This window comes from Scyliorhinus canicula, chromosome 14 (genome assembly GCF_902713615.1).
Source record: "Scyliorhinus canicula chromosome 14, sScyCan1.1, whole genome shotgun sequence".
Classification (NCBI taxonomy): Eukaryota; Metazoa; Chordata; class Chondrichthyes; order Carcharhiniformes; family Scyliorhinidae; genus Scyliorhinus; species Scyliorhinus canicula.
In genome coordinates this window covers 72,752,430-72,891,120 of record NC_052159.1, presented here as the reverse complement: position 1 = coordinate 72,891,120, position 138,691 = coordinate 72,752,430, and the positions used below count along the sequence as shown (strand labels likewise).

The 138,691-nt window shown below is 47.6% G+C and overlaps 1 protein-coding gene across 1 annotated transcript; it reads left to right on the top strand.

The window, feature by feature from the left end:
• The first annotated feature begins 45,673 nt into the window (after positions 1–45,673).
• Positions 45,674–130,670, top strand: LOC119977839 (interleukin-18 receptor 1-like). Its single transcript, XM_038819077.1, has 12 exons — positions 45,674–45,850; positions 74,243–74,316; positions 75,565–75,844; positions 80,116–80,296; positions 83,941–84,088; positions 90,755–90,814; positions 92,646–92,775; positions 98,097–98,242; positions 101,512–101,655; positions 103,838–103,999; positions 125,628–125,994; positions 129,112–130,670. The coding sequence occupies exons 2-12, from the start codon at positions 74,244–74,246 to the stop codon at positions 129,158–129,160; spliced, it is 1,740 nt and encodes a 579-aa protein (XP_038675005.1). The 5' UTR covers positions 45,674–45,850; position 74,243; the 3' UTR covers positions 129,161–130,670.
• The last annotated feature ends 8,021 nt before the right edge of the window (positions 130,671–138,691 follow it).

Sequence of the window (138,691 nt, the reverse complement as noted above, 5' to 3'; positions counted from 1 at the left end):
TGCCCACAATACAATTAGGTGTATTTCTCTCATCAGTTTGAAGGAATGGTTAAAAGTAGTTTGCTCTTAGAATGAAATGAAATGAAAATCGCTTATTGTCACACAAATGAAATTACTGTGAAAAGCCCCGAGTTGCCACATTCCAGCACCTGTTCGGGGAGGCTGGTACAGGAATTGCACCGTGCTGCTGGATTGCCTTGGTCTGTTTTAAAAGCCAGCGATTTAGCCCTGTGCTAAACCAGCCCCTATGACACCTTGGGCAAAACCTGCACCGGATGCGAGTTACGATCACACCTGAAAATGACGTGAAGCTCATTAAGCCTAATTTGCATTCATTTCAATCACATTAACGAGATTGAAGTCGAATGAAACGGTCTCCTGACAGTCTGGCAGTTATGGACCCCTCAGCGAGAAATCACATGCATGTCGTTTAGTATTCCTCTACAAAAATCCAGAATTGGTGCAATGGCTACCAAGGGGAAGTGAGGAGGTGAGTAGCCCTTTCCATTTACTGGCATACAGCTCAAGGGCACAGAAGCTGCTGCCCTAGTCCTCACAGACGGATGGGGTTGTTCAGGGAGCTGGAGTGTTCCAGGTCAGTATCCACCCCTGGGCTGGGGGGAGTGTTGGTCGTTCTGGGTGAGTGTGCTTAGCACTCGCTTTGGCTCTGTTTCATGTTCTAAGCTCTGGAGTCGCCAGGTGCCGTAAAGACACCGCCACAGGTTTCAAGGTGAAGTTCAAAGCAATAAGGCTGTACACCAATTAGTAAGTCCAAAACAATTAGAGTTTATTATAACACAATTATAATAACACTCATGCACATGCTAAAGATTAAACTTACTTCTACCACTAAACAACTAATACTTAGCTAAGAAGGAACTGCGAGGTCAGGGAACAAGGCCTTTGTTCTGTTCTGGTCTGCAGGCTTCGAATCGCTATCAGTTGGCAAGGGTGTCAGTAATGCCGGTTTCAGGTAGCGGTCATCGTTTAGGCACTTACGTTTTGGTGGCTGCTGCTCAACAGCTGGTGTAGAAGACAGGGGTCTGGAGGCTGGAGCCGGAGGCCGGAGACAGGAGACTGAACCATGTGTGGGACCTTTCTTTTATAGGTCCCAGGGGGTCCGCGCCCCTTTGGGCGGACTCCCTTACCTGCTTGGGATTGATTAGGCCTCTTCCCAATCGATATGTTTTGAACCCCCCAATCATAGGGCCGTTCCTTGGTTGCTGGGGCGGTTCTTAGGACTTATTGTCCTGGGCTTCTCTGGCGCCACTGGGTCTGGTCTCCTATTGAATGTATCGATTGATACTTAATTTGTGTCCATTGTATCTGGGACTTGCCCGGTATCACCTCATTAGTATGCTAACGACTTCTCTTTCACAGCGCTGCCTGGTTTCTGCAGCCGTCAGAAACCGGTTTCTGCAGTTGTCCCAATACTTAATTGCTCTGCAGGCTGTTTGCTCTTTAACATGTCCGTTTTCCCTGCACTCTTTGCAGTCTTCCATTTTGTGTTCATTAGTGGCCATCTCAGGTGGCTACAAGAGGGTGGGGGGGGGGGGGTGGGGGGGAGGGGCGGAGAGGCGTTGCAACTGTGAGGCCTTCAAGCTATCTTTATATATTGTGGAGACCCATAACAGCGGCAACCACAACTGCAGTCTGTCTGTCCTAGCAAACTCTCCAAGGACGGACCCTGCTGCAGCATCTCTCGTGATAGTCAATTTCATTCCCTTTGACTATGAGGTACAATGTCCACACTGTTTGTACCTGTCAAGGCTTGTTTACCTGTAAAGCCTCACATTCCAATCATTCATCACATTCCAATCTGTAATTATCCTGCAATTGTGTCTCTGCCTATATATGTTATGTTTGTGAACCTGCCTCCACTTTACCTGATGAAGGAGCTGCGCTCCGAAAGCTTGTGATTTCAAATAAACCTGTTGGACTTTAACCTGATGTTGTGAGACTTCTAAATGTGCCAACCCCAGTCCAGGGGGAGGGGTGGGGGGGCTGGTGTGGGGGTAACAGTGGGTGGGCATGCGTGCAGGCCAGCTGTGGATATTAACATGACAGAAGCTTCACTTGTATCAGGTGTGAAATTTCTAATGTTGCACATTTTAATGTGACAGATTTCCATTCACCCCAGTACTGATAAGTGACCTCATCAATGTCAAATCAAGGCTCCTGACTCTTCTTGGTCTACAGTGGTTTACTGCTACATCTAGGCGTGTCCCCAGGATGTACATCAGTGGTAGAGGCAGCCTGCTGCTTTCCATGCCCGGTCTTTGATATCCTTGGCGGATGCCCTCTGGTGGGTCTAGAGCTGGAGGGCCCTGGCTGACCTACTGGTGTCACAGGCAGTGCTGTGCCACTCTCCTCTGCCCGCTTCTCTTGAGTTGCACTGGTGACAGCAGCGGGTAATCAGAAGAACTGGAGACCGACATCATCTCCTTGGTGGCAAGCGGGTCGGGCTCATGTGCTTCCTCCCACCAAGGGTGCCCGTAGGGCCCTGGGTGACCTCATGGGGTGGAGCGAAAGTTGGAGTAAGCTCCAGCAGCTTCTGAGTCATCTATCTCTGCCAGTCCTGGAAGTTCCCCATTGTCTGCACCATGGTGTTGACACCCTCAGCGATGTTCCTCAGTGACTGGGCCGTGCTCTGGAGTGCCTCGGCAATGTCCACCTATACCTGGTCCCTTCATCAACTGGGACCTGATGTCAGAGCCCTCAGCCATGGTCGCTCTTGGCTTTCCATTGTTGTTACCACCCTAGCAGTGATGGCCTCGGTACCACACATTGCCAGTACCATCTCTTGCACCTGAAGACTTTGGGACTCCTCCAATTGGCCTTGCAATCGCCAGAATGTCGCTGAAACCCCCTCCTGAATCTCGCAGCTCTGGCCTATATCAATCTGCATTAGTTCTGAGAGAACCTTGTCCAGAGGCGCAGCATCTGATTGGGACCCAGCTGAGTCCTGAGATCCAGCAGATCTCCTACTGCTATCTCCGACTGATGTTCCTGCCTCCACCTGATGTACATCAGCAGCTGTGTTGTGCTCACCAGATAGTGCTCCTGAAGCCCATCCACTAAAGTCGCCCATCAAGGTGTGTGCCTCTGCGTTTGTGGAAGTTGCGGGTGATAGCTTTAACGCTTTGCAGGTTTTCTCCTCAAAGCTCTCCTCCAAGGTGGTCTCTTGGGTGGTGGGGTGGTGGGGAGAATGAGTCCGGATGGCCTGGCCTCATCAGATAGTGATCCTGTAAAACAATAGACATGTAGTCAGTGAGAGGGAAGGATCATTTTGTGGAACATCAAGAACTAACTTAAAGCAGGTCGCCTGGATGAAGGGCAGTGGATCCTCACCTCTGTGGTGCAGGCCAACCTCACTGTCAGTCACTGCTCTCTCCTCGGACAACCCAGCAATCTCCAGAGCCCGTTCCTCAAAGGGAGTGAGGTCTGATCTCTGGGATTCCTCTCGTCCATCTTTACCCTTTCCCTCTGATAATGGGCTATCTTCTCCTGCAGGCACAAAGAGTACAAAGAGGGCAATTATGGGCCGCATGCTTGAAGGGTCCGGGGGGGGGGGGGGGGGGGGGGGGGGGGGGGGGGGGGGGGGGGGGGGGGGGGGGGGTTCTGTAGCCCATGTGATCTGGTTGTTACAGGGAAAGAGGTCAAAACATATAGAAAATCAAGTGCCAGTTTTCAAACCACTAAAAAAGGGGTAACTGGCTTTCTGGGCACAGAGACACAAAGAGGCTGACATCCTGAGAGGGAGACAGAAACAGTTGCTGCTTTGAAAAACAGAGGAAATTGCTGTTTAGTTTATAAAAAATTATTCATGGGATGTGGACATCGTAGGTTGGGCCTGCATTTATTGCCCATCCCTTATTGCCCTTAATGGGGCAGTTAAAAGTCAACCATGTTGCTGTGGATCTGGAGTCACATGCAGACCACAAGGTAAGGACACCAATTTCCCTTCCCTAAAGGATATCAGTGAACCAGATAGGTTTTTACAATAATCGACAATGGTTTCATGGTTATCATTAGACTTAGTGTTAACAAACAAGCAGGGTACCAATGAGAAAACTTTGCAAAGAGACAGAACTTTGGAGGCTTTGCGACTAAGGAGTCACCAGAGGATACCTTCCTGCTGGTAGCTGGTTGAGTGATACTCAGAAGACAGAGTATATCCTTCAAAGGATATTCTGCAAAGGCAGCTTGCTGAAAGCCAGGAAGAGTGTGGAAGTTAATCAGAAAGACTATGTATATACTTGGAATGTGGCATAATGTACAAATGGTTCGTAAAGCATTTTGGTTGTATTAGTTAGCTAATGAGAAAGTAACTTTTCTTCAGTTTTATGCATAGTTATTAGTTCAGTAATGTTAATCTTTATGAATTTTCGTTTGTTAAAATGAATGATTGGGTTCCATATTCACGAGCATCAGATAATGCAATCTACTCAGTATGAGTATGCTGTCAATGTAACTAATCTAGTATTGAGATAAATCAGAAAGAATTATAAATGTAACATTATTTTAAATCCTTAATGTTTCACACTGAAGTGAAGCATAAAATGAAAATAGATAAAACGCTTGCAAAATATGAGTAAAATTTTCAAGTTGAAAAACCATGGGCCTAATACAATTTTTTGGAATATATAAATAAAGAGGGATGATCAATGATGAGACTGATTCACTCCTTTGAAGAATATCCACTTTGTTAGCAGGTATAACTTGAGATTTATATACTTTATCCTTGGAAGCCTTAGTTTAAAGAAAGTAATTTCATATAATGTTAGTCTAAGAATATCCCCATTATAAATAGGATTATGCAATAGGAATTGCAAAAAGTGCAACCACGACTCATTATTATTAAAGAGTGAATCAAACAATATCTTCTGGAATCCACAGTTAAATGTGGAAATCAGGAAGTTGCTGTCTGATTTGTTCTGCTCCTTCAGATGTTTTGCTATATCAGTACCTCACTGAGACACTTGGCATTTAATTAAAAGTTGGTTTGCGTTAATTTGATTGTAAGACTTAGGTCAATTATAATTAAAGATCAGGGGCTAGATTCTCCGCTGTTGGATTCTCCGTTGTGTCGGCAGCGCACCCACGCCCGGATATTTCCAGACGGCGGGGTTTGCTCACAATGGGAAATCCCATTGGCTGGCTGGCAGGATGGAGAATCCCGCTGCCGGAGGGGGCACATAGCACCACCAGAAAACTGGTATAGTGGGATGGAGAATCCCATCCCAGGTTGGGAAAGCCAATCAAAAATGGATTTCCAGCTTACTAGCCACAAAACCAAATGGAAATTAGGCTGTGTGGTGAATGTGATTCAAACCGGATTATAATCTGTATATACATGTGTCTATATTGTAAGTGCAGTTGCACTACCTGTCCTCCAGGGGGAGTAGCTCTGGGAATGCTCGAGTTGTATGGGGCTTCTCCCTTGGCTCTGCCCAGGACTCCTCCCCCGGAAGCTGCTGTATAAAGGTCAGTGCCACATGGTCAGCCGCCAGTTCACTGAAAGTTCAATGGCTAATAGGCTGGCTCTGTTGTGAGTATATTAAAACCGCTATTCTAATCCTACAAGCACGTGTCCGTAGAATTGTTGGTTCCAACAGGCTGTTTTCACAAGCTTCACAGACTTTATTAAGTATTTATACTGAAGTATTTATCAGGGGCTGATTTAGCACAGTGGGCTAAACAGCTGGCTTGTAACGAAGAACAATGCCAGCAGCGCGGGTTCAATTCCCGTACCGGCCTCCCCGAACAGGCACCAGAATGTGGCGACTGGGGGCTTTTCACAGTAACTTCATTGAAGCCTACTTGTGACAATAAGCTATTATTATTTTTTTTTCAGAATAAGTGTAAAGTCATGATACTTAGCAAAAGGCAATGAATAGCAGTTATGTTCATGATGGAGCACAGGTCCTCAACTCTAGTTGACTTGACACATTGGCTCTTGAATGAAGTTTATCTTCTGTCTTCTCTTCTTCATGATGGTGATGTGCACTTAGTTTCTTGCAAGTTCTTATTTTGTACAGTTCCCAGCTTGGCCCTGTGCCTTATTAGGTGAAACCCGTTTCTCTCTAACTAATTGGTCAGTTATTACCAAACTGCCCTATTATAATGGTACCAGATTTGTGCTTCCATGCTTTTTATTCATCAACAATGATCACTTAGCAAGATTGATGCACTTGCTATTTCAGAGCTATTTAGCTAGACATATTTACAGTGGTCACTGGTTAAAAGGCTAACTGCCTCCCTGAGATATCCCCACTCTAACAAATTTTAAACAAAGGTCTGAACTTGTCCTTTTTGTCAATTGTCAATTGTCAACATGTCATTTATCCTGCTTTTGTGGTTATGTTACATAATATACTTATATACTTAAGGATATGACAACAAAGACCTACTTAAGGATATGACAACAAAGACCTATCAGTAATGTTCTCAGTCCCAATAATAAAATAAACTCAATCCTACAATGGGGTACTTACCCATTAGATAACTACTAAGCACGTCAGAAACATTTAGGGTTTTTTCCATTCAAATGTCAATTAATTTTTAAATGGCATGATAAATGGCATCACAAAAATCAAGGGCGCCTACCGATCCATCCCCTGACCGCACTGCGATGTTCCTTCTCCCGGCAACAGAAGAAATTTCAGCAGGAGAATCCGGTTAAGAAGGTTGTGCAAGTGCTGGTCTGAGGTAACAGAAGAGCTCCTACGTGACTGCTTGGAGTCACTGGATTGGTCCATATTTAAGAACTCAGTGAGCAACCTAAACGAGTATGCCAGCACCATCACAGACTTCATCAGCAAATGTGTAGAAGACTGCGTGTCAAAGAAAGTAGTACGTACATTCCGGAAACCATGGCTTAATCGGGAGATTGACACCCTACTGAAGGCCAGGTCTGAGGTGTTCAAGACAGGTGACCCTGACCTATACAAGAAATCCAGGTACGACCTCCGCAAAGTCATCAGGGATGCCAAGAGACAATATAGAGTCACAGACTAACATCACCGACTCTTGTCGGTTGTGGCAAGGCTTAAACAACACAATGGGCTCAAAGCGAAGCTGAGTAGAATCTCCGGAAGCAGTGTACCCCTCCCCGGTGAACACAATGCATTCTATGCTCGGTTCGAGCAGGAAATTATCAAACGGCTGTCAACTGCCCCAGCAGTCTTGGACACACCCATACCCACCGTCACAGCTTCCGAAAGTCAGATCGGCCTTTTTGAAAGTGAATCCTCAGAATGCGACAGGTTCTGATACGGTCCCTGGTCGTGCATTCAGATCCTGCGTGGACCAGATGACAGATGTGTTTGTGGACATCTTCAACCTGTCCCTACTCCACTATGAGGTCCCTACCTGCTTCAAGAAGACCACCATCATACTGGTGCCAAAGAAGAACCAGGCAACATGCCTCAACAACTATCACCTGGGGCCTTGACATTGATCATTATGAAGTGCTTCGAGAGGTTGGTCATGAGGCACATCAACTCCATACTCCCAGCATACCTAGATCCACTGCAATTTGCGTATCACCACAACTGATCTACAGAAGATGCCATCTCCCTGGACCTACACTCATCCCTGGAGTATCTCGACAAAGGACTCCTATGTCAGACTCTTATCATTGACTACAGCTCCGCCTTCTACACCGTAGTCCCAGCTAAGCTCATATCAAAGCACCAAAACCTAGGACTTGGCTCCTCACTCTGCAACTGGATCCTCAGCTTTCTGACCCATAGACCACAATCACTAAGGATAAACAACAACACCTCCCCCACGGCAGTCCTCAATACTGAGGCCCCACAAGGTTGTGTAGTTTGCCCCCTACTATACTCCCTATACGCACACGACTGTGGCATAATTTGGCTCTAACGCCATCTGCAAGTTTGCTGATGATGTGACTGTAATGGGTCGGATCTCGACAATGATGAGTCATATTACAGGAGGGAGACAGAGAATCTAGTGGAGTGATGTAACAACAATAATCTCTCCCTCAATATCAGCAAAACTAAAGAGCTGGTGATTGACTGCAGGAAGCAAAGTATTGTACACACCCCTGTCTGCATCAATGGGGCCGAGGTGGAGATGGTTGACTGCTTCAAATTCCCAGGTGTGCACATCACCAACAATCTGTCCTGGTCCACCCACATCAATGCTACAAGCAAGAAAGCACAACAGTGCCTATACTTTATCAGGAAACTAAGGAAATTAGGCATGTTCACATTGACTCTGACCAACTTTTACGGATGCACCATAGAAGACGTTCTAACTGGCTGCATCACAGCCTGGTATGGCAACTGCTCAGCTCAAGACCGTAAGAAACTACGGAGAGTCATAAACACAGCCCAGTCCATCACACAAACCCACCTCCCATCCATTGACCCCTCCCGCTGCCTTGGGAAAGCGGGCAGCATAATCAAAGACCCCTCCAACCTGGCTTACTCACTCTTCCAACTTCTTTCATCGGGGAGGAGATACAAAAGTCTGAAAACACGCACTAAGAGATTGAAAACACCTTCTTCCCCGCTATCACAAGGCTCCTAAACGACCATCTTATGGACTGATCTGATCTCTTCACACATCTTCTCTACTGAGTAGTACTACACTCCTGTATGCTTCACCCAATGCCGGTGAAATATGAATTTACATTGTGTAATTATGTTTGCCCTATGTTTTTTTTCATGTATGGAATGATCTGTCTGAACTGTAGGGAGAACAATACTTTTCACTGTACCTCAGTACACATGACAATAAACAAATTTAATCCAATCCAATCCAAAATTTAAATTAACAGCAAACAACATTTCCGGCATTTTCTGAATCTACTTTGACAACTGTGGAATCTTATTCCTTCACATTTTAATTATAATTGGAGATCTAAAATAATTTAAAATGCTTTTCTTTTATAGCTCTCTTTTAATCCCATATTTCTTTCTGTTCATTTATTTCACTTTTTGTACATGATTTTATAGTTAATTAGAAACACTAACTTACACTTACTGATTTGAACTCTGTGGGCGGGATTCTCCGACCTCTCACCGGGTCGGAGAATCGACGGGGGTCGGCGTGAATCACGCCCCCGCAGTCCTCCAAATTCTCCCGCCCCCCCCGCACCCTCGGAGAATGGCGGGGTCCGGCGTGACTCAATGGACCCCGAGGGTGCCTGAATTCTCTGACCCGCGATGGGCCAAAGTCCCGCCCGTCATTTGCCAGTCCCGCCGGGTAGATTGGAGTAGGTCTTTACCGGCGGGACCTGGCGGCGTGGGCAGCCTCCGGGGTTCTTCGGGGGGCGAGGGGGGATCTGGCCCCGGGAGGTGTCCCACTATGGCCTGGCCCGCGATCGGGGCCTACCGATCCGCGGGTGGGCCTATGCCGTGGGGACACTCTATTGTTCCGCACCAGCAGCTGTAGCAGTCCGCCATTGCCGGTGCGGAAACAAAGCCCTCTGCGCATGCGCAGGGAGGACGCCAGCACACGCTGGCGCTCCCGCACATGTGTCATTTCACGTCAGCCGGCGTAGGCCCTTCGCCGCCGGTTGGCATGCCGCCAAGCCCCTTTCCCGCCAACAAACCACTCAGGGGCGGGCCTAGCCCCGGAAGTTTCGGAGGTTCCGCACCTTTGGGGCGGCCCGACGCCGGAGTGGTTCACGCCACTCCATCCCACTGGAGTTGCCCGCCCTGCCGATTACGGACGAATCCCGCCCTGTATGCCTCAGTCAGTATTCTTTAATCTGATTGGTTGAGGTAACATAGCTGCTTGAACTTTTCATATGGGTCCCAAGATCCCTACTTTGATTGTCTGATACCACCAATCACTGTGCAAAAGCCCATTGACATTCTATGGGAAAGCGTAAACATATTGAATACATATTCATTTACAGCTGACCTACTCTTTGATTTCTGTCCTCTGACCATTGGTCTCATCATATGGCCTAATTTCACCTAATTCCCTGCAGCATTATCATTGTTAGGATCCTGTTAGTGATAAGTTATTAAATATTTTTTGCATATTCATGTAAACCCATCGGCCATATTTCCTTGCATGTTTCTCTGTTATTTCTTAATCGAAGTTTATCCAGTTGATTAAATACCACATCTCTTTTCAAATTCATGCTGACTAGCTGGATTATTTCACATTTCTCCAAGTGCTTTGTGTTTCTTTGTGTCACAATGGTTAGCACTGCTGCCTCAAAGCACCAGGGATCCGAGTTCAATTCCAGCCTTGGGTGACTGTCTAAGTGGAGTCTGCACATTCTCCCTGTGTCTGTGTGGGCTTCCTCCGGGTGCTCCGCCCCTTAATGTCTAGGGATGTGCAGGGTTATGGGGATAGGGTGGGGTGGTAGGAGGAGTGAACCTAGGCAGAGTGCTCTTTCAGAGGGTTGGTGCAGACTCCTTGGCTGAGTGGCCTCCTTCTGCACTGGAGGGATTCTATGATTCTATGAATAGATTTATTTCTTTATCTGGGTGGGCTTTTAATGCAATATAACTAACTCCTTTTTGTTTTCAACTCAAAAAGGCCTGCAAGGCTAGTTTCATTGCAATCAACATGTAAATGGTTAGGCACATATATTCAGTGGAGTTCTCGGAACCAGTTTGCGGAGAATTTGGTGGCGAATTGGAATCACAAAGTAAAGTTGCATTGCAATTTTCCCAGTGGTGAGTTAATAATGGGTCGGTCACCCTGCTGGCAGGTGGCGTGAGTGCCATTTCCATTCATTTGCTCATTGAAATACCTGCCCGCCGGTGTCCAGACAGGCTTTGCAACCTTGGGCCACACCAGTAAGAAATGCCGTTGATGTCAAAACCAATTGCTAAACAATGGTGCGCACAAGATGGTGCTCAGTTTGTCAGACCTTTGAGATGAGTGCAACAAAGCGTTTCTGCCATAATACTGTGCTGCTCCTGATGGGCCGGACACCACTCTGCTGGGGTAGGTTGGTCCCTGCCCTCCATCTTCATGGACAGCACCATGCTGCTGGACCCATGGTCTATCCTGTGTCACTGTCTGGATTCAGTACTGCACCCAGGATTGGGGAGTACAAGGATTTCCATCCCCCTGGTGCCACACGCCCATGTTTACCTAGAGAGCACTGTACTGTGGGACTCTTGCAGCCGCCACAACAAAGGTCCAAATTTCAACTGAGGGTGAAGTCTGAGATGAGGGAAAGAGGGGGGGGGGGGGGGTGATGGCCTGATTAAGACAAGGGGATAATGTAGAAGGAGGGCTGTGCAAGTAGGGAGGAAGGGTTAGGGCTCATGTTGGTAGGCAGATGGGCAAGGAGGTGGATGAAGAAGAGGAGCAATGGATGCCAGAGAGAAAACCAAGGGCAGGAAGCTGGACCCCTGGCAAACCCACATGAAAGACTCACAAATAAGGGGGGGTCAAAGGAATACCATGTTGTTTACTGGAACGGATGGATGAAGACTCCACGTGGTGCATGAGCATCTCGCAGGTGATGTGCTCAGGGTGGGATGGTAGTTGAATTGAGGAACAGACTTGTTCTTCAGGCTGATAGCCTTTCCCTCTGGATTGCTGACATCTTGCACGGTCTGATGAAGATAGGTGAGCTGGAGAGAGTGATATGAGTGTGCTGGACTGGTATTTAAATATGGCACCGGGACCTCCGAAGCCATCAGCTGAGAACAAGCAGATGATTCAGCTGCTGGTCCATCAGTAGAGAGAGAGGGAAGCTTGTGCATAATTAACGAGACTCCAGGGCAACATGGTAGCACATGGTTAGCCCTGCTGCCTCATCGCACCGAGGTCCCAGGTTCGATACAGATCCTGGATCACTGTCAGTGTGAAGTTTGCACATCGGAGCTGTAAGTATCAAAACCTTACTTCAGGAATTTCGCTAAAACTAAACAAACATGAGAAAAATGACATCACAGGAAAGGTATTGGCTGGTAGGGAATCTGCACTAAATTTGAAAAAGTTTTGATGCACTAATTAACTAAGTAGAGTAGAGATGCCGGGGCAGGTGATGTGTCATAGCTGCATGATATGGGAGCTGGTAGATACCATTGCGCGTTGCAGTGCCCACATCTGCAACAAGTGTTTTTCGCTCCAGGAATTGTGGCTCAGAGTTGATGAGCTGGAGCCTGAGTTTTGAACACTGAGGCACATCAGCAAGAGGAAGATTTACAAAGAACAAAGAAAAGTATATCACGGGAACAGGCCCGTCAGCCCTCCAAGCCTGCACTGATCATGCTGCACATCTAACCTCAAAACGTTTATACTTCTGGGGCCGGATCCCTCTATTCCCATGCTATTCATGTATTTGTCAAGACACCCCTTAAACATCACTATGGTACCTGCTTTCACCACCTCCTCCAGCAGCAAGTTCCACGCACCTACCATGCTCTGTGTAAAAAGAGCGTCTCGCACATCTCCTCTAAAATGTGCCCCTCGCACCTTAAACCTATGTCCCCTAGTATTGACTCTTCCATGCTTGGAAAAAGCTTCTGACTATCCATTCTGTCCATGCCCCTCATAATTTTGTAGAATTCTATTAGGTCGTTCTTCAGCCCCTGTCATTCCAGTGAGAACAAACTGAGTTTATCCAAACTCTACTCATAGCTAATGGCCTTCTACCAGGCAAAACCTGGTAAACCTGTTCTGTACCGTCTCCAAAGCCTCCACATCCTTCAGGTAGTTTGACAACCAGAATTGAACACTATATTCCAAGTGTGGCCTAACTAAGTTTCTATACAGCTGCAGCATGGCTTGCCAATTTTTGTACTCAATGCCCCATTCAATGACGGCTAGCAAACCATATGCCTTCTTGACTACCTTCTCCACCTGCGTTGGCACTTTTAGTGACCAGTGTTCCTGTACACTCGGATCCCTCTGCCAGTCAATACTCTGAAGGGTTCTGCCATTTACTGTATATTTCCCATCCTACATTAAATCTTCCAAAATGCATTACCTCACATTCGTCCGGAATAATCCAGTTGCCATCTCTCCGCCCAAGTCTCTAACTGATCGATATCCTGCTGTATCCTCTGACAGCCCTCATTGTGATTCACAATTCCACCAACCTTTGTGTCATCCACAAACTTACTAATTAGACCAGTTACATTTTCCTCCAAATCATTCGTATATAATACAAACAGCAAAGGCTGCTGTTTCAGGGGCAGTCACACTCCGTAGATTAAGGCCGCGATTCGCCGAACCTCTGCGCCGAAATCGCACTTGATGTGGGGATGGAGAATGGGGCGTCAGACCCGTGATTGGATCCGACGCCTTCCCGTGACTCTCCGCCGACTGGAGAATCGTCGCCAGTCACGCGAGCGCGATCGACATGGCACATGTCGCCGGCCATTGAAAGAGGCCCCCGCGGCGATTCTCTGCCGGCAGCTGGCCGAGTTTCCGTCAGTGTTGTTCAAACATGGTTCCATCTGGCGGGCACTCTGAGTGGCGGCTGCCGTGGTCGCCCTGGTGGGGGGCGGGGCTATCAATCACCGTAGGGGTCCTCTGGGACGGCCAGGGTTCTGATCAGGGCTCACCGATAGGCGAGCGTGCGCGATCTGGTGGGGGGCCTATTTTGTGGGGGCCAGCCCGCTGTGTGGGTTTGCCATGTTGCGCGGGGCATCCACTGCACGCATGCGCAGACCCGCGTCCGGAGGTGCAGGGTCCCCTATCAGCAGCCAGAGCTCCGTGGAGCACTCCAGCGCCCTGCTGGCCCCCTTCAGGCAAGTGAATCGTTGGGCCAAGGGGCCCATTGAAACTTGCGTTATACGCTCCGGTGTTTACGCCGGCGTCAACACTTCGCCGCCGTTTAGGAGAATCCCGGCCTAAGCATCTCAAATTTGGCCCGTTGTCAGGGACAGCAGGGTATGACTAGAAGTAAGGCCTGTGGAGGGATCCTGAATTCAGAAATGGAGGAGCATCAGTTCTTGACCTTGTCCAAGAGGTACAAGGGGCGCGATTCTGCCATCGGGCAGCTACGTACAGGTGCCGGCATAAAAACAGGAGTGTTTTACTCTGGCTTCGGCACCTGTTCTGAGATCCGATTGTCCGGGCCACAGTGGGATAGCACAGCTGCCGATCCCGGCATGAACCCGGCGCCGCGGGGTCCCTGCATGCGCAGTTGGGCCGGCACCAACTAGTGCATGCGCAGTGGCCTTCTTCCCCGCGCTGGCCCCGACCCAAATGGTGCATGGCTACAGGAGCCGGCGCGGAGGATAGGAGGCCAGGGGGCAGAGAGGCCGGCCCACCAATTGGCGGGCCACGATCCTGGGCCAGGCCACTACGGAGGCCCCACCCGGGTTCGGACCCTGCCTCCCCCCCCCCCCCCCCCCCCCCCCCCCCCCCCCCCCCAACACCACAGGCTGCCCCTGGACACTTCAACGCCGAAGTCCCGCCGGCCCAGAGGATGTTAGAACGGGGACGGCGGGGCTCGGCATTTTTTTCACGGCCGTTCAGCCCATCCTGGCCGGAGAATCGGCGCGCCAGCCCAATACCGGCCCGGGCTGGAGAGTTGCCGCATACCCCAACTGGCGCCACGCGACCACGCCGGACCCAGTGGCGCCGATTCTCCGCTCTGTGGAAAATCGCATCCCAGCATTGGGGTGGCGTGGCACGATTCGCGTGGTGCCTGGGCGATTCTTCGACCCGCCGGGGGCTTGGCGAATTCCGCCCAAGGTACTGGCACCCTGTATGGATGAGAAGACGGACTGTTGGGAGGATGAGCTAGCTGACCACTGCACCATGGTACAGGAGGCCATTCAAGCGGGGGCAGCAAAAAGACAAGTGGTCATAGGGGAACAGATAGCATCCTTTGTAAGCAGGATTGAGAGTCCCACATGGTATTTTGCCTGCTCGGTCCAGGGTGAGGGACATCTCTAACAGGCTTAAAAGGATATTGGAGAAGGAGGGGGTGGATCCAGTTGTTGTGGTACATATGGGACAAACAACATATTCAAGACTAGGGAAGAGGATAAGAGAGGACCTGTTGGGGAATCTCAAGACGTAGGAACAAAATTAATGAACAAATCCTCAAAGGTTATAATCTCTATTATTACCAGAGGCACATGCAAATTGGCACAAGGATGAGAAAATAAGGGAAGTAAACACGTAGCTAAATGAGTGGTGTGGGAAAGAGGGATTCCATTCCATGGGGTACTGACATCAGCATTGGGACAATGGGAATCTGTGCCATTGGGACGGTCAACAAAACCATTCACATCTTCCACCAAAACAGTGACACATTAATGCTGCATTTGCTATCTGTTCCTGAGAATATAGGAAGTCTCACTGAATTCAAAGAACTGATATGTGGACATATCTTGTTTCCAGGAACTTACTCAGAATATTTTGTCTATTTTATTTTTAGAAAATTAATAAAATGTCAATGTGCTGCCTTAGGAAACGGGTATTTGGCCACAAACCAATTAAGATACTAAAAGTGAGCAGTAAAGTTGGAGGTAGGAGCATTCAAAATACAGAGAACATAGCACAGTGTCTCACTTTATGCCGAAGACCTGCTCCTCTATGTCTCGAAGCCACATGAGGGATTGAAGGCAATACTGCAGATCCTGAAAGAGTTTGGAACCTTTTTGGGCTACCAACCTAACCTGGGCAAAAGTGAGGCATTCTCAGTGAACTCAAATAGGGAAGGGACAGAGCTGGAGGGGCTCCCATTTAAAATGGCCCAGAACAGATTCCGTCACCTGGGGATCCAGATTGCCAGAGACTGGACACAGATCCACAAGTGGAACCTGACCAGCCCGGTGGAGGAAGTCAAAAAGGACCGACAGAGGTGGGGCTTACTCCCAGTCTCCCTGGCGGGGAGAGTGTAGGTGATCAAGATGAATGTACTGCCAAGGTTCCTCTTCCTGTTTAGGTCCATACCGATCTTCATCCCCAAGGCCTGTTCCAAAATGTAGACAGTCTAATCATGCTGTTTGTGTGAGAGGGGTAAGAAACTGAGAATTCCCAAACCGACACTGCAAAGAAGGAAAATCACTTGGCCTTACCAAACCTACAATACTACCACTGGGCTGCAACGACAGAAAGAGTGAGTGGATGGGTACAAGAACCCGACACAGATTGGGTACAAATGGAGGAGGCATCCTGTAAAGGAACGACCCTCCGGGCCCTGGCTACAGCAGCACTCCCATCCCCCTCAACAAGATACACAACGAGCCAGGTGGTAGCGGCCACACTGAGAACATGAGTGTAATTGAGACAACATTTTGGGCTAACTAAGATGGCCCCCATCTGCGGCAATCACAGATTCCCCCCAGCCATGCTAGACACCACCTTCAAAAGATGGAGATGGGACGGGGCACACTGACTGTCAAGGACTTTTACGCAGGGCGAGACTGGTGACACTGGACGACCTGACAAGGAAGTGGAAACTAACAAAAGGACAGGAAATGAGGCACTCCAAATAAAACACTTCCTACGCAAGGGAAAATATACGAACAGTTAGTGGACAGAGCTTGGACACCACTGGACGAGACCAGACAAAAATGAGAGGATGAGCTGGGGATAGAGGTAGGGTGGGGACTCTGGAGCAAAGCACTAAGCAGGGTGAACTCCACCTCCTCCTGCGCAAGGCTAAGCGTAATGCAGCTCAATGTGCACAGTGCGCACCTGACTTGAATCCGAATAAGCAGGTTCTTCCCGGACAGCCTTTTCTGAGACAATGTCCAAGGTTGTGGGGGTGAGGGTGAAGCCATGCCTAATAGTGGCAATCTTCGGGGTATCGGAGCAGCCAGAGCTACACATGGGGAAGGGGGGCCAATGGCCTTGCTTTCGCTTCCCTAATCACACACCGGAGAATCCTGCTCGGCTGGCGATCGGCATCACCACCCACAGTTGCAGACTGGCTTGCAGACCTTTCAGAATTTCTCCACCTGGAGAAGATTAAGTACGCCACCCAAGGGTCGGAGGAAGGCTTCCTAGATACATGGGGGCAGTTCGTTGGCCTGTTCCAAAACCTGTTCGAGGCCTGCAACGAGGAGTAAGTTAAGAAAATGGGAAAGAGAGGAAGAAAAAGAGGGAAGACAGGGAAAATCCAAGATAGATGAAGAACCAAAGGACTGTGCAACCTAGGGAGAGGGAGGGAGGGGGAGGAGAAGATGGAAGGAAAGTGGGAAAGCCACAAAAGAGGAGAAGAGGAGGGAGGGAGTAATCCCCCATCCCTGAACACAAAAGCAAAGCAGAGCCAAAGCCAACAGGGGGTGGATGGCGATGGGGGGGGGGGGGGGGGGGAGACAGAAGGGACGAACCAGAAGGAAGCGAAATGTATATAGGGTTAATTAAAGGAAGGACAGGATAAACCTTTCTATACAATAAAGTAAATTAACGGGTTAAGAAAAATGTGGATGTACATATCCAATTGTTCATAAATATGGAAAATGCCAATAAAAAGATTTTTTTTAAATGCAGAGAACAAGAATGCTGTTTGCATTGCTAAGATATAAGGTTTGTTAACCTGTTTTCAATAGAACGGCACAATTAAGTATTTGGATTTATTATAGCCCTCAGCATTGTGCAAAAGTAAAAAGTAGGTTCGTATTTTTCCTCTCTTTATCAAGTCAACTTTTGGGGTGCATACTATAAAGTACTACCAGGGCATTGGTTGGTTTTCTGGAACATTTGTCAGGCCTCCGTTAATGCAACTCATCTGGTAGAAATGGGCGAGTGGCCATGTTTGTGCCTTGGGACTCCCGACCACTTTCATTCACCAGTTTCCCGTGGTGAATCAGACAACTACCTGCCCCAGGTAAGCCGCAACCCTATATTCGAGTCGATAATGTAATTTTGCCTCCCATTGTATTTTGATCAAAAATTGCAGATGTGCACCCCCTCCAACTCTCCCCCACCTCCTCCAAACTCCTCCACAATTTTGGAACCACAATCACAGCCACACGGGAATAGTGCCTGAGACCTCTTGAATCATTACAGAAGAGGCCTCTGAGCTTCAGCTCACTGGGTCAAAGATTCTTTTTTTATCTGGTTTTCCAGGAAAGCTTCCAGCTCTCAGCTCATCGCTTCTCCACATTTGTTGCCTTACATCTGTTTTGTCAGCTTTTTCTGCTTATTATCGGTGCCGTTGTTTTGTATGCAAGTCTTGGAGAAGCAAGAGGAGCATCAAGCCAGAAACTAAGCGGACAGTGTGCTTGGGGCTATAACTAGCACACAGAGGCATTTTCCTGTGTCTATTTGAGGAACAGTGCTGACTCAGTGGCTTTCTCACTATTTCCTCTTTCAAGGTACTGCATGTACTGATTCAACTTTGGCACAGTTCTATGCTTGCAGCTGACCTGACACACATTTGTCGAGACTGCAAACCTGGGTTGTTGTGTTAATCTGGGTGGGGCAGGGGAAATGTGGTTGATAAGAGAAAAAGGCCCCAACGTTCCACTGCAGATAATATTGAGCATATTGTTGTTGACTGCAAAGCTAACTGTGACCCGACCTTTACATATGTTTGCTTCTGCGCAGATATCCACACAGTGCAATGGGAAAGTGAAACAATGGAGAGGATGTAACCCCTTGAGGGAGTGGCACGGTGGCAGAGTAGTTAGCACAGCTGCCTCACGGCGCTGAGGACCCTGGTTCGATCCTGGCTCTGGGTCACTGCCCGTGTGGATTTGCACATTCTCCCCGTGTATTAATAAGAATCTTTATTATTGTCACGAGTAGGCTTACATTAACATTTCAATGAAGTTACTGTGAAAATCCCCCAGTCGCCACATTACGGCGCCTGTTCAGGTACACAGAGGGAGGATTCAGAATGTCCAATTCACCGAACAGACTTTCGGGACTTAAAGGAGGAAACTGGAGCACCTGGAGGAAACCCACGCAGACAGGGAGAGAACATGCAGACTCCGCACAGACCGTGACCCAAGCAGGAACCGAACCCGGGGCCCTGGAGCTGTAAAGCAACAGTGCTAACCACTGTGCTACCATGCCGCATTAGAATCACAGGCACAGGGTCTGGATGCAAAAATATCAACCCGGTTACACATGATGCACCTTAGATTCATGCACATCCCATAATTTATATACCCTGCAGTATATTTATTGTACAATCTTAAAATATTCTCCCGTAATTAGTATTCTCACTGCAGTAATAATTTTCCAATTAATGTCTCTACCTGTCTGCAGTGTTTCCAGCTGTGTCTCAATGAACACACACACCACAGAGTCAGCGTTCAAGTCCAGCTCCACCAAATGGAGGACAAAACCCAGGTCGACACCCCCACTGTATATTGAGGGAGTGCTGCACTGTCAGATGGTCAGTGCTGAGGGAGTGCTGCACTGTCAGAGGGTCAGTGCTGAGGGAGCGCTGCACTGTCAAAGGGTCAGTGCTGAGGGAGTGCTGCACTGTCAGAGGGTCAGTACTGAGGGTGTGCTGCACTGTCAGAGGGTCAGTGCTGATGGAGTGCTGCACTGTCAGATGACAACAATTCTTCGACAACAAATTCTTCATCCAGACGCACGGAACAGCCATGGGGACCAAATTTGCACTTCAATATGCCAACATCTTCATGCACAAGTTTGAACAGGACTTCCTCACCACACAGGACTTTCAACCGATGCTATACACCAGATACATCGATGACATTTTTTTCCTTTGGACCCACGGCGAGACATCACTGAAACGACTACACGATGACATCAATAAGTTCCATCCCACCATCAAACTCACCATGGACTATTCTCCAAATTCAGTTCCATTCTTGGACACACTCGTCTCCATCAAGGACGGTCACCTCAGCACCTCGCTTTACCGCAAGCCCACAGATAATCTCACGATGCTCCACTTCTCCAGCTTTCACCCGAAACACATTAAAGAAGCCATCCCCTATGGACAAGCCCTCCGTATACACAGGATCTGCTCAGACAAGGAGGAGCGCAACAGACACCTACAGATGCTGAAAGATGCCCTCGTACGAACGGGATATGGCGCTCGACTCATTGATCGACAGTTCCACCGCGCCACAGCAAAAAACCGCACCGACCTCCTCAGAAGACAAACACGGGACACCACTGACAGAGTACCCTTCGTCGTCCAGTACTTTCCTGGGGCGGAGAAACTACGACATCTTCTTCGCAGCCTCCAACACATCATCAGCGAGGATGGACATCTTGCCAAGGTCATCCCCACACCCCCACTACTGGCCTTCAAACAACCGCGCAACCTCAAACAAACCATTGTTTGCAGCAAATTACCCAGCCTTCAGAACAGCAACCACAACACCACAAAACCCTGCCAGGGTAATCTCTGCAAGACATGCCAGATCATCGACATGGACACCACCATTACACGTGGAAACACCACCCACCAGGTACGCGGCGCATACTCGTGCGACTCGACTAATGTAGTCTACCTCATACGCTGCAGGAAAGGATGTCCCGAAGCGTGGTACATTGGCGAGACCATGCAGACACTGCGACAACGAATAAACGGGCATCGTGCGACTATCAACAGACAGGACTGTTCCCTTCCAGTTGGGGAACACTTCAGCAGTCAAGGACATTCAGCCTCTGATCTCCGGGTCAGCATTCTACAAGGAGGCCTTCAGGAGACGCGACAACGCAAAATTGCTGAGCAAAAACTTATAGCTAAGTTCCGCACGCATGAATGCGGACTCAACCGGGATCTGGGATTCATGTCGCATTACATTCGGCCCCCACCAACAAGCCTGGACTTGCAGAGGCCTACCGACTGAACTGGCTTGGGACAATTCACACCTCTTTAACCTGGAGTTACCTCTCTCTCTGCATCTTTGATGATTTGATTGCCTGCAGGTGCTCGCATTCCGGGGCATCTCTGACTGTGTCTATATAAACATTTCTGGAACAAGCCTTTCCATTCACCTGAAGAAGGAGCCGTGCTCCGAAAGCTCGTGTTTGAAACAAACCTGTTGGACTTTAACCTGGTGTTGTAAGACTTCTTACTGTGCTCACCCCAGTCCAACGCCGGCATCTCCACATCATGGCACTGTCAGATGGTCAGTGCTGAGGGAGCGCTGCACTGTCAAAGGGTCAGTACTGAGGGAGCACTGCACTGTCAGACAGTCGGTGCTGAGGGAGCTCTGCACTGTCAGATGGTCAGTGCTGAGGGAGCTCTGCACTGTCAAAGGTCAGTGCTGAGGGTGGATGTGCAGGCTAGGTGGATTGGCCTCACTAAATTTACCCTTGATTGGAAAAAAAGAATTGGGTACTCTAAATTTCAGGAAAAAAATAATTAAGGGGGTTTGGATAGGTAGTCGGGTTGGAGGGATGGGTTATTGGCAGGTAAATGGGGTAGTTGGCGATTAGGACAACGGGATGGATAATAGGATAAGGGGTATTCAGGTCAAGGGAGTGGATAGTCACAAACCAGCCATCGAGCCAACTGGGCTAACCAACCCCCAGAGGTGTAAATAGTCAGAATTTGGGTGTGTGGGAGGTTTGGTCGGATGGATTACACTGGTTATCACTGAGTTGCACAAGAAATTAATAGCGGGACAATATTGGGAAAAGTTTTGTGTCAAGTATTGTGCATTTAGCCCAAGTTTCCAACCTTGAGGTCAGGGTTGGAGACATTCTCAGAGTTTCCTGAGCAATGCAAATCAACTCATTTAAACTTCCCAGGAAATTATTATGTCAGGACTTCAGCTGCGGGTGGAGTGTAACATTTAAGTAAACAATACCAAGGCAGACACCCCGGCGCCAGAGGAGACTAGAACAAAGCAGGCCAACGGCCACCTCGGACTCGCCCAGCAATCAGTGCATCCACCCCTTTAATGGAGGAAATCAATACCGATGATCAAGATACGGTCCAATTAATTGGGACCATGTTCAAGGCCCGCCCAAAAGCACACAAAACCCCCTTTGGGTATAAGAAGGAACCCCAAGAGAGTCTCGCTCTCTTGGCCTTGGCTCTCAACGAGGAGAGACCTGCCTAGCAGCTGCACCAGAACAAGGAAGTCCAAAGTCAACGCACGCTACGAGACAAATGCTCTTAGCTGCTATTCCGTACCAGCTCAACCCCAGCATCCTCAGAACCGGACAACTCTGACTGAGTGGCCGCCCGAAGCTAAGTATAGGCTTTAGTAGTAGTGATAGTTTAGTTAGTAGAGTTTGTGCATGAGTATATTTGACTGTGTGTGTAAATAAATGAGCATTGATTTTGAACTTACTAACTGGTGTATCGAGTCTTTGATCAGTATTCGGTTTTGAGCTTCGTGGGGGTATCGAAAGATACCTGGCAACTCTTGAGCAAACGTAATTAGAATTAAGGAAGACGACCATATTAACCACCATAAACAGAGCCAATTAAAGAGAGAACACAATTAGCAACAGGAGTCCGCATCAGATATGTGTGCTGTACTCATGATTTAAATGCAGGAAGTTCTTAACTGATCTAAGCGCTGGAAAGGTGACTCAACGGTACATTTCCCACATCCTGATATGCTTATCAACCAACCACCACCCAATCTGCCTTCTCAAGCTTACCACAACTTTTCATACTTCTTTTTGAAAAAGTAATTCCAATTAAAGGGCAATTTAGCTTGTCCAATCCACATACCTGCACATCTTTGGGTTTCCACTCGGAAACTCGCAAACTCCACATGGACAATGACCCCGGCCAGGATCGAACCTGGGCACTCTGCACCATGAGGCATCTGTGCTAACCACTGTACCACCGTGCTGCCTGGACATTTCATTCTTCACCCCAGCTCAGCTTACAGGTACATCCATGTTTTGGCCCATGCACATCCTCATAGCCCCATCTCTCCATTCACCACTGACACTCACCGGCATCCGGATGCAATGATATGCTTATCCTCATAGTCAGCTCAGATGAAAGACTTTTCTTTATACTGCACTTTTCACAACCATGGGATGTACTGAATTTTCAGCTAATGGAGTATTTCTGAAGGATAGCTGCTGTTATAATGTAGAAATCCCAGCAGTAAATTTGCAAACAGCAAAATCCACATCAGCAATATGATAATGACCAGATAATACATTTTTGTGAGGGATAGATATTGGCCAGGAAACCTGGCAGTGTACTATACAATCCTACTTAGAAAAACCCTTCACAGACACATGTTTTACTCACAACAAGTGCTCTTCGACCATCCAATGATCATTATTCTCACTCCTAAATCTCTTCTTTTCCTCCTTGCAGGAGAAGAGAGCACATAACAGCAAGGAGAGACAGGGAACCAGATGTGAGCCTCCAAAGATCTTGCACATCACATCAGCAGAGGATGAGGCAGAGTTTTAGCTTGCCTAACTGTTGGAGGTAGGAGATAAGAGCTAACCCAGCTACCTGTTGACAGAATTCAATCTGACAACCACATGGGAGACAGCACCCAATTGTGTTCACTGGATGCTAACAGTGAGTGAAATATGATTTTTTTCAAGTATTTTTATTAAGGTTTTGCAGAATTTTTCATAATAAAACAGTAGTAACCATAATAACAAAACAAACTGAGTGAACGTTAACACAGTGCAAAAAGAGAATATACAATAATAATTAAATAGACATTACCCCACGCAACCCAGTTTTCCCACACCATCCCAATGAAGCACTCACCCACTCACCCACCCCCCCATAACGGATTGCTGCTGCTGCTGACATTTTAATTTCCCCCGAGAAAGTCGACAAACGGCTGCCACCTCCGAGAGAACCCTAGCGTAGACCCTCTTAAGGCAAACTTTATTTTCTCGAGGCTGAGAAACCCAGCCATGTCGTTAACCCAAGTCTCTACACTCGGGGGGCTTCGAGTCCCTCCACATTAATCAAAACTGTCTCCGGGCTACTAGGGAAGCAAAGGCCAATACGTCGGCCTCTTTCACCCGCTGAACTCCCGGGTCTTCTGACACTCCAAAGAACGCTATCTCTGGACTCGGCACCACCCGTGTGTTAAGCACCTTGGACATTGCCCTCGCGAACCCTTGCCAGAATTCTCTAAGCTCTGGGCATGCCCAAAACATGTGGACATGGTTTGCAGCGCTACCCTTGCGCCTCATACAACTGTCTTCTACCCCAAAAAACTTGCTCATTCTCGCTGCCGTCATGTGTGGCCGGTGGACCACCTTAAATTGAATTAGACTGAGCCTGGTACATGATGAGGAGGAATTAACCCTGCCCAGGACCTCTGCCCATAGACACGCTTCCAACTCCTCACCTAGCTTCTCCTCTCACTTGCCCTTGAGCTCCTCCACCGGTGTTTCCTCCGCCTCCTGTAGTTCCTGGCAGATATCCAACACCCTCCCCTCCCCCACCCAGGTGCCGGAGACCACCCTGTCCTGTATCCTCAGTGGCAGCAGCGTCGGAAAGGCCACTACCTGTTTTTTCAGGAAGGCCCGTACTTGCAGATATTTAAAGGCGTTTCCTGGCGGCAGATTAAATTTGTCCTCTTGCGTCTTCAAACTGGGAAAGCTTCCGTCTATGAACAGATCTCCCATCCTTCTGATGCCTGCCGTCTGCCAGCTCTGGAACCCACCATCCATCCTACCCGGGGCAAACCTGTGGTTGTTGCATATCGGGGCCCAGACCGATGCATCCTCCACCCTCTTGTTCCTCCTCCACTGTCCCCAGATCTGCGGTGTTGCCACCACCACCAGACTTGTGGAGTAACAGGTCGGCGAGAACGGCAAAGGTGCCGTTATCAAAGCTCCCAGACTAGTATCTTTACATGACGCCGCCTCCAGCTGCTCCCATGCCGCCCCCGCCCCCCATCGCCCACTTCCTAATCATAGCTATATTGGCCGCCCAGTAGTAGTTGAGAAAGTTCGGCAGTGCCAACCCACCGCCATCTCCCGCCCCCCCCCCCCCCCCCCACCCCCCCCCCCCCACCCCGACTGCGATCCAACAGCGATCACCTTACTAGCGGGGTCTTATTCGCCCACACAAAGCCCGTAATGATCCTACTCACCCGCTTAAAAAAGGCCTCAGGGATGAAGGTAGGGAGGCACTGAAAGACAAACAAAAGTCTAGGGAGGACTGTCATTTTCACGGTCTGCAACCGCCCTGCCAGTGACAGCGGGAGCATGTCCCACCTTTTAAAGTCCCCTTCCATTTGCTCCACCAACCGGGTCAGGTTGAGCCTGTGCAGGGCATCCCATTTCCTAGCCACCTTTATACCCAGTTAATGAAAACTTTTCTCCACCATCCTGAGTGGCAGCTCTTTCAGTCTCTCCTCCTGCCTTCTTGGCCTGGATCACAAACAACTCACTCTTTCCCACATTCAGTTTGTACCCTGAAAAACTGCCAAAATCCCTCAGGATCTGCAGAACCTCCCCCATCCCCTCCACAGGGTCCGAAATGTACAAGTCATCCGCGTATAGCGAGTCCCAATGTTTCACCCCCCCAGCACCCCGAACCAGTCCCCGCCAGTTCCTTGAGGCTCTCAGCGCCATAGCTAGTGGTTCTGTAGCTAGGGCAAATAGTAACGGGGAGAGGGGACACCCCTGCCTCGTTCCCCGGTGAAGCTCGAAGTACCCCGACCTCAGCCGGTTTGTACATAGACATGCTACAGGCGCCTGATACAGCAATTTCACCCAGCCAATAAAGCCCTCTCCAAACCCAAACCTCCCCAGGGTTTCCCAGAGGTTCCCACTCCACCCGGTCAAAGGCTTTCTCTGCGTCCATCGCTGTTACCACCTCCACTTCCCCTCCCTCTGAGGGCATCATAATAATATTCAAAAGTCTCCGGACATTGGTATTGAGTGGTCTGCCTTTAACAAACCCAGTCTGGTCTTCCTCTATCACCCCTGGGACGCAATCCTCAATTCTTGTGGCCAGAATCTTAGCTAGCAATTTGGCATTCACGTTTAAAAGCGAAATCGGCCTGTATGACCCGCAATGTTCCGGATCCTTCCCTCTTTAAGAATGAGTGAGATCAAAGCCTGTGACATTGTTGGGGGGAGGGCTCCTTTCTCTCTAGCTTCATTGAAGGTCCTCATCAGGAGTGGGCTCAGTATTTCCAAATATTTCTGATAGAATTCTACCTGGTAACCGTCCAGCCCCGGGGCTTTACCCGATTGCATGCCCTCTATACCCTTGACAATCACCTCCAATTCAATCGGGGCCCCCAGCCCCTCCACCAGGTCCTCATCCACCTTTGGAAAACTCAACTGGTCCAAACATTACCTCATCCCTTCCGATCCCGTCGGGGGTTCCGACCCGTATAGTTTATTATAGAATTCCTTAAAGACTCCGATCACCCCACCCCCCCGGATCCAAGACCGTGTTACCCTCCTTATTCTTTACTCCCCCGATTTCCCTGGCCACCTCCCTCTTTCGCATTTGGTGTGCCAGCATTCTCCCCATACTCATAGACACTCATAGATACATTCCACGTGATCAGCCTGGACGGGGGGCTAACCACCCCCCCCTCCCCCTTGCCGACTAGCCATCGCCCTTTCTTGGGCAACCTCGAGGCCCGCGCCCTTCGCTTCCTCGAGCACCCCCACAGGGAGCCGCCGCCCCCGATCCTCGATTGGTACCCCAAAATTGATACCTCCTCTGTCAGCAAAGCAGCATCCCCCCCTCACATCCCCCCGCCCCCCAACAGCCCCACGACCCAAAACCCCCCCGCCCGCCAAGCACCAGCTGGGCATTTGCTCACCCCCCACTACATTCCCGAGAGTCAGCTGACCCATGCTGACCCTGGCAGCTCCCGCCCCTGGCGCCGGTCAGACTGTCGCCTCATTATCCGGACCCTTCTCCCCACATGAATAAACCACTTAAACTACCTCTCCAACCCCAGTGAGTAAATAGTAATACGAAACAAAAAATAAACAGAAGACACTAACATTGTCCGTGAGGAGACACTTGTTGAACCAAGGCTCCAACTTCCCGAAAATTCGCACTAAGTACTGGGCCTCCTCCCCCCTCCGTATCTCAACATTGCCGAAAACACTGCACCCTCCAGCCACCACCACAGCCCTTACACGCACCCAACATTGCATACAATCTTATATTAGAAACGGTACCGTGTTACCCAGCCCCACCGCCGCATTCCACCAAAGCTTAACTGTCCTTTAATTCGAGTCCAGCTTTTCTTGTTTGACGAATGACCACGCCTCGTCCGGCGTCTCAAAATAGTAATGCCGTTTCTTGTATGTGACCCATAGCCTCGCTGGGTGTAGCACCCCATATTTCATGCCCTTGCTGAAGAGGGTCGATTTCACTCGGTTGCATCCAGCACGCCTCTTGGCCAGCTCCGCACCCAGGTCCAGGTAGATGCGCATCACGCTGTTCTCCCACCTGCTGCTCCGCTCTTTTTTTGTCCACCGCAAGACAAGTTCCTTGTCCGAGAAGCGATGAAATCTCACCACCATGGCCCTCGGTGGCATCTTGGGCTTCCTTGCGAGAGCTCTGTGCGCCCCGTCCAGCTCCAGGGGTCGAGGGAATACCCCCATCCCTATCCAGCATCTTCGACACAAATGCTCCCGCATCCGACCCCTCCACACCTTTGGGGAGGCACACAATTCTCAAGTTCTGTCTCCTGGACCTGTTTTCTAGATCCTCCGGCCTCTCCTGCCACTTCTTGTGGAGGTCATCCTGCGCCTCCACCTTAAGGGCCAATACAACCAACTCGGCCTCATGGTCGGATAGCTTTTTCTCCATCTCCTTAATCGCTTTCCCTTGTGTTGCCTGAGTTGCAATCATTTGGTCTATTGATGCTTTCATCGGGGCCAGCATGTCCTTTTCAAGATCAGCAAAGTAGCCCCGAAGGAACTCCTGTTGCTCCTGTGCCCACTGCGCCCATGGACCTTGGTCTATACCGGCCACCATGCCCGCTCCGCACGCTTCTGTCTGCTGGGACGTAAACGCTTCACCCGGCCACTCCTGGTCCAGCTATCCATACAACAGAGAGGGAATCCTTTTGGCAGTGTTCGCTTCACCAATCTGCCCCCAAAAGTCCGTGGAAACTCCTGAAAAAGGTCCGAGAGTCGGTTCCAGACGGGAGCTGCCGAATGCGCAACCTACTCCTCCATGGCCGCCATCGGAGGTCTCGTCACCGCTTCTTCAATGGCCTTGGCGAGACCTTTTCACAGTTGTTCCCTCTGCTGCTAGAATTCAGCTTTAATTAAAGCCCTGAAGTCAGTTTGAAGCCTTTAAGCTCGCCCTTCCCCCATCTGCATGCTGGAAGAGGCTTTTGTCTTTACTGCAGCTCCAGCCAAATCTCTCACTGTTTCTGCCTGGTCTGATAACCAAGAGACATACCATTCCTGGGGGAAAGTACTCCTCCAACATTCACCTATGTCTTTTCATCAATATTCCACCCCGTATTGATTAAAAAAGCTATTTTCTGTAACCTTGGGCAGGAGCTGCCTTGTGTGTGACCACTTACTCCATGGTCCACACTGGAAGCGCGTGAGTGAAATATGATTATGTGCTCAATGTTAAATTCCAATATTTTTGATAACTCATTCAGTGCCCGCTCAAGTATGGCCTTTTGCTCCTTCAGGATGTTCACACATCTATTGCGAAGCAGTCGAGGTTGCCTTTGCTGACTTCTCAGAGGGGTTTACTCCTTGTTCAGGTGCTCTGTCACAGAACTTATGCAGACAACGAGTCACATACTGGCACTTCAGTGTCAACAGTTGGGTTTTAACATGGTGACTCGTACTTGCAGATGGTGGAGTCAGGGTTAGCAGCACAGAATTTGTATTGAAAAGGATAGGATACTTGAAGCTCTACTCAGCTGGATGCAAATTCTCCATCCTGGATGCTGTTGATAAAGTAGGTACTTATTAAATGGCGATTGAAAAAGTGCAAATTATTGGCAGGCATTCCAAGCGCACTGTGAATGATTGCAGAGAATTAGGAGGAGTCTGCATTGTGAACGAGTGGCATAATGTTTCAGGCCTTTGTGTGAGTGGCATATTCCATGTGTAGAATGGCCACATGCATGGAGCATCAAATGTGGCAATCAAACACATGCGTCATGCCTTCACCAATGGTTACACATCCTGGACTGAACTTAATGGTCACGGTGGTGGCCCCATCCACCAGACGGAAGGTCAGTGGCAACCCCATTGTTAGGGTTAGTGACCTGTGAAAAGTTGTGAAAGTGATGTTTGGTTATTTGTGGGACATCTTTGAATTTGTGGCATGGGAGATGGCTGGCAATGGAGCTGGGGATGGAGGTGAGGGGTTGGGGGGGGGGGGGGCAGGGGTTGGTTCGTAAACTGGCTTTTGCATGTGGTTTTTAGAGGGGTTCACAGGTAGAACCTTGCATATTATTCCCTTATGAACACTTTTAGGTGATCTGGGCGTCCCTCTGAGCAGCCAATGGCAGTTGCATATGTGGGAAGTCAATCAGAGCTGCGAACCCGCTCACTGTGATTGGCCTCCTCGTATTTGACACAACTATCCACCCTGCGAAACAAACCATCAGTCACCTGTCTTAAATATTTATGTCCCCGACTACAAGATCCTGAAAATGGCTCCGAAACAGCCCTGGAAAGATCCAGAAGAAAAAAAGTTGAGAGTGATGATAAATCTGGCAACCACTGGTAAAATGAGACCACCGGGTATAGTTGGCAGCAGGCTGCCACCACCTGACATAACGCTTGGAGACTCCTCAGATGTCTGAAACAAAAGTGAAAATACAGTGACAGCTGCAGGTTGGAAATCAAAATAGAAAGTTCTGGAAAAACTCAGCAGATCTGGCAGGAAACAGCTCCTGTGAGCTGCAGCACTCTGCTGCTCCCCTCTGTCTTGTGTAGAACTACAGGTCTGTGATCAATCAACAGGGTTGTTTTTGCTACTGCTGAAAACAATATTAATAATTATTATTATTATTGTCACAAGTAGGCTTACATTAACACTGCAATGAAGTTACTGTGAAAAGCCCCTCGTCACCACATTCCGGCCACTGTCTGTGTGGAGTCTGCATGTTCTCCCCATGTCTGCGTGGGTTTCCTCCGGGTGCTCCGGTTTCTTCCCACAAGTCCCAAAAGACGGGCTTGTTAGGTGAATTGGACATTCTGAATTCTCCCTCAGTGTACCCGAACAGGCGCCGGAGTGCGGCGAGGAGGGAATTTTCACAGTAATTTTATTGCAGTGTTAATGTAAGCCTACTTGTGACACTAATAAAGATTATTATTATTAATGGAATTGTGGATTAATCATAATCATTTTCTATGAGTTAGTCACAGCGAGACATGACATGTGGGAAACCCTTGTGGTTGGGAATTCGGGAAGCATTGGTAAAAAATTCAGGTCAGTAGCACGGCTGCAACCAACTTGTGCCTGTATGGTGATTCACCACGTGCTAGTCCCCATTTCAGGCTGCTGTGCCTGGAGTGGTAGCTGAGTGGCAGCAGATCAAAGGATGGACCCTCAGCACAGATCATTTTGCACTCTGATGTGCTTCAATACAATTGCAATACATATAATATTTACTATATACATTCAATGTGAGTCCTACAGCCCCAGGTGTTCTGTACAATTTCCAGTCCCTCAGTGTACTATGGTTGGAAGATCTTAGTCAGCTTTCCCCAATACCATTGCACTTTCTGTGATGACTATTTTGGAATGTTTGTAATGTCCTTTTTATTGCATTGAAATACCTCACAGTGCAACATAATCTTTGTAAAAGAATTGGATATCATTGCACTCTCTGTGATGGCCATTCTGAAATGTTTTGTGGTGTTCTTTTAGACATTTTATGAATAAATAATATTTTTGCAAAATAAAAAGTGGTGGACCCTCTGCATCAATGCTGTGCTGTTGTTTGTTCTCCTCTTGGAGTTGCTGTCCCTGCACAGGCCGCAGTTCATGGGTGTTTGAAAGCAGAAAATCAAAAAGGAAGGGGGTTGGGGTGGAAGCTTGATAGCAGGATGATAGTGAACTGAGAGTTGAGAAGGGGTATAAGGCTGAATATACCTGAATCCTGAATTTTCTCAGTGATGCTTCAATAGGTTGTATTGCAGCCAGTTTTGTGATGCAGAAAACCAACTCCTCAGCATGGCACATGTGTCCTTGTCCCCCTGTGGCAGCATGCCCCTTTAAGGGGACGGATTCTCAGAGGGTCATGTGACCAATTGGGCCAGAGTGCGCAAATCCTGTGGCTGAATATAGGTTTACTGTTAGTTAGGAGTTTGAAGTCACATTCCTTGGACATGGACAAATGGTCCCACAGGATATAAAAACAAAAGTTATTGGGGAGTTTCCAATACCCTCGACACAAAGGGAAATAATGAGATTTGTTGGCATGAGTGGTTTTTACCGTAAATTTGTGCTGCATTTTAGCAGTGTGGTTGCTCCACTGCTGGACTTGCTGAAGAAGTGTAGCAAATTTCAATGGGTGGTGGAGTGTGAGCAGGCATTTGACAGTTTGAAGGCTGTGCTAACCACTGATCCTGTGTTGGCCACCCCAAATTACACAAAACCTTTCAAGGTGGCAACGATGCGAGTGATGTGGGCGTAGGTGCTGTGCTCTTGCAAGAAGATGACAAAGGAATAGAGCGGCCTATTGGGTATTTTTCCAGAAAATTAAATGATCATCAGAGGAAGTATTCAACAATTGGAAAGGAAACGTTGAGCTTGGTGCTGGATTTGCAACATTTTAGAATTTATGTTACCAGCAATTCATCTGAAAGAATTGTAGATCCTGATCATAATCCACTGACCTTTTTGAAGAAATTCAAGAATAAAACTGTCAGACTGTTTTGATTAAGTTTATTATTACAGCCATTTAATTTAAAACATATACATGTGCCAGGACGAGAAAACATGATAGCCGATGCTTTGTCATGAATGTGATGAAGAAAAGCAGGTTCGATGGTGGAAAACAAAGAACTAAAATGGACTGTATTATTGTACATGTTTACCTGTTTTGATGTTTTAAAATGTATGTTTGTTTCTTGTCAAGGGTTAGAAATGGGCAAGTGAAAAGGTAAAAAATTAAACCATCTTTAAGTTGATGGTATTTTTTTTTGGGGGGGAGGTTTCATGGGACTGTCCCTTCCAGAAGGGTTTTTGTCTTATGACATGGCTTCAATGATGTCATTTTGTGGATGGAGCTGAGCTGTGGGTGTGAGGTTTTGCTTTCACTTCCAGTTTTGACTGCAGTTGACTATAGACAGAGAAAATAAGTGTTTCAGCCTGTCTCTCTCTATTTTAATTTTAAATATCTGTTCCAGTAAAAAAAAACATTGATTACAACTACCTGCTTTGGTAACTTAAAAAGAGTTTGCTTTCCAGAAGGGTTTAAACCTGCTGGTGAGACGGGATCAGAATCTCCAGGAAAGCCATTCTCATTCAAGTGAGAATGCAGAGTGCTGGGCCATGCGCTTTAAAAGTGGTTTTTGGTGTATGTGATTTTGTTTTTGAATTGGATCAGTTAAGGGGGAATTCATTGGAACAGTTAAAGGGGGAATTCATTATGTGTTATACCCAGATTATATAGCTGTGTGGTGTCTTTATGTTTGTAAATGATAAGAATTCTTGCTGTTTATTTATATAAATGTTAACTAAGTTCTTAGAATAAAGCTTATTATGATTAAAGTGTCGAGGAAGACCGTTGAATCGTACCTGAAGGGAAGGCTCTTGTGCTCATCCTAGTCAAATTCAACATAAAGGTTCTCGGTCAGGTGGACTTTATAATATACTTTGGAGTTTCTAAGCCCTGGCCCATAACAATAAGACCAATTATCTCCTGATGGGCCATTGATAGGACAGCCTCAGGCAGCCTCACAGTTTGTCTATGTTCAGACTGGACCAAGTTTGAATTCCCATCAGGCTGACTGATTTGATTTAAAATGTCCAATTTTAAATTTAGAGAGTCCAATTTTATATTGGGCACAGATTTCAGGCCACTGTCCATTTTACCACACCCTCAACCTCAACCACCAAGAAGGACAAGGGTGGCAGGTGCATGGGAACACCAATGCCTGCAAGTTCCCCTTCAAATCACCGAGTATGGAGATACATTGCTGCCTTACAATCTTGGAACTCATCCCAGCAGCACAATGGGTGTACCTGCACAATATCGACTGCAGTAGTCGAAGAAAGCAGCCCACCAAGGCCACAAGGCCAACTACGGATAGTCAATATCCGATGGGGCTGGTTTAGCTCATGGGGCTGGTTTAGCTCACTGAGCTAAATCGCTGGCTTTTAAAGTAGACCAAGAAGGCTAGCAGCACGGTTCGATTCCCGTACCAGTCTCCCCGGACAGGCGCCGGAATGTGGCGACTAGGGACTTTTCACAGTAACTTAATTGAAGCCTACTCGTGACAATAAGTGATTTTCATTTTTTCATTTCATTTTCAATAGATTGCTGGCACTCCAGCGATGCTCACATTCTAAGAACAAATTTAAAAAACAAAATAAACCTTTGCTGTAAATACAGGACAGTAAATACAAATAAGACTGCATTTTAAAAGTACTTTGAGCTAAACAGCAATGTGTGACATTTTTGGGTGTGGGCGTTGTAATTCATCATCTGTTTCCCTCAATTCCAGTGGAAATAGAAATAGTGTAAAGTTTGTGCTGCCATGTCATTTCCATGATTGTAGCCTCGGCCCACACTGTGGACAACCTCTGCACTTAACACAGAGATGAGCAGCGTGTCATGATTCTGTGACAGGAGCAGGAGACATTCAAGGTAACCAGGAAGTTCAAACTTGAGAACATCTCAGCGCTGCCATAAGATTTCAAGAGTCTATTGGGAGTGGGCAAGGTCAGTGAATATATCATCACCCAACATCTCCTACCCACTGCTCCAGCGGCCTCTCAAGCTGTTCATAGCACCATGTCACTGGCTAAAAATCAGTTTAAAGTTGGGTGCATGAATCCTAAATAAACATACATAGAATAATCGGAACAATCTAACATTTAGGTAGCAGATCACAAATGAACATAATTAAATAACCAAAAGGTTGCAGAGGTAATTCAGTGCATCACCGTAAAGGAGTATCAATGAATATTGGGCATTAACTACAGTAGCACCGAGACTCTGAGCCTATCAAATGAATTAGATTAATTTATGCAACTTTGACTGGCTCGCCTGTTAAATAGTTTACACTCACGTCTGATGAACACTGTTCCGAGCTTATACAGCCCAAACTTCATGAACATTGCAGTTGAGCCAATCTCCTTTCTTAATATAATCTTTATCTTTATTAGGCTTACATTAACTCTGCAATGAAGTTACTGTGAAAAGCCCCCAGTTGGCACACTCCGGCGCCTGTGGTGGGAAACAAACAATGTGGTGGGAAGGGGAAGTATTGTATTGACTGCTAATTAATGAGAAAGATATAAATAAGCATCCTGTGAATAAATTGAAGAAGCAATCATCTTCATTGTGAGCCAATTTGTGATTTATATTTGTAGGGGCTGGTGTAGCTCACTGGGTTAAATCGCTGGCTTTTAAAGCAGACCAAGCAGGCCAGCAGCACAGTTCGATCCCCGTACCAGCCTCCCCGGACAGGCGCGGAATGTGGCGACTAGGGGCTTTTCACAGTAACTTCATTGAAGCCTACTCGTGACAATAAGCGATTTTCTTTTCATTTCATTTCATTTATATTTGCAGCGATTTCCTCATGTCATTAACATTAGAATTTATAGAGTTGTTATAAACTAAAGGGAGGCAGTGACATAGTGGTATTGCTGGACTAGTAAACCAGAGACCTTGGATTTATATGCTCTGGGGTCCTGTGTTTGAATACTGCCAGGACAGATGGTGGAATTTAAATTCAATAAAAAAAATCTGGTATTAAAAGTCTAATCATGAGCATGAAACCATTGTTGATTGTCATAAAAACACATTTTGGACACTAGTGCTCTTTAGGGAAGGAAATCTGTCATCCTTACCTGGTGTCCTTCTGTACTTCCTACAAACTTCACAGGGATCACTAACCTGTTATATCAGTTTAGTATAGTCTTTATCCCTTACCCCTGCATCCTTTAATAAATGTTTCAGCCTCCGAGGAGACGATGGCAAATTGCCTCTGCAGTTTTAATACAATAAGCTTTTTATTCACTAAAGTCCCAGTTTAGACTGCCATTAACCCATCCTTAACAACTTGAAATATTATTTGTCAGTAATGGAATACAATAGTGTCCCAACTGTGTAAATTGTAAGTCCACCGTCTTTCCAAAAACTGTTGCCTTATCCTGTTCCATATCCAGTTTCATGTGTGCTTTCTTCATCGACGGTCTGCTCAGAAGCAAAGGTATCTCATTTGATACAACATCCGTGCTAATTAAATGATTCACTCCGGCAATATTGCAAGGGATCACCACTCTTTTCAGCGACTTCAGAGTATTATCATCCCCAAACCTGAAACTTGTGGAACTTTTAAATTCCTTAACCTTGTTATGATTTTCAGCATCCAATGATTCCAGATAACATTTTAACCAGTCAATCCCACACACAGTAGATGTGCAGCCACTGTCCAAGACAGCACAATTGAAGGATTCTGCAACCAACACCCTCATTACCGGCGTACAACTGCTTGTTAATAGGACAATGCCTTCTTTCTGGTCACTATATTTTTCCTCTTCTGACTCTTCCGTGTCATGTGTCATTTCAAACACTATTATAACGTGTTGGACAGTTGAAAGCATAATGGTATTGGGAGTCACATCGAAAACATGGATTTATCATACATAACCCAGGCATTTCAGGGGTTCATCTTCCTATTGTAGGTTCTAACTGGATTTCTGTCTTCATAATTTCTGGGTCCCAATCTCCTTCTATAGTCTTGGAACCTGTTTGTACTAAACTGATATAACAGGTTAGTGATCCCTGTGAAGTTTGTAGGAAGTACAGAAGGACACCAGCACGACCGATAGTAACTCTACCTTTGGCCAGAGATTTTAATGACATTGTGGCCATGGACCTTAAGATCTGGGATAAAGCCAATAATATATTTATTTTGCATTTTTAGCAACCAGATTTAGTCAATCAACGATTATACAAAGTAAAGAAAAGAGAGCAATTCTCGATCAAATCGTGGAAAAATGGATAGGGACAGGAATGGGCCCACCGGCAAAATTCCTTACGGACAATGGGGGAGAATTTGCTCATGGTGACTTTAGGGATATGTGTGAAAATGTGAATATCACAGTTATGAATACGGCTGCAGAAAGCCCATTTAGTAATGGTGTGTGTGAAAGAAACTATGCGGTAATAGATGAACTGCTCTGGAAAGTTTTGGCAGGTAAATTCAGCCTTAGCATGGGTGGAACATGCAAAGAATTCATTGCAGATGGTTGGGGGCTATAATCCCTATCAATTAGTGTTTGGTAGAAATCTTTAAATTCCGTCCATTTTAGATGACCAGCCTCCAGCTTGGGAAGGGACTACAATTAGCTCTGCCTTTGCTGAGCATTTAAATGCATTACATAGCAGTAGAAAAGCTTTTTTCGAAGCAGAAGTCTCTGAAAGAATTTACTGAGCTTTAAGACGTAATGTACGGCCATCAAAAACTGTTTTTCAGCAAGGAGACATAGTATACTATAAAAGGGACAATTCTAATGAATGGAAAGGCCTAGGGAAGATCATAGGCATAGATGGCAAAACAATTATTTTGCAACATGGCAATCAATCTGTGAGGGTACATTCATCAAGGATAATGGGTACAGATTGCAAATTTTCTAATTTAGACAGAGCAAACAGACATGACGAGGAACCAGGGTCATCTGGTTTCCGCACGTGTTACAGAACTATGAGGACCAGTTAACTGATATAGATGGGGTTTCTGTAGAGGAACACAACACTTCTGATGAATTAGAACGGGCCATTTGCCAAAAGGACAACTGCCAAAAGTTAGTATAAGAGTGACATACTTGCCTGAAGGATCTAGTGAATGGAAGGATGCAACTGTTATTAGTCGAGCAGGGAAGGTCACTGAAAAGTATACACATTGGTTGAATGTACAGTATTCAGGGGAAGGAGTCAAGACAATGGATTGGGACCACAAAGTTAAAAAATGGAGGGCACAGAAACACAGTGTCAGTTCAGATAGTACATCAGATAGTGAACACGTCCGCAGGAAAAGGCCGAGAACTATTGAAAGGACATCCCACAGCAGAAGGGAAAGATCAAGCAGTAGCAGTACAGAATGGGATACCAGGCGGGAGAGGGGTCGTAGTTTATCAAGATCTCGGAACATGAGTAAGACTACGAATACTATTAGGAATAGAAGCACAGATGCACGTGAGATTTTGGTGGCTTCCAATAAATTAGATGAAGAAGTTATCAAAGATGTCAAACAGCAAGAACTGCATAGTTGGAGTGAATTTGGGTATACACGGAAGTATCAGACAGAGGACAAAGAACACAACCCACAGATGGATTTGCATGGAAAAGGTTCTTCCAGGTGGAACTTATAAGGCAAAGGCCAGGCTTGTGGCAAGGGGATTTGAAGAAAATTTAGAAGATCAGGATTTAAGGGTAGAGTCACCTATAGCAGGAAAGGTTATTTTAAAGATTTTCTTGGCTCTATTAGCCACAAAGGCATGGGAATGCAAATCTATAGATATAAAAGCTGCCTTTTTGCCTGGGCATCAGCACCAGAGAGACATTTTTCTCCTTTATCCTAAAGAGGCAGATAACACAGAAGGGGTACCCTGGAAGTTGAACAAATGTGTATGTGGATTAAATGATGTGTCCAGAGTCTGGTATTTTTCGGTAAGGTCAGTTTTGTTCAAGTTAGGCTGTTGCCAGTTGAAAGCAGATCCGGCAATGATTTACTGGCACTATAAAGGAAATATTTCTGGCATCTTTATGATGCATGTCGATGATTTTTTGTGGGGTGGGACGAGTCATTTTGAAGCTACTGTAATTTCTGGTTTGAGGAAAGAATTCAGGGTTGGAAGTCAGGTTTCCGGTGCATTTAAATGTATTGGACTGGAAATCGGACAGACTAAGTTAAGGGCAACTTTACGTCAGCAATCTTATTTGGAAAGCATCAACCCAGTAGCAATTAGTCGTGTCCGGGTTTCACAGAAAGACACAATGGTTTCAAAGGTGGAAAAAGAGCAACTGCAAAGTTTTATTGGGCAACTGAATTGGTTAGGTAAACAGACTAGATCGGACGTGAGTTTTGGTGTCTTAGAGTTGAGTATAAAAATGAATGATACCAAAGTGGAAGACATAATAAGAGCAAATAAAGCGTTGGCCAAACTAAAAATGCAAGTGTGTGTTTTGAGGTTCCCGGTTTTAGGTGACCTTAGGCACTTAAAACTCAGTTTATTGTAATGCGTCCTATGCAAATTTATGTGATGGTGTTTCAAGCGCAGGAGGTTTTAGAATTTTCCTTTTGGGGAACAATGGTAAATGTTTCCCTCTTGTGTGGGAAACAAAGAAAATAAGGAGAGTGGCCAAAAGCACTTTGGCTGCTGAGACATTAAGCCTTGTAGTGGCTGTGGATATGGCCTTTTATATATCTCAGATATTGACAGAAATTTTGGGATTAGGGGATTTGGGTAATATGCCTGTTGAATGTCACATTGACAATAAATCCCAGTGGAAAATGTGCACCCTACAAAAAGTGACAATGAAAAAAGGTTATGGATAGACATCGCAGGTTTGAGGCAGATGTTGGACAGAGGGGAAATAGCAAAAATTAAATGGGTCGACAGTAGCTATCAATTATCTGACTGTTTTACAAAAAGAGGGGCTAGTTCACAGAAATTATTGGATATTGTGAATGAAGGGTGCCTGTTTCTGTGACTGTTTTTTTTTCTTCGAAAAAATAATGAACAAATAAAAGAAGGGGGGAAATTGCACGTGCGTTTTTGAGTTTCTTGTAATTTGTTTTCACCTAATAATTTTTTTTCTCCAAGGAAGGGGAGACTGTTAAATAATGGGTTAAGAGACATTCCAATTAGTTGTCTCATTTATGTTAAGTATCCAATAATTGACACTGATTATGTAAAGGGGCTTCAGGAAGCCTTTGTGTCAGGTGATGTGAAGATAGTTTTGTGCAGAGTCTGTTAAAGTGGAATAAAGGTGTTTGTAAAAGTAGGAGTACCTTTGACTCTTTATACAACAGCAGCTAAACCTCTAACAGCGGGGACAACTGGCATCCCTGCCTTGTGCCTCTGTGCAGCTGGAAGTACTTAGAACTGGTGCTGTTTGTCTGTACGCTTACTGTGTGAGCATTGTACAGGAGTTTCACCCAGGAGTTGAACCCTGATCCAAGCCCAAAGGCTTTTTCTGTGTCAAGGGAGATGATCACCTCAGGTATTTTCTCCCCGGATGGTGTCATGATCACGTTCAGCAGGTTCCTGATGTTCAATGTTAGCTGCCTACCTGTAACAAAACCTATTTGATCTTCTGCTACCACCTCCGGTACACAGTTCTCCAGTCGCCTGGCTGGGACTTTGGGTAGTGTTTTCACGTCTACATTGATCAGCGAAATGGGTCTACAGGACCCGCATTCTGTTGGGTCTTTGTCTTCCTTCCATATCAGTGAGATTGAGGCTTGTGTTAGCGTAAAGGGCAAAGTGCCCCTTGTCAATGGGTCTGTGAACATCTCCCGCAAGTGCAGGGCAATGCCGTTGCAAATTCTTTGTAAACGTCCGCCAGGAATCGGTCTGATCCCAGCACCTTCCCCACCTGCATGGAGTTAATACTCTCCATGACTTCTCCCAGTTCTAGTGGTGCATACTAGCCTTGGAAGCACCGATTTCTCCACTATGAAGAATTTGATCCGTGTATATACATTGTATACCTGGGTGGGTGAACTACCATGGGTCAACTGCCCCATCTGCTCAATGACTATGCAGGAAAGTCATCTTGGGCGGTCAACAAAGATAAGGGGCACAATTCCCCCCCCCCCCCCCCACGCCGGGTGGGAGAATCGCGGGGGCGCCGGGTGAGTCCCGCCATGCCGCCCTGGCGCCCGCACGCGATTCTCCCACCCCCCTTCAAAACGGTGCGCCGAGATTTACGGCAGACCGCTCGGAGAATCGGCGGTCGCCATTTGTAACGGGCGAGCGGCGATTTTCCGGCCTGAATGGGCCGAGTGGCCTGCCCAATACGACGTGTTCACGCTGGCGCCAACCACACCTGGTTGCTGCCGGCGTGAACAGCACGCAAACGCTGTGGGGGTGGCCTGTGTGGGGGGGGGGGGGAAGAGAGGATCGAGCACCGGGGGGGCACTCAAAAGGGGTCTAGCTTGCGGTTGGTGCCCACCTTTCCTCCGCTGCCCCGCAAGATCACTCCTCCATTTCTTGCGGAGGGCCCACGGGGAGGACGGCAACCAATTCTCCGAGCCAAAATCGCGTTCGGCGGAGGGGCGGAGAATGGGCGACGTCGCCGAAATCCGGTGCGACGCCGCTCCCACGATTCTCCGGCCCCCGCACATGTGCGGTCTACGTGGCGCGGGTAGGGCGCCATTCTCCAGGTGTAACTGGTCGGGTTCCTGACGGCGTGGTTCCCTCATGGTGCCACCCGTCGGGAACTCGGCCTGGCAGCTGCATACGCAGTCTGCAGCCATGCTGGTGGGGGGTGGGGGATCCTTCAGCGGCGGCGGGGGGGGGGGGGGGGGGCGGGCGCGGACCGGTGGCCAGGCTATTGATCGAGGGCCACCGATCCGCGGGCGTGCGTGATCTCGGAGGGGACCTATCTTTTTGGTGCCGGTCCGTGGTGTGGGTCCGCCATGTCGCGTGGGGAAGCCGCCGCAAGCCGCCGCGTGCACATGCGCGGACCCCCGACTGGAAGTGCAGTGCCCTGTATCAGCAGCCGGAGCTGCGAGGAGCACTGCCTGGCCCTGCTAGCCCCCTCCAGGTCGAAGAATCACTCTGAACATTCCTCAGGAAAGTCCAGATTGATTCGCATTTTCACGCTGGAATGGGTACATAGCCCCATTATTGGAGCATTTGCCCAGGGTGTCTGCAACCACATTTAATTTCCCAGAAATGTGGATTTGTTTTTAAAGTTAGAGTACCCATTTATTTTTTCCCAGTTAAGGGGCAACTTAGCATGGCCAATCCGCCCACCCTGCACATCTTTGGATTGTGGGGGTAAGACCGGCGCAGGCATTGGGAGAATGTGCAAACTCCACATGGACAGTGACCCGGGGCCGAACCTGAGACCTCAGCGCCGTAGACCCAGTGCTAGCCACTGCACCACGTGCCGCCCTTTCTCCATGCTCTTTAATGGACTCTCACTTCTCTCTCAGTGCTCTTTAATAAACTCTCACCTTTCTCTCCCTGCTCATTAATTAACGCTCACCTCTCTTTCCACGCTCTTTCATAAACTCTCACCTCTTTTTCCACGCTCTTTCATAAACTCTCACCTCTCTCTCCATGCTCTTTAATAAACTCTCACCTCTCTCTCCACGCTCTTTAATAGACTCTCACCTCTCTCTCCACACTCTTTAATTTTCTCTAACTGATATCTCCATTCTCTTAAATGAATTCTCCCCTCTCTCTCTCTGTTCTTTTCTTTTCTCTCCTGTTATACATTCCATGCCAGGCAATTGGAAGTGTGGATAGTTTCAACTTAAAATGAAAAATATTTATTACTCAATGCAAAGTGTAATTTTTGTGTTCACAAAACCTGCTTGTGTGGATAGAAATAGCACATTAATGTTGGTGAATTTATTGGTGCTTATTTACTGGAAGATTTTGCAATTTTTAAACTTGGAAGTGAAACCAGGAGTCATGCAGCGGTAGAATATGTGACTCTAGTTCAAGATATTCTCATTTATACATAGTTTCTTTTTGCAGTTCTTGAGGTTCATGTCTTTTGGATGTTGCTGACCAGACATTGCATTGGGCCTGGTTCACAGAAACAGAGCTGGTTGTACATTATGAATGATCACGTTGTGTGTAATTGTCTGACAAAGCGATTGTTGTTTTTTAAATTCATTTTTGGGATGTGCATGTCACTGCCTAGGCCAGCATTTATTGTCCATCCCTAATTGCCCTTGAGAAGGTAGCGGTGAGCTGCCTTCTTGAAGCATTGCAGTCCCTGTGGTGTAGGGACACCCACAGTGCTGGTAGGAATTTTGTTCCAGGTTTTTGTCCCAGCAGCAGTGAAGGAATGCCGATATATTTCCAAGTCAGGCCGGTGAGTGGCTTAGAGGGGAACGTCCAGGTGGTGATTTTACCATGTACCTGTTACCCTTGCCCTTCTAGGTGGTAGCAGTCATGGATTTGGAAGGTGCTATTAAGGAGCCTTGGTGAGTTTCTGCAGTGCATCTTATAGATGATTCACACGGCTGATACTATTCATCAGGGGTGGAGGACTTGAATGCTTGTGAAAGGTGCTTGATTGTATTGTATCCAATCACATCCAGTGTAACCATTGTCAATTTATTACAGATGTTACTGTTGTTGACATCTAAAAATGATGTGACATGATTGATACCTTTTTAAGTGAATTCTTTACTGTGATGGAATGAGTTTAATGAGTGGTAGTTGCAATCAGGAAACAAAGTCTTCTTTGTGATAACATGCCAGCAGCCAAGCTTTTTGAGCGTTGTTGGAGCTCCTCCAGGAAAGTAGGGAACAATCCATTACACTCCTACCTTGTGGGCCAACATTGGGAGTCAATAAGTGGGTTACTCGCTGCAGGATTCCTAGCCCCTGACCTTTCTCTGGTAGCCACAGCATTTATATGGCTAGTGCAGTTCAGCTTCTGGTCAATGGTAAAGATAATGAGGGATTCAGTGATGGAATGGCATTGAATGTCAAGGAGTTATGGTTAAATTTTCTTTTGTTAGAGATAGTCATTGCCTGGCACTTATGTGGTGTGAATGCTACTTGTAAAGTGTACTATACTGAAACCTGAACTTTCAATGGGCTTTATAATAGGCACAAGAGTACAAAAACCAAGATGTTTTGTTAAACCTATCATAAACTGTTTATACCTATTATGACTATAGTTCCTGATTTTCTGCACTTGAAGGATGTGAGAGGAAGGGTTAAAGGGTTGGGGGCGTAAAATTAGGTGAACTAATCCCAGAGTGGCATATTTAAAGGATAGGCTTGCAGACCACAAAGATACAAACGAGATTCATTGGAAAGGTGTTTACTTTGCAGGCTGTTAGGATAGACTGCTCATTTGCCATACAAACAGCCGATTACTTCATCATGTGATTGGACTCTTGGTGACCTTGTTCCAACCAGGAACAAACATGAATACAAAATACCCAAGATTTATCTCCCTGTCCCCAACAACCACAACCATCTTCCATTTTTCTGGGTATGATTTTAACCTGTGAAGAGTTTTCCCTCTCATTTCTATTGACTTGGATATAGATAGGTAAGGTGAGTGAGCCAAAATTTGGCAGATGAAGTTTAAAGTGTATAAGTATAAGGTTATCCATTTTGATTGGAGAAGTGGAAAGACAACATATTAGCTAAATGAGAGAAATGTCAGAGTGCTTCGGTGCAGGAGGATCTGAGTATCCTCGTGCATGAATCGCAGAAAACTAGCATTCAGGTACAGCAGGTAATAAGGAAGGAAAATGGAATTTGGGCCTTTATAGCTAAAGGAATAGAATACAAAAGTCGGTAAGTGTTGCTGCAACTGTACAAGGCATTGGTGAGGTCGCACCTGGAACTCTGTACAGTTTTGGTCCCTTTATTTGAGGAGGGATGTAATTGCATTAGAGGCAGTTCAGAGAAGTTTCACTGGAAACTAGTTTGTCTTATGAAGAGAGTTTGAGCAGTTTAGGCCTATATTCTCTCAAGTTTAAAAGACAGTAAGAAGTCTTACAACACCAGGTTAAAGTCCAACATGTTTGTTTCAAACACTAGCTTTCGGAGCACTGCTCCTTCCTCGGGTCAGTAAGAAGTCTTACAACACCAGGTTAAAGTCCAACAGGTTTGTTTCAAACACGAGCTTTCGGAGCGCAGCTCCTTCCTCAGGTGAATGGAGAGGTATGTTCCTCTCCATACCTCTCCATTCACCTGAGGAAGGAGCAGTGCTCCAAAAGCTAGTGTTTGAAACAAACCTGTTGGACTTTAACCTGGTGTTGTAAGACTTCTTACTGTGCTCACCCCAGTCCAACACCGGCATCTCCACATCATGGCTTCCTCAGGTAAATGAGGAAGGAGCAGTGCTCCAAAAGCTGGTGTTTGAAATGAACATGTTGGACTTTAAACGGTGTTGTAAGATTTCTTACTACGCTCACCCCAGTCCAACGCCAGCATCTCCACATCAAGTTTAAAAGAACGAGAGGAGATCTAATTGAGGTGTATAAGATGATAAAAGGTGTTGACAAAGTAGACATAGTGCTTCCTCTTGTGGGACAATGTAGAACAAGAGGTCACAGTTTTCGGATAAGGTGTAGCAGATTTAAAGCAGAGATTAGGAGAAATCACTTCTCTCAAACGGTTGTGAATCTTTGGAATTCATTACCCCGGAGTGCAGTTGATGGTGGGACATTGAGTAAGTTTATGGAGGAGATAGACAGATTTGAAATTAGTAATGGGTTGAAGCATTTGGAGAACGGGCAGGAAAGTGGAGTGAGGCCGAGAGATCAGCCATGATTGTATTGAATGGTAGAGTAGGCTTGAGGGGCTGAATTATGTTATGTTCTTATGACTTCAGTTTTGCGAGGGCTCCTTGATGCCACACATGGTCAATTGCTGCCTGATGTCAAGGCAGTCATTTTCACATCTGGAATTAATCTCTTTTGCCCAAATTTGGACCAAAGCTGTAACACCATCTGTAGGCTAGTGGTCTTGTCATAACCCATGACCCTTACATGATCTGTGAAAGGCCTCATTATAATATGTGGTTGTGAGGTGTTGCAGTTTGAACATTCTTATTTTTCTGGTTTCAAAGCAAGGACGCCACAGGAAAGTGGCCATTGCCACCAGACCTATAACCGTTTTTATGGTCACACACGCCTTACCCCCAGACCGACAAGTTTGTGGTCAGGGTTAGTGTCTGGGTCGGAGAAAGCTGCGCCAGGCACTCGCTCGGTGACTGCTACACTTATATTAATAATGATATGGAGATGCTGGCGTTGGACTGGGGTGAGCACAGTAAGAAGGCTTACAACACCAGGTTAAAGTCAAACAGGTTTGGTTCAAATCACTAGCTTTCAGAGCACTGTTCCAAAAGCTAGTGATTCAAAACAAACTTGTTGGACTTTAACCTGGTGTTGTATGACTTCTTACATATATTAATAGCCTGGGCTCACGAAATAGATGGGATCCCTTGTCGTTCAATGGACCCATGTTCTTGACAGATAATGTCTGACTGGCTGAGTGTTTTTAGCCATTTCTCTCATGCGTATAAAACTCTTTATCGCTCTCTAACCAATACTGAAACCATGATGTGGCGATTCCGGCGTTGGACTGGGGTGAGCACAGTAAGAAGTCTTACAACACCAGGTTAAAGTCCAACAGGTTTGTTTCAAACACTAGCTTTCGGAGCACTGCTCCTTCCTCAGGTGATTCACCTGAGAGTGATTCACCTGAGGAAGGAGCAGTGCTCGGAAAGCTAGTGTTTGAAACAAACCTGTTGAACTTTAACCTGGTGTTGTAAGACTTCTTACAATACTGAAACGTTACAGAAATCCCCAAAATGTTACTGTCTCACATCAACCTTGTCATACTATTGTTCTTACTTCTCGATACATCTTCCACTCTCGCCGGCGTTACGTCCTTTAGAAAGGGAGGAGCATGCTCTGTTTTTTTTCTATATGTAAGTGCTAACTTTGCACGATGATCCTCTGACTGAGCATTCACACAGCTTCCACATTTGGATTCGTCCTCGCAAAGGCGATTTACATAGACCGCAGGGCAGGAAACAAGTGCTGCTCTCGGCGGGGACATTCTTACCCCGTTTATCCTCCTGGGCTCTCTCAAGTCAACCTGAAAACTAGAAGTTGGCACTCGAGGTCAAGGCTGCCTTTGGGCTAAATTACAGTAAGTGAGGAATCTGAAGCAGATGCGTGCTGTTTGCTCCGGAGTGGAATTATTGTTTCAATCTCTGTGATGGTGTTGTTGCAATCCTTTGCTGAGAGAAGTTTAATGAATTCCTGATCGCCCAACTACTGTCGCTGCAGGACGCCACCTCTGGAAAACGCGCCAATCCAGTGGTGTCGGTAAATTGATTGTCCGTTCGAGGACCCTTCAAATATTAGAGTGGGACATCCCAAAGCTCCACGCAGAAAATTGCCACCGCGAATGTCGAGTTTATTGCTCTTGCTCCTTATAGAGTTTTACTACCCTGCCCTGTCAGCTGAAAATCTCTATCCTAAATTCTCAGAAAGTGAAAGGCAGGTATTTCCTGAAGATTTGTCATCTTTATGATAAAGGGCGGGTTCAGTTTTCCAACTTTACCTGTTAAAGATTAATGAGATACCAAAACTGAGAATGTTTAAATGATTAGATTTCTTGGACTAAACAATTGGAGGTATTGAGATGATAGTTGTGAGGGTGTTAAAATAAGAGGACTCGCCCCTCCTGATCACCTATGGCAGAAATTCCCTGAATATTTGACTCAGGTATTGAGAGTGATGCAGAATTCTAGAGATTACCTGCAGAACGATGAGAAGGAAAAACACAAATCTCCAATTACTGTGAAATATGCGAAAGGGGCAGAACAAACCTTTGATGTGAAAGATCAAAGATAAACTACAGAGAGCAACAAAACGACAGGGCAGAGATAAAAGTGAGAACTTGTGAAAAATCTAACAAACTGTGTTCTCTCTGTTTGAAGATGGTCCCTTGTTCTCTCCAAAGTCTAAGAAAGCTTACATTTGCTGTGGTGTTGTTTGATTTAATAGAAACATAGAAAATAGGAGCAGGAGTTGGCCAATCGAGCCTGCCTCGCTATTAAATCTGAACAATGTGAATCCTCTATCTTAACTCCATACTCCCGCTCTCTCCCCAAACTCCTTGAAGCCTTTAGTGCCTAGAAATCTATCTAGTTCCTTCTTAAATTGAGCTGCTTTATTCTAAAGCAGGTGAAGCATACAGAAGAATTATAAAAATGATTTAAAAAATCACGAGGCACAATCAATTTAACATATGCTTGTGCGTCATTAGCAATTGGTGAGAGTGTCCCTTGCTTGACATTTTTTAGAGAACCCAATTCATTTTTCCAATTAAGGGGCAATTTAACATGGCCAATCCACCTACCCTGCACATCTTTGGATTGTGGGGGTGAAACCACGCAAACACAGGGAGAATGTGCAAACTCCGCACAGACAGTGACCCAGAGCTTGGATCGAAACTGGGACCGCGGCACCGTAAGGCAGCAGTGCTATCCACTGTGCCACCGTGCTGCTGGGTCCTTTGCCTAACATTAACAGGCAGAAGTACCATGCTTGCTGCCTCACTGATTGACTTTGTTGGGGGGGGGGGGGGGGGGGGGGGATTGACTTCAAGGGGGAAATTTTAATCATGAAAATGAATGAATTTGGGTCTGGAAGGATTATTCATGATACAAACCTGCCTCCAACCTGCTCACTTCTGGCTTAACACACTTCCAGCTTTTACCTATATTGACTTCAGTTCAATACGACTTCACAAGCTTAGGAACACTTTTTGGGGCATCTTGAAGTCTTGAAAGGCAGTATATAAATGCATGTCTTTCAGTCTTTTATTCACTGAGATGGGAAAAAGCATAGGTAGCCAAAGAGTGTGACTTGACACTTTAAATGTTATAATGAGGCTGGCAGGCTTATTGTCTTTCAATTTTTCAAATGTAACTGCGATCGGCAGCTGCATCCAGGTGAGTGCCTTTATACCTACCTGTTGTACCTGGCCTACCTGACTGGGCAGTCCCATTATTGGCAAGCCCGTCCCACCAAAGCTTCTCCCCATGGTCTCTGACTTCCACCCGCATCCTGTCCAATGTCTTCAACAACCTCCAGGTCTGTGATCATCTTTCAATTCCTCTGACCACACTCCCCAGGCCTCTGCCTCCTTCCCAGGCCTCCAATCACATCCCTCAGGCAACACAATCCCTCCCCAGTCTTCTGACCACCACACTGTATTCGGTATCCAAAGCCCCAACCAGACTTCCAGCCTTCCCCTTTCCAAGCCTTAGTGAAGTGATTTTCTTTGCTGAATTTGGTTGTTCTGCTGTCTATGGAAAATACGTTTTGCAGAAATGCAGTTATTGAACAGAAGCACGTATTAAATGTTGAAATTCGTGGGATTCGTCATGAGATGTCACATGTCAAAGCTCCTGATCAGAATCAGCTTATTGTGTTCCATTTTGCATTGTGAAACCTTTCATGCTGTAAGAATATAGAAATGTGTTTTTATTTTTTAAAATAAATTTAGAGTACCCAATTCTTTTTCCAATTAAGGGGCAATTTAGTGTGGCCAATCCACCTAACTTGCACATCTTTGTGTTGTGGGGCTGAAACCCACTCAGACATGGGAGAATATGCACAGGCAGTGACGCGGAGCCGGAATCGAACCCAGGTCCTCAGTGCCACAGGCAACAGTGCTAACCACTGCATCACTGTGCCGTCCTAGAATGTAGAAATGTATGATTGCAAATGTTATCAAATGGATGACCCAGAACCAAAAAAAAACAATCATCTAGAACCATCAGAAATCGGATAACAAGGAAAGACATTTTCTGATGTTCAAGGTTCTCGTTGCCTGGGCTCCCCTTGCAGAATTTAGAGTCAATGGTCTTTACAGCCTCTTTCCCATGTGACCTGAGAGGATTCTAGAATTAAAAATCAATCAGATTGCATTCCATCATTTATCCTTTCAAATAGATTTAATTTCTCATGATGTACATTACCTTTCCTGTTAATCACCTTCATTCGTCAGTTTCTGTGGCACAGATAATTTCAACGATTCGAGATACAGTTGCCTTTGTGCATTTTAAAATTATTTTTATGTGATGTAAGTGGCATGAGTAAGGCAATGGCCATTCCTAATTGCTACAATTGAGTGGCTTGTTAGACCATTTCAGAGGGCAGCTAAGAATCAACCACATTGCTTTGGGTTTGAAGTCTCATGTAGCCCTGATCAAGTATGGTTGACTGATTTCTTTTCCTGAAGGGATATTGATGAGTGAAATGGTGTTTTACGAGCTCCCTGGTCACCATCGCTGAGTTCTGGATTGTTTTATTAATTAATTGAATTAAAATGTAACTAGGGATTTGAACACGTGTTCCCAGGGCATTAGCCTGAGTCTAATTGCTAGTCTAGTGGCATTAACAATGTGCCACTTGTTCCAGGTCACTTGCCTTCAGCTGTGATCTTTGCCATTATTGCTGCCCTCCTCCAGCTATGCTGCCTTCAGCCCAACTGTGTCATAGGAGATGAGCCCCGCATTGATTATCAATTACATGCGGAGTCCCATGAACAGTACAGTTTACTAATAAAAACAAGTCAAACTAGAGACAGCCCAGTCACAGAGAACAATGAAGGAAACATGGGAAATAGGACAGGATACAGAGAGCTTATGGTCAGGCAGCCAATTGTAGTGGACTAGCTAAACCATGTTCACTTTATTTTTGTAAATAGTACAAGAATGGATTATATCAAATGTTTCTCATTGAACTCCGTATCCTTTATGTTCTGCCTTCTGTGTGATAAAGCAGCTAGTAAATCAAATTAAATGATATGTCCAATGTGTTAACTTGCACTGTCTTTAATATGATTGATGGAACACCCACATATGACACAGAGATCCCGGCCAGAACAGAAAGGAAATATGTGACATACTCCCATGATGACAATATGCTGACTTTTTCCCCAGAGTCAGTTGCCATGTCATTTCAGGAACCCAGTATTTTTCATTCTAAAATGTAGAAGCAATCAGTTTTTATTTCAGTGTCGTTAGAAAGATTTTAAAATCAAAGTCTTACCTCTGATTGATGTGAGCCTATTGAGGTTATGTTGTCATTTCTTGGCAGAAGTTCAATGATTTATCAGAACTCATTTTTATACAGCCCCTTGATGAGGAAAACAAGCTACATCACGGAAGATTTAAAAAAAACAGATAAAGGAATAGATGCTGAGTCACAGAAGGAGAAATTAGGACGGATGACAGGACTAATTTTTTAATGGTGGACAAAGGTAAAAGATTTTCAGGAAGCAGTTCCAAGGCTGAAGGTTCTGTTTCCAATGAGGTGGGAAGAGAGGGAGAGATAAACCAAAGAGCTGAGTTGGAGGGCTGAAATATTTAGGAGATTGGGCTGACAACCTGCTTGGATTTCTCAAGAGCTCCTGGAACAGGACATGATTTTCTGGGTGCTCCTTCTGGGGCAGAGAAGGGAGTTTGGTATGGGATGATTGGGGGTTGCAAAGAGAGAAATACCATTTTTGGCAGAACTGGAAGCTGCAGCTGCAGTAACATAGTAACTGAAACCTTAATATTGGGGAGACAGTAGTGAAGTTATAACATCACTGGGCTAGTAATCCAGAGATCTAGGCTAATAATGGGTTCAAATCCCACCATGACAGCTGGTGGAATTTAAATTCAATTAATAAATATGAAACTAGTCTCAGTGACGGTGATCATTGCTGATTGTTGTAAAAGCCCATCTTGTTTACTGATACCCTTGAGGGAAGGAAATTTGCCATTGTTATCTTGTGTCATGAAATAATAATAGTCAGATGCTTTGAGCTTCGTTTCAGGTAATTTATTTTGACATGATATCGTGGAGGGGTTGTAATGGTCGAAGACTACTCCAAGCACCCTTCCTTACAAGTTTAAGAGCATACCTTTATACCATGGAATAAAAGCATGGAGGAGAAAAACCACTTCAGGCTAGCCATGTTTACATTAAACAAACCTTGAGAATGTTCTTCATTCAGTTATCTAGTACGTTTTCTGTCTCTTGCTAAAACAATTCTAAAGCAACTTGTGAGCAGAAAAAGGCTTCAGCTGCACAGCATCAGTGTTTGTTTCTATTATTCGACCTTCCAAGTTTTGTTCAGAAGCAGTTAGAAAATATAGCCAAGCATTCCCATCAGGTTTTTAGTAAGAAGTCTTACAACACCAGGTTAAAGTCCAACATGTTTGTTTCAAACACTAGCTTTCGGAGCACTACTCCTTCCTCACCTGAGGAAGGAGCAGTGCTCCGAAAGCTAGTGTTTGAAACAAACATGTTGGACTTTAACCTGGTGTTGTAAGACTTTTTACAGTGCTCACCCCAGTCCAACGCCGGCATTTCCACACCATGGCTAACATGTTTTTAGCAAGTGCCTTTTCTTTAATAGCAACTAGATATTAATGAATACTCTAAGCTGGCAATTAATCCGCACACACCTTCTACACCTTGTGATTCCAAACCCACAGCAATGTCGTGGCCTTTAAGTTGCATGGTTCAAAGGCAGTGAAATTAGTAACAAATGCTGACCTTGCCAGTGACACCCACATCCTGTGAAAGAGTAAAGAAGAAAAATAGTGAAGGATTATTTCCACTAGTGGAAGAATGACAAACAAAGGGATAAAGATTAAGGCCCAAAACTTTCTAGTTCCCCTAATTTAGGTACCCCAATGTTGACCTGGGGATTTCCTTAAGGAAGTTCTGAAGTAAAGGTTGACCCAGCAATTTCCCAAAAGTGCAAACTTCCTCTGGACAATTGCAACACCCGACAGAAGCAATTTAAATCGCTAACTCTGAATGGTTCTGCCCGTTTTACCCTGAGAGTTACGCTGAAAGAATTAGAGGGAATAACACACTTCGAACTCCAGAGTTAATAATTGTTTAAAAAACCCAGACGCAGTCTCGCACAAGACACTGTGCTCACACAGGACCCCTCGGGGGACCCATGACGCAACCCCCCACCCCCGAGATGTCCCAACCTCCCCTGCCCCCCTCCCCGCCCAACCCAACCAGACCCTCCACTCACGACATGACCTGGTCCAATCCCCACTCCAGTCTGCCCCCCTCCCCCGCTAACCTGTCTTGACCTGACCTGACCTCCCTCTCTCCTGACCAGCCACCCTAACCCAAACCGCTCCCCTTCTAGTGTGAGCCCTCCCTAACTTTCTGCCCCCCCTGCCCCCACCCCCCCCGCCATCTCTTGTCTGACCCCATCCCACTCCTGTTAGACCCCTTCCCACCATTGGTCTTGCCCCTGCCCTTCCCTTTGCCACCCCCTCCCCTCCAGTCCAAACCCACCCTCCCACTCCGGACCTCCTGTCCCTCCTGTTCTCTGAACGAACAACCTTTAAATTGTCCCTTTAAACACCGCCTTCACGGCAGCTAGTTCTGTAAAAAAGGGAATGATTCTTACCTCTCTGCTCCCCAATTACTCCACGCTGATGCAGCCGGGGTTGCGCTTTGCTGCTACTGCTTCACCCAGCCTGAGTGAGGAAGGTTGGCCGAAACAGGGCCTTTGGGATTATAGTGTGGTTAAGTTCTCCGGAGATTGCTACTCTGAAAAAGGTACAGGCTTCTTACTAGAAGAGGAAAATGGAAGGGAGGAATGAAGGTTAATTTGCTTTTAACTCCTATTCCGACAAGACTAAAACCAGTTAAGGCAATTTGATATAAGGATTGTAATTTTGGAAAGTTTATTAGAAAGTAAAATGATACTTGACAAACCTGAGGTAATGACTCAAGGCCCTTTTTGTTGTGCTTTCTTATGCAAGCGTCTTCTTTCTTCTGCGAGTTTTGGTCTTTCACACTACGTGGAGAGGATTTTAATTCCTCTGTGCCTGGTTTCGCCTGTAGGGTCTTCTTTGGTTTCTATGTAAAGAGGAATTGGACTTTTAAAATATTTTTTATGAGAGTTTTTCATTTTTACGAATAACGCAACAAACCCTTAAAACTGGTACAGTATAAATGCATACATGAATACAGAAAAAGGCAGAAGGACATCAGTGCCAACTTAATCAAGTTTTATGTCTCTGATTATACAATATCAAAAACAATGAAAGGGATGGGAAGAAGAGGATAAGGCCATGGAAGCATGATATAATGATACACCCATCACGAGTAGCAAGTTCAAGACGGTGCTACATAACTTATGGAGTGTCTCATAGGTGCAAGGCAGACATGGTGGAACCTATAAATTTGAGATAGTGTCCCATACATTTCAGAATGCATCCAATTTAGAATGGAGCATGCAATTAGGAACTCTATAGGGATACATTCCATTTTTTAAATTTTCTTTTCAATTTAGAGTACCCAATTCTTTTTTTTGCAAATTAAGGGGCAATTTAACGTAGCCAATTCACCTAACCTGCACATCTTTTTTGGTTGTGAGGGTGAGACCCACGCAGATATGGGGCGAAAGTGCAGACTCCACATGGACAGTGACCCGGGCCTGGAATCGAACCCGGCTCCTCGGTGCCATGAGGCAGCAGTGCTAACCACTGCCCCACCATGCTGCTCTACATTCCATGAAAATTGCATGCCAATTCTGAATTGAAGGATACTTATCACTAATTCAGGAGCAAAGAATGTTCTTAGGTATCGTAAAAGTTAGGATATTTAACAGCCTTTTTTTCATTAGCGTCATTAATTCTCCTCTCTGGGAACCCCTGAATTAGGAATAAAGGACCAAATTTGAAGGTTGCGCCGAATATCTACTCAAGCTTTTTAGGTACACCAGACATCAATAGTGCTATCAAGCGGCATTACTTCGCAATAACCTGCTCACTGATGCTCAGTTTGTGTTCCACCAGAGTCACTCAGCACCTGACCTCATTACAGCCATGGTTCAAACATGGACAAAAGAGCTGAACTTCAGAGGTGAGGTGAGAATAACTGCCCTTGACAACAAGGACGCTTTGATTGAGTATGACATCAAGGAGCTCTAGCAAAACTGGAGTCAATGGGAATCAGGGGGGGAAATGCTCCACAGGTTAGAGTCATACGTAGTACAAAGGAAGATGGTTGTGGTTGTTGGAGGTCAGTCATCTCAGTCCCAGGACATCACTGCAGCATTCCTCAGGGTAGTGCCTGAGGTCAACCATCTTCAGCTGCTTCATCAATAATCTTCGTTTCAACATAAGGTCAGATGGAGGATGTCGATCGTCTCCCTGGAAGCAGAAAAGGCCTTCAACAGAGTCGAATGGAAATACCTCCTCGAGGTACTGAAACGGTTTGGGCTAGGAGCGGTTTGGGTTCACCGCTTGGGTGAGGCTCCTGTACAACGCTCCCAAAGCGAGTGTCTGAACAAACACCACCAGCTCTGAATACTTCTAGCTGCAGAGAGGAACAAGACAGGGCTGCCCCCTGTCACCGCTCCTGTTCGCGATTGAACACCTGGCGATAGACCTGCGGGACACAAAAAGCTGGGAGGGAATCCGGAGAGGAGACAGAGAGCACAGAGTCTCACTCTATGCCGATGACCCGCTCCTCTATGTCTCAAAGCGACAGGAGGGACTGAAGGCAATGCTGCAAATACTGAAAGAGTTTGTAACCTTCTCGGGCTACAAACTTAACCTGGGCAAAAACGAGGCATTCCCAGTGAACCCAAAAGGGAGAGGGACAGAACTGGAGGGGCCCCGGTTCAAAACAGCCCAGAACAGATTCCCTTACCTGGGGATCCAAATAGCCAGAGACTGGACACAGATCCACAAGTGGAACCTAACCAGCCTGGTGGAGGAAGTAAGAAGAGACCTTCAAAAGTGGGGCTCACTCTCACTCTCCCTGGCGGGGAGAGTGCAGACGATCAAGATGAACGTACTGCCAAGGTTCCTTTTCCTGTTTAGATCCATTCCGATCTTCATCCCCAAGGCTTTTTTCCAAAACTAATCATGGCGTTTGTGTGGGGGCAGGGTAAGAACCCGAGAATTCCCAAACAGATGCTGCAAAGAAGGAAAATCAAAGGGGGTTTGGCCTTACCAAACCTACAATACTACCACTGGGCAGCAACGGCAGAAAGAGTGAAGGGATGGGTACAAGATTCTGACACAGATTGGGTACAAATTGAGGAGGCATCCTGTGAAGGAACGACCCTCCAGACCCTGGCCACAGCAGCACTCCCATCCTCCTCAACAAGGTACACAACAAGCCCAGTGGTAGCGGCCATACTGAGAACGTGGACCCAGCTGAGACAACACTTCAGGATAACCGAATGGCCCCCATGGCTCCCATATGTGGCAATCACAGATTCCCCCAGCCATGCTGGATACCACCTACAAAAGATGGAGGCAGGACGGGGGCACATTGACAGTCGGTGACTTCTACGTAGGGCACAGACTGGCAACACTAGACGAACTGACGAGGAAGTGGAGGCTAGCAAAAGGACATGAAATGAGACACCTCCAAATAAAACGCTTCCTCCGCAAAGAGACAGTAGGGTACCCCGGGGCCCCAGAAAGCACACTACTGGAGGACCTGGATAAAAGCAAATTACTGCGAATGCTGGAATCTGAAACGAAAGGGAAAACTAGAGGACCTGACAGGCGCAAGCAGCGAGAAGCGGGTGCTATGTGGGAAAAGATACGGACAGCCACTGGACAAGACGAGACACAAATGGGAGGACGAACTGGGGACAGAGATAGGATGGTGACTCTGGAGCGAAGCACTGAGCAAGGTGAACTCCACCTCCTCCTGCACAAGGCTAAGCCAAATGACGCTCAAAGTGGTGCACAGAGCGCACCTGACCAGAACCCGAATGAGCAGGTTCTTCCCGGAGGTGGAGAACAAATGTGAGCGGTGCCACAGGGACCCAGCGAACCACACCCACATGTTTCGGGCTTGACCCAATGTTGCTGGGTTCTGGGCAGCCTTCTCTGAGGCAATGTCCAGGGTTGTGGGGATGAGGGTGAAGCCATGCCAAGCAGCCAGAGTTACACATGGGAAAAGGGGCCAACGGCCTCGCTTCCGCTTCCCTAATCACACGCCGGAGAATCCTGCTCGGCTGGCGATCGGCAGCACCGCCCACAGCTGCAGACTGGCTCACTGACCTCTTGGAATTTCTCCACCTGGAGAAGCTTAAGCACGCCACCCGAGGGTCAGAGGAAGGCTTCCTGGATACTTGGGGGCAGTTTGTCGGTCTGTTCCAAAACCTGTTCCAGGCCAGCAAAGAGGAGTAACCTAATAAGAATTTGGAAACAAACACCAAGATAGATGAGATACCAAAGAACTGCGCAACCCAGGGGGTAGGAGGCGGAAGAAAGGTGGGGAAACCACGAGAGATGAGGGGGGGGAAATAAAATAAAAGCACAGCCCAAGCCAGGGTGGGGGGAGGGAGGGAGGTGGGGGGGTGGGGGGGGGGGGGGGGGGGGGGGGGGACAATGGGGAAGGGGGAGAAACCATAGACCAATCCAGAGGGCAACGACATGCACATAGGGTCAGTTAAACGAAGGACAAACTAAACCTCTATTACAAAGGAGATTAGCGCGGGCGAGAAAAATGTGATGTGTATATATACAACTGCTTATAAATAAGGGAAATGCCAATAAAAATATTTTTTAAAAGTGATGGGGGATGTCACTGATGATTACACAATGTTCAGCACCATTTGTGACTGCTCAGACACTGAGGCAGCTCACCTGAAAATGCAGCAAGACCTGGACAATATCCAAACCTGGGCAAGTAACATTCGCACCACACAAATGGCAGGCAGCGACCATCTCCAATAAGAGTGATTCAAACCACTGTCCCTTGATATTCAATGTCATTACTATCACTGAATACCCCACTATCAACATCCTGGGGGTTACCATTTACCAGAAACTGAACTGGATTAACCATCTAAGTACTGTGGCTACAAGAGCAGGTCAAATGCTCAGAATCTTGCAGCAAGTTACTCACAATCTGACTCCCCAAAGCCTGTCCATCACCAACAAGAGACAAGTCATGGAATACTCCCCACTTGCCTGGATGAGTGCAGCTCCAACCACACTCAAGAAGCTCAACACCATCTAGGACACTTAATTGACACCCCTTCCACAAACATTCACTTCCTCCACCACCGACGAACTGTGGCAGCAGTGTGCATCCTTTTCAAGATACAGCAACTCACCAAGGCTCCTCAGGCAGCACCTTTCAAACCTATGACCACTACCATCTGGAAGGCTAAGGGCAGCAGATACATGGGAACGCCACCACTGTTTAGCACACTGGGATAAATCACTGGCTTTGAAAGTAGACCAAGGCAGGCCAGCAGCACGGTTCGAATCCCGTAACAGCCTCCCTGAACAGGCACCGGAATGTGGCGACTAGGGGATTTTCATAGTAGCTTCATTGAAGCCTACTCGTGACAATAAGCGATTTTCATTTCATTCATTTCACTTGGAAGTTCCCCCCCAAGTCACTCACCATCCTGACTTGGAAATATATTGCCATACCTTCGCTGCTGCTGGGTCAAGATCTTGAAACTCCCTCCCTAACAGCATAATGGGGTACCTAAACTTCAGGAACTGCAGTGGTTCAAGAAGCAGCTGACCACCACCTTCCCAAAGGCAAATGGGGATGGGCAACAAGTGCTGCCCTAGGCAGTGAAGCCCACATCCCGAATTAATGCATTTTAAAAAATACCAGTAGGATTTAACTTTGGCAGAACACCACACACAGTGTATTTAGTCTCCCTCGACAACCATGCACTTTTGACACAATGAAGATATAGCCGGTTCAAACCTGTGTCTCAAGCTAGGTGTGGGGCAGCACCGTAGCATTGTGGACAGCACAATTACTTCACAGCTCCAGGGTCCCAGGTTCGATTCCGGCTTGGGTCACTGTCAGTGCGGAGTCTGCACATCCTTCCCGTGTGTGCGTGGGTTTCCTCCGGGTGCTCCGATTTTCTCCCACAGTCCAAAGATGTGCAGGTTAGGTGGATTGGCCATGATAAATTGACCTTAGTGTCCAAAATTGCCCTTAGTGTTGGGTGGGGTTACTGGGTTATGGGGATAGGGTGAAGGTGTTGACCTTGGGTAGGGTGCTCTTACAAAGAGCCGGTGCAGACTCGATGGGCCAAATGGCCTCCTTCAGGACTGTAAATTCTATGAAATATGCAGATGGTGTAATATTTTGAACTGAGTCCTTTTCATTCTACTTCAGACTAAAATTTTATTGACATTTTCCCATATATTACCCCAGGTTTCCTCATCAATACTGACTGTGTCTCTCAGTTGCACATATTTTAAAAATGAATATTTAAGGTTATCAAATTGTTGACATAGCTGCTCAAAAGATGACAAGGAAGCACCACTAAACATATCGCCAGCCTACAAATACCTCTATCTCTCTAGATATTGAATCCATGATCCATAAGTTCTGGAGGAAATTCCAGATTGCCCTGAATGTGAGAGAGAGAGCGGAAGTTAATTGTGACCTCCTTTCTAGCTGACAGACCATCCCCCATGCTCTTAGTGTTGATAATTATAGAATTTTTACACTTGGCAGACCCAGCCAAAAAACAACAGAGCCAGTAAAGAGCATACAGGCTGGCCTGCTTCAATGGAAAGCCAATGGAGAAGGGTTCCTTCCTGACCCGTTCCCTTATGAATCTAAGATGAAAGGCTTAGTGATACATTTTAATATTCAGTGTTGTGAATGTAATTCACACTGTATTGTATTGTATGGTATTGCGTCCTTGTGGGCTCTGTCTGTGAGCCATTGCGCGGCTCTGCCCATAGGGGAGATGAGGAGCTTGTACAGGGCTCCAGCCTTGGCTCCGCCCATGGCCCCTCCCACTACCGGAAGTATAAAGTGCTGCAGCCGTGTGAGCCTGCCCTCAGTTCTTCTGGTCACAGGCAGGCTCAGTTGTAAGACTATTAAAACCACAGTTTACTTCCAATCATGTTCCGAGTGAATTGATGGTCACATCATTCAGCATTCCTAATTCCACTTTTGAGACAGGGAGCTGCAGTTTAGCCAATTTCACGCAAGGTTTCCTTTTGTTCCGTATAAATGAACAGAGCATCCCATTGATTTCCTTTTGGACCCTAATAGACAAAAAGACTGGCAGCATCTGTAAAAGATACAATAACCTAGGCAGAACTTTCAGCTTAATCAATACAATCCTGTCCAACCACGGCAAGTAGGACCAACAGTGCAGGTCCCACTTAATAGATGCAATTAATGTGCTGGCCTTGGAAAGGGTCCAGAGGATTCCTGGAATGAAGAGCTTGTCGTATGAGGAACGGTTGAAGACTCTGGGTCCGCACTCGTTGGAGTTTAGAAGGATGAGGGGGGATCTTATTGAAACTTACAGGATACTGCGAGGCCTGAATAAAGTGATGAAGAGAGAATGTTTCCACTTGTAGGATAAACTAGAATCAGAGGACACAATCTCAGACTAAAGGAACGACCCTTTAAGACAGACATGAGGAGGAATTTCTTCAGCCAGAGGGTGATGAATCTGTGGAACTCTTTGCCGCAAAAGGCTGTGGAGGCCAAATCACTGAGTGTCTTTAAGGCAGAGATAGATTCTTGATTAATAAGGGGAGAAGGGAGGAGAATGGGGATGAGAAAAATATCAGCCATGATTGAATGGCGGAGCAGACTCGATGGGCTGAGGGGCCTAATTCTGCTACTATGTCTTATGGTCTTAATGGAAGGAAGCTTGCCCCATACAAATGTTCAAAGGAAGGGGTAACCACAATACCCAAATAATTATTCTTGAAGGGGAAAATTAAGGGGAGGTCTAACTTTCAGACTACCTAATGCAATAGCCTCAAACTTTGTAAATTTAATTTGTAACCTGAGAAAAGGCTAAATTTACCTACCAGATCAATAATAGTGAGGACAGAAATAATAATCTTTAGTCGTGTCACAAGTAGGCTTACATTAACATTGCAATGAAGTTACTGGGAAAATCCCCTGGTCGCCATACATTTGGCGCCTGTTCGGGTTCACTGAGGGAGAATTTAGAATGTTCTATTCGCCTAACAAGCAGTCTTTCGGGACTTGTGGGAGGAAACTGGAGCACCCGGAGGAAACCCACGCAGACAAGGGGAGAACGTGCAGACTCTGCACAGACAGTGACCCAAGCCGGGTCCCTGGCGCTGTGAGGCAGCAGTGCTAACCAATGTGCTGCAGTGCCATCCACATCTGGCTTAGATATAAATGGCAACACATCATCTGCGTTTGTGTAATCTTATGTTGCTTTCCTCCACTGTGCAACCCAAAAACCGAAGGTTCCTGTCTAATTGCCTCCTCCAGGGGTTGAATAGCTATTGCAAACAATAACTGGAATAATGGACAGCCCTGCCTAATCCTTCACTGGAGCCAAAAATTCTCAAATCTATAGCTGCTTGTAAGAACTGCCAGCAGTGGGCTTTTATACAGCATCTGTATACACTTAACATACTCTCCTCTGAACCCAAACCTCTCTAACATGTAAAATAAATAATTCCACTCTACCCAATCAAAAGCTTTCTCTGCATCACTAACCCATCTACCGCCCACTTTTGAAAGACATGAACAACAGTTAATAATATCCTGATATGACTTCTGGTGGCGGCCATTGAATAGTCACACATATGGTGGCTCTTGCCTGGGGACGGACAATCTGGCTCTTTCTGCTCATTTTATAAGGGTGTTTAAGATGAAGAAAGTACTCCCTGTACAGAATAAGATATTCTCCTTCAATGGGTGATGTTGGAGTTATCAGACATGGAGTGGCATCGAACAAGGGACACTCTTCGGACCAGGAGGACACGCGTGGCAAGGAAAAATGACCGACGAACCTCAGGCTTGATTGCCTGCACAGTAGTCAACAGAGCAGTTGGCCCAATTTCTCTCGGCTGAATTCAAGCAGCAGAGGCTTGCAGCCTCGGAGGATTTGGCAAGCGTGGCAGAGCTAAATTGAGCTTCTCTGGAGACAGTGGAACAGAGATTGGAGGCACGGAATGCGTTGCTCCAGAAGGTGGAGGAAATGGTGGTGGATCACGATGGTCTAATTGCCTCCTTGGAGGCAGAAATGCTGATGATGGTGGAGAGGCAAAAAAAGTTGAAGGAGAAGGTTGGCGACCTGGAAAATCCCTCAAGGAAGCAAAACTGCAGATTGTGGGGTTGCCAGAAGGTATTGAGGGCACGAATGCCACAGAATACGTGGCAAGGATGTTTGGAAAGTTGGTGGGGGGGGGGGGGGGGGGGGGGGGGGGTGGAGTCTTTTACTGCCCTCCAGAAGTCGATTGGGCCCATTGATCATTGAGCAGGAGGCCGAGAGCTGGGGAGTTGTCACGGGCAATCATCGCATTCCTCCAGCCGTATTTAGACAAGGAAAGGATCCTGAGGTGGGTAAGTGGGTAAAGGAGACTCTGAAATGTACCTGGGACAGACATGCAATCTGCACCGAGCCGGACTTGGGCGCAGAGTTGGCCAAGAGAAGGGCCGGATTTAATAAGGCCAAGGCTTCTCTCGTCAGGGGCAAGGTGCGATTCGGGATGTTCTACCTGGCTCACTTGTGAGTCACACAGGGGGGAAAGGAGTTCTACTTCAACATGTCAGAGGAGACTAATGGCTTTTTAAGGGACCATGGACTGGGGAACACTTGAGGACATGAGTTTATGGGGTGGGTTCACCTGCAAGACTGAACTGTGGACCTGTATTCAGTGGGGGTGAGGGTTTGTATTATTGTTACTGCATTGTATTGTTATTGTGCAACAATGGAGTTTGGTAATTCTTGCCGCCCTGAGTTTGGAGTATCGGTATGGGGTATTCACATGTGTGGGATGGGGTAGGAAGCACGGGGATGGGGTGATGGAGGAAGAGTGGGGGCGGGATTGTGGAGTTTAGGACTACGAAGTGTTAGGGTGGGGCAGGAGTATAAGGACTTTTAGCTTCAGGTGGGGGCCACCTGGCCAGCAGAAATTATAGTTCGCGGAAGTGGGGGAGGGTTGTTTTTCTGGTTTTACGGGTTCTTTGTTTTTTGTGTGGATTGAGACAGCAAGCTTGTGGCACTGGAATTTTCTGTGTTTGGGTTGGGGGAGGGGATGCAGGGGTTGGGATGAAGGTTTCTTTATGGAGCAGGGGGTGGCAGCAGACATCTTCGGAGGACTCGGGATGAAGGCGAGACGAGGACCTGGTGGAGACTGCTGGGATTTGGATATTGCTGACCGGGGTGGGGGTTGGTGCCCCATAGCCATACTGGTCTCATGTATTGTGAGAGGAGTAAATCAGGTTGGGTCTGGCTTATTGTTTGGCGCTGCGCCAGTCGGCGCGGAAGGGCTTCCCGCCCCCACCAAAACCCCGCCGCTGAAGAATTCGGCAGCCGTCGGGGGTGGGATTCACGCCGCCCCCCGGTGATTCTCCAACCCGGCAGGGGGTCGGAGAATCCCGCCCGTGCTGTTAGTAATTTGGACATTCGGAATTCTCCCTCTGTGTACCCGAGCAGGCTCTGGAATGTGACGACTAGGGGCTTTTCACGGTAACATTATTGCAGTGTTAATATAAGCCTACTTATGACAATAAAGATTATTGTTCTGTTGTATGAAAGTTATGAATGGCTTGCAGTTAATGGATCTGCGGGGTTGAATCACAGGTCACAGCTGTTCACCTTTGAGAATGGACATATGGAGCCTCCAGGTAAGTATTACAGCTGTAATTCTTTTTCCCCTGCCCCTTTCCGGACTGCTCTCTAGCTTCCAGATGTGGGTATCTTTTCTGGGGAGATTGGAGGGAATTGTCTGTGGGGTAGCCGAGGGGGATCTGTGGTGGGTGCCTCTAGTCAGGGGGTTCCTGCAGGGGGGGTCCTTCACTGAAAGAGTCCCTATGGGGGGTCCCTTTAGTTTGGGTGTCTTTGTGGAGGGGTCCCTCTAGTTAGAGGGTCCCTGTGGAGAGTCCCTTCATTTGGGGGTCCCTGGAGGATCTCCCTATTTATGGGATTTTTAAGGGGGGTCTCCCTATTTATGGGGTCCCTGAAAGGAGGTTCTCCCTATTCATGGGGTCCCTGGAGGGGTCGCCCTGTTCATGGGGTCCCTGGAGGTGTCTCCCTATTCATGCATTCCCTCGGGGGGTGTCCCTATTAAGGGGATCCCTGGGAGGGGACGTAGGAGGCTGGTCTCATAGAGGAGAAATGGGGAGGTTGTGCATTGGCGGGGGGGCGTGGCCTTCGGATGGAGCTTGGGGGAAAAGTCCCCTACTTGGCCCACTGCGAGGTCCATCATGTCAGGCCTGTGCTGGTAAATATCGGAAGTGATCCATGACCACGTGATTCCCTGCCATGGGGTTCAGAGAATCATGGAGGACCGGTGACGCTGATCCTGAGCCTGTTAAATGTGTGCAAATAAGTTATTAAGACCTATTTCCATTCATCTACATTCTCCCGCGAGCGTGCAATCCTGAACCTTGATGTGGATTGTGTGCCAGGGGTGATGGGCGAGGACCAGACGGGGTTTGTGAAAGGGAGGTATTTAGCGATGAACATTAGAAGGCTGCTAAACGTGATTATGATGCCCTCTGAGGGAAGGGAGGTGGAGGTGATGGTCACCATGGATGTGGAGAAGGCCTTTGATCGGGTGGAGTGGGAGTATCTGTGGGAGGTCCTAGGGTGGTTTGGGTTTGGGCAGGGTTTTATGGACTGAGTCCAGTTGTTGTACCAGGCACCGGTAGCGAATGTGCAGACGAACCGAATGAGCTCGGATTATTTTAGGCTGCATTAGGGGACAAGGCAGGGATGTCCACTCCCCACTATTGTTTGCCTTGGCCATAGAGCCTCTGGCGATGGCACTGAGAGCGTTAAAGGATTGGCAGGGGATAGTACAGGGGGAGGAGAGGGGGGGGGGGGGGGGGGGGGGGGATGGAGCACAAGGTCTTGATATATGCGATTATATACTTTTGTATATATCTGACCTGCTGGGGGGATTGGAGAGATTATGGGGATCCTAGAGGAATTCGGCTGGTTCCGGGGTACAAATTGAATATGGACAAGAGCGAGATCTTTGCGATTCAGGCAAGGGGACAAAATAGGAAATTGGGGAGTATGCCATTCAAGGTGGTGGGAGGGAGCTTTCGGTATTTGGGTATCCAGGTGGCGCGGGAGTGGGAACAGCTACACACGCTGAATTTGTCTTGGTTGGTGGAGCAGGTGAAGAGGGGTTTCAGAAGATGGGATATGCTCCTGTTGTCACTGGGGGGGGGGGGGGGGGGGGGGGGGGGGGGGGGGGGGGGGGGGAGGGTGCAGACAGTAAAGGTGACAGTTCTCCCGAGGTTTTTGTTTGTGTGCCTGCCTATTTTTATTCCCCAGGCTTTCTTTAAGAGGGTGAATGCAGTATTCTCTGGGTTTGAATGGGCGGGTAAAACCCCGTGGGTAAAGAAGATGCTGCTGGAACGGGGTGGAGGGGAGGTGGGGCTGACACTACCAAATTTCAGGAACTACTACTAGGCGGTGAACTTAGCAATGGTCAGGAAGTGGGTAGTGGGGGAGGGGTCGGTTGGGAGCGGGTAGAGGCTGCCTCATGGAGGGGCACAAGTTTAGGAGCACTGGTAATGCCATCCCTGTCATTCTCGCCGATTCGGTACTCCTCAAGCCCAGTGGTAGTGGTGGCCTTGAGGGTGTGGGAACAATGGTGGAAGCACATGGGAGTGGAGTGGGCATCGGTATGGACACCTATTTGTAGCAACCACCGGTTTGCGCTGGGGGTTCTGGATGGAGGGGTTTCAGAGGTGGCAGTGAGCTGGGATCGAGCGGTTTGGGGATCTGTTTATTGATGGCAGCTTTCCGTGCTTGGAGGATTTGAGGAGGAGTTTGAGCTGCCCGGCGAGGATGGGTTCCGATACCTGCAGGTGAGGGACTTTACGCAGAGGCAGGTCTCAACCTTTCCACACCTACCGTCCCAGGGATACAGCATAAGGTAGTGGCGAAAACAGGGGTGGGGAAGGAAATCTATAAAGTCTCGGAAATCTATAAAGAGCTCATGGAATGGGAGGGAGCCCTGAGAGGGGAAGTGAAGCAAAAGTGGGAGGAAGAATTGGGTAAGGAGTTAGAGGCAGGGTTGTGGGAGGATGCCCTGAGTATGTGTCAACGCGTCCTCGTCATGTGCTAGGCTTAGCCTGATACAATTCAAGGTGGTCCACAGGGTGCACATGACTGTGGCCCGAATGAGCAGGTTCTTTGAAGGGGTGGAGGATAGGTGCGGGGGAGGGCACTTGTCCACATGTTTCGGGCATGTCCGAGGCTTCGGGGATTTTGGTTGGGATTTGCTGATTTCATGTCAAAGGTATTGAAGGTACGGGTAGTTCTGAGTCCAGAGGTGGCGATTGTTGGTGTGTGGAAGACCCGGGAAGACGGCGAGGAAGGCTGATGTCTTGGTCTTTGTCTCCGTGGTAGCCCAGAGACAGATCTTATTGTTGTGGAGGGACTCAAAACTCCCAAAATCAGGCATATGGGTCAGTGACATGACTGGATTTCTCAGGCTTGAGAAGATGAAGTTCGCCCTGAGAGGATCGATGCTAGAGTTCACCTGGAAGTGTCAGCCGTTTATCGACTTCCTTGGTTAAAATTAAGCTGTCAGCAGATTATAGGGGTGGGGGGGGGGGGGAGGATAGTAATGGCAAAGAGGGAGGCATGGGGGGGGGGGCTGGATGAAGAGGGAAATAGTTTAATGGGAATGGGGGGGATTGGGGAACGGAATGTAAGCCACGTGGCTGGGTTTGGTTGTTGATATGGGTGGGTGTTATTTATTTTATTGTCATATATAGCCTCAATAAAATATTTTCAAAACAAAATTACTGCCCTATCAATGGCAGCAGACACTTGAGAACATCACCACCTACAAGTTCCGCTCTAAGGCACACAATATCCTGACTTGGAATTAGATTGCTGTTCCTTCACTATTGCTGGGTCAAAGTCCTGGAACTCCCCTAACAGCACTATGGGTGTTCCTGCACCAGATGACTGAAACATTTCAAGGAGATGTCCCACCACCTCTCAAATGCAATTAGGGATGGGCAAAAACATGCTGGCCTAGCCAACGATGTCCACACCTGTGAAAGAATAAAAATGTTAATGTAAATCTTATTAACTATTATCAACTATCTTGTTTAAGGTTTTTCTTTAAATCTTTTTATTGGCGTTTTTCATATTTATAAAAATTGTTCTATACATCACATTTTTCCTACCCGCACTAATTTACTTTATTGTGGAGAGGTTCATTTTGTCTTTCGCTTAATTTACCCTCTATATACATTTCGCTGCCCTCTGGATCGGTCTATAGTTCCTCCTTTCACCCCCCCCCCCCCCCCACCCCCCCGTGCCCCCTTTGGCTTCAGCTGTGTTTTGCTTTTATTTCAGGGTGAGGGGGGAGGGTTACACTTCTCTGTGTTTTCCCCGCTTCCTCGTCATGCTACACATTTTTATAATAGTCCACATAATGATCTAAAGATTAAAAATGATACAGATTATCTAAAGGATGGGTCAAGAAATGGCAGTTTGTGAAATCTCGTCCAGTTATTTAACCTCTTCCAAGTTTGTGATGTTACTAACTGCAACAGGTCTAGATAAATAGGTCATTTAAATATAATTTTAGCACAAACATGTGGTCTAGGAACAGATATCTGTGCTCCTGACCATTATCCGAGTTGGCAGATCCTTGTAACAACCACAGACCTCACCTTTTTATTTGGTAGCAGCCTGCTACATGTTGCTTTTACGGCAGTGCAAAATTGACATTGATTCTTTCAACAATAATTTATATTTCTACAGACATCCTCACATAGAAAGCCATTTCTCAGACTACAGAATATAGGAAAATATGTTTAAATTTCTTACATTTTTTAAGGTTAATAAATAACACCAATAAAATAATTACAGTGGATTTTAATTCTTAGTAGACTAGCTACTTGCTATTTTTAAACTCTGGTAAAGGATGTGGGTTTTACATTTCTTTCTCCCCTCTGTACCTGGGTTAAAGTTTCCCCATTATTAGGATGAAAGATTCTGCCGTTTACTGACTGATGTGCTGGGTAAGCTGGGTCTGCGAGGACTGCGTTTACAGCAGTGGTGAGAGAGGCAGGCTTCCAACACTTGAAGAAATGCAACTCGATTTTATTGAACTCTTAATTATTATACATGCTTTAACTGTGGGTTGACACTCTGCTGACTTGACTGGAGACCTAAGGCTAACCTGACCAGACTATCTTACTACCACATGGTGTATGTTCTAGTTGTTGCTCACGGGCTCTGACTGCCTCAGAGGCTGGATCCCAAGAGAGCGGGAAAACTAGTGCCCTCTGGCTTTATAGTGGTCAGATCCTGTCTGGTGATTGGCTGCTGTGTTCTTTGTGTTTACTGGTCATCCTGTGTGTCAGTCACTGCCTGTCTATGCACCATCGTATACCTGTGTGTATATTATGACATCTCCCCCCTTTTTTTTTACTTTAAAAAAAAATGTGTGTAGGTCAATAAATAGTGGGAGTGTGTGTACAGGAGCCTGACTATATACAAAGTATGTTAACATATTTACATGGGAAGGTGTCTAGTGTAGATGGAGGGCAGATAACAAATTAGGAAGAAACAATATGTACGGATGTGTAAACGGATCACAAGGTAATGCAACAATCAGTCCAAAAAATTCAGTCTATAAATTCAGTCTCTGTGGTGGGCGACGAATTCTTGTTGACCGCCTCAAGGGTGGGTCAGGGTCCGCCTGCACTTGAACTGGCGGAACTGCCTCCAATGCAGAGGTCGGTAAAAGAACTGGCAGATCGGTGGCCTCGTGGAAGGGCGCGTCCTGGGGAACCAGCATGCCAGGCGGGACATCACGTTCAGGTGGCGGGCATGGAAGTAGCCGCAGTGCCCGCCGATTACGCCGAAGAAAGGAGCCATCAGGCATGCAAACTAGGAACGATCTCGGGGCCACTTGCTTAACCACCACAGCCGTGGCAGACCAGCCACCGTCAGGTAGCTGAACACGAACTCGGTCAGCAGGGACCAGAGCAGTTAGATCTGTGGCGTGGATGTCGTACACCGACTTGGATTGGGCCCCGAGACTGTTGCATCCTCTGCAGGATCGGAAAATTGTCGAAGTCCGGGATGTGGATAGCCGACACCGTCGTCCGTAGTGTGCGGTTCATTAGGAGCTGTGTTGGGGACAGGCCAGTGGACAAAGGAGTCGCCCAGGCTAACAGCGCCAGGTTAAAATCCGAGCCCGAGTCAGTAGCTTTGCACAACAGTCTTTTAACAATGTGGACCCCCTTTTCAGCCTTCCCATTCCACTGGGGGTAGTGGGGGCTTGAAGTACAGCCGGGCAAAATCCGTCCACTCCTGGCTGAAGAAGCACGGGCCATTATCAGTCATAACTGTAAATGGAATGCCATGCCGGGCAAAAGTCTCCTTGCATGCCTAGATGACTGTTGCTGATGTGAGATCAGTCAGTCTGACCACCTCGGGGTAGTTAGAAAAGTAGTCCACGAGGAGGACATAGTCTCGGCCCTTTGCATGAAAGAGGTCAATACCAACTTTGGACCATATGGAGGACACCAGTTCATGTGGCTGCAGTGTCTCTTTTGGCTGAGCCGGCTGGAACCTTTGACACGTTGGGCAATTGAGGATCGTGTTGGCGATATCCTGACTGATGCCTGGCCAATATACTGCCTCTCGGGCTCGACGGCGACACTTTTTGACCCCCGGGTGACCCTCGTGGATTTGGCCGAGGACCAACTCTCGCATGTTCTGTGGGATTACTATCCTGTCCAGCTTTATTAGTATGCCATACACTACCGTTAGATCGTCCTTTACATTATAAAACTGTGGACACTGCCCCTTTTGCCAACCATCCGTGATATGTCGCATGACCCGCTGGAGTAAAGGATCCCTGGCCGTCTTCTGACGAATTTGCACGACCCCTTCATCAGTGGCGGAAAGTTGGATGCGCAAAACTTCACCTGAGCGTCTATCTGACAGATAACGTCCGACTGTTCACACAGCGTGGTGATGGATCTAGAGAGTGTGTCGGCCACAATGAGCTTTTTGCCCGGGGTGTAGACCAGGTCGAAATCGTAGCGGCGGAGTTTGGGGAGGATACGTTGTAGCCGTGGCGTCATATCATTGAGGTCTTTTTGGATGATGTGAAACAATGGCCTGTGGTCCGTCTCGACCGTGAATTTGGGGAGTCCATACACGTAATCATGGAATTTGTCAATCCCCGTGAGGAGGCCCAGGCATTCTTTTTCAATCCGAGCGTATCGTTGCTGAGTAGGTGGCATGGCTCTGGATGCATATGCGACTGGGGCCCAGGAGGAGGATTCGTCCCGCTGGAGGAGTACTTCCCCAATGCCAGCCTGGCTCGCGTCGGTGGAGATCTTCGTCTCCTTGGCTGGGTCGAAAAACGCCAGTGCCGGGGCCTTTGTGAGTTCGCCCTGAGTCAACGCCACTCTTGCTCATGAGCGGGGAGCCACTGGAAGTCTGTAGTTTTTTTAATGAGATTGCGGAGAGCTGTGGTATGTGATGCAAGGTTGGGATAAACTTCCCAAGGAAGTTGACCATCCCTAGGAAGTGGAGGACCCCGTTCTTGTCCTCCGGGGTCTTCATAGCATTGATCTCCGACACCTTGTCTGCATCTGGCTGCTCACCGAACTGCGAAATATGGTCGCCAAGAAACTTTATTTCTGCTTGACCAAACGAGTATTTGGCTCTATTGAGTCGGAGGCCATGCTTGTGAATCCTGTGCAACACTCGCTTGAGACGATCGATGTGCTCCTGAGGAGTTGTGGACCAGATAATGATATCATCGATGTACACTCGCACCCCCTCGATGCCCTCCATCATTTGCTCCATTATTCGGTGGAACACCTCTGAGGCGGAGATGATGCCAAAGGGCATCCGGTTGTAACAGAAGCGACCGAACGGGTGTTAAATGTGCACAGCTTTTGACTGGATGCATCCAGCTGTATTTGCCAAAACCCTTTGGAGGCATCCAGCTTCGTGAAAAACTTGGCGTGAGCCATTTCACTGGTGAGCTCTTCTCGTTTAGTTATAGGGTAGTGTTCCCTCATGATGTTATGGTTCAAATCTTTGGGGTCGATACAAATGTGAAGTTCCCCTGACGGTTTTTTGACACAAACCATGGAGCTAACCCAGTCCGTGGGTTACGTGACCTTAGAAATGACGCCCAGGTTCTGGAGTTCTTGCAGCTGCTGCTTGAGGCAGTCCTTAAGCGATGCCGGCACCCAACACGGTGCATGAACCACAGATGTGGCATTCGGCTTCAGTAGTATCTTGTATCGGTAAGGGAGTGTGCCCATACCTTCGAAGATGCTGTGGTATTGTGCTATGATGTCATCTAATTGGGTTTGGAAGTTGACATCTGGCGAGGCCGTTGCCTCTGCGCACAACATGGTGTGAACCTGCTGCACATGATTCAAGATTTTGCAGGCCCGAGCACCGAGCAAGGAAGCTCTGTTCATTCCTACAATTTTAAAACGTAGCGTTGCTTTTGAACAGCGATGGAATACCACAAGCTGGCATGAGCCACTGGAAGCTATGGCATTGCCATTGTAGTCGAGGAGCTGGCAGGCTGGTGGAAGAATGCTTGGCTTGGTGCGGATGTTGTCAAGGTCAGACTTTGAAATGAGGTTCGCTGAAGCGCCGATGTCCAGCCTGAAGCGTATGCTAGACTTGTTGACCATAAGGGTGGCACACACTCGTCGTCCGGATCAATGCTCATCACTGGGAGTTGTTTCACCTTTTTGGCGGAAAGCATCGTATGTTTGGTGATGATGCCCACCCGGAATGGGGATGTGAGGCCCTCGGTGTCGCGATCTGGAACCATGTCGGAGTCGGAGTCTGCAACGGGTTGCTGCACTGACCGGACGTTCCTGCGCTGCGGCTGGGATAGCTGTGTGTTGGGCAGTTGAGCAGATCTGCACAGGGCTGTGTAGTGGCTAAGCTTGCCACACTGGAGACAGTGTCGAGATTTTGCGGGACATTGCTGCTTTGAATGGGCGGAACCACAGTTGTTGCATGTCATGGCGCTGACGTCATGACGCTCCGTGCGCCACCGCGCATGCGTGGTGCGGTCGAACGATGTGCGCACCTGCGCAGTTCGGTCATTGGCATCGCCGTCCCTTTGGTCATGGCGCGCATGCGCTGGAGCCCCGGAAAAGCACGCAAAATGGCCGCCCTCATCCAGACTCAGGCCCTGGAGCTGTTTTAACCGGCCTGCACCCCACTCCGCATCGTGAGGACCTGCCGCGCCGTCTCTGCCACCTTAATATGGCAGTACCGGTTGTTAGCGTGCTCGTGGAGGACGCAGGTCTCGATGGCGTTGGTAAGGGTGAGCTGCTTAACTTTAAGGAGCTGCAGGCATAGGGGATCGGAGAGGACCCGAAAATGATCTGGTCGCAGATCATGGAGTCGGAGGTGGAGCCGTAGTTGCAGGTCTGCGCGAGGATACGGAGATGGGTTAAGAAGGACTGAAAAGGTTCATCCTTACCCTGAAGCTCTGCTGGAATACATAGCGTTCAAAGCCCTCATTGACTTCCATGTCACAGTGGTTGTCGAACTTCAGCAGGACTGTTTTAAACTTTGTCTTGTCCTCTCCTTCAGCAGAGGTGAGGGAGTTAAAGATGTGGATAGCATGGTCCCTGGCTGTAGAGAGAAAGCGAGTAATCTTCCTGGCGTCCGAGGCGGCTTCGAGGTCGGTGGCTTCAAGATATAGCTGGAACTTCTGCTTAAAAATCTTCCAGTTGGCACCGAGGTTGCCGGCGATGCGGAGCTGCGGGGGAGGGTGGACACTGTCCATGTTACTGGATGGCTGATCGCTGGTCAAAGGCAGAATATCTCAAGGTAGGTCCGTCAACCTCGAGGTGGCTCACTGGTACCATGATTTGTTGGGTATGCTGGGTCTGCGAGGACTGTGTTTACCATAGCAGTGAGAGAGACAGGCTTACAGCACTTGAAGAAATACAACTCGATTTTATTGAACTCTGAACAATTATACATACTTTAACTGTGGGTTGACACTATGCTGAGTTGACTGGAGACCTGAGGCTAACCTGACCAGACTATCTTACTACCACATGGTGTATGTTCTAGTTGTTGCTCACGAGCTCTGACTGTCTCAGAGGCTGGATCCCAAGAGAGCAGGAAAACTAGTGCCCTCTGGCTTTATAGTGGTCGTGTCCTGTCTGGTGATTGGCTGCTGTGTTCTGTGTGTTCACTGGTCATCCTGTGTGTCAATCACTGCCTGTCTGCACACCATCATATACCTGGATGTATATTATGACACTGACTGCAAGGACCTTATTTGATTGAGATTTCGCAGTTTCAGTTCAGTTCCCAACGGTTTTGTGTCATTAACACAAAACAACACGTGTTGTGGCATTAAAGTGGATGGATGTTTAGACATAGAAAATGGAATCATGCACCTGGCGCTGTAAGGTAGATATTTGTTCATGACCAATGCACATTGGAGTGGAAAGTAAACAGGAGCTTACTCTGCAGCTATCTGTGCTAAAACTGGGACACTGATGCTGAATGGTAAATGTATTCCACTCCACAGCATTGCTACGTTTCAAATAGATGAGGATTAAATTTGACCTTTGATACTTTGAGCAATGGCTGAACATGCAAGAGGGCATGTATGCATTCTTGCAATGCACTGAAGTTCTTGATTCAAAACATGGAGGAAAAGAGAGACATCCTGAAAGTTGATGAGCTGCCTGCAGTGCAAAATCAGCAGCAGGGTGGTAATTCTACATTATGATTTCTGTGCTCATCTTTCAGGGTGTTTCGATCTAATCCATTTAATGCCTTCTTATAATTTGTCCTGGGTTTCCACAATCTTGACTACATACCCCAATTTGGAGTCATCTACAAATTGTAATATTGTATTTCTAATTCCCAAGTTTGTATAAAGGTGAGACAATAGTTTCACCTCAATAGAGAGGGCGGCATGGTGGCGCATTGGGTAGCAGTGTTACATATGCCACTGAGGACCCTGGTTCGACCCCGGCACTGGTAGTGGGGTTCTCCCGAATCCCCCGATGGCCCAACGCCAGCGTAAAAAAATGGCATGAACCACTTCAGCATTGGGCCAACCAGCGGCGAAGGGCCCGGTGCAAGTTAGCGCATGCGCAGAATCCGCCGGTGTAGTTTAGCACTGTGCCCCCCCCCACCCGGCCTACCAGCCAGGTCCCGCCGTGTGGGACCATGTCCATTTCACGCCGGCGGGACTGGCCAGAAACCGACGGCCACTCGGCATCATCGGGGCCCGGAGAATTGCCAGGGCGGCCGCTGCCAATGGCCCCCGACCGGCGTGGCGTGATCCCCGCCCCCGCCTGAAAACCGGCATCGGAGAATACGGCAGCCGGTGGCGGGGCGGGATTCACGCTGCCCCCACCCCCCCTGGGGATTCTCCGACCCGGCGAGGGGTCAGAGAATCCACTGTGGGTCACTGCCCATGTGGGGCTTGCACATTCTCCTCGTGTCTGCGTGGGTTTCACACTCACAACCCAAAAGATGTGCAGGTTAGGTGAATTAGTTACACTAAATTGCACCTTAACTGGAAATAAAATAATTGGGTACTCAAAGCTTTTTTAAAAATTACAAATTAAGGACGTGGAATTCCAAACTGAGTGAAAGTAAAACCAAAGTTTTATTTACAAACAGTATATATATATTTACACTACCCGGTAGACCGCTACCCGGTACTTCTTTGTTCGGTGACTTACTGGCCGAACTTATATGCTAAAGGTAAATGAGATACCCCGGCCTAGTGGGGGAGCTCGTACTCCGCAAGGATCATGGGGAAGGCAAGCATTCCCACCCTCTAGGGCCCGTGCAGGATATTACAAATAGTATCCCTGCAGTAGTTTCCTGGAACACCACTTCCTGTTTTCTGCATGCCTGAGGAATGACCTGTAACTGCTGATCTTTGTTTTCTGTTTCGTAGCCAGGCTAACACATTTCCTTGATTACAAGATCTAGCCACCATATGAAGAGTATATTCTCATTATCTTCCTGTCACTGACATGTTGGCCGGAATTCTATGGCTGTTGGGATACTCTATTCCCACCGGTAGATACCGCCCCCCTGGGTCTCCGAGAAATGTGGGGTGGATTCAATAGGAAATTCCATTGACAGGCGGCGGTGAATGGAGCACTTCTGAGAATCACGCGGTTGGGAGACCGAAGAATCCATTATCACCCACGCAACATTTGTACGTCCAAGCTTCCAGCATAATGTGCTTACTAATTCCTTTCGCTGAGCTTTCCTTCTTGGGACCAGTGTGCATCATGTAATTTGTAGGTGTTACAGAGTGTCAGTAATGAATGAAGGACAGCATTCTGTGTCAATGAGGAGCGGTTTATGATCTCGAATGGCAGTGTCACATCAGCACATGCTGCAATCATAAACTTTACATGTAGGTCAATATAACAAAATCCAGAGGGTTGTGTAGAGAGTGTCCCTGTCTTGGGTTCTACTTATGTACCATACTGGGCTGAGACAAATTATGCTCTTATATTTTAATCTGAATTGCAGGATGATTGCAATGTTCTGGATGTTTCTGTTAACATTTACCGTATCTGAAGTAATGAATGGATATTGTACCAAAGGTAAGATAACTTAGATTTTCTTCTCAAGTAGCTAAACTGCATGTAGTGTGTGTCAGATGGTGTTTACATTGCTTGCTAAACTCTTCATTTACTCCTGTTCTTTTCTCAACTTTTGGTAAATCTGATTTTCTAATGAAAAAAATCCAAGTTTATGTTTCGCACAAAAAACCATCTTTGGCTTAAACTTTTGGATCTTAAAAATAGGGGAGTATATGTTGGACTGGTTCCACTCTCACCCATCTAAACATAGCCACTGCAATGGTACTTCTCGAAGCTCTAAAAGGTTTCTTTTCAGTTCCCTTATGTTCTTCATCTGCATGTTCCCACTTTGACAATATCCCCAGAAGACATGGGCTTAGCTTCTATGTGTCTGCAGATGCCACCTAGTTCTACCTCTCCACTGGCTTTCTTTACCTATCCTGTCTCTTGCTTGTCCAATATCTATCCTGGGATGAGCCACAATTTCCTTCAGTTAAACATTCATAGGAATAAAGCATTTTCAGCTTCCACCACAAGCTCCACACTCTTAGCATATATTCCATTCCCATCTGTTGAACAGAATTGCCCACAATCTCAGCATTACAATTGACCCTGAACTAAACTTTTGGCCTCCTTTGTTTCATTAATTCATGTCTTTCCCACTTCAGATCTACTCCACTGTTGTCTTTTTTCTCTCCACCATTTATAAAGTCCAGCTCAACCAAACCTCTACTGCCATTATCGGATTCTTCGCAAGAGTCCATCACCCCTAGATTGGTCATCTATTTTTTCTCCTGGTCGATCAAAGCCTGAAATTGAAATTTCTCAACTTTGTGTTTAATTCTATTCATGGCCACAACTCTCCCTATCTTATTATCTTTCTCATGCCCTGCAAACATCCAAAAATGCTTCTTTCTTCAAACTTAGCCTCCTGAGCATTCTCCATTACCTTTGCCCCACCATCTAGGCCCTGAACTCCAAAATTTCCTCTCTAAATCTTTGCATCTCTCTCTTCACTTTTAAAACCACCCTTAAAGCCCACTTCCTTGAACAAGATTTTAGGAACCCTCCTAATATATCCTTCATCTTGACTTTTGTCTCATTATGCCTGTATGAAGTGACTTGGAAGTTTTTCTGCATTAAAGGTGTTCCATGAGTATATGTAATATGTAATCTGCTAAATTTTGATCTCAAAATAATATTTTGTCTTATGGTATAAAGTACTGCTATATTCTAATAAAATTTAAACAATTGATGCTGTATTTGTAGGAAATCAGAGTGACATATGTCCTCCAGATGTATCAACAAAGGTATTTGCCCTTGAAGGCGAACATGCCCTTTTAAGTTGTAGACTACATATTGCATCTACTCCTCTTGCCACGAATAACCTCGAAACACATGGATTTACAATAACTTGGTTTAGAGAGATTCACAAAAATGATGCTGTGGAACGCTTGGGCAAAACAGGCAGAATTGTTGTCGAAAGATTCTTACTGGGATTTTGGCCTGCAACAGTCAATGACACTGGAAGATATTTTTGTTCTCTCTTGTAAGTAGAAATAATGATAATTATTCATAATGGTGAGGGTGGTGGTGGTAGTTGAGCACAGACTTTGAAATTAGTTGGCACATGGGTATGCTCGTGGCATTATACTGAAAGTCAGCAAAAGTTGACAAATCAAGACCTGACAATTAATTACCTTGGCATTTGTAACTTAAACTATCCGAGTGTGTAACATATTTTCACTTGAAGGAGAAAAATAAAAGCCTGATGGGGAATATGTATTTCTAGGGAGCTAAGGAACATAACTCTACTGAAAATGTTGATTTTTTTCCCATTTTATATACTTCTGCATATAATAATTGATTTTGGATCTGAAATGAATAATGTGGCATATAGGTTTACACAGGCCAATGAGGCCTTCACTTATCCCATTGGTACTTAAATGCTCCCCTTGCTGTCACTGTTTGGAAATATACACAAGCCCTTTGGATTTTGCATGTATCCCGTTTCCAGGAACATCAGACCTCTCAGTTCAATGTCATTCTTGTCTCTTATCTGTAAGAGCTTGGAACTCATGCCTCAGCAATGCAGAGAAGCTTCCCTTTTCCTTCACTCTAGCCATTGAAAGCGGTATTCGTTCCTCTCCTCTAGAGTCCATGTGGGCACTCTTTCCCTTCTCTCAATTCGTGCTGATAAGCTCCCTCTCCAGTCTCCTTCATCTGAAGCTGGCACTTGTCTTTCTTGCCATCCTAAAACACATCTCTCAGCTTCTACGTTTGGCCCTCCGAAGCACAACTCCCAATTGTCTGTCTCCTTTACTCCTTCTGTATGCAATCCCCTTATGAAGCTGCTGATCTACCTGGCTCTTTTGTTATCATTTGTTTCCCACTTACACTGTCAACAACTGTCCCTCTTTTGCTAACTACCACTCTGCCTTTCACTGCTGTTCACTCCCTATCAGTGCCACCCCCTTCCACCATCTTCCACCCTCCACAACCATTCCCTTTCACCCCCAGTGCCATTCACTCGCCATAATTTTCCCCCCATAGCTTCTTCCCCACTGTCACCAGACTCCTAAATGACCCTCTTATTGACTGACCTCATTAACACTGCACTCTGTATGCTTCAACCGATGCCAATGCTTATGTAGTTACATCTTGTGTTGCCCTATTATGTATTCTCATGTATTTTCTTGAATTTTGTTTAACTCATTTTCTTCCATGTACTGTATGATCTGTTGAGCTGCTTGCAGAAAAAGACTTTTCACTGTACCTCGGTACACGTGACAATAAACAAATCCAATCCATATCAATTTTCCTCTCGCGTTAGACTGATATCCATACTTAAGAATCATAGAATCCCTACAGTGTAAAAGGAGGCCATTCAGCCCATCGAGTCTGCAGCCTCCGAAAGAGCACCCTACCTAGGTCCAGTCCCACTCCCCAATCCCTGTAACACCATCTAACCTTTGGCCACTAAGGGGCAAGTTAGCATGGTCAATTAATCTAACCTGCTCATCTTTGGACTGTGGGAGGAAACTGGAGCACCCAGAGGAAACCCACGCAGATTCTGGGAGAATGTGGGGGGAGTCCTTGTACCCCTCACACCCCACCTCACAAGAGCTAGGCACCCCGGGTCTGATCCCCAGTGTGGGCAAAATGCCACCTTGGCATTGCCAACCTGTCAGCCTTGCAGTACCATCTGGGCACTCTGGCAGTGCCTGGATGGCACCTGGGTGCATTGCCAGGGTGGCACTGCCAGGATGCCAGGTTGGCAGGGCCAAGGTGCCCAGGTGGCATCAGCAGTGCCAGGGTGCCACCTGCAACAGGCCAACCAGCCAGGCGCCTCTAATTGCCCGGGAGACTCCCTCCCCTCAAATGCAATTCCACCTGGTCCCCATTTGTGGAGATCAGTGCTAAACGACGCACCTCTGGGGTCTGCCCCGCGAGATTCCACACTTAAATATGCAAATTTACATCCCATCCGTTGGGGGAGTTCAAATCGTGACATCTCGGGAGATCAACGCATGGTGAGCAGGTAAATCTCACGAGAGGACTCTCGTCAGTTTTACAGCCCACGCCGCGTCTTATGTCAGGATGGGGTGGTGGACAAGCCCGGGGAGGAGCCAGAGGAGGAGCCGGAGGATGGAGGACAGGCGGCAGCAAGGGTCTGACATGCCTGGAAGACCAGAGAGGCCCTGATCCTCACCTGCTTCTCACAGGGCGAGGCTTTATCCGTTAGATCACACCCGTGAAGTGCTTTCACAACTAACAAGGCCAGTACCTTGTTAGCAATAGCCTTCAGCTGTAAAGCTTGGGGCTGCTCATTGTTAAAGTGAGTTGAAGTGATCTTCAGCATACAACCAAGAACAGGGCTCTGTCCTGAAAGTTAATCATAATAATAATCTTTATTATTGTCACAAGTAGGCTGACATTAACACTGCAATGACCTTCGTCAGGACAGGCAGCAGCAGCTGTAGTTGCCCCTTTTATCGCTGTCCACAATATGTAAAGGTGACGAAGGCCTCACAGATGAAAAGTCCCTCACGCCACTGCACCCTCCCTCTCCAGCCCCTGGCCCAGTAGTGACCACCAAAATGGAATGCTTCAGTCCCCTGACCAAGGATGACCCCCCCCCCCTCCGCCTTCCCCTGATAACTGGGGCAGTTATCAAGTGCCCTTGAGCTGCATGCCAGAAAATGGAAATGGCAACTCACCTCGTCAGCTACCCTCAGCAACCATTGTGCCAGCTTCACGTTTTTAAAAAGGAGCACTAAACGACGTCCGCATGATCCCTCACTGTGGTGCCAGTTAATTTCCGGGAGGCCATTGCATTTGATTTCAATCTCACGAATGAGATGGAAATTAATGCAAATTGGGGTTAATAATATGCTTGCCATGTTTGGGTGAGATAAGGGCAGTATGTGGAGCAGTGGATAGCACTAGGATTGCGGCACTGAGGACCCGGATTCGAATCCCGGCCCTGGGTCACTGTCCGTATGGAGTTTGCACGTTCTCCCCATGTCTGCGTGGGTTTGACCATGCTAAACTGGCCCTTAATTGGGAAAAAAATAATAATAATTGGGTACTCTAAATTTTAGAAAAGAAAATAAAATTTAAAAAACAGAAAAAGAAAAACAAATGTTTGGCAAGATCTGGAACTCACCATCGGGAGAGTTAGATATCCGGTTAGATAGCAAACTGATTTCCGCCCGGCACGAATCTCGATTTTGGCCTTTTCCGCTATTTAACTGGCGCGTCCAGATCTGCGCTGGGCGCAATGTGGTGGTTAAATCATGCCCATTCTCTCCACATCCACCCTGTTATATCTACCCGGGCAGCACGGTAGCACAGTGATTAGCACAGTTGCTTCACAGCTCCAGGGTTCCAGGTCCGATTCCCAGCTTGAGTCACTGTCTGTGCTGAGTCTGCACGTTCTCCCCGTGTGTGCGTGGGTTTCCTCCGGGTGTTCCGGTTTCCTTCCACAGTTCAAAGATGTGCAGGTTAGGTGGATTGGCCATGATAAATTGCCCTTAGTGTCAAAAAGTTGGGTGGGTTGCTGGGTTAAGGGGATGGGGTGGAGGTGTGGGCTTAAGTGGGGTGCTCTTTCCAAAAAGCCAGTGCAGACCCGATGGGCCAAATGGCCTCCTTCTGCACTGTAAATTCTATGATTCTATAATCAGGACCCCTCAGGATCTCTTAAAGGTTTTGATCAAGTCGCCTCTTACTCTTCTAAACTCCAGCGGATACAAACCTAACCTGTCCAATCCTTCCTCATAAGATAACATGCCCATTCCTGGTATTAATCCAGTAAACCTTCTCTGAACTCTGATCTTGTGACTGTGCTTCTGAGATCAACTTTGCATTGAGATTTAGATGCAGTTTAAGCAGCGCATTAAATGTGTGTTGCATTAATAAAGCACCATGGTACCAATAGAGTGTGTATGCCTTTACTTCATTATAATGACTCGTCATGGATCCTTAGAAATGAAAAAATGAAAATCGCTTATTGTCACAAGTAGGCTTCAAATGAAGTTACTGTGAAAAGCCCCTCGTCGCCACATTCCGGCACCTGTTCGGGGAGGCTGGTACGGGAATTGAACCGTGCTGCTGGCCTGTCGTGGTCTGCTTTCAAAGATAGCGATTTAGCCCTGTGCTAAACCAGCCCCTAATATATCTATTGCAAATATCTATTGTAAGGAACAAGGAAATGAGTGAAAATAAACAAAATTGTAACCTAGCTACTAAATCAGTTCTGGAAATTTTGTCAGATTTATATTCAACACAACGTATTCTAACTTACTTTCTGCTTAATAGCAATGGAACGCACAATATTACAGGTCCAAATGAATGTTTATATGTCACACCAATCAAGGAAGAATGTTACACTGAAGAACTAACATATAAACGAGAGGGAGTAATTGGATCATCTATTGAATTGTTTTGTCCACACATGGAAAAGTACAAGAATAATCCAGAAGATACGAAATGGTATAAGGTATTTACATTCTGCTTAGTCAATTTGGAACTCACACTTCCACTTGGAATAGCACTTTAAGAGGGCAGCACGGTGGCCTAGTGGTTAGCACAACCGCCTCACGGTGCTGAGGTCCCAGGTTCGATCCCGGCTCTGGGTCACTGTCCGTGTGGAGTTTTCACATTCTCCCCGTGTCTGCGTGGGTTTCGCCCCCACAACCCAAAAATGTGCAGAGTAGGTGGATTGGACACGCTAAATTGCCCCTTAATTGGAAAAAATTATTGGGTAATCTAAAATAAAAAAAATAAAATAAAAAAAAAGGAATAGCTCTTTAAAGAGGGAGTGAAAAATCAGCATGTAATGAAGCACTAATTTACAGAAGTAGGCAAAGTTTTTATAGAGGCGGAAGCAACAAGGACATTAAATGTGAAAGACTTTCAAACTTAATCATCAACTGCAAAAGATCATGATCCAAACCTGCTGCTAGTTTTCACTAACTGCAGCTTTAATGGGCACTCAAAATGGTTACCTCCCAACTAATACCTCCAATCAGCAGCGATAAAAATAGTGTTGGGGTTTTCATTTAACTGCAACAACCAGACATTGATGAAGCAGTAGTTTGGGTTGGTGTGATGAAGGGTGAGATTTTCCTAGAAATCGGCAAAGGTCGATGGTGGCTGGGAAAAGCAGCATTGAAACCGGTGACTGCAACGGTGGCATTCTCCGTCGTATGGTCTTGGACTTTCAAGAAAAAACTTAAAGGTGTGGCTCCCATGACGTATAATTGGCGGAGTAGCCTCTGATTCACCTGCCTCACCAGCAACTTAGTCACTCGAGGATCCGGCCTCCATTTTGAAGACTGCCCCGGCACATTGAATTTCACTCTGAAACCACCTCTGCACCCCACCTTGGCACTGCCCCCTGGTACTACCCAGGCACTGCTGTCTGGCAGTACCCAGGCACTATCCTATGCAGTACCACGGAGTGCTGCCCTGGTATGACCCTCTCTTCCTGGGCGGCACAGTGGTTAGCACTGCTGCCTAAATTGCTAACCCCCCCCCCCCCAAGCCCCTTAATTTGAAAATAATAATTGGGTACTCTCAATTTATTTTTAAAAACTGACTCTCTCTTCCCTGAGCACTGCACTCAGCTGAGCTCCCCTGGGAGAGTTGCTCGACAGGTGCATGCCTTGGGAGACCAGTTGTGTTTCACATCGTTCTGCTGTCACTCCAATTTTCTGATGGGGTGGCGGGGGCGGGGGGGATAATTCAGGCTTAAGCGCCTAATACTTTTATGTTAATATGTTGAAATTATGTTGCCGACATTGAACATTAGCCAACATGCCCCTTCACTGATGGGGTGGGAGTTTGCAGGGACAATCGTGTCATACATTTACACCAACGTAAAACGTGACTTTGACCTTCCTGTAATGTTTTCCGCTTCTATTGCTGAACCCACCCAACATGGACAGAAGTGCAAAATGCCACCCAAGATCCCATATGGCAGACAGGTTAAAAACATAAAAACCCATAGGATTCAGGAGAATGTAGGTAGCTGGTTACAAAGTTGGCTCCGTGGCAAGAAACAAAGGATAATTCTGCTGGATGATGTTTCCAGTGGGTTTCCACAGGGCTCAGTATTAGGTCTCCTGCTTTTTGTGGTATGTATTAATGATTTGGACATAAACATAGGGGGAACAATCAAGAAGTTAGCGGGTGACATAAAAATTGACTGCACGGTAGATAGTGAGGAGGATTGCAGTAGATAGCAGTAAGATATCAATGAACTGATCAGATGAGCAGAGAAGTGGCAAATGGAATTCAGCCCGGGGAAGTATAAGGTAGTGGGAGGTGAAACAAGACAAAGGATTACATCAGGTTTTCCCAAACTATTACATCCCGGAGTTCTGCAGTGGGCCAGGCTGATGTGTAAAATTTCAAAAATAGTATAAAGCTGCTTACCCAGTCTGAGACTGGTTTCTCCCTGCACCGGCCCATGATAGACTCATTAGTGAGCAGGAAACAGTGGGGAAATAATTCCTCAAAGGTCCAGGGTACAGGGGGTGCGAGGAAGAGAGTGCATAGTGGAGTGAGGTAGGTAGTGGCCATGGGGTGGGAGTGAATGCAACGGTGGGGCAGGAGGGGATGCTGCAATGGGGTGGGAGGGAAGTGGCGATGGAGCGGTGATCGGGTGGAAAAGACTATGGGGCGGGAGGGAAAGTGGTCATGGGGCAGGAAAGGAAGCGATCTGGGGGCAAAAGGTGAAGCGATCATGGGGAAAAAGGTGAAGCGGTCATGGGGCAGAAGCCGAAGTGGTCATGGGCAGAGGATAAGCGGTCATGGGGTAGAAGGGTAAACGGTCACGGGGCAGGAGTGGAAGCGGTCATGGGCAGTTGGGGAAGTGGTCACCTCATTACAGAAAGGATGAAGTTGCACGGGAAGGATGCAGAAGAGATTTGGGAGGATGTTGGCAGGACTGGAAAATTACAGCTGTGAAGAAAGATTGGATAGGCTGGGGATGTTCTTGAAACAGAGGAGGCTGAGGGGAATTTTGATTGAAATGTACAAAATTGTTCGGGGCCTGGATGGACTGGATGGGAAGGGGTTATTTATTTTAGCACAAAATTCAGTGACATGGGGACATATAGTAAAGTGGCCCGTCGAAAGATCAGGAAAATCTTTTCCACCCAGAGATTTCTGGGAGCCTGGGGTCACTGTCTGAAAGGGTAGTAGAGGCAGAAACCCCCAACTCATTTAAAAAGTGTCTGAATTTACACCTGATGTGCTGTAACCTGCAGGGTCATAGACTAAATGCTGGAAAGTGGGATTAGGCTAGATGGCTTATTTGGCCAGTGTGGACATGATGGGCCAAGTTGCCTCTTTCGGTTCTGTGAAATTTCTATAATTCGATGAATCTGCAAATTGAAAATGGGCGGAACTTAGCGCTAATTTGATGCATCTATTTCCCTAACTATATCAGATCAGCCATGATCTTATTAAATGGTGGAGAAGGCTCGAGGGGCTGAATGGTATATTGACCTCACCATTGACCTGTTTTGAATACAAGTGGTACAATAGGGAAACACAAGTCACTTCAGTGATTCTGCCACAGGTTAAGTGGTGACAAAATCAGGTGACGATAAAGCTAACTCTAATTGAGCTAATGAGGTGGTGTTCGACAATCTGCTGATTCTGCAATCGAGTTTTGAACAAGGTGGGATATACAAAAAAAACTAATGTTCCTTTGGGGCAGTGGCAGAGCTAACTGTTAAGGGCCCTATTTGAGATATAAGTGACCGATGATATATAATTTCATTTTTTTAGGAAAATTGTACCGATCAATTGCTTCAACAGTATTTGAAACATGAACAACAATGTTCAAATACATTCCAGAAGCCATTTATTTGTCACATTCGCAAAACTGTGTGGTTTCAGAAAATGGAAATGTGAATGATTCCACCGTAATAATCTGAAATACCTTAAATTCAAAAAATGTTCACAGAGAACAGGAGTAATTTCTTTTATGACCAATGTTTTCCTTGATGGCAGGTGAAATACAATCCGCTTGAACTTTGATAAGAATTCATTTGTTTTTAATGATCGTGGTGCAAGTTTTGACTATGCTTTTTTAAATATTGACAACAATTGGTTGGTTGTATCTTACAGAACTGTCAAGAATATATTCACACAGGATCATCACTACTGTTTCACAAGCTAGAAAAAGAAAATGCTGGCAATTACACTTGCAAACTTACATTTGAACATTTTGGAGGACAGTATAATGTTACACGGACATTACTGTTGACACTGAAAGGTAGTGCATTTTACTAACATTTTTGTGGCAGGAACAGAGGAAATCCTGATAAACTTGATTCCTCTGACACAAAGGTACCAGTATCATCTTTGGGCCTATTTGAAAGCATTGCTAGATTACTTGCAGAATATCTATCTACTGTTAAATGGCAGGTCAACAAGCATTTTAGTCAATTCATGGTGGCAAGAACAACCACGCACGTTTTTAATGGATATCTTCAAGAAAATGGTCTGCAGAATAGCAAACTTTGATCCAGGTCTTAAGATCAAATCTAAACATTTTAAAACTAAATTTAGAGTACCCACTTATTTTTTCTCCAATTAAGGGGCAATTTAGCGTGGCCAATCCACCTACCCTTCACATCTTTGGGTTGTGGGCGTAAAACCCACACAGACACGGGGAGAATGTGCAAACTCCACATGGACAGTGACCCAGGGCCGGGATTCGAACCTGGGTCCTCAGTGACGTAGTACCAGTGATAACCACTGTGCCGCGTGTCACCCTTGACCAAATCAAAACTTGACCTTTTTTTGAAAATGCTATTGCAACCAAATTCCAAATTGTGTGGATTGTTTGAAAATGGGGAGACCTATAGTCATATCCTTCTTATTCTTACAGGATAGTTTATCCCGCCTCCCACTGGTGTTGACTGAACTGTGGGAATGACTGCAGAATCAAAGCTGGATGAATAATCCAGAAGCCTGGATCTGGATACATGGAGATAAATCACCCCCACCCCACCATTAACAAATAAAACGTATTTTAAAATAGTACTTTCTATCAAATATATTATTTTATTCAACATTTTAAATTTTATGCAGCACAATAGAACAATAACAAACAACCCAAAACCTTACCCCCCACCCCCAAACCTCCTCTCTAAACAAAAAGACCCTCAACAAAAAGACCCCACCCGAACACCCTCCTCCCCCGTCCCTAGCAACTAATGGTGACCAGCTCTTTAACATTGAGAATAAATTGCAGCCACCTCTGGTGGATCCCCTCAATTGCCCCCACACATTGTACTTAACAATTTCACAACATCCCCCAGTCATACTGATATTAAGAAGGAGGGTTGATATTAAGAAGGAGGATGTGCTGGAAGTATTGAAAAGCATCCAGATAGATAAGTCCCCTGGGCCTGACGGGATATACCCAAGGTTACTACAGGAAGCGAGGGAGGAGATTGCTGCACCATTGGCGATGATCTTTGTGTCCTCACTCTCCACTGGAGTAGTACGGGATGATTAGGAGGGAGACGAATGTTGTTCCCCTGTACAAGAAAGGGAATAGGGGAATCTCTGGGAATTACAGACCCATCAGTCTTACGTCTGTGGTGAGCAAAATATTGGAAAGGATTCTGAGAAATAGGATTTATAATTTTTTAGAAAAACATAGTTTGATTAAAGATAGTCAGCATGGCTTTGTGAGGGGCAGGTCATGCATCTCAAGCCTCATTGATTTCTTTGAGGATGTGACGAGACACATTAATGAAGGTCGGGCAATGGATGTGTGTATGGATTACAGTAAGGCATTTGATAAGGTTCCCCATGGTAGGCTCATTCAGAAAGTTAGGGGGCATGGGCTACAGGGAAATTTGGCTGTCTGGATACAGAATTGGCTGGCCGAAAGAAGACAGCGAGTGGTAGTGGATGGAAAGTAATCTGCCTGGAGGTCGGTGACCAGTGCTGTCCCGCAAGGATCTGTTCTGGGACCTCTGCTCTTTGTGGTTTTTGTAAATGACTTGGATGAGGAAGTGGAAGGGTGTGTTAGTAAGTTTGCCGATGACACGAAGGTTGTAGAGAGTGTCGAGGGTTGTTGCAGGTTACAACAGGACATTGACAGGACGCAGAGCTGGGCTGAGAAATGGCAGATGGAGTTCAATCTTGATAAATGTGAAGTGATTCATTTTGGAAGGTCGAATTTGAATGCTGAATACAGAGTTAAAGGCAGGATTTATGGAAGTGTGGAAGAACAGAGGGATCTTGGGGTCCACGTACATAGATCCCTCAAAGTTGCCACCCAGATTGATAGGGTTGTTAAGAAGGCGTATGGTGTGTTGGCTTTCATTAACAGGGGGATTGAGTTTAAGAGCCACGAGGTTTTGCTGCAGCTTTATAAAACTCTAGTTAGACCACACTTGGAAAATTGTGTCCAGTTCTGGTTGCCTCATTATAGGAAGGATGTGGATGCTTTGGAGAGGAGACAGGAGATTTACCAGGATGCTGTCTGGACTGGAGGGCATCTCTTATGAAGAAAAGTAGAGGGAGTGAAGGCTTTTCTCACTGGAGTGAAGAAGGCAGAGAGGTGACTTGATAGAGGTGTACAAGGTGATGAGAGGCATGGATAGAGCGGATAGCCAGAGACTTTTCCCCAGGGTGGAAATGGCTGTCATGAGGGGACATAATTTTAAGGTGATTGGAGGAAGGTATAGGGGAGATGTCAGAGGTAGGTTCTTTACACAGAGAGTGGCAGGTGTGTGGATTGCGCTGTTTGCAGAGGTGGTGGAGTCAGAGTCAGTAGGGACATGTAAGTGACTCTTAGACAGGCACATGGACAGCGATAAATTGAAGGGGTGTAGGTTAGGTTTATCTTAGATTAGGATAAATGGTCGGCCCAACATCGTGGGCTTAAGGGCCTGTACTGTGCTGTACTATTCTATGTTCTATACTGAGGCACTAGGCAGAGAAGCTGATCTCCACCCCATCAATGCCCGCCTTCGAGCAATCAGCAAGGTGAAGGCCAGGACATCAGCCCCCGTTCCCATCTGCAGTTCTGGAAGGTCTGACACACCAAATATGGCCCCCAAGGGACAGGGTTTCAGTTCAATTTGCAGAATCGACAATATGGTGCTAAAGAAGGCCACCCAGAGCTTCACGAGCTTAGGTCACGACCAGAAAAGTGCATATGGTTAGCCAGACCCCTCCCACAACTTTCACACGTATCCTCCACTCCCGCAAACAACCTACTCGTCCTAGACCTATGCCCTATGCACTATCTTCAATGGTATTAACCCTAATCTCATACACAAAGACATAGCATTCACCGTGCGCAGAGCCTCGCACCACACCCCGTCCTCCAATTCCAACCCCAACACCTCCTCCCACTTGGCCTCCGCCATTATCCTTCCATAAATCCCTGAGTTATTCCCCTCCTCCATCCCTGCAAATGACAAAACCCTCCAGCAATGAGGATGACGGCACCACAGGGAATGTCGGAAAGATCTTTCTCACAAAATTGCGAACCTGTAGATAATTAAATGAATCCAACTACAAAAGCCCAAATTTCTCCGACAACTCCTCCCAAAACAAATCCCTCATTCCTTCCACCCACTTCTCCTCCCATCCCCTAAACCTGACATCCAATCTCGCTAACGCCAACATGTAGTTCGCACAAACCTGCGCCAGCTTCGATACCGCCCCCAATTTGAAGTGCTGCTGAAATTGTCTCCATATCTTCAATGTGGAGACCACCATCGGGTACGCAGATGATTTCCCCAGAGAAAACGGCAGTGAGGTCATCACCAATTCCATCAACCGCAACTCCATACACGAACCCCACTCTATCCGCACCCAAAGAATCTCAGGATCCCCAATAGACCATTATGCCTGGGAGGTGGGGCTGAGGGGAGCAGAGTGCAACAGGGGGTGGGGATGCAGGCAGGCCTGCTGTGAAGTTAACGTGATGGGTATAACATGGTTTAATAGTGAACATTGAACATTTCCATTCCCCTTAGCTACAGATAGTGACCCTCCCACCCCTGGGCCCACTCAGTGCTCCTCAATCTATTTCCTGGTCCACTGCTATGTCTGGGTGTGTCCTCAGGATGCACATCAGGGGTGGGGCCAGCCAACTTACCAATGTCACTGACGTTGCCATGCCACCATGTTTTGTCCGGTGCCCTTGAGGTGCACCGGTGTCCGGAGCGAGGGATTCGGGAAAACTAGAGACCCCACCATCGTCTCGTTGGTGGAAGGCTCCAGGTTCGCCTTCAGCACTTTCTCCTTCCTGATGGGTCTGGCTGGGCTCTGGGTGTCTCCATGGGTTGGAGGGGCAGCTGAAGTAAGTCTTTTGTCTTTGCCAGTCCTGGCGGCTCCCCATTGACTGCACAATGTTGTTGACGCCCTCAGTGATGCTCCCCTGTGACTGGGCCATGTTTGGAGTGCCTCGGTAATCTCCATCTGCATCTGGGACACGTCCCAAGTGACAGGTCCATGCGCTAGAGTGCCTCACCAATGTCCACTTGCATCTGGGACATGTCCCAAAGTGATTGGGACATGATGTCAAGACCCTCAATCATGGTTGTCTGAGACTGAGCCATATCTTGGACACCAGCACGCAAGACGCGCTCATTGTGCTCTCGGTTTTCCATTGTGGTCGCCACCCTAGCAGTGTTGGCCTCAGTGCCAAGCATGGTCGGCAACGTCTCCTGCAACTGAAGCCTTTGGGACACCTCCAATCAGCCATGCAGTTGCTGGAATGTACCTGACATCCCCTCCTGAATGTCATCGCTTTGTCCTATCATCTGCATCGGTTCTGAGAGAACCTTGTCCAGAGGTTCGGCATCTGACTGGGACTTAGCTAAGTCCTAGCATCCAGCAGACATGTGACTGCTGACCCCCTGGATGTTCCTGCCTCCACCTGATGTGCATCAGCAACTGTGCAGTGCTCACCAGATTGTGCCCCAGAAGCCTGTCCACTAATGTAGCCCATCGCGCTGGTGGAAGATGGGGGTGATAGCTGTGATGTCTCGATGGTGTCTCCTTAGAGTTCTCCTCTGAGGTGGTCTGTTGGGTGCCAGGGGGTGGATAATGACTCTGGAACGCCTGGCATCATCAGATGGAGATTCTGCGGCACAATGGACATGTGGTCAGTGAGAGAGAAGGATCATTTTGTCTGGCATGAGCTACTCGCTTGGGCCAGGTCATCTGTATGAAGGGGCAGTAGATTCTCACCTCTCTGGTGTAGGCCACCCTTACTGTCGGCGACTGCTCTCTCTGCGGACAACCCCGCGATCTCCAGGATCCGTTCCTCATAGGGAGGGAGAACTCTGTTCTCTGGGAATCTGCCACCCATCTTGGACCTTTCCGGTTTATTATGGGCTGCCTTCTGCTGCAGGGACAAAGAGGGGGCTTTGTGAGCCGCATGCTTGATCAGTCAGGAGGGTTCTATAGCAGGTGGCATATGTGCGTACCGCACCTGGACATCAAGGGCTTGTGCTGCTGGGTGCTAGTGGATTCTGAGAAACAAGCACAAGGATCGGATGTGGGGAGGGTGCGAGCTATAAGCCAGTGATTTGGGGGGGGGGCCGGGTGTGGTACAAGAATTTGAGGGGTGGCATGCGAATCTGATGCCAGGAGCGAGGTGGTAACTTGCCCTTGCAGCTCGGTGGAGGTCGTTGGTCTTCTTCCGATATTGGATGCCGGTCCTCCTGGTCATGCCGCTCTCACTGGCCTGCTGCCACTGCCTCCCACGTGGCATTGCTGACACTGCTGTCTCCCAGGTGGAATTGCTGACACTGCTGCCTCCCAGGTGGAATTGCTGACACTGCTGTCTGCCAGGTGGAATTGCTGACACTGCTGCCTCCCACGTGGCATTGCTGACACTGCTGTCTCCCAGGTGGAATTGCTGACACTGCTGTCTCCCAGGTGGAATTGCTGACACTGCTGCCTCCCTGGTGGAATTGCTGACACTGCTGCCTCCCAGGTGGCATTGCTGACACTGCTGCTGGGCCACCAACCCTCTCGGGGGAACAGGATGCCTGTCTTTCATCAACGATGTCGAGAAGCCTGACCAGGCCAAAGCAAGGAGCAGGTCTGAGGCGGCACGGTGGCGCAGTGGTTAGCACTGCTGCCTTTGACACGGAGGACCCAAGTTTAGTCCCGGCCCGGGGGCACAATCTGCATGGAGTTTGCACATTCTCTCTGTGTCTGTGTGGGTCTCCCCCTCACAACCCAAAGATGTGCAGGTTAGGTGGATTGGCCATGCCAAATTGTCCCTTAATTGGAAAAAACTAATTGGGTACACCAAATTTATAGAAGAAAAGCAAGGGGCAGATCTGTGCGCCACCATGCTTGTATGTTGACTGGGAGTGAATGGTGAGGGAAGTTTTAAAACTAGCTCCCCATTTTTAGCAGTGAGATGCTGAGATGCAAATCGAACTGCGAGACAACTAATATGGTGAGATAGATGTGGGGGCTCAATTTCAACACTAAGTGTTGAACACAGGCCGATCTCGCCAATGCAGCCATCGAGAATCACCCCACCAAACTCGGCCAAAATGACATTTAGAAATGTTTCCGTTGAATTGTACCCTATATAATTCATAGAATCAGTATACATAGAGATTAATGATGACTATATAAGCAGTGAGTTTGTGTAATATTTCTTTTATCTTTATGTTTTGATAGAGTACTCTTTTAGCGCATTAACCCGTGACTATATTTTCTTCCCAACTATTTACCTGACCCCTCTTTCTCAGAACCTACCTTTTTGACCATGCTTTTCCTCATCACTCCTAACCGTTTTAGCACAGGCTACTTTCACCTCTGTAAGGTTCCATGAGATATTTAGAATTTCTGTATAAATACAAGTTATTGTGTAGTTACATTACGTCGTTACATTGGAGAATTTGCTTTTATTAACTTCTTTTTAATTTCTTTTAAGAAAGTCCTGTTGGACCAAAGTTAATTTATCCATACCAAGAACGTATTGAAGTTGTTCTAGGTGGGTACTGTTTATATTGTATTCTATATATCTCTTATTTCTTTACCGGTGTGGATTATCAGAATACTTTATATTGAATACAAAACGAAGAAGCGAAATGCAGTGGGCTTGAACAGAACACATCACGAGTTCTTGATTTCAGCTTCAGAGTGTAGGATTCTTGGCATTAAAACATATAAATTGCAACCAGTTTCAAAACAGAGGTAAATTAAACTTGGCTTGATTCAAACACGTTTGACAAGGGTTTCTCATGTGCTACATAAACATTGTAATTTGCAAGGAGGAATGTACCATTGTCCCATCTCACCTAACAAACCAGTTTCTCACAAAATACTTTGACATACTCCTAAATCTAATAACAGTGATTTGTTGAGATGAATCTGTCGAGACCTTTGTGAATTTCATTATAGGTTTCTTAGTCAATCAACCTTCCTGGTAATCTGAACCTCATATTCACCCTTTTACTGATTTATTTTTAACGTTCTTTTCTTGCCATAGAATGTATCCAGGACAATTTCTTAGAGCAGTAGGTTTTAGTGCCAGTCAATGAGCTACTTTTACCTGGTATCGTGCAATGAAACAGGATCAATTAATGACCTTATAGCAAAAAATCTCTCGTCAACAATAAACATAACATATTAGAATTTACCATTTTGAGGGTGAGAGCTGTCGGTCTAAACCTAAATAAAGGCAATTACAAAGGCATGAAGACAGAGTTAGCTAAAGTCAATGGGGAAAATAGGTTACAAGGTAGGACAGGTGGAGGAGCAGTGACAGACATTTAAGGACATATTTCATAACTCTCAGCAAAGATATATTCCATTAAGAAAGACCCTTTGAGAAGGATGCAGAATCCATGGCTAACTATGGAAGTTACGGGTAGTACCACATTGAAAGAAAAAAACATAAAATATTGTGAAGATTAGTGGTCAGTCAGAAGATTGGACAGATTTTAGAAATTAGCAAAGAATGACTGGAAAATTAATAAGGAGGGAGAAATTGGAGTGTGAGAGAAAGCTATCCAGAAATATATAACCACATAGTAAGGACATCTACATGCATTTAAAAAGGAAAAGAGTATCTAAAGTGACCGCTTGATGGTTAGACTGGGGAATTAATAATGGGAACCAAGGAAATGGCGGATGCGTTCAACGGGCATTTTGTGTCTGTCTTCATTCTCTATAAACATCCCACAAATAATAGAAGATCAAGAGGTAAAAAGAATGGAGAAACTTCAAATAATCACGATCACTAGTCAATTTGATTTGCTAATTATTGTTCCATTGTCCAGTGGAGAATTTGCAAGCATTCAAAATCTCTTTTAGGCCCTCTGCTAACTAGCTGGATACCATTCACTATGATCTTTATGCATGTTTTGCTTCCAGTGGTGCTTTTCAGCACTAAACATAATTTGCCATAGTTCTGACCAGTTGCAAATATTGTCTAGTTCCTATTGCATTGCTTCCACAGCTTCAGCAGTCTCTGCTTCCCTTCCTCCCATCCAAATCTCCACTACATTTGACTTATCAAATTACATTGCGATTATGTCAATTTGAAATAGTAAGGGCTACAGCCTAACACTCAGTACAACTCCGCAAGCCAATATCGCTTCTCTATTGAAAAGTTTATTTACAGAATTATTTTATAGCAGATAATTAATGAAATGTAAAATGCAGCAACCCAGATATAAGAAAACTATTGTGATTTCTTCAAATAACTCATTTGAGTAAAAGGTTAATTAAATCTTAATAATTAATTAAATTAGTTCAATTTACAGGAATTATGCAACTGCGAGAAATATCTTCTCATATCTGATTATTCCAACGCTTAGGTGAAAGTAGAACAATTAATTGCACAGCAGTTGCCGGCAATGAAATGGCTGTGCAGCTAAATTGGTTTTTGGGTAATGACGCCGTGACTAGGTGCAAGAAAACACAGCCTGTGTGTAAAGATTTTAGAAGGTAGGTGATAAATACTTACTGTACTTATTATTGCCTATATTACAACATTCATTACTGGAACCTCCAAAATAATGCATTGGCTGTGAAACATGTTGAAATGTTCTGGAGATGTAAGGCAGTATATATTTTCCTTACACAACTTGTGATATTAATGTGCACATTTGCAATGAAACTGTTCTGTATGAAATAGAGGGTAACCAAGGGACCAATAAAGCGAGGACCTTATGGTACTGCGGGAACAGTGATTTCTGGGTCCTCAGCGATTTACAATCTATTTTAAGGGACAAAGGGTAATGTATCAAAGTTTGCTGATGATAAAGAAAGATGGGAATGTAAACTGTGAGGAGGACACAAAGAGGCTGCAAAGAGATAGGGGTTTGTTTCATAAATGGGCAACAAGATGGGTCATAATGTAAAATGTGGTGGTGGGTGATGTAAAATGTGGGCAAGTGTGAGATTATTCACTTTAATAATTAGAATTGAAAAATAGCTGATTTCTTAGAAGTTATGAAACTTTTACATATTGATGTTCAGAGGGACTCGGATATACTTGTGCATGAAATACGGACTGTGGGCATGCAGGTACATCAAACAATTAAGGAGGCAACTGGCATGTTGCTCTTTTTGCAAAGCAATTGGTGTACCGGATTTAGGAAGTCTTGCTATAATTAAATATGGTTTTGGTGCGATGACGCCTGGAATACTCTGCACAGCTTTAGTCTCCTTACTTGAGGAAGGACATACTTTCCTTTGAGATGGTACATCAGAGATTCGGTAGATTGGTCCTGGGATGGTCTGGGTTGTCCTATGATAATAGGCTGACTAAAATGGTTTTATATTTCCTGGAATTTGAAGAATGAAAGGTGATTTCATTGAAACATTCAAAATCTGGAGGAAGGGTCTTGACAGGGTAGACACTGAGCAATTGTTTTCCTGGTTGTGGAATCTAGGACACTGTGCGCAGTCTCAGGATAAACGGTTGATCATTTAAGACTGAGATGAGGAGAAATATATTCACTCAGAGGGTTGTGAATCCTTGGAATAGTCTGCACTAGAGGGCTATTGATGCTTCATTATTAAATTTACTAAAGGCTGAGATAGGCAATTGTTTGGTCCCCTAAGGAATCAAAGGGTATGGGGAATGGGCAGGAAAGTGGAGTTGGGATAAAAGATCAGTCATGACCGAAAAGAGAGAATTTAACCATCTCTTGACATTCAATGGCATTACCATCACTTAATCTCCAATGATCAATATTCAGGCGTTACCATTGACCATAAACCTACTGAAGCATTCATATAAATACTGTGACTACCAAAGGGGCTCAGCGGCTGGGAATTCTGTACGGTATAATTCACTTTCTGACTTCCCAATGTCTGCCCGTTAGAAGCAGTTCAGAGAAGGTTCACTCACCTGGGGCGAAATTCTCCGACCCCACGCAGGGGGGGGGGGGGGGGGGTTGCGGCATCGGGGGGTGGGTTGCGGCATCGGGGGGTGGGTTGCGGCATCGGGGGGTGGGTTGCAGCATCCGGGGGGGGTTGCGGCATCCGGGGGGGGTTGCGGCATCGGGGGGGGGGGGGGGGGTTGCGGCATCGGGGGGGTTGCGGCATCGGGGGGGGGGTTTGGGGGCAGCGGCGTGCAGAGAGGGGGGGCGATGCCCGGGGCCAACGCACCGTCGCCCCCCCCCTCTGTACGCCGCTGCCCCCTACCCCACCCCCCACCCCCCACTAACGCCGCACCCCCCCCCCACTAACGGAGGAAGGAAGCAGGGAGGAGGAAGGAGGGGGGACGGAGGAAGGAAGGGGGGAGGAGGAAGAAGGAGGGGAGGAGGAAGGAAGGGGGGAGGAGGAGAGAGGGGGGGGTGTGGGTACCGGCCTTCAGAGGGAGGGGGACGGGGTGTGGGTACCGGCGTTGAGGGGGGGGACCCGGCGTTGAGGGGGGGGGGGTGGTGGGGAGGGGGGTAGGGGTGGTGGGGAGGGGGGTAGGGGTGGTGGGGAGGGAGGTAGGGGTGGTGAGGGGGGGTGGTTGGGGTAGGGGGCAGCGGCGTACAGAGGGGGGGCGACGGTGCGTTGGCCCCGGGCATCCGTCACCCCCCCTCTCTGCACGCCGCTGCCCCCAAACCCCCCCCCCCCCGATGCCGCAACTCCCCCCCCGATGCCGCAACCCCCCCCCCCCGATGCCGCAACCCCCCCCCCCCCCAAATGCCGGAACCCCCCCCCAAATGCCGGAACCCCTCCCCAAATGCCGGGTCTGTCTCTCTCCTCCTCCCCCCCCCCCCCCCCCCCCCCCCCAAACGCCGGGTCAGTCTCTCTCCTCCTCCTCCTCCAAAAAACGCCGGGTCTCACCACTTCCGCAGCTGGTGAAACTGACGCGTATCGCGTCAGTCAGCTGCTGGCCCCTCCGGGAACGGAGAATCGCCGCCTAAAAGAAGGCCCCCACGCCGGAGTCATCTACTCCAATTTTGCTCGCCGGAAATCGGCGTTACGACGGTCTGCAGAGAATTTCGCCCCTGATACCTGGGATAGGTGGATTATTTTCTGAGGAAAGAGAGGATGAGCATCCATGAATATCCATTGGAGCTCAAATGTTTGAGAATTGATCTTATTAAAACAGATGTGATCCTGAAGTAAATTAACAGGGTGGATGCTGAAAGCATGTTTCTCCTTGTGGGAGAGACTAGAACAAGATGACAAAGTTTAAAAATAAGGGTTCTCCAAATTAAGACATGGATGAGGAGAATTTCTCTCTCTCAGAGAACCATGAGTCTTTGGAATTCTCTTCCCCAGATAATGATGGAGGTAGAGCCATTGAATATTTTTAAGGTAAAGGTAGATATTTTCCTGAGTAACAAGTGAGTCAAAAGAAATTGGACATAGAGGAGAATGTGGAGTTGAGGCCACAATCAGACTTTATTGAATGCTGGAGTAAGCTTGAAGGGACGAATGACCTACCACTGCTCCTAATTCATACATTTGTATGTGTGTTGTCCACCATATACAAGGAACAAGTGAGGAGTGGAATGGAATACTCTCCACTTGTCTGGATGAGTGCAGCTCCAACAACATCCAGGACAAAGCAACCAGCAACCAGCGTGATTGGCACCCCATCTACCATCTTCAATATTCACTCACTTTACCGATGGTGCACGGTGGAACCAGCATGTATCATATACAAGGTTCACTGTAGCAACTCAACAAGGCTCCTTCGGCAGCATCTTCCAAACCCATGGCCTCTAACACCAGAAGCACGAAGACAGAAAATGCATGGGAATACCAGCACCTGCAAGTTACTCTCCAAACCACACATGTCCTGAATGAAACGTATATCACCATTCATTTAATGTCAAAATCCTAGAACTACTTTCCTAACTGCGCTGTGGGTGTACTTACACCATACACATCTAGGGCGCAATTCTCCGGAAAGATTTCTAAGTGTGGAAGCGAGCGGGATCTGCCATGAGCTCCCCGTTGCTCGGCCCTGTGAGGTTGGCAACACTATTCAGCGTGAATTGGTCCACTTAACGGGGTCCCACGGGCTTCACGCCACAAATGACGGTTCACCAGCCGATTCACTGGGACCGTGCTTGCCAGCCTCCCACAAGGTCGAGCACTTGCACAGCCAAACTCACTCAGCTCACAGCCATGGCGCCAAGACCGGCCCCAAGATTCGGGGATGCAGACCTGGGGATACTGCTAGATGCGGCCGAGGCCAGGAGGCATGTCCTCTTCCCTGAGGGTCCCAGAGGGGAAGCCACAGAACAGCCAGTGCTGCCTCAGACGAAGTGGCTGCATCAGTAAGCTCGGGCAACATGATCAGGAGAACAGGCCTCCAGTGCTGCAAAAAGGTCAACTACCTACACCGGGCAGCATGGGTGAGTTGATTCTGGCTGGGATTTTCCCTGAAAACCACAAAGTGTGGATGGGTGTAAAACAGCCCATTAAAATAGCAGGTTTTCACACCATATCGTGTACTTCAAATAATTGCAGCGACATGTATGGCTGACGACTGCGGAGGGCTAAGACACAACTTGTCAAGGCAAGAAAAAAGTGGGAGGAGGACTTGGGGTCTAAAATAGGATGGAGACTCTGGAGCAAAGTACTCCACAGCGTCAAGCCTAAAGTGGTACAGCTGAAAGTGGTACACAGAGCCCACTTAACCAGAACCTGAATGAGCAGGTTATTCCCGGAGATGGAGGACAAATGCTAACGGTGCCAAGGAGGTCCGGCCAACTCCGCCCACATGTTCTGGTCTTGCCCCAAACTTGTCGGGTTTCTGGTCAGCTTTCTTTGAGGCAATGTCCGAGGTGGTGGGGATGAGGGTGGAGCCATGCCCGAGAGTGGCAGTCTTTGGGGTCTTAGAACAGCCCAAGCTGTTCATGGGGAGGATGCCCTTTTCTTTGCCTCCCGATTCACCCGCGGAGAATCCTGCTCAGATGGCGATCAGCAGCACGACCGAAAACTGCAACTGGTTGTCCGACCTATTGGAATTTCTCCAGATGGAGAAAGGTAAATACACCATCCAGGGTCAGAAGAAGGCTTCCACAAAACATGTGAGCTATTCACCCAGCTATTCCAGGACTTGTTAGTAGCAACCAGCTAATAAGCCAGAGGAAGGAAGAGGGGAGTCAAGGTAGAAAAAGGAAATGGGGGGGGGGGGGGGGGGGGGGGTGGGGGGGGTGGGGGGTTGGAAAAGAGAATAAAGAGGCGGAGCCAACCATGCCCAGCAAATAGCAAAATATACGACATCACACCATCCCAACAGGAATAGAACATAAGAGCTGATGAGGGAAGAAGGCACGCTTGATGACTAGAAGGGGAGGGGGGGTCTAGAGGAAAAGGGGAAGATCGAAGCAGGAGAACCAGCTAGAACTAAACGCCTATTGGAGAACGTAAAACGAGAAGCAGTAACCATTGTAAATAACAGAAGGCAACTGATGTAAATAACGGAAGACGACCGATGTATGTATATATATATATATATTTTGTTTTCAATGTATGTGCACGCTTACCTTTGATCTGTATAATATGAAAAATCCTTAACAAAAATATTTATATTAAAAAAAGAACATCTTGACCACTGTCTTTTCTTTATGCTCTGATATGGTCACCTCAGGTAACCATCAAAAATCCATCTTTGAACTCTTCCTCATAATTAAGGTGTGCCTTTATATATCATCCTTGGATGATTTTCTGTGTTTAAGAAGCTAAGTAAAAAGAAGCTGTTGATTTAATTTTTATGTTCCTTTTATAATTCTGCAAAGGGAATGTCAAGGCAACTTATTTTTAGATTTTATTGTCAAAGTAAAATTGATTGTGCATTTCAGAGAGGAAATTCGAAACAACAAACGATATATTATATATCCGCTGATGTTTACTCAAATTAAAGAAGAGCAGTTGAATCAATTCTTTAACTGTGTTTTACGAACTCCCAGCCAGATGACTTCAGGGTACATAATTCTCCATCAGAAAGGTATTGTCCTATATTTTTCTTTCTCTGCTAACATGTGTAGGAAAGGGTTGGGAAAGTTGGGAGCAGTCTCAGAGGGCAGAGCATCGGAGCGGTGAGTATATAAAGTAACTTATCTTGCGGATTCGCGGTCTAGTCTCTGGAGAGCAGTCTCGGAGGGCAGAGCATCAGAGTGGTAAGTATATAAAATAACTTGGGGATTTGCGGACTAGCTTCCAGGGAGCTGTCTTGAAGGACAGAGAATCGGAGCAATGAGTATACAAAGTAACTTACCTCGGGGATTTGCGCCCTAATCTCCAGCGAGCAGTTTCGGATGGCAGAGAATTGTAGCGATGAGTATATGGGTGGCACGGTAGCACAGTGGTTAGTACTGTTGCTTCACCCCTCCAGAGTCTCAGGTTCGATTCCAACTTGGGGTCACTGTCTGTGTGGAGTCTGCACGTTCTCCCCGTGTCTGCATGGGTTTCCTCCGGGTGCTCCGGTTTCCTCCCACAAGTCCTGAAAGACGTGCTTGTTAGTAATTTGGGCATTCCGAATGCTAACCATTGTTCCACTGTTCCGCACGTATATAAAGCAACTTACCTCGGGGATTCGCAGCCAAGATTCCAGGGAGCAGTCTCGGAGGGCAGAGAATCAGAGAGGTGAGTATATAAAGTAACTTACATTGGGGTATCATGGCCTAATCTTCAGGGAGCAGTCTCGGAGAGCAGAGAATCAGAGCGGTGAGTACATGAAGTAACTTACCTCGGGGATTCACAGCCTAATCTCCAGGGAACAGTCTTGGAAGGTGGATCACTGGAGCGGACAGTATCAGGGATTCCACTGAAGTGGAAAAAAACTGATATCACAAGATAGCTGTGAACTGATTGGCTGGTAGGGAATCTATGCCAAATTTGAAAACAAAGCACTGCAAAACAAATTAATTAATTAACTAACTGAAGTAGAGGTGGCTGTGCAGGCGGTGTGCTGTCGCTGCACGATGTGGGAAGTGGCAGATCTCATTGTGAGCTGCAGTGACCACATCTGCAGCAAGCAGTTATTGTTTGAGGTAATCTGCTCAGAGTTGATGAGCTGGAGTCTGAGCTTCAGACACGGCGGCACATCTGGGAGGGGGATAGTTACTTGGATGCTTTTTTCAGGAGCCAACCGCATCCTGTAGATTAAATACCTCAAATTCGGCCAGTGGGCGAAGACAGCAGGGTGTGACTGCAAGTGAGGCAAGCAGAGGGACCCAAAATCCAGAAATGGAGGAGCCTCAGCGCTTGATCTAATCCAACAAGTACGCGGTACTTGCTCCCTCTGTGGATGAGGAAAAGGACTGTAGGGATGAGAGCTGGTAAACAACTGCACCATGATACAAGAGGCCATCCAAGAAGGGGGAGCAAAAAGACAAGTGGTAGTTATAGGGGATTTTATAATTAGGGGCATCCTTTCTAAGCAGGATCGAATAACCGGCATGGTATGTTTCCTGCCTGGTGCCAGAGTGACAAGTTGCCACATAAAAGAGTGATCCAGAAGGTTGGATCGCAGGGGATTGGGGATAGAGTACTACATTGGATTGAGGATTGGCTGACTGACAGAAGTAGAGGATTGGGATAAATGGATCCTTCTCTGGCTGGCGAACTCGTAACTCATGGAGTGCCGCAGGGGTCAGTCCTCAGAACTCAACTGTTTACAACCTATATGAATGATCTCCCAAACAAGGACGAGTGTAACATAGCAAAATCTGCGGATGTTACTAAAATAGGTGAGAAAGTAGGCAGTGAAGAGAAGATACAGATTTTACAGACGGATATAACAGGTTAGGCGATTGGGCCAAAATTTGGCAGATAGAGTTTAATATGGATAAGTGAGGTTATCCATTTCGGCCTGAAAAATAGGCAAATTATTATCTAAATGGAGAGCAGATTCAAAATGCGTCTGGGCAGAGGGATCTGGGTGACTCTGTTCATGAATTGCAGAAAGTCAGAATGCAGGTACAGCATGTAATTAAAATGGCAAATGGAATGTTAGCATTTATTGCAAAATGACTGGAGTATAAAAGTACAGCAATTGTATCAGGTGTTGGTGAGACCAAATTGGGAGTATTGTGTCCTGTTTTGGTCTCCTTATTGGATGAAGAATGCAGTGGCATTGAAGGGAGTAGAGAGGCGGTTCACCAGATTGATTCCAGGGATGAAAGGTTGACGTATGAGGAGAGATTAAACAGATTGGACATATACCTGCTGGAGTGTAGAAGGATGAGAGGGAATCTGATCAAGGTATATAAAATGCTAAAAGGGATTGGTAACGTAAACAAAGACCAAATGTTCCCCCTTGTGGGGCAATCTAGAATGAGAGGTCACAGATATAGTTTGAGAGGCATTCGCTGCCCCATGGTGCAATGGAGATTGAGTCATTGAATGGTTTCAAGAAGGAGATAGATACATTTCTGATTTTTTTTAAAATGGGTTAAAAGGATATGGGGAACAAGTAGGGAGGTGGATTTGAGACCAAGAAGAGATGAGCCATGATCTGATCGTATGACGGAGCAGGTCCGAGGGGCTGAATTACCTACTTCTGCTCCTATTCCAATGGCAAACAGTCCCTGGGACTGCACTTGGCCGCAGGAACTCCTGCTCCTCCTGGCTCTGCAAAAGGATAATTACTGAAGGAGAATTTCAGCTTCTGATCTCCTTCACATTGACCTTTGCTAACTTTCTTGCTCAGGCCAAAGCTAAAATTGCAGCCGAAATGCAGCCATTGGTGTCATAAGACCCTAATTAACATATGTGAATTAGGACCTCCGCTCTCTCGGAATTTGGATGGGTGGCTTATTGAGATCCACGGGAAAGAGATAAGACTGCAGATTCAAATACCAGGCGACATTTGTGGAATTTTGTGTAAAAATTAGAATTTTAACTCATTTAATCAGCTAAATTTTTGGACTTAACCATAACCTGTGAAATATTTGTTGAAACATTCCAATCAAGCATGTTTGCTTTGTTACCTTTTTATCCACTTGGTAAATATTCACTTTATTTTGCACAATGTGATCTGGCTGTGAAGCAAAGCAATCTATTGGAATCATCTTACATATGTTTGTGGCTTAATCATCCTTTAAAATGTAAGTGTTTTGTGTAAGAGCAAATAGAAATGTTCTTAAATGTAATGTTTAACGGAATGTGTTTATGTTAACTTTCTCAGATACTACTAAGGTTGTATTTGTTATATAAACATAGTCAGCTGACAACAGCATAAATGAACACTTAAAGTGTTTTTTTCTCTCATAGACAACAATGATGTTCATGGAGTTGTTAAATCATTAATCTCCATTATTGTTGTGTTCATCGTTGTGGCAATTTTATGTGTACAGTTTAATGTGGAAATTGCCCTTTGCTTCAGGGACGTTACCGGTAAAGATGAAACTCTTGAAGGTAGGAATATGAAAACGCTCTTTAAAAAGACAACTATTTTACTTTAAAGCAGTCATCTACATACTGCACAGTGATCACACTTTATTCAAGGCATTAGATAGCTATTTTTGGAAGGCCTGAGGATGTGAAATGTGCTGAATAAATGCAGTTCATTCTTTTTACTTTCTGATCGGCATGCCATCAAGAACTTCAGTTGTTCAAGCAAAAAAAAACACTAGCATATTCTAACAGCAAAGAGTGTTGGACAATTAATGCATCCGCTTGCATTTCATACATTGAGTAAGAAAAGAAATATGTATTTTGGTATGTTTGTGTCTGTAAATAGTCCCTTCCATTCTGTTCCATCCTAGGATACGTCCTAATTCAACACTTTGCAAAGTACCTCAGTTGTACATCAATTTAAAATTAAGAGCTAATGCTCCAGTCTCCCTTGAGTACACCCCAAACCCAACCCTTTTGACTGAGCCACTGGCCACTCTATCTGCTGAATGTCAACCTGTATTTAGAAACCTTGAGCTGGATTATATGCTCCCACATCTGTAGGTTTGAAGGGAGGGAGCCTCATTAAATCCAGTGGAGGGTCTGCCTGCTGTCCACCCACTACCCCTGCCCTCACTGCTAATATACCAGTGGCTGAGGTGGTGTTGTACGGCCTCATCCAGCTGTCGCTGTTGGGATTTAACCGGAGATGGAAGAGGCCCACACAGACTAGTGTTAGATAGGGGGTAGTTCCTACTTTAATAGGCCCTGAGCCCATTGGAGAGCAGCCCCACCACCACCACCCTATTGGACTCTCAAACCACAGTGTCTCACCTCTCTTGCCAAGGCCTGCTAGTTTAGCATCATATAAGAGACACCCCTCCCCCACTCCAAACACTGATCCACAACCTGTTCCAATGCCACATGTCTCTGCTCTGAGTACTTGCAACTCTCTGAGGTGAGACATCTTAAGGTGCAGAAATCCTATTTTCAGTCAAGTAACGGCTAATTAGCCATCAAATGAGTGCAGAGTTCAGATGTCCCCCTAAATGAACTCATCCCCTGACATTTTAGCCAGCGAATGGAGAATCCCACTCTTAGAATTTTGCTCCATATTCTAGTTTTCCACATGTTGCCTGCAATAGGGCTTGACCATCAACATCTCTCTTAGAAATGGGAATGTTACCCCTCAGTCAAAGACTTCCCAGCTGTAAATAAGTAACAACCCTGATTGAAGCTCTAAATAATCTGATGGACCATGAAATGGATGTTCCTGCTAGATCACATTCACTGTAGAAGTCTTGCTGATCTAACCAAGTGCACACTGACACATGAGTAATGCAGACACATTAATATTATGACTACCAGGGCAGGTCAAAGACGAAGAATCCTACAGCAAGTAACTCACCTCCTGACCCCCCAAAGCCTGTCCACCATCTACAAGTCACAAGTCAGGAGTGCAATGGAATACTCAACACGATGAGTACAGTTCCAACAACACTCAAGAAGTTAAACACCATCTAGGACAAAGCAGTCCGCTTGATAGCTCCCCCTTCATTCAAACCCTCCACCACCGATGAACAGTGGCAGCCATGTGCACCATCTACAAGATGCACTGCAATAACTCACCAAGGTTCCTTAGGCAACACCTTCCAAACCCATGACCACTACCATCTAGAGCAGAGCAACATCCATGAACTCCCTCCCTAACAGCAACTCACCACCACCTTTAGAAGGGCAACTAGGGAGTTGCAATAAATGCTGGCCTAACCAGCGATGCCCATATCCCATAAATAAATTTTGAAAAAAGATGGGAAAAAATGGTCACTAATATTTTTAGTGTGTGTGTAGTGGGATGTTTCCCTTGTGTTCTTCTATATTTAAATATCATATAGTGCACAAGTGGTACCACTCTGGCATTGAATTTGTTTTTATTGTTCTCAAATTACACAAGATTTCCAAAGCTATATTGGGCTCCCACAAGATGTACTAAATCAAAAATTTCTGTCCTATCCTATATGGCTAAATCTAAAAGTAATACTATATTTTTCAGTCCTTGGGATGTGAGCATCACTGGCAAGGCCAACATTAATTGCTCATCGCTAATTGCTCTTCAGTAGGTGGACTTGGATAAGCATTAAACCAAAAATATAATTTGCTTAGTTATGCTGATTGCAGCTAATGCCTTGGCTTTCATTTTCAGACAGTAAGGAATATGACGCCTATGTATTGCTCCTGAAGAGTAATGAAACTCTTCTTAGTGCTGAGGAAGAAGAACAATTTGCTTTGGAATTGTTACCTGGTGTTCTAGAAAAACAGTTTGGTTACCAACTCTGTATATTTGAACGTGATGTTCCGCCGGGAGGTAAGATTGACTTATTCTTGATTTAATAATTTCTTTATTCTATTAAAGCACGGATGACAAATGGGGCCGCCTCTGTTTTTAATATGTTCAGTTTATTTGGAGACAACAGGAACACCAGCAGCATAGAAAGGCACAGGGGTTTTTCTGGTACAGCGCGCCCCCGTCGGCATTCCTGCCAGCCAGACAATGGGTTTTCCCATTGTGGGAAGCTCCATGCCGTCGGGAAATCCCCGCAAGTGGGTGTGCAGCGGCACAATGGAGAATCCCGCCGCACACCTTGGGCTGGATTCTCCGCTCCCTGTGGCGGAAATTGGGAGCTGCGCCGGTTCTTCAATTCTCCACCGCCGAAAATCGGCGTACTCATGGAGGCCCGCCCCGCGATGCTCCATCCCCAACCAGCCGAATACCCGGCGGCGTGGACCTCTCACGGTCCTGCAGTTCAGGAACCTCGTGACTGGCTACGGACTCAGTCCAGGGCCCCCACAGTTGAGGGAGGGCCGAACAGCGGGCAGGGGGGCTTCATTCGGGGATGGGAGCAATGTGTGCGGGTGGTCGGGGGCGCGTGACCAGCCGATTGGGGGCACTATTTTGCTGGTCCAGGTCCGCGGGTTGAGTCCGCCATGGAGCACGGTGTGGCTGCTGGAGGCCACCGCCGTGCGTGTGCGCGGCCTCTGACCCAGATGTGCGGGGGGCCGTATCAGCAGCTAAAGCTGCGAGCTCCACGACGGCTGCCTGCTAGACCCCTGCAAGACGATGAATCTGTGGCCTTTTGACGCCAGCTTTCCTGCCGTAAAAGACCAGTTTTCCCGATGGTGTCGGGACTTAGTCGCAAAAACGGGGAATACCGCCCCTTTTATTTATTGTTCTTAGCATTAACATCAAAGTTACTGATGTACAAATGAAAACAAAAAAGAAAATGCTGGAAAATCTCAGCAGGTCTAGCAGCACCTGTAAGGAGAGAAAAGAGCTAACGTTTCGAGTCCAGATGTCCCTCTGTCTTTTGATCAGATTGGTGAGTTAACAGGTATAGATTGGCATGTAGAAATGTGGACCAGGAATTTACGGCCCTGTCACAGTGCATCTTCCCCTTGTGGATGCAGTGCGCACTTTGAATTGCCATTTACTTCGGCAGAATCATAATATGCCACCAGGCGGGAGTGGCTGTAAAGTCCTGGCCCAGGTTCTGTGGCAGTAACAGAGACCTAGCTCCAAGAAAGGCAAAACTGCGAATGGCATCATTTAGACAGGCATCATGAACGGCGCAGGCTTGGTGGGTCGAAGGGCCTGTTCTTGTGCTATACCGTTCTTTGTTCTTTTTTTGGGGGCGTTAAATATCCCTGGATGCAAGATGTTCAGGAAAGATAGGAAAATAGAAAAAGCAGAAGTGGTGGTGGTATTGATGAAATGAAAAAATGAAATGAATTGAAAATCGCTTATTGTCACAAGTAGACTTCAAATGAAGTTACTGTGAAAAGCCCCTAGTCGCCACATTCCGGCACCTGTTCAGGGTGGCCGGTACGGGAATTGAACCGTGCAGCTGGCCTGCCTTGGTCTGCTTTCAAAGCCAGCGATTTAGCCCTGTGCTAAACCAGCCCCAAGAAGAGTATTACTGTGCTGGAGAAGGAGGATGCACCAGAGGGGTGAAGGACAGGATGTATTTGGCTAGAGTGAAGGAACAAAAAAGGTGCAGTTACATTGTTGCATGTGGTGTGTAAGCCCCAGCTAATGGGAAGGATGTAGAAAAGATTTGCGAGGAAATTACTTAGAGATGCAAAAGATTATAGCGCACAAATGCTGGGGGACTTAATTACCCAAATATACACTGGGATAGTATTAGTTTAAAGGGCAGAGAGGGTCAATAGTGTGTTCTGGAAAATTTTCTAGTGGAATGTTTCCAGTCCAACAAGGAAGGAAGGACTGCTAGACCTTGTTCTTGGAAATGAAGTGGGACAAGTGGATCAAGTGTCAGTCGGAGAACATTTAAGGGATTGTGAAATTTGCATCATAGCTTTGAGGCTAAATGGGAAAAGAACAGTCGCAAATATTAAAACTTAACTGGGAGAAAGTCATTTTCAATGAGGTAAGAACAGACCGGGGCCAAATAAATTGAAGTCAAAATTTGGCAGGAAAAATGGTACCTGATCAGTGGGCTACCTTCAAAGAAGAGATCATTTGGGCACAGTTGAAATATATTCCCTTGAAAGGGAAAGAGAGGTGATGTACCATCAATTCGACTCAAGACACATTTAGGATCCGAACTGTGGCTTTAATCAACTAGTTCTTAGCATGGTGGTCGACTACAGCGAATGGCCGACCGCCGGGAACTCTGGGTACTTATACCCCGCCTCGGAGGCGGGGCCTACTTGACTCTCGACCAATTGGAGAGCAGTCACATGACTAGTCCCAACCAATCGTACGAGAGGCACATGACCAGCCAGAGCCAATGGGAAGCCAGTGCTCTGCACCAATGGCAGTGCTCATATCCATACCACCACAAGAGGGATAACAAATTCAGAGCTCTCTGGATGACAAAGGAGATTGAAATTAAGACAAAAAGGAAAGAGTGAGTTTTGTATCTGTAAAATCTCAGATACTTCGCCCGGTGTATTAATCAAACATTTTACACAGGTACCCCTATTTGCGAGCTGAACAAAGAACAAAACAGGTTCACGGTTTAACACAATTTTATTCATAATTCTCTCACTCAACAAAGTATGACTCAGATTCACAGCTGAGCTTTAGGTTTTACCCACACTTAGTGAAGGTGGCTGGCCAGGCTACAATCACTCAATCTGGGTGTTTTCTGTGCTTTGAAACCCAGGGTTCCATCTTCTTGTGATGGTTGTGCCTGGCGGGCACCAAGATTATCGCTGACGATTGTTGTGTTATGCTTCTTCATGTAGCATAAGCTGTGTCCTTGATGTATGCTCTGACAAAGGACGGTTGGAGATAGGTTTAACACATTTATTGAACAGTTAACAATTCTCCGACTTGAGTTTGACTCTCCTGCTAATCTTGCTATAGTAACTTAGTCTAACTAACCAGTCTGCTCTAAGCCATGCGGTGGGTGTGACGCTTCTGATCTGCCTGTGGAAAGAGAAAGAGCATGTGAACTTCCGGTGGCGGCTATGCGGAGCTAAGCCGCACGTTCGGCAGCTCCCACTTTAATACGACTTGTGGGCTCTTTAAGGGCCCCAAATGGCACTGATTCGACGATTCCCGGTGGATAAAGGGGTCTGGAGCAAAACCCCCCGGGATGTATGGTGCGGACCTGGAGTGGGGCGAGGAGAAAAACGGCAGCAGCTCCCCTGGAAAAGCGGGGGAAGGTGGACAAAATGGCGGCCGGTGGAGCCCCTGAGGAGTGGAGGCAGTGGGCGGAGGAGCAGCAGGCGGCCCTTCTGCGCTATTTTACGGAGCTGAAAGGGGAGTTGCTGGAATCCCTGAAGGTCCCTGAATGACAAGTAAGCTGCTGGAGACCCAGACAACTCAGGGTGCAGCGATGCTTGAGTTGCAGCAGCAAGCCTCTGAGCGCGAGGATGAGGTTTCTGCCCTCGTGGGGAAGGTGGAGATGCACAAGGCGCTCCACAAAAAGTGGCAAGATCGTTTCGAGGAGATGGAGTTTTGATCAAGGAGGAAGAACTTCCGGATCCTGGGCCTCGAGGAGGGGCTGGAGGGGTCGGACTTGCCAGCCTATGTGGCCGTGATGCTGAACTCGCTGGTGGTGGCAGGATCCTTCCATCTGCCCCTGGGGCTGGAGGGGGCCCACAGAGTACTGGCCAGGCGGCCTAAGGCGAATGAACCCCCGCGGGCGGTGCTGGTGCGGTTCCATCGGTTCAGTGACCGGGAGTGTGTGCTGCGATGGGCCAAGAAGGTGAGGAGCAGCAAGTGGAAGAATTCGGTAGTGCGCGTCTACCAGGACTGGAGTGCAGAGGTGGCCAAGCGGAGAGCCAGGTTTAACCGGACGAAGACGGTGCTCCACGGCAAGCAGGTGAAGTTCGGCATGCTGCCGCCTGCACGCCTGTGGGTCACCTACAAGGACCGGCGTTACTATTTTGAGTCCCAGGAGGAGGCGTGGGCCTTTGTGCAGGCTGAAAAGTTGGACTTGAACTAGAGATTGGGGGCTGTGGGAGCTTTTTCTTTTGTATCACTGTTTATGCTGTTGCTGGTTATTCTGTTTGTTGTTTTTTTCTCTCTCGCTTTCGGATGATGTGGGTTATGGTTGTGTGTCTTAAGGGGGGTATTGGGGTTTGTGGTTGATCTGTTTTTGTTTGTACGGGGTTGGTGGATGGGTTGGGACTGCTGTTTGGGAGCTGCGTTGGGGGGGTGGAGTGGGGCAGTGTGAAAGCGCGGGCTTTCCTCTGGTTTCCCGCGCTGCGGGACGAGGGGGGTGGAGCTGGTGACAAGGGGCGTGGATATCGGATCCGTTTTCCTGAGCTCAAGCGGTGCCAAGGAGCTGATGCGGGGGGAGGGGTGACCTCATATCGGGAGGGGTCGGAGTTAGGACGGGAGCTGCCGGGGTCAGCAGTCGTCAGATGGCTCACGAGAGTACTATGGAGGGAATGTCGCAGCTATTAAGGGTCCTAGCCTGGGGGGGGGGATACCGGGTTGCTGCTGGATTGGCCAGGGAGGAGCTACTGTGGGTCGGGGGGGTTGGGGTGAGGTTCTATCGCCGTGGGAAACGGGACGAATGGGTGCTGACCAGGGGCGAGCAGTCGATGGGCTATGGCTAGTCGACGGGGGAGGGGGCGGGGTGTCCCCTGATCCGGCTGATCACGTGGAACGTGAGACGGTTGAATGGGCCGGTTAAGCGGGCCCGGGTGTTTTCGCATCTGAAGGGGCTGAAGGCAGACGTGGCCATGCTCCAGGAGACCCACCTGAAGGTGGCGGACCAGGTCCGTCTGAGGAAGGGGTGGGTGGGGCAGGTTTTCCATTCAGGGCTCGACTCGAAGAACCGGGGGGGTGGCGATTCTGGTGGGGAAGAGGGTGGCATTTGAGGCGTCTGAGGTGGTGGCTGATAGTGGCAGCAGATATGTGATGGTGAGCGGTAAGCTGCAGGGGGAGAGGGTGGTGTTGGTAAATGTGTACGCCCTAAATTGGGATGATGCTGGTTTCATGAGGCGGATGTTGGGCCGCATTCCTGACTTGGAGGTGGGGGGCCTGATCATGGGAGAGGGACTTCAATACGGTGCTGGATCCCCTACTGGATCGTTCTAGTTCAAGGACAGGCAGGAGGCCGGCGGCGGCCAAGGTGTTGAGGGGGTTTATGGACCAGATGGGAGGAGTGGATCCCTGGAGGTTTGGGAGGCCGAGGGCTCGGGAGTACTCTTTTTTCTCCCATGTGCACAGGGTGTATTCCCGTATTGATTTCTTTGTCCTGAGTAGGCAACTGGTCCCGAGGGTGGAGGAGGCCGAATATTCAGCTATTGCGATTTTGGACCATGCTCCGCATTGGGTGGATCTGGAGATGGGGAGGTGCGGGACCAGCGCCCGCTTTGGCGTCTGGACGTGGGGTTGTTGGCCGATGAGGAGGTGTGTAGGAGGGTCCGGGGATGTCTCGAGAGGTACCTCGAGGTCAATGATACTGGGGAGGTCCGGGTGGGGATGGTGTGGGAAGCTCTGAAGGCAGTGATTAGGGGGCAGCTGATCTCTATCCGAGCCCAGAGGGAGAGGGGGGAGAGGAGGGAGAGGGAGAGACTGGTGGGGGAGCTGATGAGTGTGGATAGGCGGTATGCGGAGGCCCCGGAGGAGGGATTGCTGGGGGAGCGGCGTAGCTTGCAGGCCAAGTTTGATTTATTGACCATCAGAAAGGCGGAGATACAATGGAAGAAGGCGCAGGGAGCAGTCTACGAGTATGGAGAGAAGGCGAGCAGGATGCTGGCGCATCAGCTTCGCAAGCGGGATGCGGCTAGGGAGATTGGTGGAGTGAAGGATAGGGGTGGGAATGTGGTGCGGCAGGGGGCAGAGGTCAATGGGGTCTTTAGGGACTTCTCCAGGGAACTGTACCGGTCGGAGCCGCAGGTGGTGGGAGGGGGAATGGAGAGCTTTTTGGACAGGCTGCGATTTCCAAGGGTGCAGGAGGAGCAGGTGGATGGACTGGGGGGCGCCGATCGAGTTGGAGGAGCTGGTCAGAGGGATTGGCCACAGGCAGTCGGGGAAGGCGCCGGGACCGGATGGGTTCCCGGTGGAATTTTATAAGAAATACGCGGACCTGTTGGGTCCCCTGTTGGTCCGGACCTTTAACGAGGCATGGGAGGGGGGTGTTTTGCCCCCGACGATGTCACGGGCGCTGATTTCCCTGATCCTGGATCAAGATAAGGACTCCTTGCAGTGCGGATCATATAGGCCGATTTCACTGCTGAATGTGGACGCCAAGTTGCTGGCGAAGATCTTGGCCACTAGAATAGAGGACTGTGTGCCGGGGGTGATACATGAAGATCAGACGGGTTTTGTGAAGGGGAGGCAGCTGAACACTAACGTGTGAAGGCTGCTAAATATGATAATGATGCTGGCGGCCGAAGGAGAGGCAGAGATTGTGGTAGCATTGGATGCGGAGAAGGCCTTTGATACGGTTGAGTGGGGGTATTTGTGGGAGGTGTTAGAGAGGTTCGGGTTTGGGGTGGGGTTTATTAAATGGGTGAGGTTGCTATATGAGGCCCCGATGGCGAGTGTAGCGACAAATGGGAGGAAGTCCGAGTACTTCAGTCTCCACCGTGGGACGAGGCAGGGTTGCACCCTGTCCCCCTTGCTTTTTGCGTTGGCAATTGAGCCTCTGGCCATGACTCTTGGGAGCAGGGGAGGTGGAGGGGTCTGGTGCGGGGTGGGGAGGAGCACCGAGTGTCGCTGTACGCAGATGACTTGCTGCTGTATGTAGCAGACCCGGTGGGGGGAATGCCGGAGGTGATGGAGATTCTTGCTGAGTTTGGGAGTTTCTCGGGTTATAAATTGAACCTGGGCAAGAGTGAGCTGTTTGTTGTACACCCGGGAGATCAGGAGGAGGGGATTGGTAGGCTCCCGCTAAAGAGGGCAGTGAGGAGTATTAGGTACCTGGGGGTTCAGGTGGCTAGGAGCTGGGGGACTCTGCACAAGCTTAATTTTACTAGGTTGGTGAAGCAGATGGAGGAAGAGTTAAAACGGTGGGACATGTTGCCGTTGTTGTTGGCAGGTAGAGTACAGTCCGTTAAAATGACGGTGCTCCCGAGGTTTTTGTTTTTGTTTCAGTGCCTCCCCATTTTCATTCCGAGGGCCTTTTTTAGGAGGGTGAACGGCAGCATTCTGGGATTTGTTTGGGCGCACGGGACTCCGAGGGTAAGGAGGGTCTTTTTGGAGCGGGGCAGGGATAGAGGGGGGCTGGCGCTGCCCAGCCTCTCTGGGTACTATTGGGCGGCTAACGTCTTGATGATAAGGAAGTGGGTAATGGATGGGGAGGGGGCAGCATGGAAACAGATGGAGATGACGTCCTGTGGAGGCTCGAGCCTGAAGGCACTGGTAACGGTGCCGCTGCCGCTCCCTCCAACGAGGTACACTACGAGCCCGGTGGTGGCGACTACCCTCAAATTTGGGGGCAGTGGAGGCGACACGGGGGAAGTGGGGGGCTCGGTGGAGGCCCCGCTGTGGGGGAACCACCGGTTTGTCCCAGGGAACATTGATGGTGGGTTCCTGGGGTGGCACAGGGCGGGCATTAGGATGTTGGGAGACCTGTTCATTGACGGGAGGTTTGCAAGCCTGGGTGTACTGGAGGAGAAGTTTGAGCTCCCACCCGGGGAATATGTTCAGGTACCTTCAGGTCAAGGCGTTTGCTAGGCGGCAGGTGGAGGCGTTCCCTTTGCTGCCCCCGTAAGGGATAGGGTGCTTTCGGGGGTGTGGGTCGGGGATGGGAAGGTGTCTGACATCTACCAGGTGATGCAGGAGGTGGAGGAGGCGTCGGTAGAGGAGCTGAAGGTTAAGTGGGAGGTGGAGCTGGGGGAGCCGATTGAGGAGGGGACATGGACGGACGCCCTGGAAAGGGTGAACTCCTCTTTTTTCATTTAATTTCATTTTCATGTGCGAGGCTTAGCCTCATCCAGTTCAAGGTACTGCACAGGGCTTATATGTCCGGGACGAGGATGAGCAAGTTTTTTGGGGGTGAGGACAGGTGCATTAGGTGTTCGGGGAGCCCAGCGAACCATGCCCATATGTTTTGGGCATGCCCGGCACTGGAGGTGTTCTGGAAGGGGGTGGCGAGGACAGTGTCGAGGGTGGTGGGGTCCAGGGTCAAGCCAGGCTGGGGACTTGCGATATTTGGGGTTGGGGTGGAGCCGGGAGTGCAGGAGGCGAAAGAGGCCGATGTTTTGGCCTTTGCGTCCCTAGTAGCCCGGCGGAGGATCTTGCTGCAGTGGAAAGATGCGAGACCTCCGAGCGTGGACCTGGATCAATGACATGGCGGGATTCATTAAGCTGGAGAGGGTCAAATTCACCCTGAGGGGGTCGGTACAAGGGTTCTTTAGGAGGTGGCAGCCTTTCCTCGACTTTCTGGCTCAACGATAAGGAACTAGGTCAGCAGCAGCAGCAACCAGGGGGGGAGAGGGGGGGAAAGGGGGGGTGGTCTCAGGGGGGTATTGTTTAAGTTAAGTTGCTTATTGTTAATTTATTTTGTTGTTTATTGGGTTTGGGGATGTGGGGGGGGTTTGTTACATGTGTTGTTACGGGTGCTGGGGGGTGTTTATTATTATTGTTATTATTATTATTGTCCTGATATATATTTTTCAAAAAATTCCAATAAAAATTTTTTTTTTTTTTAAAAGAGAAAGAGCATGTGTGCCCTGTCCTTTTATATGGGTTGTGTAAATGCCACCTTGTGGTAGTATCACCTCTGAGTTTCTTGACTGCCCATTGGCCCATGTGTTCATTAGCTGTATGTTTGCATGTCATGATGTCTCTGGTGCTCCCTCTAGTGTTTACTTAGTCTTAGTGTATTTACATTAACCCCTTGTGTATTTACAGTGATGCATATCACCACAATGATCTGCTCTGATGTTCCTTTCTTTATACTGGTCTACTAGCATTGAGTCATGGGTATACGCCCACAACTGTCCATTGTCCTACCCAGACCCCAACTCGTTAATGGGAAAGACAGGAAAGACAAGAAACAGCAGGGTAGCATGGTGGTTAGCATAAATGCTTCACAGCTCCAGGGTCCCAGGTTCGATTCCCGGCTGGGTCACTGTCTGTGTGGAGTCTGCACGTCCTCCCCCTGTGTGCGTGGGTTTCCTCCGGGTGCTCCGGTTTCCTCCCACAGTCCAAAGATGTGCGGGTTAGGTGGATTGGCCATGCTAAATTGCCCGTAGTGTCCTAATAAAAGTAAGGTTAAGGGGGGGTTGTTGGGTTACGGGTATAGGGTGGATACGTGGGTTTGAGTAGGGTGATCATGGCTCGGCACAACATTGAGGGCCAAAGGGCCTGTTCTGTGCTGTACTGTTCTATGTTCTATGTCCTGTTTACCTATAATGATTCAATGAAGACCCATTGTCTTCTGAAATGCCCTCATCTGATGACACCCCTCATTTTGAATGGTTATGGGGGCAGACAAGAAAGTGCAGTTGAGATCACAGTCAGATCAAGCCATAATGTCAGAAAATGTCAGAGCAAGCGCCAGAAAGATGAATAACCTACCCCTGTTCCTAAGTACTACATTCCTATATACAGGCCTCTCAGTTTAGCTTTGGGGTGGATTTTAAAAGGGTACCCTGGCAGTGGCCTGATGCCAGGCTGGCAGTTCCAGGATGCATAGGTGCCATGAAAGGGGAGGTGAAAGAGGTGCATGAAGGGTGGGGAGGGTGGCGGGTGAAGGGAGGTATGGAGGGACTTTATAAAGGTAGGTGAGGTGAAGGGGAGAGGCCTGAAAGGAGGGGATCTGAAAGGGGGGCTTAGGGGGCCTGAAGTTTCTTAGGGGGGTAGCACGGTAGCATTGTGGATAGCACAATTGCTTCACAGCTCCAGGGTCCAAGTTTGATTCTGGCTTGGGTTTACCCCCTCTGTGCGGAGTCTGCACATCCTCCCCGTGTGTGCGTGGGTTTCCTCCGGGTGCTCCGGTTTCCTCCCACAGTCCAACGATGTGCGGGTTAGGTGGATTGGCCATGCTAAATTGCCCGTAGTGTCCTAATAAAAGTAAGCTTAAGGGGGGGTTGTTGGGTTACGGGTATAGGGTGGATACGTGGGTTTGAGTAGGGTGATCATGGCTCGGCACAACATTGAGGGCTGAAGGGCCTGTTCTGTGCTGTACTGTTCTATGTTCTATGTCCTGTTTACCTATAATGATTCAATGAAGACCCATTGTCTTCTGAAATGCCCTCATCTGATGACACCCCTCATTTTGAATGGTTATGGGGGCAGACAAGAAAGTGCAGTTGAGATCACAGTCAGATCAAGCCACAATGTCAGAAAATGTCAGAGCAAGCGCCAGAAAGATGAATAACCTACCCCTGTTCCTAAGCACTACATTCCTATATACAGGCCTCTCAGTTTAGCTTTGGGGTGGATTTTAAAAGGGTACCCTGGCAGTGTCCTGATGTCAGGCTGGCAGTTCCAGGATGCATAGGTGCCATGAAAGGGGAGGTGAAAGAGGTGCATGAAGGGTGGGGAGGGTGGCGGGTGAAGTGAGGTATGGAGGGACTTTATAAAGGTAGGTGAGGTGAAGGGGAGAGGCCTGAAAGGAGGGGATCTGAAAGGGGGGCTTAGGGGGCCTGAAGTTTCTTAGGGGGGTAGCACGGTAGCATTGTGGATAGCACAATTGCTTCACAGCTCCAGGGTCCAAGTTTGATTCTGGCTTGGGTTTACCCCCTCTGTGCGGAGTCTGCACATCCTCCCCGTGTGTGCGTGGGTTTCCTCCGGGTGCTCCGGTTTCCTCCCACAGTCCAAAGATGTGCGGGTTAGGTGGATTGGCCATGATAAATTGCCCTTAGTGTCCAAAATTGCCCTTAGTGTTGGGTGGGGTTACAGGGTTATGGGAATAGGGTGGAGGTGTTGACCTTGGGTAGGGTGCTCTTTCCAAGAGCCGGTGCAGATTCGATGGGCCGAATGGCCTCCTTCTGCACTGTAAATTCTATGAAGTGGGGAGGGCCTCAGGCACCATACAGCGGGGCGTGCTCACTTGTGGGGGGCGGGGGCGGGGGTGGGGGGGAGAGCAATGGCCATGTCTGTGGGGGTTGGCATTGCCCATGTGGCATTGCCCATATGGGGGAACCTCAAGCTCACTTGGGGATTGGAGCACGCTGGCAGGTTCAACACCCCACAGATGGGCCAGAATTCTCCGGCTGTTGCACATTGCTTCTCTGCTGGCAGCGCACCCCTGCCCGCAGGTTTCCCAGCGGTGTGGGGTTGCTTCAATGGGAAATCCCATTGACAAGCTGCAGGAAGACAGAATTCTGCCACAAGCGAACGCCGCATGTCCAAGAAACACGCGGCGGGGGAACCGGAGAATCCAGCCCATGCAAAAATTTGTTCTAGACCAGGGAGAAATTCCCCAAGGCCCAAAATAATGGCTAAGTGTGGGTGCTCTCACCCAAAAAGCTGACGGGAAGAACACTGCCAAAACCACCCAACAGTAATTGTTTGAAAGGATGACACCCAATGGGTGGGGAATTCCAGAAATTCCCACCCACGGTCAAGGGACCTCTCACTGGTCTGTCAAATTGTCAATTTCACCTGTGACAATTCGCACAGCAGGCAGGGTTGGAACATTTACCCCGTAGACAAGTTGCTGGAATGAATCGACAGGGGGCAGATGAAGTTCAATACAGAGAAATGTAATGTGATTCATTTTGGTAGCAATAACGTAAAAAGGCAGTATAAAACGGCGGTAAAACTCTAAAGGGGGTGCAGAAGCAGAGGGAAGTATGTCTGTGTATAAAAAGGTGGCAGGCAGTTTGAGAGAGCGGTTAATATATCATACAGTATCCAGAGTTTTATTAATAGGAGCATGGAGCATAAAAGCACAGAAATTATGTTGAATAGTCCCTACAAAATACTGACAGGGGGAGTGAGGGAAAGATGTGTTTGGTGGTAGAATCATGCTGGAGTTGGGGGAACTGGCGAAGGATGATTCTTTGAATGCAGAGGCTGGTGTGGTGAAAAGTGAGGACAAGGGGGACCCTATCCTGGTTCTGGGAGGGAGGGGAGAGGGTAAGAGCAGAGGTGTGGGAGATGGTTCAGAGATGGTTGAGAGCCCTGTCGACCACAGTGGGTGGAAAACCATGATTAAGGAAGAATGAAGACATGACAGCAGCACCGTTTTGGAAAGTGACATCATCAGAACAGATGCAACGGAGGCAAAGGACCTGGGAGAATGGGATGGAGTCTTTGCAGGATGTGGGCTGTGAAGAGCTAGAGTTCAGGTAGCTGTGGGAGTCAGTGGGTTTGTAATGGATATTAGTGAACAGATGATCCCCAGAAATAGAAAGGTCAGGGAAGGAAAGTGTCGGAGATGGACCATGTGAAGATGATAGAAGGGTGGAAATTGAAAGCAAAATGAATACAGTTTTACAAGTCCGGATGGGAACATGAAGTGGCACTGAACAGTCATTGATGTACCAATAAAAGAGTTGTGGGATGAAGCCGGAGTCTGACTGGAACAAGGAATGCTCCACATACCTCATAAAGAGACAGGCAAAACTGGGGCCCACACAGATGCTCATAGCCACACTTTTGTTTGGAGGAAATGAGACATATCAAAGGAGAAATTGTTCAGTGAGAGGACAAGTTCAGCCAGATGGAGGAGAGTGGTGGTGGGTGGGGAATGTTCAGGCCTCTGTTTGAGGGAGAAACCCACAGGCCATCATGGTGGGGAATGGAGGTATAGAGGGATTGGGCATCCATGGTAACGAGGAGGCTGTTGGGCCAGGGATTTGGAAGTTGTTGACATGATGTAGGGCATCGGAGGAATCCGGAGGTAGGAGGAAGTGTCTAAGAGTTGGCGTTCTGCCTCTGCAAGGTAGAGGTCAGTACAGCAGACAACAAAAACCCCACCTTGTCGGTGGGCTTGATGGCAAAGTCAGGGTTGGACCTGAGACAGCGGACTGCAGCCAGTTCAGAAGGTGACAGATCAGAGTGGGTGAGAGGAACAGAGAAATTGGAACGGTTGATGTCATGCCTCCAGTTGTGAATGAAAAGACCAAGAGCAGGTAAGCAGCCGGAGGGAGGGGTCCTGGTGAAGGGAGAATGATGGAGGCAGGTAAAGGATCTGTTGAATGGGTGGGGAGGACTATTGTCCGAAGAAGTGAGGTGAGCGCGGAGATGAAGGTGGCGGAACAAGAGCTCAGCATCATGTCGAGCCCAAAATTCATTGAGGTGGGGGCGTAAGGGTATGATGCTTAGTCCTTTGCTGAATACAGCATATTCAGTCTCAGAGAGGGAATGTCAGTATTATGGTGAAGACACGTCAAGGCTGGGGTTAGAAACAATGAGATCCAAGGGGCTGGAAGGGGTGGAGGGCCATGGATGGCTTTTGGTATCAATGGGTTGTTGGAGCTTGCGTTCTTTAGCACCTGAAAGGAAGAGAAAAAGTTTCTTATTGATGTGTAAGATGGGTTGTCGCAAACCTCTTTCAGTATTAAACTCACATCCTGAAACAGTCCTGAAAAACAGAATTTGCACAAAATCAGAATTCTAGACAATCAGAATCCTATTAAACACTGGAGATTGGTTAATCTTTGACAATTTTAGCCTGGTTGCTTAAAGTACCAGTGGTAGACAGTTGTGGTAATGGTCTCAGGCAATGTACATTGAATCTGCAAAAATGAGTGGTGCAATTTATTGGCCTCGTTGCACAAGATTTGGTGACACAGCGAGGACTCTCGCAAGATCCACAACACTCAGAAAATCTTGCAAGATTTAACGAGATCTCGTGAGACGTCGTGATCCGGATCATGCCCTCATTGGGCATATTTATGTTAACCATTAGGCTTGTTTAAATATGTCTATGTCGGATTCTCCTGGGGTCCGGGAACTAATGGCCTCACCTGGGAGATCTTGCCAGGGCGCCGTTTCGCACTGGTTTCCACAAATGTGGACCAAATGTGAACCCCCCCAGGTCATTAGAGACTCCCAAGTGGCACTGCCAGGCTGGCAGGGACAGTGCCAGGTTGGGAGTTCCAAAGTGCCCAGGTGCCATGTTGCCCATGCCAAGGATGGGGCCTGGGGGTGCCTTGCCTTTAAGAGGTGGGATGAGCGGGGAACGATCCCGAAGAGGTACGTTGGCTGCAGTAGGATGGTCCAAAGGCCGCTGAGGGGTGGCTGAAGTAGATTGGGGCAGCATTTTAAAATGGCGACTCTTTCCGTGAATTGTCTTCCTGCACTGACGGGTTGAGCTCGAAATGAGGTAAGTACAGCCTCGGCGGGGAGTTCCTTGCCAAGGCCCAAAAAACGGTAAAGCCCCATTAAATAGCGGTGTCGTTCTTGGCACTGCAGACAACAAGAAACACCCCACTCAACCCGCCCAATAAGGGACTCTGTTTTTGTCCCATTAAATCGTGCCCAATGTTGGAAATCAGGTTAAATATGTCAATCAGTTATTTTTACTGTTTAATCTCTAATGGAAGCTGGGATATTTGTTTCAGTTACAAATGTTTTTGTTTTATAAATTGTTGGAACCAACAATTCTACGGACACGTGCTTGTAGGATTAGAATAGCGGTTTTAATATACTCACAACAGACGCAGCCAGTTAGCCATTGAACTTACAGTGAACTGGCCGGCTGACCATGTGGCAGTGGCATTTATACAGCAGCTTGTGGGGGAGGAGTCCTGGGCAGAGCCAAGGGATAAGCCCCCATAGAACTCGAGCATTCCCAGAGCTACTCCCCCTGGAGGCCAGGTAGTGTAACTGCACTTACAATACAGACATGTATGTATAGATTACAATCCGGTGTGAATCACATTCACCACATAAATCACTGCCGTTTTTCAAACACTTGTTCTGTTGTATTTCTGAACAGTTGGGCAGCACGGCGGCGCAGAGGATTAGCCCTGCAGCCTCATAGCGCCGAGGTCCCAGGTTCGATCCCGGCTCTGGGTCACTGTCCGTGTGGAGTTTGCACATTCTCCCTGTGTTTGCGTGAGTTTCACCACCACCGCTCAAAAGATGTGCAGGTGGATTGGCCAAGCTAATTTGCCCCTTAATTGGAAAAATGAATTGGGTACTCTAAATTTATTTTTTTTAAAGTATTTCTGAACAGTACTGTGTAAATGCTTAAATTTCATGAAGGGGCATAAAATTGTTCACAAATTATAATGATATTCTATAAGAGATTCTTGATGGGATTCTCCATTTCTGAGCCTAAGGGCTAGATTCTCCGATTTTAGGGCCAAGTCCGGAGGACCCGTGGCGTTTTACTTGGGAAATATCAGCGTGGCCCCAGCACCAATCCTCCAACCGGTGAGGGGCTAGCAGCCGCATCACATAAAACACACGGCCTTCCCGATATAAATGCCTGGTGAATTGCCGGGTCCGTGGCCGCGCAGACGCACAGCGAAGACCTGCAGCGGTCGTGCCGTACAACATGGCACTGCCATGCTGGGTTCCTGACCGCTGAGACCACACGTCCCCTGTACGGTCGGGAATTTGGCCCATCGGGGGCGGAGCATGATGGAGGGCCTTCAGGTAACGTCCTGTGGCCATCCCAACGGCATGCAGCCCGCTCCTCAATGAAGCCATTTAGGAGGGGGCAGAGCATCCGAAAACAAGCGCCGCCCCCCGATTCCATCGTAAATAGGGATTTGCCCGATCGCCAATTACAAAATCTGTATCGGGGAACAGCGAATCCCGCCCTAAATGTTGACGCCAATGCAGAATCCATGGACTTTCATGACAGAAAATCTGGCGCCGCACCTGGACCGATTCTGCTGCTGTTGAGGGGTTAGCACCGGCGCCATGTGTAACACAATCTATTCCAATGAGAAACGGTGCCAGATTCGCAATTGACACTCAGGAGGTTGACAAGCTGCAGCCGCATATACACACTTCACTGCCCTCACACACCATCACAGCCAACAAGGTAGCAGCAAGTAGAGCGGCATCACTGATGCGGAGCTGGAGATCCTCCTGGATGCCGAGGGAAGGAGGGTGACCATGTACCCTGGCCTGGGAAGAAAGCTGCCAGCTGCCACCGTAAGCAGTGGCCGGTTCCGGTGGCAGAGGCGGTCAGCACTGTGGGCACCGTAGTACGGACCTGCCAGCAGTGCCAGAAAAAACTGCACAACCTCGTCAGGGCACCCGGGTGAGTAGGCAGCACTGTGCCCCTGAGACTAACCCCCATCCCACACACCCATGGTGTTGGAGATAGCTGTGATGGAAAATAACTGTCATCCTCCGACTCAAGCTCGGGGTCTCCTGGGCCTCAGGCAGAGGGCTGGTGTCCGAGCTGGACTCAGTGTCACTGCTCGGATCATGGGGTGGGGGCTGCTCCGGATGTGGCACTGGCTGAAGATGCCAGATGGACCTGCCCCATCCCCAGAACTTCCTGCAAGACACAAGTCAAGACGCATGATTAGACCATAGGGAGGGGCAGTGATGGGTGCCAACCGGGTTGGGGGGTGGGGGGGGAGGGGGGGGGGGGGGAGGTGTGGGGACACCCAGACGGCCAATGTCACACTGCAGAATCAGGGGCCAGTCGCATTTCACGATTTTGGCATTGGCAAACTGAGAATCCCACCCTCTGTTTTTCAGGCTCAGGCATATATACATATCCATAATGCACGGTGGAGATATACTTTCTTCCATTCTATGCAATCTGTTTATCGGTTTGTTTTGGTTTACAAAAATAGGGTATCAACATGCATTAATCATACCCAGAAATCTCAGAAAAATACCCTCAGCTTTATATCGAATACAACCATTCACATTGATGTGTTGGGTAATCTGGGTCTGTGAGGACTGCGTTTACTGCAGTGGAGAGAGAGACAGGCTTCCAACACTTGAAGAAATGCAACTCGATTTTATTGAACACTTAACTATCATACATACTTTAACTGTGGGTTGACGCTCTGCTGACTTGACTGGAGACCTGAGGCTAACCTGACCAGACTATCTTACGACCACATGGTGTTTGTGCTAGTTGCTGCTCACGAGCTCTGACTGTCTCAGAGGCTGGTTCCCGAGAGAGCGGGAAAACGAGTGCCCTCTGGCTTTATAGTGGTCGTGTCCTGTCTGGTGATTGGCTGCTGTGTTCTGTGTGTTCACTGGTCATCCTGTGTGTCAACCACTGCCTGTGTATGCACCATCGTATACCTGGATGTATATTATGACATCTCCCCCCCCCCCCCCCCCCCCCCCCCGACTTTTCCACTTTTTTTCTTTTGTTAAAAAATGTGTTCAGGTCAATAAATAGTGAGTGTGTGTGTAGAGGAGCCTGACTATATACAAAATATGCTAACGTATTTACATGGGAAGGTGTCTAGTGCAGATAGAGGACAGATGTGTAAACGATGAGATAACAAGGTAATGCAACATTCAGCCTATAAATTCAGTCTCTGTGGCGGACGGCGAATTCTGGTTGATCGCCTCAAGGGTGGGTCAGGGACCACCTGCACTTGAACGGGCGGAACTGCCTCCAATGTAGAGGCCGGTAGAATAACAGGCAGATCGGTGGCCTTGTGGAAGGGCGAGTCCTGAGGAACCAGCATGTGAGGCGGGACATCACGTTCAGGTGGCGAGCGTCGAGGTCACCACAGTGCCCGCCTATTACACCGAAGAAAGGATCCATCAGGCATGCGAACGAGGAACAATCTCGGGTCCACTTGATTAACCACCACAGCTGTGGCAGACCAGCCACCGTCAGGTAGCTGAACACGAACTCGGTCAGCAGGGACCAGGGGCGGAATTCTCCGACCCCCCGCAGTGTCGGGGAATCCCCAGGGCCTTTGTAAATCCCGCCCCCGCCGTGGCCGGAATTCTCTGCCACCCGGGAATCGGCGGGGGCGGGAAACGCGCCCCGAAGGTTGGCGCGCCCCCCACAGCCTCCCACTGGAGGAGCACTGCCCCAATGCCAGCCTGGCTCGCATCGGTGGATATTTTCGTCTCCTTGGCGGGGTCGAAAAATGCCAGCACCGGGGCCTTGGTGAGTTTTGCCCTAAGCTCCTGCCACTCTTGCCCATGAGCGGGTAGCCACTGGAAGTTCGTAGTTTTTTTAACGAGAAGGTGGAGAGATTTGGTGTGCGATGTAAGGTTGGGGATAAACTTCCCAAGGAAGTTGACCATCCCTAGAAAGCGGAGGACAGCCTTCTTGTCCTCTGGGGTCTTCATGGCGTTGATCGCCGACATCTTGTCTGCATCTGGCTGCACGCCGAACTGCGAAATGTGATCGCCAAGGAACTTGATTTCTGATTGACCGAACAAGCATTTGGCTCTGTTGAGTCGGAGGCCATGCTCATGGATCCTGTGGAACACCCGCTTAAGGTGATCGATGTGCTCCTGAGGAGTTGTGGACCAGATAATGATATCATCGGCGTACACTCGCATCCCCTCGATGCCCTCCATCATTTGTTCCATTATGCGGTGGAACACCACTGAGGCGGAGATGATGCCAAAGGGCATTCGGTTGTAACAGTAGCGACCGAATGGGGTGTTAAATGTACACAGCTTTCGACTGGACGCGTCCAGCTCTATTTGCCAAATCCCCATGGAGGCATCCAGCTTCGTGAAGTACTTGGCATGAGCCATCTCGCTGGTTAGCTCTTCTCGTTTAGGTATTGGGTAGTGTTCCCTCATGATGTTATGGTTCAAATCTTTGGGATACAGATTCGAAGTTCCCCTGACGACTTTTTGACACAAACCATGGAGCTAACCCAGTCCGTGGGTTCCGTGACTTTAGAAATTACGCCCTGATCCTGGAGGTCTTGCAACTGCTGCTTGAGGTGGTCCTTAAGGGGTACCGGCACCCGACGCGGTGTGTGGACCACAGGGGTGGCATATGTCTTCAACAGGATTTTGTATCGGTAAGGGAGTGTGCCCATACCTTAAACATGCTGTGGTATTGTGCTATGTTGTCATCAAGTTGGGCTTGGAAGTTAACATCTGGCGAGGCCGATGTCTCTGCGGACGACATGGTGTGATCCCGCTGCACAAGGTTCAGGAGTTTGCAGGCCCGAGCACCGAGCAGGGAAGCTCTGTCCGTTCCTACAATTTCAAAGCGCAGCGTTGCTTTTGAAGAACGATGGGACACTGCAAGCTGGCATGAGCCACTGGCAGCAATGGCATTGCCATTGTAGTCGAGGAGCTGGCAGGCCGGTGGAAGAATGCTTGGCTTGACGCGGATGGTGTCAAGGTCAGACTTTGAAATGAGGTTTGCTGAAGCGCCGGTGTCCAGCTTGAAGCATATGCGAGCCTTATTAACCGTAAGGGTGGCAAACCACCCGTCGTCCGGATCAAAGCTCATTATTGGGAGTTGGTTCACCATTGTTGATAAAGGCAGCGTATGCTTGGTGATGATGCCCACCCGGAATAGGGATGAGAGTCCCCCGGTGTCGGAATCTGGAAGAATGTCTGCGTCGGAGTCTGCAACGGGTTGCTGTACTGACTGGACGCTCCTGCGCTGTGGCTGGGATCGCTGTGTGGTGGGCAGTTGAGCAGATCTGCAAAGGGCTGCGTAGTGGCCAAGCTTGCCACACTGGAGACAGCGTCGAGATTTCGCGGGACATTGCCGCTTTAAATGGGCAGAGCTACAGTTGGAGCACGTCGTGGCACCGACGTCAGGACGTTCTGTGCGCCACCGTGCATGCGCGGTGCAGTTGAACGATGTGCACACTTGCACGGTTCGGTCGTCGTCCTCGCCGTCCCCTTGGTCGTGGGGCGCGTGCGCAGGAGCCTGGGAAAAGCGCGCAAAATGGCCGCCCTCATCCAGACTCAGGCCCTGCATTTGTTTGATGGCTTGCTCCCGTTCTGCCTCGTGGGGGTTTTGCCGTGCCGTTTCTGCCGCCCTGATATGGGAGTACCAGTTGTTAGCGTGCTCGTGGAGGACGCAGGTTTCGATGGCGATGGTGAGGGTGAGCTGCTTAACTTTTAGGAGCTGCTGGCGAAGGGGATCAGAGTGGACCCCGAAAACTATCTGATCCCGTTTCATGGAATTGGAAGTGGAGCCATAGTTGCAGGACTGCGCAAGGATGCGGAGATGGGTTAAGGAGGACTGAAAAGGTTCATCCTTACCCTGAAGCCTCTGCTGGAATACATAGCGTTCAAAGCTCTCATTGACTTCAATGTCACAGTGGCTGTCGAACATCAGCAGGACTGTTTTAAACTTCGTCTTGTCCTCACCTTCAGCAAAGGTGAGTGAGTTAAAGATGTGGATAGCAGGTCCCCGGCTGTAGAAAGGAAGAGAGCAATCTTCCTGACGTCCGATGCGGCTTCGAGGTCGGTGGCTTCAAGATACAGCTGGAACTTCGTCTTGAAAATCTTCCAGTTAGCACTGAGGTTGCCGGCGATGCGGAGCTGCGGGGGAGGGCGGACACTGTCCATGTTACCGGATAGCTGATCGCTGGTCAAAGGCAGATTATCAAGGTAGATCCGTCAAACACGAGCATAACTCACTGGTACCATGATGTGTTGGGTAATCTGGGTCTGCGAGGACTGCGTTTACTGCAGTGGAGAGAGAGACAGGCTTCCAACACTTGAAGAAATGCAACTCGATTTTATTGAACACTTAACTATAATACATGCTTTAACTGTGGGTTGACACTATGCTGGCTTGACTGGAGACCTGAGGCTAACCTGACCAGACTATCTTACTACCACATGGTGTTTGTTCTAGTTGCTGCTCACGAGCACTGACTGTCTCAGAGGCTGGATCCCGAGAAAGCGGGAAAACTAGTGCCCTCTGGCTTTATAGTGGTTGTGTCCTGTCTGGTGATTGGCTGCTGTGTTCTGTTGTGTGACATCCTGTGTGTCAATCACTACCTGTCTGTGCACCATCACATACCTGGATGTATATTATGACACACATCGTTTTTCTGATGTTGAAACCTTCTTGCAAAACTGGTCTCAAAACCTTCAAAATGCAAACGGAAAATATTGCAAATTCTGGAAATCTAAAATAAAAGCCAAGACTGCTGGAAATATTCAGCAGGGGAGGGAAAAACATCTGAGTGCCTGTGATCAGCTTCATGACATATGTTAGAGTATTGGTCACACGTCTAAGTAATGCAGAGATTTTCCCCTGGTTTCAAAACCGCACTTTGATCCACGTGACATCTAATGTATTTGTCAGTCATTTTAATGTGTCAAAAGACCAATTTGCAAATAAATTCCAGCATCGTACATCCCATGAAATTTAGATCAGAATCTTTAATAAAATGCGCTTGGAGTTTACGGTGATAATGATGATAATAACCCAATAAAAGTGACAGCAACTTCTGGAGTGTACACATTTGCAGAATAACATGGAGATCCATAAGTTCATGTCAGTGATTCCACACTTGTCTAGAGGGTGCACGATTGAGGCAACCCCCTCCCCCAACAGACTGCAATCAATGGAATTTGACAAGTTCCACTCTTGTACTGTTTGTCTCACTGTAAAAACCCTTAACCAAGTTACAACTTGTTGAATTAGTTGTAACTGGATTTCCCCAAATGTTATTTTTAATAAATCAATAATTAATTTGTTTTACAGGTTCTGCAGATGATGTACTTTTTTATATAAACAAATGCCGAAGATTGATTATAATACTCAGTAAAGATTATGTGGATGATGAGTGCAGCTCTATGTATGAACTTATGACTGGACTGCATCAGGTATTGGTTGAAACAAAAATAAAGCCAATACTTATTGAGCTTAAGCCCATAAACAGCACAAAGTTACTACCAGAGTCACTCCAACTTATTCTGAAGTCAAAAAAGACCGTGAAATGGAAAGGAAATAAATCTGTCTTCAAACATTCATATTTCTGGAAGAAGGTGCGATATTTGATGCCAGCAAAAGGTGGTCAACGGGCAAAAAAATCACAATGGTTTTGTGAAACAATGTCTGACTCAAACATGTAAGTTATAGGCTTGCTGCCATTTTGTTTTTTCTACCATGCATTTAAACTGTGATTGAGTCAGATTAACTTAAATAATTTTCTGCATCTGTAATAATGGGCTGAATTTGGGTGGCACAGTGGCGCTGTGCTTAGTACTACTGCCTATGGTGCTGAGGACCTGGCCCTGGGTCACTGTCCGTGTGGAGTTTGCACATTCTCCCCATGTCTGTGTAGGCTTCACCCCCATATCCCAAAGATGTGCACGGTAGGTGGATTGGCCACGCTAAATTAACCCTTAATTGGGAAAAAAATTGGCTACTCTAAATTGATAAAAATTAAAATTAAAAAATGCACTCCTCTTTGCGCCAATAATGGGCTTGGCGCAGCCACCTCGGGCTTCATAAGCCTCATATATTCTTGGCTGAGAGCACAGATATCCATTAGAGCCTTGAAACAGCTTCAGCCCAGGGAAAACATAGTTTGATTGACAGCTCTTGCCCTCTGATCTATTCAATCAGTTTCAAATACAAAGAGGTTTTAAGTACTTGCAGTTTCTGCTTTTGATACTTTATAGGGTTTGGATGTGTGACACTTTTATTGGGTGCAGTAAAAGCTTATGAATGACCTACTTTATTAAAGCTTTTTCGACACATACACTTGTCACAATAGGGTGCAGTGGTTTAAATAGTTGTGGTCCAATAGGTGTGGGAATGCCATAGATTGGCATGAATGGTATGAGGGATCATATGGATGGATGGGAGGCATAGTTTAGCATGAGGAGCATGGGCACGAGAGTTTGAACTCAGCATTCAAAAGTTTCCCTCATTCAGACTATGATTCATGTCACCTCTGAAGTGCTGTGAACCACAAGTCCTTTAAAAGCTGGCCTGAGTCTATGAAGATTGCCACAGACTAGTGCATGCCTATTCCTGCAACGGAGCTGGTCAGGGGTGAAAGGTGCAGGAGTGTGACCTTAAGAACATAAGAATTAGGAGCCAGGACTAGGCCATCTAGCCCGTCAAGCCTGCTCCTCCAATCAATAAGATCATGGCTGATCTTTTTGTGGACTCAGCTTCACTTACCCCCCTGCTCACCGTAACCCTTAATTCCTTTACTGTTCAAAAATCTATCTATATTTGTCTTAAAAACAATTAATGAGGTTGCCACAACTGCTTCACTGGGCAGAGAATTCCACAGATTTACAACTCTTTGGGTGAAGAGGTTTCTCCTCAACTCTGTGCTAAATCTGCTTCTCCTTATTTTGAAGCTGTGCCTCCTATTTCTAGTTTCACCCGCCAGTGAATGCAACCTTCCTGCTTCTTATCTATTCCCTTTATAATTTTATCGGTTTCTGTAAGATCCCCCTTCATTTTTCTAAATTCCAATGAGTATAGTCCCAGTATACTCAGTCTCTCCTCATAAATTGGAATCCTAGGAATGGTGTCAGGAATCCTGGAATCAGATCCCAGCTACCATTTTCATACCTCACCTACAGAACCTGTGGCATCCATCATTGATATTGTGATGGGTGTTCCACTAACAAATTTTTTAAGTGCTACTTAAGCCTTGATCCGGAAGTTTTAAATAGTACATCTCCTTTCCATTTGGAAATGAGAGTGAAGGCTGGATTTTCACTGAGGTGTAAAGCTCGAGTCTGGAAATTTCCTGATGCAGCAGACTCATTTCTGTAGAAACGGTCCAGCATGCACTATTTTCACTCTGTTGAGGTAGGGTGGGATTAAGGTGGGCCAGCCGACCCTGGAAGTAACACAGCGGCGGGCTTGGAGATGGGAAAGTGCCAAGGCGGGCTGGTTACAAGATTATATTAATGACTTTTAGGCCTTCTTGCCTGTAAACAACATAGTCCTCCCCCTTAGTCACTACCCATTCCACCTTCGGCCACTACCGTACCCCCATACCACCTGCAATGGCCCTCCTTCATCCTCCATGTCCAGGTGCCACCTCAGTACTCCCATGCCAACTCTATGCCCTCATATCACCTCTAAGGCCACAGTACCCCTTCCATGGTTCCCCACATCCCCCATATTCACTCACCAAATATGAAACATAAGACTAATCACCCATAGAATAACCATGGAAAATCTAGAAATGCATTCTTTAAAAAACACCTATTCATAAATCTGCTTTGAAAATCATCTGCTATTTTTACAACCCTATAATCGTGTCAATCAAACAATCATTATAATATCAATAACAAAAGCATGACCTCAAGTCACACCTCTTAATATTGTCCAAATAAATATACAGACCTTGAAAGACACAGTTCAAAGAAATATCCTCATAAAATTGTCAAATTTTAAAATTTTAATCTGTACTCTGAGTGAAATAATGGAAATGCGAGAGACAGAGAAATATATAATTTTGTTGCTCAGTTGAGTGTCTGACACAAAACCCCATCACCATGTTTAAAAGTCTCTAAATTAAGCTGTTGTGAAATCTATACCTCCATCCCGTATACAAGAGGTTATCTCCTTTCATCCTACTTCAACATTTCAGACATTTAAAGGACAGGTGACAGAACCAAGATTTAGAGACTTTCAGCTGGGTATTAAAGTACTGCGTGTGTATGGCCAGCTTAAACTGCACAGTTTACAATATTAGCTTTCTATTGCTTGTCACCTTGGACCACAATAAGACCTCATTGTCTTAGAGGATTACCTCGAGTGAGTGGGTAGAATCCCAGCCTCAAGTGATCTACTCAAACCGATTCAATCTATTAGTTATATTAGGGTAGTTCGTAGGGAATACAAAATCCATTTAAGTACAGTGCGAAGTTGCAAAGAGAATGCAGTTTTAAATACTAATACTACATGCTATTTTGTATCTTTATTTGTATTTGCACAGAGCCTTTGTTGATAATCTTTATTGTACCTTTGGTGCTGGAGGGGCTTCTCTGACTTTTTGGTTTGATGCTTCTTTGGTTGTGTGTCAGTGTATGAAAAGGTGGACAAGACCTTAGCAAGACTGGAATGGTACTCGGCCAGGTCTCAGTGACGGCTTAAGGCTCCACTTTTTAGTTGAAAACAGATCTACCAAACTTGCTTAGCTTCTGTGTTCCCTTTCCACTAAGAGAGCACTGGTTACAAAGTGTAAAAGATATTCTTTCCTTTTCAGGCATCCATCATGTACCACAAATCCACCACTGAAGATAAAACCAAACTGAAGAAACCTTTCACTTTTAATTCTGGTAGATCCTTGAGTAACCTTGGAGCACTCGCTTGCAATATCTGCTGTCTGATATATGTACAATTACACGTAACCTGACATTTTAAAATTTGTTACAACTGAATTTCAAAATGCTGAAATAAATACCCACCTCCTTCCTATAAAATGTTTCGGGTGACCTCAACGCAAAAGGGGAAGCAAATCTTGATTCCATTCAGTAGGCACCACACACTGGTCGTAAATCTAACTCCAGCCAGAAATTAGCATAGATTTTTTAAAATAAACAAAAAAGCATCTTAGTTATAATGGTTTCTGAAACTGGTAAAAATAAGATAAAATAAGGCCCCTGGGCTGAGTTGGGTCTATATTCTCTGAAGTTTAGACGAGTGAGACTGATTGAATCATTCAAGATTATGACGCGGCAGTGTACCACGGTGGCGCAATGGTTAGCACTGCCCCTCCACGGCACCGAGGTTCGATCCCAGCCCTAGGTCTCTGTCCAAATGGAGTTTTTACACTCTACGAGTCTGAGTGGGTCTCATCCCAACAGCCCAAAGATGTGCAGGGTAGGTGGATTGGCCATGCTAAATTGCCCCTTAATTGGAAAAGCATAAAAGAAATTATGAAGGGACTTGGCAGGGTAGTTACTGATAGTTTATTTCTCCTGGTTGGGAAATCTAGAGAAATCTAGGGGACTCTGTTTCAGGATAAGGGGCTGAACATTTAGGACTGAAATGAGGAAATGTTTCTTCACTGAAAGAACTATTAATCTTCTCCACTCCAGAGGATCGTGGATGCGCCATCATTGAATATACTTACGGTTGGGAAGAGACAGATTTTTGGTCACTCAGGAAATCAAGGGACATGATGAATGGGCAGGAAAGTGGGACTAAAGTTGAAGGTCAGCCATGCTCATATTGAATGGCAGAACAGGTTCTATGGGCCGGATAATCCACTCCTGCTCCTATTTTTCAAGTTCCTTTGATCTTATTCCATTGTTTGCGATCCCTGTTATTTGTTCTTTCTTTATACAGTTAACATTATTACAGACCAAAAGGCCAACAAAACTGGAGTGCATTTGAATTATTTTTCACGTTTTTTGATTAAGGTGTATGTCGACTTCACTTTCTGTAGAATTTTTACAATATTGGTTTCTGTTCCATAGAGCATTTTGTCCTGTCGAAAAGTGGCTGAAATAACAGCATTGGACACAAATTAGTTTTTTTAATTTGTTCTTTTATGAAGTGCAGATGTCATTGGCTGACCTTGAGATGGTCAATTAGTGACGGGCAGCAATGCCTACACCCCATGAAGGAATAAATTAAAAAAGGTATTTATTATCCAGCGCGAGTAGTTCTCGACAAAACAAAATTATTTTTGCTGTACTTTTCAAAGATAGATTTTAACTAAGATATTTTATATAATGTTTATGGTTTCTGCATTAATTATGTTTTGTTAGTACTCCGAAGTGGTTAAATTTCAAACTTTCATTAAACAACTAATATATATAAAACAAATTGTTTGTAATTATTTTAACAAGAAATATCAACTTGTTAGTTCGTTACTAAGACAATCAGCAGAAGGTTCAAAATGCAGGTAAGCAGATGTGAAGAATAATTACGAACCCATACCAGACTGCAATATTTGCCAGGATAATGGACAGAAACGCCAATATTTTACTTTCATTTTGTAAGACCGTGTGGAAAGGATGACTCACCCCAGAAGTAATTTTACTCAATATAGGGATAAGGGGCAGGATCCTCTGTGAATCGGCGCGATGGCCCGAAACCGGCGCCAAAAACAGCATGAATCACTCCGCCATTGGGCCCCCCGAAACGTCGCGAATTGTCTGGCCCCAAATGGGCTAGTAGCGGCGTGATGCCATTCGTGACGGCATCACCCGTCACGGACGCACGCAGCGCCACTGCACAAAAGATGCCCCCCCCCCGGAGACCCAGAAAAATGACCCTTCACTGCCTGCAACCCTTTCCTTCCCTTCCCCATATCCCTCCTTCCCCATATCCCCCTTCCCCCATATCCCTCTTCCCCATATACCCCCTTTCCCCATATCCCCCTTTCCCCATATCCCCCTTCCCCATATCCCCCCTTCCCCATATCCCTCTTCCCCATATCCCCACTTTCCCCATAACCCCCTTTCCCCATATCCTCCTTAACCCCCTTTTCCCATATCCCCCATTCCCCCACATCCCCCTTCCCCATATCCCTTCCCCCATATCCCCATCCCCTTCCCCTATGTTCCCCCTTCACCCACATCCCCCTTCCCCCATGTTCCCCCTTCCCCCACATCCCCTATCACCTTCCCCATATCCCCTTCCCCATATCCCCTTCCCCATATCCCCTTCACCCTTATCCCCCCTTCCCCCATATACCCCCTTCCCCCGTAGCCCCCTTCCCTCATATCCCCCCTTCCCACATATCCCCATTCCTCATATCCCCCATATCCCCTTCCCCAAATCCCCCCTTCAACCATATCCCCCTTCCCCATATCCCCTTCCCCATATCCCCCACATCCCCTTCTCCCATATCCCCTTCCCCCATATACCCCCTTTCCCATAGCCCTCCTTCCCCATACCCCCTTCCCCATATCCCCTTTCCCCATATCCCCCTTCCCCCATATCCCCTTCCCCCATATCCCCCTTCTGCCATCTCCCCCTTCCCCATATCCCCCCTTTCCCCATATCCCCTTTCCCCATGTCCCCCTTTTCCCATATCCCCCCTTCCCCCACATCCCCTTCCCCATATCCCCTTCCCCCATATCCCCCCACATCCACTTCTCCCATATCCCCCTTCCCTCATATACCCCCTTCTCCCACAGCCCCCCTTCCCGCATATCCCCGGCATATCCTTCTTCCCCATACCCCCCTTTCCCCATATCCCCCTTTTCCCATATCCCCCTTCCCCCACATCCCCTTCCCCATATCACCCTTCCCCCAAATACCCCCCATTCCCCATATCCCCCTTTCCCCATATCCCCCAGATCCCCCTTCCTCATTTCCCTCCCTCCCCCATACCCCCTTCCCCATATCCAACCTTCCCCATATCCCCCTTGCCCTATCCCCTTCCCCATATCCTCCCTTCTGCCGTACCCCCTTCCCCATATCCCCTTCCCCCATATCCCCTTCCCCCATATCCCCTTCAGACGGACGCCACCCCCAGGACGTTCCAGGGCGGACATGAGCCAAAGACAGACGTGGAGCACCAGGCGGATGCCGCCCAAACCTAGTGCGAATGCAGCAACACCGGTGGGCCACACCCAGTGATGAGGAGGGCAGCCACAGCAACAGGCCCCCGTCGCAGCCGACCCAGGACACTGAAGCACAGGACACTGACGCACAGGACACTAACAGGACACCGACACACAGGACACTGACGCCCAGCACACTGACGCACACGACACCCACACACGGGACAGATGGACAGGAATCACCACTCCAGGGGTCCCCAGACTTCGGGTCGGATGAAGAGCATGCCATTGCACCACTGCTATCTCCTACACCCTCCACCATCGCAGAGAGAATTGATGCACTATCAATTACAACGAGACGAGAGTAGAGTGTAATCGAGGCTTTATTAAGCAGAGATGTGTAGCTTCCTGCAGCTGCTGCCGAAATGGCTGCAGCTCGGTGAGCACGCACATTTATACTCCGCTTACTGGGCGGAGCCAGCAGGCAGGGATCTACCCCCCATACCTGTAGTACAGGAGCCTTACCGTATTACATCTCGTATGTGATATATACAACAGTGGTGACTACCACAGCACTCTCGTCGGTTGGGCACTTTAGCGATGATGCATCTGGGACACTAACTGGTGCGCACAACACAGCCCTTCTGGTAGAGCAGGTGGAGGCAGGAGCAACCGTAGGGCCGAGCGGTTGGAGGGCAGCCCGGCGCAGGCAACCATCTGCCGCCCAGATGGGTCCCGGGTTGCTGGAGTTACCACACCCACCCATAGAACCGATGCAGGCACGGGCCAAACGATGACCGAAGGGGGTGACGGCCGGCTTGCGGCAGCTGCAAGTGGAGGTGGAGGATTCCACCAGCGTGCAGGAACAGATAGAGGTGTTGGTCATGCATGCCACCCAGGCTGACACCGCACGGGTGGTGTCCGCGGGAGAGGCAATGGGTGCAACGGTGTCAGACAGGGGTCGCAGTGTGCAAGGTGTGGGGCTTTCGTGTCCCAGGACATGGCTGCCCTCTCACAGGCAGCTATAAGCCAGAGCTAGCAGCAGATCGCAGAGGCCCTCAATGCCGTGGCTCAGTCTCAGCAGGCAATGGCCAGTCTCTGCAGGCCATCACTGAGGGCATCGGAGCCATTGCCCAGGTTCTGACCGGCGTCGCCCAGACACAGACAGGGATGGCCAACCACCTGAGCTCCATGGCTGCAAACATGCAGACCCTTGTTGATACCAGGGCCGGCCTCCAGGACTAGCAGCGCCAGGTATCGGGGAGGATGTTGGGTGCTCGGTCCGTTCGCATCCCCTACCCATGTAGAGGCCCGGGGGCCATCGGGCACCCCGAGAGAGGAGGAGGTGCTGAGGCCCGTTCCGGGTCCTCCTGTAGGGGAGCACTGCAACACCTCGGACACCCCCCACCGCCCTCCCCCCCCCCCCCCCCCACCCTTCTGTCCCAGGTGCATCTGGTGGGCAACGGGCAGAACAGGCTGGCAGCTCGCCATCCCAGTCGCCCGAGCCACTGCCTGGCCCATCTAGGCGAGCCATCCCAGGAAACGGCCACCAAAGGGGTCCCTAGTCTCAGGGCAGGAATCACAGGAGTCTACCTCCAGTTCTGTTGTACCGTCTGGGGAACCACCTAGACGTAGTCAGACGTAAGGCCAAAAAATTAGACACTGAGTAAGTTGACATCGGTGCAGGGCACAGATTAGTTCAGGGGCGAGGGCACGTGTATGAACTGTTTGTTACTAAAATCACTTTTGCACCTACAGAAGCTGTCTTTGTGCTCTGTCCGATGTGTGTAGGGTGTGGTGTGAGGTGAGCAGCAATGTGTGTGTGGTGGATGATAGAACTTCGGCCTCAGGTAAGTGTGCCCCCCCCCCCCCCAGCCCCCCCCCCCCCCCCCCCCCCTCGGGCAGACGACAGGGCCGTGTGCTGCAGTGTCACGGCTGCATGTGGGGATGGTCCGGGTGGAGGGTGGTACTGTGGCCCTGGATCAGACATTGTCCAACGATGTAGAGCCCAGAGCTCATCGCAGGGCGGATTGTCATCATCCTCCATGGCCTGCAATAGACACGCTTCCACTGGCATCCGTGTGAGCCGGGCCTGTTGTGCTGCAGGTGGATGTGCAATGGAGGGGTGGTGAACATGCAGCTGGGTTGCGGGTGGTTGGTGTTGGGTGGGCGGGGTGAGGGTGGTTGGTGTTGGGTGGGTGGGTGGATACTACCCGGCACGCATCCTCCCCAACCGCCCCCCTCTCCTCGGCACGCACCCTCCCCAAACCCCCCCCCCCTCTACTCCCCGGCACGCATCCTCCCCGACCGCGCCCCCCCTCTCCTCGGCACGCACCCTCGCCAAACACCCCCCCCCTCCTCCCCAGCACGCATCCTCCCCGACCGCGCCCCCCCCCCCCTCCTCAGCACACACCCTCCCCAATCCCCCCCCCCTCCTCCCCGGCACGCATCCTCCCCGATCGCGCCCCCCCCCCCTTTCCTCGGCACACACCCTCCCCAATCCCCCCCCCTCCTCCCCGGCACGCATTTTCCCCGACCGCCCCCCCCTCTCCTCGGCTCGCACCCTTCCCATACCCCCCCCCCCCTCCTCCCCGGCACACACCCTCTCCAAGATGCACCCTCTCCATCATCCACCCTCTCCAACCTTCCCTCCCCTCCCCCAGCCCCTCCTCCCTCTGCTTTCAAGACTGTTTTCAGGAAGGGGACCTTTCTCCGTCAGGACAATGCATGATCTCTAGCTGAAGCTTTCAGAAACTGTCTTTATAGTCTTAAAAAATATATTTTTATTGAGATTTTAACAATTTGTTACAAAGTTTACAGAAAACAATACAATGACATATAATAACAGGAATAACCCCCCCCCCCCCCCCCCCCCCATCTCACCCATACTAACTGTTTTGGTATTGTATTGGTTTTATATGACTTATTTTTAGCATTTTGGTGATTTACATGTGTCAGATCCATCAGAAAATGAGAGATGGAGGTGTTACATGCAGGGTACCCAGATAACCATGCCTGTATCCCTGTCTGCCTTTTGGATGTACATTGGCTTGGCTCGTCCACCGGTTTTGTTCATACATTTCCATCAGGGTGGGGGGGGGGGGGTGCCCCTACCTGTACAGGGTTAGTCTGGCATGTGCTTGCCCCCGTTCTGACCTGTGACCTTTTGACCCTGCTGTCGGGTCCTCTCTTTGTGGCCGCCCGCCGTCTAACTCAACGGTTTCTGTCCCCCTACCCTTCTCCCCCCCCCCCCCTCTCTCTCCTTATCCTTTGGCACTTTTGCGGCCCCTCTGCAGAGCCCCCTCGCCTCCCTCTCCTCTTCCGCCCACTCTATTGGCTGTTGACTTCAAGCAGGAGGATCCTGCCGGCATGAAAAGCCATTAAATCCTGGCCAATGTCTCTAATTAAATAATCAACATGAACTCTATTAAATATAAACAAAAATCTATCAGCCCAAACTTTTACAATGCTTTAATTGCACCTCTGGTTCCCAAAATGTTTAGCTGTCTTGCAGCCAGGATTTTTTAAAACACTACTGCAGCTGTCATACACACACTAACTCAGGCTTTTAACCCTTACTGTACCAAATATTTGAAATTCCTTCATTCGTCACAGCATGGAACTGATAGTGTATAATGGTATTTGATGCCATTGAAAGCTCACAATTGTGATCTTATATGATTATTAAGGCCAGTTACACTTTTATTCTTTGCTCTCACCTCTAATGCATTAAAGCCCCAATTTTATGATCCCAGCAAAATTGGCGATGTGCACATCTGAGGAGGCCATGTTTTGCATTCTAAGATAGCTAAATTCGCACAGCTGGCCCGTGTTCTTGTAGGGGTAGAGGATGTGGACAAGGTTCACAGTATGCATAACCTTTACACCTATAATCATATAGTTCAGGACTAATGAACCATCTAGTCTTTCCTTGTCTATTGTATGTTCATAATTAATTACAAGTACAGGAAAAGCTTGTCCAGAGAGCTTGGCCTGTAGCATAGTTGAGGCAGTGGAGATTCATCGCCGTTTCTGATCTGAAGAACTGGAGCCCCTGCTGTAGAATGTATAACAAAGAAGAGTGGCTTTATATTGGACTAAAGGAAACCACCATTAGGAGTACAGATGCAAACTGAATGAGAGGGGTTGATGACCAGCGTCAACCCAACCACCCAGTTCCCTCATTCTTGGCTGCAAATGAAAAAGAAACATGCTAGTACCAGGAGTAAGGCAAAGATGTTCATCATGCTCGTACACAATTCCTATGAGCCCAGAGATATTGCACAAATCTAAGTATGAAACAGTAACATACTTTTGTATCACGCATAATCATTGCTAAACTGAGTGAACACTGCATTTTGAGTAAGCTACATGATATGTTTTTTGTGAAGATAAAAGCGGCAGCCAATGACTGGCAAACAGCTGTTGAAGCATTCAGGCCAATGTGCTTCTCTGCTGTCATGAGGGTCAGGAACCATTGATGCAGGGGATCGCCCTGTTCTCTGAACAATAACCGGGGGGTGCTTCTTCACATGATTAGGGCACCATCGAAGCACACAATAAATGCATCACTCCTGAATATTAACCAATAACAATGTTTCTTTGTCAGACAATGCCTGAATGTTAACTCTTTCTCCATGAAAGCCATGGGATAGATGTAAAGGACTTTGATTCCCATGTTCATTTATGTGGTTCGAGAAAGCAGCTCACGACCACCTTCTCGAGGGCAATTAGGGATAAGCAATATATGCTGGACTAGCCGGCGAAGCCCATTTTCTAATGCTGAAATGGATTTGAAACATCTAATGCAATCCACCATTGTCATTTTGTATCATGTAATTTGAATACCAGAGCAACCAAGAATAATGATAAAAACTATTGGCAAGGGAATGTATTAATGATCCAAAGGTGGATTACCGGCAAGGAAAATAAATGGTAGAATAAAATGCAAGAGTGGGGAAAAGACGAACCTATTCTACCAGCATCAAAACTTGCTTTATGGCTTTTGAACAGGCCAGGTACTGGTAATCACTTGGTCAAGTCTCTTTTCACCGATATCCATGACTCTTCGTGGCACTTTAACAGTTCCCAGTTTCAAAGCTCTAGCTGCCTGCTGTTCACTGCAGATGTCCAAACCCTCTGCACCTCCATCGCCCACCATGGAGCCCAGAGGGCTCCCTGATTCTTCCCTGAAAGGAGGCCCAACCAGTTCCCATTCACCACTATCCTCCTCAGTCCGGTTGAACATGTTCTCACATTGAACAACTTCTCCACCACTTCCTCTAATTAATAGATATTGCAACATGATCCTGGATGATCCCTAGCTATAGCTGCCAGTTCGTGGGATATCTGGAACATTCGTTGATCCAGTTCTGCTCAGATCACAATCCTATCATATTCTCCGGTACACAGATGAGTGTGACGGTGCTAGTTCCAACTCTGAGCTTCAACTGGAACATTTCATTACTTTGTTTCCAATTTTCACCCTTACGTTCCCTTTATATGGTTCATCCCCAACACTTCACTTCTCTTCTATGACTTGTCTGTCTCAATTGATGGAGATAGTCTAATGACAAACATTCACCATAACCCAAAGATGCCTATATCAGTGCTTTCCATGTGTATTCCCTTGTCACCAAACAAGGATTCCCTTCTATTATGTCCACTCCATTTCCTGCACTTCTGCTCTCACGTCTTCTGTTCACTCTCAGAACCACAGGGGACAGATCTTTGGCCTCACCTCCCACCTCACCAACCTCCACATTCACCAAATCATCCTCTGCCATTCCTTCAACCCCTAACATGATGCCACAACCAAATATATCTTAACCATCCTCCCATTCAGCATTCTAAAGGGATTCTTCCCTCTGACACACACTGGGCAATGTTCTATCACACCCAATGCCTCCATCCTTTTTTATGTCAACACATCATGCAAGTACCGGTACTGTAACACTTATCCTTCTATCTGCTTTCCACCTTCTCCATGTAAAACCTAGAATCCCTAAAGTGCTGAAGGAGGCCATTCAGCCTATTGAGTCTGCAGCCAGCCTCCGAAAAGCAGTCCACCCATGCCCCACTCCCCCACCACATCCCGATAACCCCACTCAATATCAACATCTTTGGACACCAGGGGGCAATTTTGGGTGGCCAATCACCTAATTTTCGCATCCTTGAACTGTGGAGGAAAGTGGAGCACCCAGAATTACCCAACACAGACATGGGGAGAACATACAAACGTCACACAGACAAAGCTGGAATTAAACACAGGCCCCTGATGCTGTGAAACAAATTTAATTTTTTTTTCAATTTAGGATGATGCTC

Excerpts from the sequence above, each read along its gene's own strand:
- LOC119977839 (XM_038819077.1), top strand. The coding sequence starts at position 74,244 with ATGATTGCAATGTTCTGGATGTTTCTGTTAACATTTACCGTATCTGAA. Across the intron at positions 74,317-75,564 it reads GAATGGATATTGTACCAAAG|GAAATCAGAGTGACATATGT; the intron begins GTAAGATAACTT and ends CTGTATTTGTAG. Across the intron at positions 84,089-90,754 it reads ATTACTGTTGACACTGAAAG|AAAGTCCTGTTGGACCAAAG; the intron begins GTAGTGCATTTT and ends ATTTCTTTTAAG.